At 44.0% G+C, this 144,179-nt stretch overlaps 8 protein-coding genes across 8 annotated transcripts; 5 read left to right on the forward strand and 3 right to left on the reverse strand.

The window, feature by feature from the left end:
* The first annotated feature begins 24,824 nt into the window (after window positions 1-24,824).
* On the forward strand, window positions 24,825-35,023 carry ro60 (Ro60, Y RNA binding protein). Its single transcript, XM_062992884.1, has 9 exons — window positions 24,825-24,880; window positions 26,142-26,729; window positions 27,658-27,878; window positions 30,898-31,044; window positions 31,289-31,426; window positions 31,573-31,689; window positions 32,133-32,249; window positions 33,091-33,237; window positions 33,697-35,023. The coding sequence occupies exons 2-9, from the start codon at window positions 26,153-26,155 to the stop codon at window positions 33,847-33,849; spliced, it is 1,617 nt and encodes a 538-aa protein (XP_062848954.1). The 5' UTR covers window positions 24,825-24,880; window positions 26,142-26,152; the 3' UTR covers window positions 33,850-35,023.
* Window positions 35,024-37,715: 2,692 nt separating this feature from the next.
* cdc73 (cell division cycle 73, Paf1/RNA polymerase II complex component, homolog (S. cerevisiae)) lies at window positions 37,716-67,868 on the forward strand. Its single transcript, XM_062993734.1, has 17 exons — window positions 37,716-37,878; window positions 41,545-41,650; window positions 42,311-42,380; window positions 42,467-42,529; window positions 43,686-43,738; window positions 43,912-44,000; window positions 45,149-45,362; window positions 49,135-49,233; window positions 49,782-49,860; window positions 49,945-50,009; window positions 59,557-59,614; window positions 61,028-61,063; window positions 62,366-62,453; window positions 62,665-62,826; window positions 63,819-63,919; window positions 64,495-64,636; window positions 67,139-67,868. Exons 1-17 carry the CDS (start codon window positions 37,748-37,750, stop codon window positions 67,173-67,175), a joined length of 1,593 nt encoding a protein of 530 aa, XP_062849804.1. The 5' UTR covers window positions 37,716-37,747; the 3' UTR covers window positions 67,176-67,868.
* Window positions 50,556-58,776, reverse strand: LOC134312076 (beta-1,3-galactosyltransferase 2). The gene is made up of 2 exons (XM_062993735.1): window positions 58,451-58,776; window positions 50,556-53,886 (listed from the first exon to the last, which is right to left on the reverse strand). The coding sequence occupies exon 2, from the start codon at window positions 53,822-53,824 to the stop codon at window positions 52,703-52,705; it is 1,122 nt and encodes a 373-aa protein (XP_062849805.1). The 5' UTR covers window positions 53,825-53,886; window positions 58,451-58,776; the 3' UTR covers window positions 50,556-52,702.
* A 7,862-nt stretch (window positions 67,869-75,730) lies between the features above and the next one.
* Window positions 75,731-88,483, forward strand: LOC134312077 (complement factor H-related protein 2-like). Its single transcript, XM_062993736.1, has 11 exons — window positions 75,731-75,835; window positions 76,813-76,992; window positions 78,166-78,342; window positions 80,050-80,229; window positions 80,910-80,972; window positions 83,894-84,070; window positions 85,121-85,168; window positions 85,408-85,572; window positions 86,492-86,647; window positions 87,713-87,729; window positions 88,370-88,483. Exons 1-11 carry the CDS (start codon window positions 75,784-75,786, stop codon window positions 88,376-88,378), a joined length of 1,224 nt encoding a protein of 407 aa, XP_062849806.1. The 5' UTR covers window positions 75,731-75,783; the 3' UTR covers window positions 88,379-88,483.
* Window positions 88,484-89,476: 993 nt separating this feature from the next.
* zbtb41 (zinc finger and BTB domain containing 41) lies at window positions 89,477-99,040 on the reverse strand. Its single transcript, XM_062992824.1, has 10 exons — window positions 98,002-99,040; window positions 96,987-97,194; window positions 96,829-96,898; window positions 94,776-94,923; window positions 94,569-94,698; window positions 94,382-94,477; window positions 92,468-92,574; window positions 92,254-92,359; window positions 91,932-92,020; window positions 89,477-90,355 (listed from the first exon to the last, which is right to left on the reverse strand). The coding sequence occupies exons 1-10, from the start codon at window positions 99,038-99,040 to the stop codon at window positions 89,841-89,843; spliced, it is 2,508 nt and encodes an 835-aa protein (XP_062848894.1). The 3' UTR covers window positions 89,477-89,840.
* An 8,474-nt stretch (window positions 99,041-107,514) lies between these two features.
* On the forward strand, window positions 107,515-117,550 carry crb1 (crumbs cell polarity complex component 1). Its single transcript, XM_062992825.1, is given in 9 exon segments — window positions 107,515-107,770; window positions 109,422-110,360; window positions 110,826-111,370; window positions 111,863-112,028; window positions 112,122-112,374; window positions 113,498-114,157; window positions 115,012-115,053; window positions 116,286-116,408; window positions 117,173-117,550. Coding segments are annotated over 9 exon segments (3,237 nt in total). The 3' UTR covers window positions 117,426-117,550.
* A 9,210-nt stretch (window positions 117,551-126,760) lies between these two features.
* On the forward strand, window positions 126,761-132,562 carry ahsg2 (alpha-2-HS-glycoprotein 2). Its single transcript, XM_062993744.1, has 7 exons — window positions 126,761-127,012; window positions 127,898-128,008; window positions 129,727-129,811; window positions 129,918-130,069; window positions 131,690-131,794; window positions 131,884-131,955; window positions 132,044-132,562. The coding sequence occupies exons 1-7, from the start codon at window positions 126,806-126,808 to the stop codon at window positions 132,335-132,337; spliced, it is 1,026 nt and encodes a 341-aa protein (XP_062849814.1). The 5' UTR covers window positions 126,761-126,805; the 3' UTR covers window positions 132,338-132,562.
* Window positions 132,563-135,374: 2,812 nt separating this feature from the next.
* LOC134311277 (uncharacterized) lies at window positions 135,375-138,524 on the reverse strand. Its single transcript, XM_062992885.1, has 3 exons — window positions 138,327-138,524; window positions 138,136-138,251; window positions 135,375-138,057 (listed from the first exon to the last, which is right to left on the reverse strand). Exon 3 carries the CDS (start codon window positions 138,054-138,056, stop codon window positions 136,956-136,958), a length of 1,101 nt encoding a protein of 366 aa, XP_062848955.1. The 5' UTR covers window position 138,057; window positions 138,136-138,251; window positions 138,327-138,524; the 3' UTR covers window positions 135,375-136,955.
* Window positions 138,525-144,179: the final 5,655 nt, after the last annotated feature.

Genomic DNA, 144,179 nt, shown 5'->3' on the forward strand with positions numbered 1-144,179 from the left:
TCACCAACCCTTATATTCGGCCGTATGGAGAGTCACACGCTGATCTCCACGTTCCACTTCTGTACAGGCGCCTCGGCCTACTTACCAGGGTCCTTACACTGTGTCAAAGACCCCGCCCACTTTTTTAGTCCCGTCTTTTCCCACCCAGCAGACTAGTAGCTGATCGTGCCCGCTAGAGGGCGCCCAGCCGACCGGTAGCAGAGCCGAGATTCGAACTTTTCGAGTTTTTTATCTTTTCTGATAAAAAACTGTCCACAGTCGAGTGAGCTTTACATCACCTTGGGCTCAGAGGTTGCCGTACACGTCAGCCTGTAACCTCGTGTTATCGCAAAGCTCGCTCGGCTGTGGACAGTGCCGTCCATGTTCCAGCAGCCTCCGTATGGTGGCAGATTTAACCACCTCAGAATGAAGCGACAGTCGGAATTTTCTTGCTGAATTTCCCTGCTCGAGAGACCACTGTTCCATCAGCTTTTAACTGGTGCAGTCAGACTAGTTCTGCTTACATGGGCACAGAGGAGTCTGCGTCTGTAGTTGATTATTGTCTAAAGGCCAAAATACAAAGCAAACTCACAATATAGAACGTTATACAACAACAAATAGCCAAAAGTATGTGTACACCCCTCGGAACCCTGTCCAGGCTGCACCTCACCTCTACTGAACACCTTCGGAATGAACTGTGAGCCAAACCTTCTCATCCATCATGATGCCTGAGCCAACAAACAGGCACAAATTTCCACAGACACACTCCAGATCCTGTTGAAGACCTAACCAAAGGATGGAGGCCTGTAACAGACGCGAAGGTTGGGCGACAACTCCAGATTAATGCAATAGGATGCCAAACAAGCTCACGGTCCGGTGTCCACATACTTTTGGCCACATCATTTACTTCAGTCACAGAAACGTGTGTCAAACCGGTGCCAGCCTGACTGCCAGGTTCACCGCCGGGTTCAGACGTGCCAGTCTGACAGACCTCTCAGATAACAGAGGCTCAGCGGCGGAGGAACGAGAGGCTGAAACCAGCGGGGCGTCAGATCCGTGACCTCACGCTGGGCCGCGCCCACATCACATCACCAGCGTCTAATCACACCGAGAGACGCCGAGTCTGTGCAGAGAGGAAACGCGTGGCACCGTCAGCCTGAGGACAGGGCGGGGCAGAACGTCCTCCACGACACCGACACCAGTCCACCAAGCGCTTTATTAGGGTTAAGGCTTCACTCAGAAACACTTGGCACGGGGCAGGAACACACCGTCAGACAGTTCCTTTCACACACCTACTAGTTATTTACAGCAGCCAATCCACCCTCTGCATGTTTTGGGAGGTTGTCGTACAGACAGGGACCAGAGTCAAGGATTGAACTCAGATCCTCAGAACTCACGTTTTGTTTAAAGAATTGTGTTTACATCATTCAGCCCCTGATTGGTTTCACTTAGCGGTTCCTCTCAGTGGTTCCACTCAACAGTTCCCCCTTCAGCAGTTCCTTCTTTATCAGTTCCCCTCTGCGGGTTCCCCCTCAGTGGTTTCTTCTTCAGCAGTTCCTATAAACAGTTCCCCTTCAGCGGTTCCACTCAACAGTTCCCCTTCAGCGGTTCCTTCTTCAGCAGTTTCCCCAAGTAGTTCCACTTAATAGTTTTTCTCAGTGGTTCCCCTTAGCTGTTCTCATCAGCAGTTCCCTTTTCACTGGTTTCACTAAACAGTTCCTCATAAGAAGTTCCTTTTTTATCAGTTCCTCTCAGCGATTCTCCATCAGTGGTTCCACTTAACAGTTCCCTCTTCAGCGGTTCTTTCTTCAGCAGTTCCCTTTTCAGTGGTTTCACATAATGGTCCCCCTTCAGCAGTTCCTTCTTTAACAAGTCCCCTCAATGGTTCCCCGCAGTGGTTCCCATCAGTGGTTCCACTCAACAGTTCCCTCTTCAGTGGTTCCCTTTTTAGCAGTTCCCCTTTAGTCATTTCATTCAGCGGTTCCCCTCAGCAGTTCCGATCTGCTTAACAGTTCTTCTTTAGCAGTTCTTCTCAGTGGTTCTCCTTAGCTGTTCTCATCAGCAGTTCCCTTTTCAGTGGTTTCACTTAACGGTTTCCCATAAGAAGTTCCTTCTTCATCAGTTCCCCTAATGGTTCTCCTCAGCGATACTTTCTTTAGCAGTTCCACTCAACAGTTCTCTCCTCAGCGGTTCCATTTTCAGTGGTTTCACTTAACAGTTCCCCGTCAGAAGTTCCTTCTTTATCAGTTCCCCTCAATGGTTCTTCTTAGTGGTTCACATCAGTGGTTCCACTCAGCAGTTCCTTCCTTACCAGTTCCCTCTTCAGTCATTCCTCTCATCAGTTCCCCTTCAGCAGTGTTCAGACTTTAGCAGTTCTCCCCAGTGGTTCTTCTTAATAGTTCCCCTTTAGCAGTTCCTTCTTCAGCAGTTTCCCTTCAGCAGTGTTCCATCTTTAGAAGTTCTCCCTAGTGGTTCCTTTCAACAGTTCCCCTTCAGCAGTTCCTTCTTCAGCAGTTCCTTCTTTAACAGTTCCCCCTCAGCAGTTCCCTTGTACCTTTTTCATCCTCTGATGAGCAGCTGCGTCCATGTAAACAAAGATTCCTCCATCATTTATGAATCTTATTCATCCTATCTACACCACCTCCAGGGTCAGAGTGTGATTCTGGAGTGCGGCTGTGGGAATTTGTGACTGTTCAGTCAAAAGAGCACAAGTCAGATTGTGAATCCCCTCGCCAGTTCCTACAAACCAGAATATGATCAAGGAGAGCCGTTTCCTTCAGCACGGGTCCAATCTGCCGCCGCTTCTTATCACCTGTCAGAGAGCCGTATCGCGCACGGAGAACCCATTTGGTAGCTCTGGCTCTTCTGCAGTTCCTGTGGGGGGCGGGGCACCATCATACACACTGAGGTCTGTCACAGAAGATCAAGTGTGTGTGTGTGTGTGTGTGTGTTTTATTGATCTAATGAAAAATTTGCTATCAGTAATAATTAATTCTGACCCTTGGTTGGCGTAGCGGTTAATCACGCCACCCAACCGCCGCTGTGACCCCGGGTTCGAATCTCAGTGCCGCTTTCGGGCATGATTGAGCACGTCTGAGCCAGTTCTACTCCAGGATTGATTGATATCATGCTGAAATAACCAGAAACAGGGGGCGTCCGTATATTTTTGGATATGTAGAGATCGCTGACATGAACTCTGAGTGAGAGAGTTATTTGTAGAAACAGACGCGTGACGACGCAGGAATAAAATAATACTCAGGCACAGTGAGAACGCAGGCGTTAGATTACACACTCACACACACACACACACACACACTTTTGTTTGTCATGGTCAGGGTCTAGGTGGGTGTGTAGCCTTTTTCACAAACACAAGGTGCACAGCAGGAAAAAACACCCTGGACTGGATGCAAATCCACTCTGATTAATAATAATTACTATATAATTACTACAATATTTGTTTTATTTACAACTTAATCTTCACTAACCATTTATCCTGACCAAGGTCACAGTGGGTCAGTAGCCTATCCTGGAAACACATGGTGTACAGCGGAGAGTCCACCCACAACACCATTATCATTCATTCATCATTCATGGACTCATTTTCCCTGACCGCTCTGGAATGTTTACATTGGGTCAGAGGAGGGGGGGGGGGGGGGGTCTAGAGCAGCCAATCCACCTTCTGACCGCAGGAAATGATGAGGAATCGGAGTACCGGAGCACAGACAGGGACAGGAGAGCGGAACTGAACCCAGGTCTGCACATGCTGCTGTGAGGCACCACTAACACCCTGCACTACACCCCGAGTCAGGTGGGGTTTAGGGCTGAGTGATATCAGAACATCATCAGAACATTATCAGAACCTTATTAGAACCTCATCAGAACTGTTATCAGAACAGCTATCAGAATCTCATCAGAACAGCTATCAGAACATCATCAGAACAGCTATCAGAACATAATTAGAACGTGATCAGAATCTCATCAGAACATCATTAGAACTGTTATCAGAACAGCTATCAGAATCTCATCAGAACATCATCAGAACTGTTATCAGAACAGCTATCAGAATCTCATAAGAACATAATCAGAACCTTATCAGAACGTGATCATAACTGTTATTAGAAAATGATGAGAACTGTTATCAGAATAGCTATAAGAATATCATCAGAACAGTTATCAGAACAGCTATCAATACCTCATCAGAACAGCTATCAGAACTGTTATCAAAAAAGCTATCAGAACCTCATCAGAACAGCTATCAGAACTGTTATCAGAACAGCTATCAGAATCTCATCAGAACAATATCAGAACAGTTATCAGAAGATGAACAGAACAATATCAAAACACAATGAGAACAGTTATCAGAACATGATCAGAAGATGAAGAGAACAGTGGGAGATGGTGCACTGCAGCCCCGGTCGTGCTCCTCTCTCTCACACTCGCTGTGTTACAGTGTGAACGAGCAGCAGAGAGAAATCTGTACTTACCCAGAATTCCAGTGAGGATCGGGACCTGCTTCTGCTGGTGGTGATGCTGCGAGAGCTGCAGTGTTTATGTGCAACGAAGCGAGAGTGTGTGGAGCGAGCGAGAGTGTGTGAGAGAGAATAGGAGCGAGCAAGAGAGAAAGAGAAAGAGAGAGCGAGTGAGCGTAAGAGAGTGTGTGTGTGTGCGAGAGAGAAAGAGAGAGATTGTGTGTTTGAGAGAGTGAGCGTAAGAGTGTGTGTGTGCGAGAGAGAAAGAGAATGAGAGAGCGAATGAGCGTGAGTGTGTGTGTGTGCGAGAGAGAAAGAGAATGAGAGAGCGAGTGAGCGTAAGAGAGAGTGTGTGTGTGTGTGTGCGAGAGAGAAGGAGAGAGAATGAGAGCGAGCGAGTGTGTGTGCGAGAGAAAGAGAGAGAGATTATAAGTGTGTGTGAGAGAGAGAGAGCGTGAGTGTAAGAGTAAGTGAATGTGTGTGTGCAAGAGAGAGAGAGAACGAACATAAGAGAGAGTGTGTGTGTGTACGTGTGCAAGAGAGAGAGAAAGTGTGTGTGCGTGCGTGAGAGAGTGTGTACCTGATGTTGAGCTGTACAGGGATAAAATTAAGTGGGTACGTGTGGGCTGTATGGGGGGTATGACGGGTACAGGTGGGGGTATAGTGGTTGGGATAGGTACATATTGGGGGTATGGTGGTTGGGATAGGTACGTGTGGGGTGTATGGGGGGTATGATGGGTACAGGTGGAGGTATAGTGGTTGGGATAGGTACATGTGCGGTGTATGGGGGGTATGACGGGTACAGGTGTGGGTATGACGGGTATGACGGGTACAGGTAGGGGTATGACGGGTACAGGTGGGGGTATGACGGATACAGGTAGGGGTATGACGGGTACAGGTAGGGGTATGACGGGTACAGGTGGGGGTATGACGGGTACAGGTGGGGGTATGACGGGTACAGGTAGGGGTATGACGGGTACAGGTGGGGGTATGACGGGTACAGGTAGGGGTATGACGGGTACAGGTAGGGGTATGACGGGTACAGGTGGGGGTATGACGGGTACAGGTAGGGGTATGACGGGTACAGGTAGGGGTATGACGGGTACAGGTAGGGGTATGACGGGTACAGGTGGGGGTATGACGGGTACAGGTAGGGGTATGACGGGTACAGGTAGGGGTATGCAGGGTATGATGGGTACACAGGTTCCACTGTTTACCTCAGCAAGCGTCTGGTGAACATCATTAAACATTTTGGGGTTAATTGGTGCCAAAATTGAGCGTAGCCACGCCCACAGTTTTTATAAGTGTTGAAGGTGAACACTTCAGAAATAGGCTTAACGTTTACTTCAGTTCTCTTGGAGCTGTTTGAACTTTCTGATGGTTACAGTAGAGCGTTCGGCTCGACACAGCGCTCCTCAACTTGTTGGGCGTCGGCCATCTCATTCCAAACCCCTGAAGATGAAGAGTTAAAAGAAGGAGGTGAAGAGGAGGCGCAGTGGCTCTGAACATTAAGTCCTCTTTGAACTTCACTTCAAAGCATCTCCTGCACCTCTTCAGATGTTAGCGGCTTCACCCTGGAGGACCTCGGTCTGTGAGTTGTAGAGACGTCGAGGTTCTTCAGCTCCACGATCTTTCGCCTTCGGTCTGGAGTTTTGTTCCGGGGTCCTGAGCAAGTCCTTCACCCTCAATTGCTCGATTGTATTCAGCCATGATCGCAAGTCACTTCGGATAAAAGTGTTCGCCAAAAGGCCTAAAAAAATCCAAAGTACGGTGGCGGCAGAACCGCCGGACCTGACGCACTCGTTCTAGGGTTTGATTAAAAATGAAAGGGTTTACTCGGAGCTGATCAATGACTGATGAACGATTGATCACTTCAGCATGTTTTGGGGAGGTAAGAGGTAAACAGAGCACCTGGAGGAGTTTAGGATGGATCCCTGGCACCCTGTGCCACCTTACTGCCCCTTTTCAAGTCGCCTTGTACAAGTCAGCTCTGAGCGCTTGATTCTGATTAGGGCTGCGCTGGAGCCCATTCTGAAAACACTGGGTGACCTCTGACAGATTACCAGTTTATCACAGGGCATCATTCTCTTACCCCCCTGACTCTTACATGTAGAGGAACCAATCCAGCGTGAGAGGTGACCCGAGGACCCGGAGGAAATCCAGACTGGTATCTGCCAGCGGACCTGCGAAGCACTTTGTCTGGAATGTTTTTTGGGGGTCTAATTAGGGCGACTACACCAGCGCTGCATCCTCACACAACCTCAATCCTTATGAATGATGCATGCTGGGAGTTTGAAGCTTGAAAAGCTTGTTCCAGAGTCTGTTCTGGTTTGATGAATCTCGACTCAAATACGGAGTTTTAATCCACGCCTGAGCTGCGTGTTAGCGTTTCATCAGATCCTCTGTCTCCAGGCGGGCGGGGTTAGAGGTCAGAACGGGGGGTTGATTAAACATCCCGAAACCTTCTCCAGAAACGTTCTGCTGCTGGGAATCGACCCAGCGCGGCTATTAGCAAAATAATCTCACTTCTGCACGTTGTTGTGCTTTATTTATTACGGCGCCACTCGGTGGGTAGCACTGTCGCCTCACAGCAAGAAGGCAAGGAGAAAACAAGGAAATAAAAGTTAAAGAGAGGAATCGACTCACGAGTCAGATTCAGCTGAAGAATCGATTCACTTTAGTAAGAGGCTTGTGAGGAGCAAGCGAACGCACCCTGGCCGACAACCCTACCGACCGGGGGTAACAGAGCCACGGTGCCACGAATCAGCGCTAATCAGCGTCCAGCGCTGTGGATTTCGGGACTTGTAGTTCTTTTGGAACTACACATCCACAGAAGGTTGCCGGTTCAAGCCACCAGCTTGGTGGTGAAACTCTGTTGGACCCCTAAGCGAGTCCTTCACCCTCAGTTGCTTGAATCGTATTCAGCCATGATCGTGAGTCGCTTCGGATAATAGTGTTGGCTAAATGCCATAAAAAGTCTGAAGTGCGGTAGCGGCAGGACCGCCGGACCGGACCCGCTTGTTCTAGGGTTCGATTTGCAGTCGGACCTGACGGCAGCGTTAAATCTATACACGGACGTGGAGCTCGTCGGTCACAGAGGTGCCGGAGTAAATCAGCTCCACGCCAAGACGTTTGTTCCCGGCGCTGATTTATCGACAGCTCGTTATTTACACCGGCGCTCCCGGCGCCCTCGATCAATGATGTCGGTCCGAAGGATCACAGGCGGTGTCAAGGCTGGCGGGGAGACTCACGGTGGACTAAAATAGGTCTATAACAGCGTCAAGGTGATCATATTTCTCCTGCAGTTCTCCACCGAGTCTGGAGCCGCTCACCAGGACAATAACCCGCTAATTACACTCTAAACTCTAAACCCGCCATGAAGGTAAAACTTCAAGGATTTTGACCCTCGGCGTGACAATAACAGGATTCAGTACGACAGCAAATAAAAAATAAAAAACAGCGTCCGGAACGTCTCGGTTCCTCAGGGGTTTGTGGGAATCACACAGTCACAAGCGGTTTTTGAACGTTTACGTAATTCACCGTAACGGCTCCATTTATGCCTCTCTGATGTTTGGTTACCAGCGTTTGGGTGAGCAAAAAACAAATAAACAAAAACAGGAAAATAATGACAATCAATAAACACGTCAATAAAATAATGAAAGCAAAAGTCAGCGGCCGGAATCGGATCTCGAGAATATAAAAGACAGACGGCACTACAGGAGCAGAAACACTTCATGACACAATGGCCAGGAACCAGCAGAAACCAGCAGGAAACACCAGAACTAACAGGAACCAGCAGAAACCAACGGAAAACACCAGAAACCATCAAGAACCACCAGAAACCAGCAGAAAAACACCAGGACCCACCAGAAAATACCAAAAACCAGCAGGAAACAGTGGAAAACCAGCAGGAACCAGCAGGAACCACCAGAAACCATCAAGAACCACCAAGAACCAGCAGAAAACACCAGAAAATGCCAGGAACCACCAGAAACCAAAAGGAAACACCAAAACCAACAGAAACCAGCAGGAAACACCAGAAACCATCAAGAACCACCAGAAACCAGCAGAAAACACCAGAAACCAGCAGGAACCAGCAGAACTAACAGGAAACACCAAAATCCAGAAGAAACCAGCAGAAAGCAGCAGGAAACACCAGAAACCATCAAGAACCACCAGACAACCCCAGAAACCAGCAGAAAACACCAGAAAATACCAGAAACCAATAGGAAACATCAGGAACCACCAGAAACCAGCAAGAGCCGCCAGAAACAAGCTGAAAACACCAGAAAACACCAGGAACCAGCATGGAACCACCAGAAACCAAAAGGAAACACCAGAAACAAACAACACTTCAATGCAGCCCTGACAGTTATTCATCCCCGCAGCGTGCACAACCACAGGAACCAGAGGAACCAGACAGAGGAACTCCAAACAACCAGAATGCTGCCTCACCGGTCTAACAGAGGCCCACCGGCAAGCTGGTGGAAATAAGGGTTTGAACTGGCAACCTTCTGAATACGAGTGCAGTAGCTTATCATTTCCCAGAAGCTAACCGTCGCCCAGCATCGCTGATATGAAGCCAGTATGGAACCAGTCAGCATTAGCATAAGTTAGCCAGGTATTAATTGGTTCCATGGAAACGCTGGGACATTTTCTGGCCCTGAAGTCGTATAACGGCGTCTTCATGACTATTAATGCGACGGCTGTTAGCGGCGATGGCTACTAGCGACATCTCGCCCCCGGCAACAGCAGTTATCAGTTCTCTTGGAGGAAATTTAAATCGTTCCGTTTGCGAGGAACTCGCCGCTCATTTGCATAAACCCGCGTTCCACTGAACTTCAGCCGCTCAACGTCAAGGCAAATTACTTAGCGACACGGCGGCGACACGGCGGCCGTCCGCCACACGGATCCAGCAGAGCTCTCGACAGAAACAAACAGTCCGAGCGAACTGGAACCACACGTAGACACGCTTCAGCAGACAGCCGCCCGCGGGACGCCGCTGGCATCGACGTACCGCCGTGTGTTCTAGATTCGCTCGCCGTCGCCGTTCTGCCTCTCTTTGTTGTTCCGGCGTGCAATTAACTGCCAAGTCCAATTAATCCGTTACATCGTTCAGTGAGTTCCGTTCTTCAAAGAGCGCCGAGGAACTTTAACCCCCCGATGCCGAAACACGGATCCACTCCTGTAATTACACCCACGGCATTTTCGCTCCGAGGAGCCGCCGGAAATTAATAAAGAACTTCTGATTGCTTCAAAACGGAACGATTACGTCTGGCTCCATTTAACCCAACAAATAAGGACAGACTTGTGGAAGCTTAGTGTGGTAAACAGTGCAATAAAAAAGTGCTTTTATTTAAAGGGTTGACAGGAATACTGCACAACTGTAAAAGGGTTCGACTTGAGACACTGGAATCAGTCAAATAAATGTATTTATTTATCTGGTGTAGATTCCTTTCAGTGTTGATGTTTGGGCCTCAATACTGAGCCCTTAGCCTCTGAACACTTCTCTTCCAGGGTTTATGGAAACACAGCACTTAGATCCCATACATCCCATAATCTCTAAAACGTCTTTAGCTCAGGTTTAACACCAAACATTGTCTCTGTACCTAAATCAACAGTGCAACAGTATTGAAATGAACCGTGTTGAGATTCCACAGATCAGGAGCTTTCAAATGAGTGGTCAGAGATCAGCACAGCAAGTACCAGTACCAAGGGCACTAGTTTCCATACCAGAGCTTCCAATATCAACGCCAAAGCCACTAGTTCCACTACCAACATCTCCAGTTCCAGTACCCAAGCTTCTAGTTCCAGTTCCTAAGCTTCCAGTTCCAGTACCTAAGCTTCCAGTTCCAGTTCCTAAGCTTCCAGTTCTTAAGCTTCCAGTTCCAGTACCAAAGCTTCCAGTTCCCGTACCTAAGCTTCCAGTTCCAGTACCTAAGCTTCCAGTTCTAGCTCCTAAGCTTCCAGTTCCAGTACCTAAGCTTCCAGTTTCAGCTCCTAAGCTTCCAGTTCCAGTACCTAAGCTTCCAGTTCCAGTACCTAAGCTTCCAGTTCCAGTACCTAAGCTTCCAGTTCCAGCTCCTAAGCTTCCAGTTCCAGCTCCTAAGCTTCTAGTTCCAGTACTTAAGGTTTTAGTTCCAGTTCCTAAGCCCAGTTTTAATACCTAAGCTTCTAGTCCCAGTTCCTAAGCTTCCAGTTCCTAAGCTTCCAGTTTCTAAGCTTCCAGTTCCAGTACCTAAGTCTCCAGCATGCCTAAGCATTTATTTCCAATACCTGAGATTTCAGTCCCAGTACCTAGGCTTCTAGTTCCAGCTCCTAAGCTTCCAGTTCCCATGCCTAAGGTTTCAGTTCCAGTTCCAGTTTCTAATCCCAGTTCCAGTACCTAAGCTTCCACTTCCAGTATTTAAGCTTCCAGTTCCACTACCCAAGTTTCCAGTACCAAAGGCATTAGTTTTCAAACCACAGCTGCAGTTCCAGCACATAAGCTCTGATTTCAGTACCGAAGGTTTCAGCTTTAGTATGAAAGCTTTCAGAGCTGCCAAAGCACCACAAAGCTGCCAATTCCAGTTCCAGTACCTAAGATTCCAGTTCCAGCTCCTAAGCTATCAGTTCCAGTACCTAAGCTTCCAGTTCCAGTTCCTAAGGCTTAGTTCAGAGGCTGGTAGCCCTTGATCCTGGACCTGGTGGAGGATTGTGGTACTGGACGGTGACTCTGTGGTATCAGGTGGGTCGTTTGGTGAACAGAACTGGACGGTGGTTTAACATTGTCGTGTTGTTGATGTCATTTATTGGGATGAAGTTGGCGCTGGAGCGGCGCTGTTGATTTATTAGATGAAAAGAGAAGCGTCTCATCACTCTCCTGCAGCACGGGTCCATTCTGTCCACGTTATCGGTTCTCAGGTGTGAAGAACAAGCGCTGACCTGTTTCAGCAGTAAAACTCCGTCGTCCCTGTCATGTGAGGAGCAGCCGGGTGTGAAATGACGCTCGGCTCCTCGTCCCTAATCCAATTCATGTTTTTTTTATTATTTGTGAGGCTCCGAGGACGAGACGTGATGAGAGAGAGACACCGGTCCACGAGACACACCCGTCCATCAGACGTCAGAACTGAGTTTAGCTCCTGGTACACGAGGTCAGAGCTTCTCGTTTTCTGGGTGTTTAACTCCTTGACCCTGATGCACTGATTGTGGTCGCCTGTTTGTTTTAGCATCAATTGCTGTGAAGTTCTAGATCCTCAATCAACACTCTATTACATTGGCTCCTGACATTGAGTCTGGGCAGTGCCAACGGACACATTTGTATGGGTGTGATGAAGGACAGACGGGATATCACTTCTCGCAGGTGCAACAGTACCAAAGGTATTAGTTTCCATACCAAAGCTCCCAGTTCCACTACCAGCGTCTCCAATTCCGTAATCAAAGCTTTTAGTTTCAGTACCAAAGGTTTCAGTTTTAGGATCAAAGCAATTCCAGTTCCAGTTCCTAAGCTTCCAGTTCCAGTTCCTAAGCTTCCAGTTTCTAAGCTTCCAGTTCCAGTACCTAAGCTTCCAGTTCTTAAACTTCCAGTTCTAGTACCTAAGCTTCCAGTTCTTAAGCTTCCAGTTCCAGTACCTAAGCTTCCAGTTCCAGTACCTAAGCTTCCAGTTCCAGTATCTAAGCTTCCAGTTCCAGTACCTAAGCTTCCAGTTACTAAGCTTCCAGTTACTAAGCTTCCAGTTACTAAGCTTCCAGTTCCAGTACCTAGGCTTTCAGTTCCAGTATCTAATCTTCCAGTTCCAGTATCTAATCTTCCAGTTCCAGTACCTAAGCTTCCAGTTCCAGTATCTAAGCTTCCAGTTCCAGTATCTAAGCTTCCAGTTCCAGTTCCTAAGCTTTCAGTTCCAGTACCTAGGCTTCCAGTTCCAGTACCTAAGCTTCCAGTTCCAGTATCTAATCTTCCAGTTCCAGTATCTAATCTTCCAGTTCCAGTATCCAATTTTCCAGTTCCAGTACCTAAGCTTCCAGTTCCAGTATCTAATCTTCCAGTTCCAGTATCTAAGCTTCCAGTTCCAGTACCTAAGCTTCCAGTTCCAGTATCTAATCTTCCAGTTCCAGTATCTAATCTTCCAGTTCCAGTATCCAATTTTCCAGTTCCAGTACCTAAGCTTCCAGTTCCAGTATCTAATCTTCCAGTTCCGGTATCTAAGCTTCCAGTTCCAGTTACTAAGCTTCCAGTTCCAGTGCCTAGGCTTCCAGTTCCAGTATCTAAGCTTCCATTTACAGTACCTAAGCTTCCAGTTCCAGTATCTAAGCTTCCAGTTCCAGTATCTAAGCTTCCAGTTCTAGTACCTAAGCTTCCAGTTCTTAAGCTTCCAGTTCCAGTACCTAAGCTTCCAGTTCTTAAGCTTCCAGTTCTAGTACCTAAGCTTCCAGTTCTTAAGCTTCCAGTTCCAGTACCTAAGCTTCCAGTTCCAGTACCTAAGCTTCCAGTTCCAGTATCTAAGCTTCCAGTTCCAGTACCTAAGCTTCCAGTTACTAAGCTTCCAGTTACTAAGCTTCCAGTTACTAAGCTTCCAGTTCCAGTACCTAGGCTTCCAGTTCCAGTATCTAATCTTCCAGTTCCAGTATCTAATCTTCCAGTTCCAGTACCTAAGCTTCCAGTTCCAGTATCTAAGCTTCCAGTTCCAGTATCTAAGCTTCCAGTTCCAGTTCCTAAGCTTTCAGTTCCAGTACCTAGGCTTCCAGTTCCAGTACCTAAGCTTCCAGTTCCAGTATCTAATCTTCCAGTTCCAGTATCTAATCTTCCAGTTCCAGTATCCAATTTTCCAGTTCCAGTACCTAAGCTTCCAGTTCCAGTATCTAATCTTCCAGTTCCAGTATCTAAGCTTCCAGTTCCAGTACCTAAGCTTCCAGTTCCAGTATCTAATCTTCCAGTTCCAGTATCTAATCTTCCAGTTCCAGTATCCAATTTTCCAGTTCCAGTACCTAAGCTTCCAGTTCCAGTATCTAATCTTCCAGTTCCAGTATCTAAGCTTCCAGTTCCAGTTACTAAGCTTCCAGTTCCAGTGCCTAGGCTTCCAGTTCCAGTATCTAAGCTTCCATTTACAGTACCTAAGCTTCCAGTTCCAGTATCTAAGCTTCCAGTTCCAGTATCTAAGCTTCCAGTTCTAGTACCTAAGCTTCCAGTTCTTAAGCTTCCAGTTCCAGTACCTAAGCTTCCAGTTCTTAAGCTTCCAGTTCCAGTACCCAAGCTTCCAGTTCCAGTATCTAAGCTTCCAGTTCTTAAGCTTCCAGTTCCAGTACCTAAGCTTCCAGTTCTTAAGCTTCCAGTTCCAGTACCCAAGCTTCCAGTTCCAGTATCTAAGCTTCCAGTTCCAGTACCTAAGCTTCCAGTTCCAGTACCTAAGCTTCCAGTTCCAGTATCTAAGCTTCCAGTTACAGTACCAAGGCTTCCAGTTTCAGTACCTAAGCTTATAGTTCCAGTACCTAAGCTTCCAGTTCCAGTACCTAAGCTTCCAGTTCCAGTATCTAAGCTTCCAGTTACAGTACCAAGGCTTCCAGTTTCAGTACCTAAGCTTCCAGTTCCAGTACCTAAGCTTCCAGTTCCAGTACCTAAGCTTCCAGTTCCAGTATCTAAGCTTCCAGTTACAGTACCAAGGCTTCCAGTTTCAGTACCTAAGCTTCCAGTTCCAGTATCTAATCTTCCAGTTCCAGTATCTAATCTTCCAGTTCCAGTACCTAAGCTTCCAGTTCCAGTATCTAAGCTTCCAGTTCCAGTATCTAAGCTTCCAGTTCCAGTTCCTAAGCTTTCAGTTCCAGTACCTAGGCTTCCAGTTCCAGTACCTAAGCTTCCAGTTCCAGTATCTAATCTTCCAGTTCCAGTATCTAATCTTCCAGTTCCAGTATCCAATTTTCCAGTTCCAGTACCTAAGCTTCCAGTTCCAGTATCTAATCTTCCAGTTCCAGTATCTAAGCTTCCAGTTCCAGTACCTAAGCTTCCAGTTCCAGTATCTAATCTTCCAGTTCCAGTATCTAATCTTCCAGTTCCAGTATCCAATTTTCCAGTTCCAGTACCTAAGCTTCCAGTTCCAGTATCTAATCTTCCAGTTCCAGTATCTAAGCTTCCAGTTCCAGTTACTAAGCTTCCAGTTCCAGTGCCTAGGCTTCCAGTTCCAGTATCTAAGCTTCCATTTACAGTACCTAAGCTTCCAGTTCCAGTATCTAAGCTTCCAGTTCCAGTATCTAAGCTTCCAGTTCTAGTACCTAAGCTTCCAGTTCTTAAGCTTCCAGTTCCAGTACCTAAGCTTCCAGTTCTTAAGCTTCCAGTTCCAGTACCCAAGCTTCCAGTTCCAGTATCTAAGCTTCCAGTTCTTAAGCTTCCAGTTCCAGTACCTAAGCTTCCAGTTCTTAAGCTTCCAGTTCCAGTACCCAAGCTTCCAGTTCCAGTATCTAAGCTTCCAGTTCCAGTACCTAAGCTTCCAGTTCCAGTACCTAAGCTTCCAGTTCCAGTATCTAAGCTTCCAGTTACAGTACCAAGGCTTCCAGTTTCAGTACCTAAGCTTATAGTTCCAGTACCTAAGCTTCCAGTTCCAGTACCTAAGCTTCCAGTTCCAGTATCTAAGCTTCCAGTTACAGTACCAAGGCTTCCAGTTTCAGTACCTAAGCTTCCAGTTCCAGTACCTAAGCTTCCAGTTCCAGTACCTAAGCTTCCAGTTCCAGTATCTAAGCTTCCAGTTACAGTACCAAGGCTTCCAGTTTCAGTACCTAAGCTTCCAGTTCCAGTACCTAAGCTTCCAGTTCCAGTACCTAAGCTTCCAGTTCCAGTATCTAAGCTTCCAGTTACAGTACCAAGGCTTCCAGTTTCAGTACCTAAGCTTCCAGTTACAGTACCAAGGCTTCCAGTTCCAGTTTCTAAGCTTCCAGTTGCACCACCAAAGCTGCCAAAGTCTCAGAACCGACTGAGGTCCAGTTACAAGGTACCGCTGTATAATAAGGAGTCACTGGTTCCAGTCTTCTACCTTCCACCATGTAGTTCTTCTGATCATGTGACCAATAAAACCAATAGTCCTCTGTTTTTCGTAAACAAGATGAATGGGTCATGCTCTAATAGGTCTGGATCCCCCGAGCTGCCCTTGATACACCATCCACATGTCTGGTATTGATCTTTGGTCCCCATAGTGTATCGACTCCAGTGTTCCAGTGTTCCAGTGCTGAGGTTCTGTACCGGCTCAGCGCTGTTTGGTTTCCTTGGCCGAGTGTTTATCCAAGCGCTGATTGTTTAAAAAAAAACAAGCACCGGACGGCTCAGAATCACGAACGTGCACGTTCCATCCATACCAATGCAGCTACACGTCCAGAGGAGGATTAATATCAATCCTTCTGCCCTTGAAACCGCTGGGACCGAACCCAGAAACCTTCTCCTGCATCAAAGCACGTAGAGATGGAGTCTGGATGTCGGCCACATCCACCGCTAATGAGTGAATAATTACAATCCACCCTATAAAATTCATTATTTATGCACACAGTTTGGGGAAGGTCTTGGGGAAGGACGTGGTTCAGCAAGTGGACTATAATTATGAGCCGGACCTTCTTGTTCAACATCGCATTGACTCCATCCATTAAAAACTACATGGAACAGTGGTCCCAAACCTCATATGGTCAGATCTCAATCGAGAACCACTACAAAAACAGACCTGCTGGAAACTAGAAGCTGCTGGATCATGGTCGTCACATCATCATGGTGATGAACAACAAACTTTAAGCACGTGGTGATGTAAAGCTTGCTTGGCTGTAGACAAGAAAATTGCTGTTCAGCATCAGAACTTATAGAATTTATGGTGGAGGAAGGCGGTGGGGAGTTAATACTTATGCAGCCACCTGATCTCCACATTTCCCCTAATTAATCTTTGTCATAATAAAAGCGTGTTTTGCTCATGTAAAGTGTTAGACGTGTAAATCAGATGTTAAACATCAGGATGTAAAACGTACCGCTTGTAGAAGGTCGCGGGCACCGAGCCGGCGCTCCCGCTCTAAAAGTCACCTGTCATGACTCAGCATGAAAATGACGTTGATGATGCTGGAACAGGAAAGTCCTTCATCAAGCCGCCATACAGGATTAAAGGTAAAAGTTTTATAGATCCTGACCGGGCGGTCTGTGTGGAGTTTGCAAAAACATACAGTCAGGTTAACTAGAGCTACTAGAAATTCTCTTAGTTGTGAGTGTTTGTGTGTCTGCATTGTCCCGGGTGTTTTCTGCCTTTCACCCAGTGAAGCGAACTCACCAGGACCTTGACCAGGATAAAGCGGTGGTAAAAAAAAAAAATAATAATAATAATAATAATAAATAATAAATAATAATTAAATAAATAATAGTATTAATAACAATAATAATAATAATAATAATAAATAATAGTGATAATAATAATTAATAATAAATAAATAAATAATATTAATAATAATATTAATAATAATAATAATAACAGTACTAATAATAATAGTAATAATAATAATAATAATATTACTACTAATAATAATAACAGCACTAATAATAATAATAATAATAATAATAATGATAATAATGATAATGATAATGATAATGATAATGATAATGATATTAATAATAATAATAATAATAATAATATAATAATAATAATAATAATAATAATGATAATAAAACAATAATAATAATAATAATAATAATAATGATAATAATAACAATTATAATAAAAATAATAATAATAATAATAATAATGATATCTAGGGGCTTCTGCTTATCACACTTACAGAAAGACCAGGCGTTGGTTTCAGGTCTGGGGGGGGGGGCAGTTTTTCTGAACCTTTGATATAACTGGTGTAGGGGCCCGGGAAGGCTTATGACCCCGAGGGAACAAGGCTGTGCTATATATAGTAGGTAAATACAGACTTAAATGACTGTAGCTGCTCTAACCTCACAGCTTTAGAGCGAGTGTAGAATAAATCAGTGTTGAGTGGATGTGGCAGATAAATATAGATGTATTTGGGTTGAGGGGAACATGGTGTACGTGGTGGGATCCCATCAGCGCATAGGTGGAACACGATATTCTGTATAGCTGGATCAGTGTATGATGAAAGTGTATGAGTGTGTATGTGCTGCTAATGGTGATTTCCATGTGGACTCATGTCACTGGAACTTTAAACATCAATCACGTCCATCTTTCTCTCATCATTACACACTGACGGCTCTCTCACCGTCCGCTCTCTTTATCATCAGCGCCGGACTCATAGAGCATCCAAATGAGCGAGTGTGTGTTCACTGTTCAAGAAACTGTCCAGCTGAGACGCGAGTATCGTTCCTGTACCCACACCGCTACATTTAATAGGATTTTAAATGTACAGACTGAAACCTGATGAGCTTTTAAACAAAGCGCTGATTAAGTGAGTCAGACTTAGCAAGTGAGTTCTTTTAAATCACCACATTGACGTGCCAGTGATTGGAGGTCAGGAGGTTAGGCCTACCCAAACACACTAATTGCGCCTTCGATCGGAAATCCATCCACGCTCGCTGACATCTCATTTCTCTCAGTGCACCCCCAGGAACTGAGCGAGTAGGTGGAGGTAGGAGGCCTTCGAACTGAAGGTACGTCGTTCTATCCAGTGCAGAAGTCGTTTGCATTCGTAATGCGTGATGCGTGTCGGGACCTGGAGTGAAATAAATCTTCACCTCCACCTTTACATCCAGAGCAATTTGAAAATGACGGCAAGACCAAATAAATAACGACTTTTAGATGCATTACGCTGTAGGGTCAGAGCTCGGTGGTTGGTATTGAGTATTGGTCTAGGGTTAAGGTTAGGAATTGAGCGCAAGGGCTAGAACAAGGAGTTAAAGCTAAGGGTTAGGGTTACGCTGTTGAAAAAAAAAGAATAGGGTATTGAAATTTGGTATTGAGGATATTGAGGTGTTTAGGATTAGAACAAATGAATGAAATTTAGGGTGTAGACTGAGGTTGTTGAGTTAGGAAATGGGGTTGGGTTTATTGTTATATGGTTGGGGTTAAGGTAAAGGGGAATGGTTAGGTGTTGGGTTTAGGGGTGGAATCAGAGGGTTATGGTTAGACTGATGTTATTAGATGTAGAGAGTTGGAGTTGTTTGTGAGGGGTTAGTGTTCAAGAGTTAAGGTTCAGGGTGATTGTTGAAGTGAGGGTTAGATTTTTATTTAATTTTGTCTATTTATTTATGCTTTTTCTCCCTATTAAGCCCTCCGCTGCTGGGGGATCCCGACTGCATTCGAGGAGATTATATTTGCCTGCTCCACACCCCCTCCAACCCGTGCAAAGCCCTAATCCCTTCTTTTCACCCATGCGCTCTCCTAACCAGCGTCCTTACACAGCGTTTGAAGACCCCACCCACATAGTCCGGTCATCCTACCCTAGCAGACACGGTGGCCAATTATGCCTGCTAGATGGCGCACAGTCGACCGGTCATCCGAACCGCTCATCCACTTTCTGTACAGGTGCCTCGGTCTGCTAGCCAGGGTCCTGGTCCCGGTTAAATTTCAGGAGTTATGGTTTGATGGTAAGATTGACTGTAAGGAGTTGCCCACTTAGTCTGGCTTTTTCCCACCTAGCAGACACGATGGCAAATTTCTGTCTGCTGCAGGCACTGCCAATTGTGCCGGCTAGATGGCGCCCAGCCGACCGGTAGCAGAGTCGATATTCGAACCGAGGTGTTTAGAATCTCAGCACTGGTGTGCTACTTGGGCGCATGAGGGTTAGATTTAAAGAGTCATGATTAGAATTTGATGGTAAGATTGACTGTAAGGAGTTTGGGGATAGGGTGGGAGGTAGAGTTAGGACGTTTGGGTTATGGTTGGAGTAAGGGTTAAATGTTGATGTAAGGGTTGATTTAGAGAGTTTGGGGTAGGGGATGTGTATGGGTTAGTAGTAAGGGAAGGTGTTTGGGTGGACTTAAAGGGTTTGTTATAGAATTAGAGGGGGTACCAGTAGAATTTGGGAGTACAGGTTTTGCATTACATTTAGAGCAGTGGTCCCCAACCACCGGGCGCGGAGGTCTGGGGGTCATTTATTACCGAGCTGCACAGAAAGAATAAATAATTAGCGATCGCTACATGAGCAATGAAAACACTAATTTTTAAGGGTGTTATTGTCTCCAATCACCTCTAGGTGGGAGCAGCGTCTCTTTGCAGCGAAAAAAGCTTTTATTTATTTAAAATATCCTCCAGGCCACCCAAGAAGGAAGGGGGTCACTGCTGAGTCTGGTTCTTCTCAAGGTTTCTCCCTGTAATTTTAATGGAGTTTTTCCTTGCCACTGTCGCCCTCGGCTCGCTCAATGGGGGTTTTTGGTCTGTTGGTCCTGGATTCTGTAAAGTTGCTTTGAGACGATGTACATAGTAAAAAGCGCTATATAAATAAAATTGACTTGACTTGACATTTGTGAGTAGTACTGTTATTCTATTTTAAATCCCCCCGCCCCTGCCGGTCCGTGAAATTATATCTTATATGAAACCGGTCCGTGGTGCAAAACAAGGTTGGGGACCGCTGATCTAGAGAGCCAGATGTCTGGGTTACAGTTGGGGTAGGAAGAAGAGCCCAAGATTGGCCCTAAAAGATTCTAATGGGGAATTGGAAACGACTAAATTGGGAGCCAACTGGTGGGGTTGAGACTACAGAACTAAAATAAGTCGCTCTTTAGGTTCAATATGAATCCTCAGGCTTGAATACTGTACGTTTCCTTTTACAGTCGATGCTTATTTTATGGCGTATTTGATTTGTTGCCATGGCAGGTCTTCCTCTCGTCTGCTATTCATAGCCCTGATTAGTTGGTACATAAATAATCCACTGACCTTCCCCAAAGAGTGTGGACTGTGATTATGTTAGTTTTGCCACGGTGTTGCGTGTTTCCTGTGTGATTAAGCAGCTTGTTTCTGTTCGCTCGTGCTTTTGACTTTGCTCGATCTGGTTTCGGATCACAGATGTACCAATTATGATAAAACACCTCGAGTGCGCTCTTGTGTTCTGCATCTCACACCCCCAGCGTGGACAGGAATGTAGAGCGGTGACCTTCCGTTTCTGACCACGCTCGGCTCATCGGTGTTTCTGGAATGCGGAGTATCTGTAAAACATCAGAGAACGTCCAACTAAAGGATTTACTGTGGAGGTCAAAAGTTTAAATACACCTGTAAGAAACGTGTAAACCGATGAGCCAGAACATCAGGACCTGTAGTATCTGGTACCAGGACATTATCAGCAGGTCCTTCATCTTCTGTACATGTGAGATGGATCGACCCACAACGCACTGGTTTCATCGGACCAGTTCCAGTAACTGTGTAGCATGGGCACTTTGGCCTGGGACAGAACGGTTTGGGACATATTCACCCCATTACTGGGAAGAATTGGGCCATTGTGTTGGTCCATCAAGACTCCACAGCCTCTGGTATCAATGAGTCTTGGCTGCCCAGCAACCTTTCGGCGGTCGGTGGCTTAGTACTCACCATTAAACACTTAAACACGGTCCTTAACCATCAATTGCTTAGACTGTATACTGTCACGATACTGTAAGTTGCTTTGGATAAAATCGTCCGCTAAATGCCGAAAATGTAAATGTAAGTAAAGGTCACCCAAACTTCTCTGACCTGCCGAGACTCTAGAAGATGTCTAGGACGTCTAGAGGAGTCCTGTGGTATCTGGTACTGCAACATTATCAGCAGGTCCTTTATCTTCTGTATATGAGAGATGGATCGTCCTACAACACACTGGTTTCATCAGACCAGTTTCAGAGCCTGTGTGGCATTGTAGGTGCTCTTAATAATGAACAGGACGTAGCATGGGCACTTTGTGCTGGGACAGAAGGGTTTGGGACATATTCACCCCATTACTGGGAATAATAGGACCCTTGTGTTGGTCCATCAAGACTCCACAGCCTCTGGTATCAATGAGTCTTGGCTGCCCAGCAACCTTTCAGCGGTCGGTGGCTTAGTACTCACCATGGCTCACTGGACAGTTGTGGCTCAGTGGTTAAGGTACTGGACTAGGCCCTTGAGCAAGGCTCTTAACCGTTAATTGCTCAAAAATTGTGCTCAGTCATGATTGTAAGTCGCTTTGGATAAAATGAACGGCTGCATGTGAGCCCTTGATGCTTGGAAGATACTTCAATCCAGTGGTGTGATCTTTACCTTCTGGTGCTCATAAGTGTACCACGGGTCTTTATGCTGGTCAGATCTGCAGGAATCAAAACGTAAACAATGAGGAACCTCCATCAGTCCAACATCTCTTGTAGTGTTAGTAGTGTTCCTTCCCTACTTGTGCTGGTGCCTCTACCAGCCAGCAGGAGAAGGAAACCTATTCGACCTTCCCTCCCATTTACATATTATGCAAAGCGACTTACAGTACTGTGACAGCATACTGTCTAAGCTCAAGGACCCAACAGTGGCAGGGTGGTGGGGCTTGAACCAGCATCCATTCGATTACTAGTCCAGCCCATTACCTTACATGCTAGGCTCCAACTCTCAACAACTGTGTCTTGAGCATTTTTATGATTCAATTCAAAATGAGTCATTTGAAAGGAACTGATTCTTTTAATGAATCAGAGTCACTTTAAACAACTCCAGGGGGTCGTCGAACAGAACTGATTTGTTTATGAATCTTACATGATGAACGCAGCCTGACACGTTGAAGCAATTACAGAAATATTAGAGGGTTTTACACCATCGTTTGTCTTCGGCAGGTTGAACGGTTGCAGTTTAGCATGAGGGTTTGCTGTAATTAGCTAGTTTGCTAATTAGCAGCGTAAACCAGAGCTGTTTTCACTCGGTGGAGTTTGAAGCCTCCTTGTCGACCGGTGAAACCATGGCAGACAGCACTCTCAATGAAGTGTTGATCAAAGCTACGCAGCTAATTGGCCCAAGATGCCTTAACAAGAGATGGTAATTTTAATTAGCGCAGCTTCGACTCTCCGGACTTCGAGGACTAATTAGCAGCACCGAGCTCTGTGAATAATTACTCAGAATTAGCATGTTCACACGTCGTTTCGACACATTAAGCTATTATAGGGCATGTTGGGAAGGTTTACGTTCAGGTATCTCGCCTGTACAGTGTATTAAATCTATTTCTGTACAAAACAATTTCTAATTCCTTTTTTTTACACCCAGATAAACTGTGAACAGCCTCGAGGTTGTAAATCCTCTGATAAACACACAAACATAATAATGCATGTTACATTTAGTCGTCAACTTGAATTTGGGTAAAACTCGCTGCAGGCAGATGTAATAAATATGGATTTGTTCATATGAAGGTGTTATAATGTTGGAAGATTTTCATTGTAATCGTAACCAGAGGTGGCAGAAGTAAACAAATAATAAACACCAGCTTTTTCTTCAGGAACAGGAACAAAAGGGATGTAAAAAATAATAAGAACAAAACTCCTCTTTATTAAAAGTAAAATTGTTTGTGTTAAACAAACAAAAAACCTGATCTTATCAGAGCTAAAATCTGAGACCATTGGTTAAAATGCCTTTGGTATAGGGGGGCCAGGTGGCACAGCGGTCTAATATGCCAGCCTACAACCTTTGAGCACTAGAGCTCTTAAGTTTGAGTCCCAGAAGGTATTATCGAACTGTCCCAGGCATCCAAAACAGGTACAAGTGGCTGTACCTGAGAGAGGAATGGGAACAGAGGGTTGAGGGTTTCATTACTGATGCTGTATAATGAGGCCTCACCTGCACCAGTGGTGGGGTGTTCAAGGAGTTCATAGCGTGACTCACCATACGTGGTTCCACTCTCTGGGAGACTCCATCACTGGCAAATAAAAAGGAAGGGAAGGCATGATGGTCTCAGATTCCTCGGTCAACTTGTAGGTGGTACAAGTGACAAGAGAATTGCAATAGAGGGAACTGACCACTAGTGGATTTGGAGAAAATGAAAAACAGCCAAAAAAGCTTCTGCTTTGTTAAGAAAAAGCACATCAGCAAGTCATGTCAATTTCTCTATACAAAAGATCAGATTTCCTTGAGTGTGATCCATCAAGCGACTTTGACCTGGTTGATTTGATCTACTCGCTAATCTAGTTGATCTAAATCATACATACAATAATGCACATTTCTCTGAGATTCGGTTTTCATTCACATCATTATGCTTATTATATGATTTGTAATGAAAAACGTGGTATTCAGTTTGAACTTTCGGTCCCCACGACATGTGTGCCAAAATAATTGCCATCTCTTCATTTTGAACCCTGTGCCGCCTCTCTCAGCTAATATAACAGCTTGGAATCTTCACTTATACTGCCTAATGAGACTGGATACAGAACACGACGTGCCAGAAAAAAAAAAAAAAAACACATATATTTGACAGTGATAATCACATTTCACGAGACAACGTGATCGTGAACGTGAACGTATCCTGAGCAGACTTTATTTTTGGCTTATGGATTACATAATGCACTTTTGCACTGCTGTTCCATCACAAACAGTTTTATTTAATGATTTCAAATCATGGCTGAGATTGTTAATGAACAGTTTCATACAAGGGCCTCCCCCAAACTGCTGCACAAAGTCAAAAGCGTGGCATTTAATTCATTTGCTGCACAATGGGTGTATCTGAATGCCTGAAGTCGAGTATTAAAAGAGTTAGAAGTCACATACGTTTATTCATACTGTGTATTTCTACAAACACTCCTTTCAAAAATTCAGGTTGGTTTCCTCTGTTAGCGGGCAGCACGGTGGCTCGGTGGGTAGCTCTGTCGCCTCACAGCAAGAAGGTCCTGGGTTCGATCCCCAGGTGGGCCCTCCGGGTCCTTTCTGTGGGGAGTTTGCATGTTTTTCCTGTGTCTGTGGTTTTTTTCGGGAGCTCCGGTTTCCTCCCACAGTCCAAAGACGTGCAAGTGAGGTTAATTGAAGATACAAAATTGTCCGTGACTGTGTTTGATATTAAACTTGAACCGTTTCTGTCATGAATGTAACCAAAGTGTGTAAAACATGATGTTAAAATCCTAATAAATAAATACATTCCTCTTTTAGCAATGTGTGTGACTGAAACAATAAATACCAAGGCTGTCCACATACTTTTGGTCGTATAGTACAAGTAGCGCCACCTTGAGGACGTTTTGTAAACAAATATTTAGTTGCTTTTGCTGCCACCTTGTGGTTCTACAGAATTACAGTATTACAGTTCAATCCATGGCAAACAGAACGCTTTAAATATAACATCAGTTATTTTTGTGGACGCTACCTGTTCACACAGTTTAATGACAAAATGGACAGTTGCACAGATACGAAAATAGAGCCAAAAATATTCAAACAGCGTAAATTCAATCCGATTTGAAACAGATCCGCAATGGCGGCGTGCTTTACGCACTACTTAGGTGTCCTAGCTAGGGCGCAAGTGTGGATGGAATTGGAATTGGAACTCAGCCACTGAATAGCACAGATTCCCTTCACTTCAGATTTGCGATAACGAGCTCGGTAAGAACTCCTAAATTCTCTAAATGTACTTAATTTATAAAGTAGTTTGTATTTAAAATGATTCATATTTATTTATCTAATGGGAAAATGTAATTTTATGGACTTTATTGTATTTGTACGTTTTTGTGAAGTGAGTCGGTTCAGCTAGCGCATCTCTATAGAGTATTGTTAATCCTGGCTAGGGTTGCCAACCGTCCCGTAAAATACGGAATCGTTCCGTATTTGGAAACTAAACGTCGCGTTCCGTATTGAACTGATACTGGACGCGCTTTGTTCCGTATTTTTATCAATGGGAAAGAAACGCTGCAGATAATTAGACTGGTCAATAGTAGAGCTGGGCGGTTCCTGAATCACCCGGGTTAATGATTCGAATCTTTTTTACTGAATCAGGAATCACGAGTCCGAAATCTCAATTAACCCGGATCCTACGAGTCCTCTGACTGGCTGCTGCTAAGTACACAAGGCGAGTGAGCCGACTCACTGGAAACACCTCTGACTCAGATCATTTGGCTGAACCGACTTCACTCCAGTCCGTGAATCTAAGTAATAAGTTAAATATTACAATAAATAAGCGGTTAAACACACTGTATTATCAGTGGTAGTGGAAGAGATTAGTAATGCAGCATATTTTCTTGTAAGCAAAAGAACAAAATATAGTTATATTATTATTAAAATGCAAATGCTTACAGGCTACTTTAGTACTGTACCACTTAAGGAGTATCACAGCCCCCATGGTAATTTTAAACCCTTGACCCATTAATATACCCATCTGATTGGTAGGTGATTCAATCCCCCTCCCACATGGTCAAGATTTCACTTTAAAAAAAAAGTGTCAACTTGTCACTGATAAGAGAAGTGTGAGGGGCCAGGAGAATTAAGAGAGAAGGATTTATTTACAGAAGATGAGTGCATGGAAGACGTAATATTTGGATGCATTTTAATGCAATAAATCAGTCGCAATCAGAATGTCAGTACAAGTGACTCAACTGACTCAAGTGACCCAAGTGAACCGGATCACATTACTGAGTGACTCAGATTAACCCGAGTCCATAAAATCAACCGAATTTACCACCACTATAAATACTCCGCTGTTTGAGTAGCGCAGTGGGCAGCGCGCATCGCGCACGCTCTTCAGCCTTAGGGCGAAACTAAAGTAACACAAGCAGGGCCGTTACCCCCCGCAGCTCAGGTAAACACCTGGCATCTCACCCCTTGGCCAGATTTTAAACCCCTTCTTTGCCCACTGCTTTTCCTCCTGCAGGCATCATCACCATGGATCAGTCGTCTCCTCCAGAGCAGCTATCGGACGCTCCGGTACAGCCGGACACGAACAGTGACTGGACGGTAACGGAGGATTTGCGCCTGCGCCGCTTTCTGTGCTACGGCTCTCAGAGCGCCACCTACAGCGCGCGTGAGAAGCAGCGCCTCACCCCGGAGCGGGCGTCCACCCTGACCGAGCTGCTCGACGCCGGCCGGGGCTGCGAGGTCGTGCACGAGGTCCGGCAGCTGAGCCGGAAGGGCGGCGCTAAGAGCGTAAACCCCGCCCTGTTCGCCCTGGCCGCGATCTCGCAGCGCACGGACGCCGAGGCCAAGCGGGCGGCGTACGGCGCCCTCGGCGAGGTCTGCGCCTCCCCGGGCGAACTCTTCACCTTCGTCCGGTTCAAAAAAGAGCTGAGCGCCGGCGGGCAGCGCGGCATGTGGGGTCGGGCACTCAGGAAGGCCGTGGCAAACTGGTACAACGGGCGTGAGCCGCTCAGGCTGGCACGCGACGTGACCAAGTGCATGAGGATGGGAGGATGGTCGCACCAGGACCTGTTCAGGCTGGCGCACTTTAAGCCGGGCAGCGATGGTAAGGGCAGGACGTGAAGGACGTAGTGTGGGTGCCCATCCAAATTTAGGTCTGCCAGGGGGCGTGGTGGGGTGTGGCAGGGCGTTTGGGTTCCAGACGTTTGCATATTCGGTTCTCATCAGTAGCCACATTACTTTATTATTTAAGCCTATTCAATACATACATTTGTGATATATGAACTTTGTGGGTATACAATTACTGACTGTAGCCTGTCTAGTGCATTTTTCAGTCCAAGTGGACCTCTGTAGGACCCCCGCTGATCAAATAACATTTGGATGCTGGGCCATTTTCAGCACCGCGCTGTAGTGTGTGTGTTCTGGTATGAGTGTAGCAGGTGCAGCAGTGTTGTTGGGATATATAAACACCTCATTGCCAATGATTGGGAGGATGATGAGCACACATTGTGCCTCAAACTGTCCACCTAGAACCAGTTCCTAATAAGGGGGCCTGTACGTCTATCCCAACAACACTGCTGCACCTGCTACACTCATACCAGAACACACACACTACCGTGTCACTACTATGTTGTTACAACGTTAGTCTCAGTGCAGTGCTGAGAACGTCATCCGGTACAGAGCAACAGATGAGCTACAGTCAGTAGTTGTATACCCACAGAGTTCATCTGTATGGTAGGTGTCGCTTGTACAATAACTAGTGAATGTAGGTACCAAAAAGTTGGTGCTATCAGTCGGTCACGCTCCTGTTCAGGGTGTTACTGCATTGCAGCCAGTGATTCTGGGGAGGCCAGACACACAGCGACCCTGACCAGGACAGATTGGCATTAAATATGATGATGATCTTATGCCGGCCTCTGACCGGCAGAAAGCGTCAGGTGTCCATATACTTTTGGCCATGTAGTACGTGTGCCATCTACTGGCAGGGTGAAATTCAGTTACTGTATTAAATTAAATCACTATTATTTTCGTAGCCGTCGCTCTCGTCAGTAAATACGTCACTAAAGGCTGGAGGGAGGTGCAGGAGGTGTACGGGGGGAAGGAGAACCCAGAGGAGGTGATGAAAGTGCTGGCGTACCTGGAGGCGGTGGAAAAGGCCAAGCACTCGAGTGATGAGCAGGAGGTGGCGCATCTGATCGAGGAGCAGCGACTGGAGAGAGAGCACCTCCTCACCAAACACCTCAAATCTACTGAGGTAGAACAACCTCATACTTCTGATGAGTGGATGTACTAATAGATGGATGGGTGGATTAATAGATGAGTGGATGGATGGGTGGATTGATGGATGGATGGATGGGTGGATTAATAGATGAGTGGATGGATGGGTGGATTAATAAATGGATGGATGGATGGGTGGATTAATAGATAGATGGATGGGTGGATTAATAGATGAGTGGATGGATGGGTGGATTGATGGATGGATGGATGGGTGGATTAATAGATGAGTGGATGGATGGGTGGATTAATAGATGGATGGATGGATGGGTGGATTAATAGATAGATGGATGGATAGATGGGTGGATTAATAGATAGATGGATGGATGGATTAATAGATGGGTGGATTAATAGATGGATGGATGGATTAATAGATGGATGGATTAATAGATGGATGGATGGATTAATAGATGGATGGATGGATTAATGGATGGATGGATTAATAGATGGATGGGTGGATTAATAGATGGATGGATGGATGGATTAATAGATGGATGGATGGGTGGATGGATTAATAGATGGATGGATGGGTGGATTAATAGATGGATGGATGGATGGATTAATAGATGGATGGGTGGATTAATAGATGGATGGATTAATAGATGGGTGGGTGGATTAATAGATGGATGGGTGGATTAATAGATAGATGGATGATGGGTGGATTAATAGATGAGTGGATGGATGGATTAATAAATGGATGGATGGATGGATTAATAGATGGATGGATGGATTAATAGATGGATGGATGGGTGGATTAATAGATAGATGGATGGATGGATGGATGGATTAATAGATGGATGATGGATGGATTAATAGATGGATGGATGGATGGATGGATTAATAGATGGATGGATGGATGGATTCATAGATGGATGATGGATGGATTAATAGATGGATGGATGGGTGGATTAATAGATAGATGGATGGATGGATGGATGGATTAATAGATGGATGATGGATGGATTAATAGATGGATGGATGGATGGATGGATTAATAGATGGATGGATGGATGGATTCATAGATGGATGATGGATGGATTAATAGATGGATGGATTAATAGATGGATGGATGGATTAATAGATGAGTGGATGGATGGGTGGATTACTAGATAGATGGATGGATTAATAGATGGATGATGGATGGATTAATAGATGGATGGATTAATAGATGGATGATGGGTGGATTAATAGATAGATGGATGGATTAATAGATGAGTGGATGGATGGGTGGATTACTAGATAGATGGATGGATTAATAGATGGATGATGGATGGATTAATAGATGGATGGATTAATAGATGGATGGATGGATTAATAGATGAGTGGATGGATGGGTGGATTAATAGATAGATGGATGGATTAATAGATGGATGATGGATGGATGGATGGATGGATTAATAGATGGATGATGGATGGATTAATAGATGGATGATGGATGGATTAATAGATGGATGATGGATGGATTAATAGATGGATGATGGATGGATTAATAGATGATGGATGGATTAATAGATGGATGATGGATGGATGGATGGATTAATAGATGGATGATGGATGGATTAATAGATGGATGATGGATGGATTAATAGATGGATGATGGATGGATTAATAGATGGATGATGGATTAATAGATGGATGATGGATGGATGGATGGATGGATTAATAGATGGATGATGGATGGATTAATAGATGGATGATGGATGGATTAATAGATGGATGATGGATTAATAGATGGATGATGGATGGATTAATAGATGGATGATGGATTAATAGATGGATGATGGATGGATGGATGGATTAATAGATGGATGATGGATGGATTAATAGATGGATGATGGATTAATAGATGGATGATGGATGGATGAATGGATGGATTAATAGATGGATGATGGATGGATTAATAGATGGATGATGGATGGATTAATAGATGGATGATGGATGGATTAATAGATGGATGATGGATGGATTAATAGATGGATGATGGATGGATTAATAGATGGATGATGGATTAATAGATGGATGATGGATGGATTAATAGATGGATGATGGATTAATAGATGGATGATGGATGGATGGATGGATTAATAGATGGATGATGGATGGATTAATAGATGGATGATGGATTAATAGATGGATGATGGATGGATTAATAGATGGATGATGGATGGATTAATAGATGGATGATGGATGGATTAATAGATGGATGATGGATGGATTAATAGATGGATGATGGATGGATTAATAGATGATGGATGGATTAATAGATGGATGATGGATGGATGGATGGATGATGGATGGATTAATAGATGGATGATGGATGGATTAATAGATGGATGATGGATGGATTAATAGATGGATGATGGATTAATAGATGGATGATGGATGGATTAATAGATGGATGATGGATGGATTAATATATGGATGATGGATTAATAGATGGATGATGGATGGATGGATGGATGGATTAATAGATGGATGATGGATGGATTAATAGATGGATGATGGATGGATTAATAGATGGATGATGGATTAATAGATGGATGATGGATGGATTAATAGATGGATGATGGATGGATTAATAGATGGATGGATGGATTAATAGATGGATGATGGATGGATTAATAGATGGATGATGGATGGATTAATAGATGGATGATGGATTAATAGATGGATGGATGGATGGATGGATGGATGATGGATGGATTAATAGATGGATGATGGATGGATTAATAGATGGATGATGGATGGATTAATAGATGGATGGATGGATTAATAGATGGATGGATGGATTAATAGATGGATGATGGATGGATTAATAGATGGATGATGGATGGATTAATGGATGGATGGATGGATTAATAGATAAATGGATGGATTAATAGATGAGTAGATGGATTAATAGATGGGTGGATGATGGATGGAGTTGCTTCATCTCTGTGTGTGTGTGTGTGTGTGTGTGTTTGTGTGTGTGTGTGTGTGTGTGTGTTGCTGATGTGAAGGTATGGAGAGCCCTGCTGAAGGACATGCCCCTCACCGACCTCCTGTCACATCTGGGCAAAATGAGTGTGGACCAGGTTCTTGCCCCTGGAAATCCAGATGTGGCGACTGTGTGTGAGCGGATTCAGGACGAACAAGCTCTTCTGAAGGTAATGATGAAGAAAATATAGCCATTCATGTCTGTGTGTGGACGCCTGACCGGATGGTAGCACTGCTGGGAATTTGAACCCTGGATCGCATCGTCTGTAGGCTCTAGTGCTAGAATCTCAAGCTCTAGTGGGAGGGACAATGGCTGAACATGGTTTCTCCGATTGGCCATGCCTGGATTGGGGCTGAATTGGGGAAGGGGTGTGAGTGGTTTCGTTAATCTCTTTGATGTTTATCTCGATCCAGACCAAAACGCATCCTCTGAGCATCACGGTCGCCTCGGAGACCTACAGGCGGGGACACGGCATTCGGGGGAAGTTAAAATGGGAGCCGAACCTAGACGTCATCCAAGCCCTGGACTCCGCCTTCTACAAATGTCTGCAGGTGAGCACCGATGCATCAGGTAGGTCTCTTTAAAAGCCTGAGTGTGCCTGTGGGTATCTGTTCCCTGTTCGCTGACCTTTCCAAAGCTCCTCCAATGAGACGGACTGTTTGATACGCGGCGGTAAACGCGAACGATGTCTCCGCAGAACGTGGAGCCCTCAGGAAAGCGCTTGGTGCTCGGGGTGGACGTGAGCTCTCGACTCGGCAGCATCGCTCTGGGCAGCTGCATCAGCACGGTGACCGTCGCTGCCGCCATGAGCCTGGTGAGATGTCCGTTCTACACTCTTAAAATACACCGCGTCCATTCCCTGGTCATTTTACTAGCTGCCAGACAGACACTATATGGTCAAAAGTATCTGGGCGCCTGGTCTTGAGCTTGTCGGACGTCCCGTTTCCTGTTATTTATTATTATTTTATTCAAATAAAGTGACCCTCTGTGTGATTTTTCAGCTAGAACAACAGCCGCTCTTCTGAGAAGCTTCTCAAGACTTTGGAGTGTGTCCGCGTGTGGGAATTTGTGCCCATTCAGTCAGAAGATGACTGATCAGTTGATGTTCCTGTTGAGTTGAGCATGTGGGCCTTCCCTAAACTGTTTCTGCAAACTCGGAAGCATGTCGTTTCCTACATAACACTGATTCATTACACCTGGTAGCAACCGCTGTGGCTGAGGGGGCGTCCCAATACTTAAGTGTGTTTACTGTTCCAGGTGATCACGCGGACTGAGCCGAACTCGCAGGTCCTGCTGTTCTCTGGAGGAACCGTCGTCCCCTGTCCAGTCTCCACGGACGCCTCACTTCTCCAGATAACCACGCAGCTGGTACAGGTGAGCGTTCAGCACTGGTAGCTGGCTGTACTGGTTCCAGTTGGCAACCAGTGACCCACCTGTCCTAGTAAAACTAGGAGGGTTACAATAGTTAAAACCACCTCCTTGTTTCTACACACACTGTCCATGTTATCAGCTCCACTTACCATATAGAAGCACTTTGTAGTTCTACAATTACTGACTGTAGTCCATCTGTTTCTCTGCATGCTTTGTTAGCTCCTTTCATGCTGTTCTTCAATGGTCAGGACCCCCACAGACACTGACATGGTGGTGGTGTGTTAGTGTGTGTTGTGCTGGTATGAGTGGATCAGACACAGCAGCGCTGCTGGAGTTTTTAAACACCGTGTCCACTCACCGTCCACTCTATTAGACACTCCTACCTAGTCGGTCCACCTTGTAGATGTAAAGTCAGAGTCGATCGCTCATCTATCGCTGCTGTTTCAGTCGCTCATCTTCTAGACCTTCATCGGTGGGCACAGGACGCTGCCCACGGGGCGCTGTCGGCTGGATGTTTTTGGTCGGTGGACTATTCTCAGTCCAGCAGTGACAGTGAGGTGTTTAAAAACTCCACTCATACCAGCACAACACACACTAACACACCACCACCATGTCAGTGTCACTGCAGTGCTGAGAATCATCCACCACCTAAATAATATCTGCTCTGTGGTGGTCCTGACCATTGAAGGACAGCATGTAGAGAAACAGATGGACTACAGTCAGTAATTGTAGTACTACAAGGTGCTTCTATATGGTAAGTGGAGCTGATAACATGGACAGTGAGTGTAGAAACGAGGAGGTGGTTTTAATGTTATGGCTGGTCGGTGTATATATGTACGTGTAGGCTGACGGTTCTGGTACAGACTGCGCTCTGCCCGTAACCTGGGCATCGGAGAACGACAGGACCGTGGACGTCTTCATCATCCTGACCAATAACGAGACCTGGACCGGGAGGTCGAGTCCTGCGGAGACGCTCAGGACCTACAGACGGGTACGTGATCAAAACTAAAGCCAGGGTGAACTTCTGAGTAATTTGGTATGTTCTCCTCGTTCCTTAAGAGCCCTCATTAATGCTGGATGGGGTTTAGGTCAGGTCTTTTTTTGCATTTTCCCCAGTTGTTCTCCCAATTTAGTCGTATCCAATTCCCCGATCGCATTTCGCTTCCTCTCTACTGCTGACTAACACACGCCCCCTCCGATACGTGTGCAGCACCGACCGCTTCTTTTCACCTGCACCAGGTTTCAAACATCACACCGATGTCCGTTATCCCTCGTCTCTGTGCAGCACCAACGATCGTCTATCATTGTCTGTGTAGGCGCCCAGCCTGCCGGGAGTAGAGCTGAGATTCGTACTCGCCGGTACTTGACAGAACCCCCCACACCCCCCATGTCAGTCGTTTGCATTTATTTGGCATTGTGTGTGTGTGTGTGTGTGTGTGTGTGTGTGTAGAAGACCAGCGTGTCCTCCAAGCTGATCGTGTGTGCCATGACCACCAACATCGTCTGCGTGGCCGATCCGGACGACGGCGGCATGCTGGACGTGGGCGGGTTCGACTCGCACGCCATCGACGTCATCCGTAACTTCATCACGGACGTCATCTGAGGGAGGTGCATCGTGGGAAATGTAGTTCTACTTATGCCCGGTTCACACTACACGATTCTTGCCCTGATTCTGGCTCGGCGACTGGTCGGCGCTAGATTTGCCGGCTCGGGAGCAACTCGGCGTTCGCTCGGCGATCAAAACTCTAGCATGTCAGATATCTGGATCTGAGTTTCCGACTGGCAATGAGTGCTGTGTCGAACAGCCAATGAGGGGAAACGCAGGGGAGGAGTGTAAACAGGTGATACAGGGGCGTAATATAGTTTATATCAGAATACATCAGCACACACACAAGCTTTACAGTATTTCTGACCTGATTGTTTTCTACAAAACACCCACGCTGTATTGCAAACAATATTTATTAACCTCCAACTCACTACAGAACAATCCATGCTGGTCGTGTTGCCAAATCCACTCAGATTCATTTATTTTTCCTCCTTGATATTACGCTGCACATCAGCACACACACTTTGATCGCTCGCTGCTTGTTGACGTGCATTTTTGGACGTGGTGTCATTAAACCCCTCGTCACTTCTCGCGTGTGTTCTCGTGACTAAACGTAGTTTGGGAGAGCAGAGAAGCTCAGCTGCGATTCCAGTTGGTGATAGATGGTGTAGTGTGTGACCCCCCATCACCCATCAGTCGTGTAGTGTGAAATACACACCGACTTGAAAGACTCCCGATTACAAGAGATCCAGTCGTGTAGTGTGAACAGAGCAGCCGGATTTACTTTATTAGAGTAACCGATTTGCTGACCCATAATTCCATTCACTTGAGTGATAAGTGGTATATATAGTAAAGCCTGGATAATACGCTGCGTGTACAAGCAAACGTTCATTTCCTGTTCGTTGGAAGTCCCGAGAAATACCTCTCGTGCTCTCCAGGATAAAATGCTAATGAAGGTGAAATGAAGTGAAATAAGCAGTAATTGTACATTATAGAATGTACATCATGTGGAATTGGAGCTGGGGTGCTTAAACTTTTGCACAGGACGGTAAAATATGTAGGGTATTTCTGACTGACTAATGTTTTAAATGAAAGTGAAAGTACTGTGTTTAATTTATGGAACACTAGATAATATATTAAATTGTTTTTACTTTAATCAGAGCTTCCGCACTTTTTTAGTCTCTGTAGCTCATATTTACTAATGAAACCTGAATTCTTGTACGTTTAGCACTTTAACACTAATAAATATTATTGTTCTAATCTCACCACTGCTTCTGAGTTGTTGTTCATCTTATTATATTGAGATATTTCATGTTTTATCTGCTCAACTACATCCATTCCTGCATTTCAGACCTGCAACACATTCCAAAAAAAGTTGGGACGGGGCAATTTAGGGCTAATAATGAGGTGATCTTCCATCCCTCAGACGGCGCCGCATCAAGAACCTCCACTCAACACTAGCTGATATAACCACATGGGTGAGGGATTAGTTTATCAAACCTTTATCAAGCTCTACAATACAGAGTTACTGCACAAATCATACTTAACACTTAACTAAGCAAAAAAGAAGCCTTATGTTAACCATGTCCAGAAGCTGCGTCGACTTCTCTGGGCTCGGAGGCATCTAGGATGGACCATTACACAGTTGAAACGTGTATTGTGGTCTTTTTTCATTCCAGGTCTTTATATTAAAGGATTCTATTTGGCTTAAGATCTGTACTTAATAATAAAAAGAATAAATTCATCCTACAATAATGAATCTGCAATATGTGCGTTTTGTTTTAGGATCTCGGAGTTTTTGGGGAATGTAGTGCACTGTGTTGGTTGTAAAAAGCAGTTATTTATGGTCTGAACTGGGATGGAACCTCACAAGGTGCTTCTAAGTTCAATCCTGGAAATCCACATCATGAAATAGGAACATCAATTATTTTTATAGTGCAGCAAGTTTATCATGTAGCCAAAAGAAAAAAAGCACCGAGTCAGGCTGGCTTGTTTACAGACACGCCCCTAAAGCTCCTTACTTCAATACAATGTTTACTGCTCACAAATGAAAACATGGCACACTGGGGTTGCCACGTTAGCACATAACCACTCAAAACTTGAGCTTAGTTCGAATCCTGTACTAAGCACTTAAGCTGACATGCACTTACTAATGCTCATTATTTCTTGCTTAAAAACACATCTGGTTCTAAGAAGGTTTTCAGCAGATTTATATTCCCTGACTGTTGTCTTTTTTAAGTACAGTGAGGTAATGTACACTGTGGAAGCACTTTGTAAGTCGCTCTGGATAAGAGCGTCTGCTAAACGCCGAAAATGTAAGATGTAAAATGTAAATGAATCCCAGGCGGGGCTTTCAACTTGGTCAGGCGTCCAACTGGCACAGTTTGTTGTGCATGAGGGAGCCAGGCTGGAAGGTTGAAAGGGTTTCACTGCTGGTGTGTAATTCTCCCTGTTGCTGTCTGGTCAAGTTGCCTGCATAAGTGGTGGTCGATCTAAGAGGTGCCAAGTGTGCCTCTCTGTATGCCATTCAGCTCACTGTGAGTCTCCATCACTGTCAGATGATCAGACAGGGAGAAGGGAGAGAGGCTTCATTGTCATTTCAGCTCTATACAAGTACAGATTGAAACGAAACAACGTTCCTCCAGAACCAGAACCAGAACCAGTGCAGATAAACAACAGTACAATAAATACAAAAGACATTTCTAATCTAAAAAAAAAAGGTCATTAAAAGAGACAAGACTAGAGACAAGAGTAGTAAATGATAAGTGAGGTAAAAACACGTTCTGATATACAGTTAGCAGCGTTGGGTTTATTTAGCAGCAGATATAAAAAGAGTAAGGTGCAAAAAATGCAATATTGCGCAAATATGCAAGTAATACAGACACTAAGTAGTTGTCAGAGTCCAGGGAGCAAGAAAAATCTACCAGAAGAATCTGGTTGTGATTTTCAATCATCTGCAGCTCTTTAATTCACCACAATCTTGCTCACAAATGAAAACATGGCAGACTATATTGCTAACTGGCAGGCATACCATGTTTCACCAGGGTTCAAAATGACACACACAATCTGCTAGTCAATTCATTAGGATTGAAGGTGCATAGGGTGGAAATTGGGCTGTGGAGGTAGCGGGGTATCACCGGGAACCATACAGAAAATACACTGCACTACATTTCTAGGTGGCTTGTTTACATTCCTCCTGTTATTGTGGCCCTCAGGAGCCACACGCTTCCCCACAATCTTTACTGTTCACAGATGAAAACATGGCAGACTACTTTGCTAAATGGCAAGCGTACACAGTGCTTGTGCAAGGGGGTAAAGATAGTGGAACCTTTAATCCCAAATGACCTTAAAGACTAACCTGGCTTTTAATTTGGATAAATAGATGTCTGCTATTGTGGCCCTCAGGAGCCACTCGCTTCACCACAATCTTTACTGTTCACAGATGAAAACATGGCAGACTACACAGCTAAATGGCAAGCTTGTGCAGGGGTGGTAAGGACTAATTTGGCCTCTAATTTGGTGGCGACAACCCAGAAGCATGGGCAACCATACAGAAAACGAAGTAGTGCACGGTCCTAAGTGACGACTTTCTCAGCATTTGCCTGGATAAATGTGTGCCATTTTTGGAGCATGTTATTCAGTATACGTATGCATTCGTTCTACGAACTATTTCCAGATTCTTAATTGTAATAAACAACGAAGAAATTGCGCATTGTGACATATTCCGTTCACGCAGTATAAAGATTCCTATTAGGCGTTTATAGTAGGCAAGCTTGTCCTAGCGATTCAAATCAAGTTCCATTTGGAATTAGTGCACTAGGTAGGCGCTTTGTTGAACCGTATGTAGTGCGCATGTGCAGGGCACAAGGACGTATTTGGAACACAGCCCGGCGGTGTGTTTGTAGTGTGTAGCCAGATAAACCGTGAGCGCTAGCTGAGTGCAGACGGGCTGAAGATGGCGGACGTGTTGAGTGTACTGCGACAGTACAACATCCAGAAGAAGGAGATCATCGCTAAGGGGGATGAAGTGATTTTTGGGGAGTTTTCGTGGCCGAAAAACGTTAAGACGAACTATCTTATCTGGGGGTGAGTTTCACTGCTTCCTCCTCACTGTTAGCGCTGCTAGCACAGGGATGCTAACTAACTAGCAGCAAGTTTTGGCAATCTGGTGCTCGCACTTCATCCTGACCTCTGAAACGAGTTTATTTTTCTTTTTTTAGACGCATTAACTGCGGAAATTTGACACTGTAGTATACACGCTTGTTCAAACTTGCGATGTTTATAACCAAATATCGCGATACTTACGTGGAGTGACAATTATCGCGATATTTGGTTGCATTGTGACGTCACTTTTAGTGTATAATTTAAGTCCTGAATGACAAAGGTGATGATCTACTTCACAGTCTGCTCTCCAGAACTTCGTACCAAGCTTGTGATGTGTATTTATGAGCATTATAATGAGGGTCACAGGCGCTCAGATGTGCAGAGATTCCTCTGGATGTTCTGAATCTTTTAATAATGTTATGGACCGTAGATGGCAAAACCCTTGAATTTGTTGCTGATGAGCGTAGAGAACGTTCTTCTTAAGCTGTCCGAGTCTTTGCAAAATGTCACACCTTTGAAACATCCTTGCTTGGTACTGGACTAGTAATCAGAAGGTCGCTGGTTCAAGCTCCACCACTGCCATGTTGCAACTGTAGGGCCCTTATGCAAGGCCCTTAACTCTCAGTTGCTCAGACTGTACACTGTAGCTTTATATTTTGGTTTAGGGATGTCCCGATCCGAGATCGGAATCGGGCCCGATCGAGGCATTTTTTAACTGATCGGTATCGGCTTTACTGAGCCCGATCCTGAACCAGATTTTTTCGCTTTACGTCAGCGGTCAAGCAGGTGTCGTGAACGGAGAGTCCAGCAGTGAAGTGTAACGTCTGTAATGTGAGCGTTTCACGAGGCGGTGGGAGCAGAGCCGCGTTCATTACTGTAGAACTTTACTGTCTATACGGCGTGTGAGTCCAGGATCACTCCGGTTTACTAAACAATCACTTTTAATCCCAGTATGAAAACTTCAGGGAGAATTAAATACAGCACGAGTTACAAGACTGAACGACCTCTCAGTACCAAGCACTCTGATTGGCTCAGTTACACAACACGCCTACAAGTACGGTGGCTAATAAGAAACAAACCAGATATCAGTTAACCAAAACGATCTACAATCACTACCAATCTGATACGGCACCTAAAACATAAACACTCGGCCGAATACAGCGAGTTTATTATTATTATATGATGAGAAGAGGAACCGGCCGTCCGCTAACACGACGGAGACGCTGATTTTCCTCAGAAAGATCCTTCACTTCATGTTGAGTGTTCTAGTTTCACTGCTACAATGCTGCACTAAGTTTGTTTACTTCTATTTTGTAAAAATAAAAGAACGTTAAACAATAGTTTGGATGCAGGCAATGTTTTCCCTACAGCACTGCAGAGCTATTCAGGTGTTAAACATGTACACTGGATTAATGTGAATAACTGTTATGTAGTTGAAGTGTGCACCGTGTGAACAGTATTATCCAGTTCTTATCTACACAATATCTAGAAAACACAAGTATCGGTTTGAGACTCGGTATCGGATCGGGATCAAAATTAAAGATCGGGATGGGGAACAAAAAAAAACGTGATCGGGACATCCCTACTTTGGTTTTAAGCGTTGAGGAGGCAGGAGGAGGAATCGGGCGTGTCTGATTTAGCTCCATCTCAAGCTTTAAGGGGAAGAAGATTTTCATGTGATGCTGATGAGAAAGCAGCGGCGCATTAGTGTACAGTCTAAGCGATTGAGGGTTAAGGGCCTTGCTCAAGGGCCCAACAGTTTGCAACCTGGCAGTAGTGAGGCTCGAACCAGCGGTTTTTCGATTACTAGTCCAGTACCTTAACCACTAGGCTACACCTGCCCTGTGTCAGAGGGGGGTGTGTTGATCTGGCTCTCCTTGATTAGGTCTTGATTGTGCAAGCACCAGCGCATTCACAGTCAGGAATTGGATATGAGTAAATTGGAAGATAAAGAGGGAAACTTTCCATGTTCAGATCTGGTATCTTACCTTTCTGGCGGTAGTCCAGGTTGAGCTCGGATTCAGGCCGCTGTTGACGGAACACCACGTAGTGCGTGACGTTGTCGTTGGGGGGGTCATTTGTTTTTAAAATTCCTAATAAATACAGTTTTTAAAAAAAGTGCGGAAACTTTTCGAAGACCCTCGTATGCATCTAAATAAAAGAAATATTTGGCGCTTGCTTTGCGTGGTCGAGATTGAACTCGTGTTTGTGGATGCAGCGATGATCTGTGTTCACTCACGAGGGTTTTCCGAAGCGTTCCGGAGTCCATGTGGTTCTGTTCAGTTTCGGTTTTCAGCTTCACGCGTCATCACGGAGACTTTTTCCGATTCTCTGAATTTTTACCTGATTGCGTTACGTTTCCTCTGTACCGGTGCTGACCCCCGCCCCTGATCGAGGAGAGCGAACTGGCACACGCCCCCTCCGACACGTGAGCAGTACCCGACTGCATTTTTTCACCTGCACCAGCCGAGTTCATATGCGAATCAGCCCTGTGCATGGAGAGCCACACCCTGATCAGCATTATTCCTCGACTCTGTGCAGACGCCATCAATCAGCCAGCAGAGGTCGCAATTGCATCAGTTATGAGCTCCCTATCCGGCTCCCTCCCTGTACGAACAACAGCCGAACGGATGGCAGAGCTAAGATTCTATACGATGTGTTCGAAATCCCAGCTCTGGTGTGCTTGCGTATTTTACCTCTGCGCCACCTGAGCGGCCCGATTCTCTGAATCTTTTAACAATGTTATGGACTGTAGATGGTGAAATTCTGGAGAAACGTTGTGCCCAGACTATCAGCTCATGCGGGGTTTTTTTTTTTTTTTTTCATTTTTCTCCCCCTTTAGCGCATCCAATTGTTCAATTAGCATCGTGCTTCCTCTCTGTCTATGCCGAACCCCGCCCTGACCGAGGAGATCGAAGCTAACACGTATCCCCTCCGAAACATGCGCAGCAGCCGGATGCATTTTCGCCACCCGCACATCGATGAGTTTGGCGCCACCCAGCGTCGCATGCGGAGAGACACACCCTAAGGGCGCTCTTCCTCATCTCTTGCGCAGGCGCCTCGAATCAGCCGGCAGAGGTCGTAATCACGCGTTCTGACAGAGAGAGACCCGTATCCGGTTCTTTGTCCCGCCCCCCCACTGAGCAACCGGCCAATCGTTGCCCATACAGCCGCTCAGTACCACGATACCACGTACTCAGAATCCAGCCCTGGTTGCAGCGTGTCGTTGCAACTCGTCCTTGCTCATGAACGCCTTGTGTTTATGATTATTTCACACCCACTCATGACGGCATCACTTTGGTTTTTTCCTGTCCCAACCCTTTTTGAAATGTGTTCCTGGTGCCGTAATGTAATTTAGTTCATATTTACAAAAACAGCTTAGTAATAAATTCCTCTCTGTTCTGTTTTCAGTGCTTCTTTTTTTATTTCCACTCTTCCGGAACTGGGTTTGTCGTTAGTAGCCGTGTGGACTTTATTATGCCGCGCTCACAGCGTCACTTTAGCGTTCCTCTTTTATGGGCGTGTTTTACTCGTGTAGCTTTTATCGTGTGTATTTCAGGCCTGTCGTGGTCATAAAATAAGGAACGCATGCCCGGCTTCTCGTTTCCGTCTGTAACCTTGTTGTGTTGTTTATGTTTGTGATCACAGGACGGGGAAAGAAGGCCAGCCGAAGGAGTATTACACTCTGGACTCCATTCTGTTCCTGCTCAACAATGTTCACCTTCCACATCCGTCGTACGTGCGCAGAGCCGCTGTGAGTAATAATAATAATAATAATAATCTTTATTCATAAAGCTGCTTTTATAATGTTTGATGGTCATGACGATCGATCTAGAGATCTAGAGCTCTTGTTCGAATCCCACAGTTGGCGTGTCTGGTTGAGGGAGGGATGTTTAAGGTTTCTCCTCATTGCTGCTGCACTAAAGCGACCCCTGCTGGTGCATCGATGCGCCTGCACATTTACGTTTTCTGCATTTAGCAGACGCTATACTGTCGAAGCAAGTGAGGGTTAAGGGCCGCGCTGGCAGTGCTGGGGCTTGAACCAGCGACCTTTTGATTACTAGTCCTGTACTTGAACGTTTGGCTACACCTGCCCTGCAGAAGTGGTGGATGATTCACAGAGGGCATAGCGTGTCTCTCTGTACACGAGAGTCAGAGGAATTCCTCTATTCCTTGCAATAGAGGAATAGGAAATGACTAAATCATGCCATTATGCTGTGTTGTGTATATAAAATAACGATGTTTAGGATTTTAATAAGTTTATTTATAGTTTGTTTACATTTATGACATTAATAAGTGCTTATTATTATTTATAAGTTAAATAATTTCTGGCTCTGAGTGTGACGAGCATTAATATTGATCTTTCTGTTTATTTCTGTATTTATTTTATGATTCGATTCTCCCGGGCGAGTAGACGGAGAACATCCCCGTGGTCAGGAGGCCGGACAGAAAGGACCTGCTCTCCTACCTGAACGGAGAGAGCTGTACGTATGAGAGCGCCCATGATAGGAAGTACAATCACTGATTGACTGATCTGACTGATCCGAGATCTGATCTGTTTCATTTCCAGCGTCGTCGACGAGTATCGATAGGAGTGCACCCATCGAGATCGGCCTTCAGAGAGCCACTCAAGGTACGGATCCAGATCTCTGTTCCTGTGTTTACTGATGAGCCAGAACATTAGGACCACCCTGAAAGGGGTGCGTGTTAGGGTGAGGGATCTATTAGACGTGGATCTGATGGAGGTTCCTCGTAGTTCACGTGTTGATTATGGTCAGTTGACTGAGTCTACCAAACAGCTGTGGTGAGTGGAGGACGTGAAGGCGGACCAGCAGAAGATCTGCCGTGGATCAAATGCTGGAGGATTTTAGACGTGCACCAGGATGCCCTGTAGGACAGCGCTCCCCAACCTTTTTTTGCACCACGGACCGCTTTCATATAAGATATAATTTCACGAGGATTTAACCATACTGCTCAAAATGATTGAAAATGAGCTGCAACGAGACTCTGCTCCCACCTAGTGGTGATAAGAGACAATAGCACCCGAAATGGAAGCAGTGTAAACTGCTTTATTTATTCTTTCTGTGCGGCCCGGTAATAAATGACGCACGGACCGGTACCGGTCCGCGGCCCTGTGGTTGGGGACCACTGCTGTAGGACGATCCCCATTAGGTCCGTGTCTGGGTGGATCAGAGCTGTTTTAATGTTTTGGGGTAATGTTGGGGTGTGATTTTTCGGATCATGAACGTTGCAGTCTGGCCGCTGAGGTGGCGCAGCGGTAAAAACACACGTATCGAGTCTCGGCTCTGCCTGCCGGGTGGGCTGAGCGACCACACGAACGACGATTGGCCTGTTGTTCAGATAGGGGCGGGACTAAACCGGATGTGGTCTCTCTCTCTCTCTCATGACTGGTGCAATTACGACGTCTGCTGGCTGATTGATGGCGCCTGCACAGAGATGAGGAAAGAGCGCTCTCTCTCTCTCAGGGTGCGTCTCTCCGTACACGACGCTGAGCTGCACCGCACTCGTCAAAGTGTAGGTGATGAGATGCGTACGGCTGCTGCCCACGTGTCCGAGGGGGCGTGGGTTAGCGCCGTTCTCCTCGATCAGAGCGGGGGTCGGCGTCGGTGGAGAGGAAGCGGTGCCAGAGTTTACAAAGCAACAGACGTGCTGCAGTCAGTAATTGTATACCAGCAAAGTTCATCTGTACGGTTCAGTCAATGCTGTGTGTTCCTAATAAAGCGCTGGGTGTCGATTGGTTGTTGATTTTGCTCTTTGTGTCTGATCAGTGAAACGAGCGGCGGACGAAGTTGCGTCCGAGGCCAAAAAGCCGCGAGTCGAGGTAAGATAACGGCTAACCGCCTCCGGTGTTTCCACACGGTGCGGTGTGTAACGACTCTGTGTGTGTGTGTGTGTGTGTGTGTGTGTGTGTGTGTGTGTGTGTGTGTGTGTGTGTGTGTGTGTGTGTGTGTGTGTGTGTGTGTGTGTGTGTGTGTGTGTGTGTGTGTGTGTTAGGATGAAGAGCGAGTGCGTCTGGACAAGGAGCGTCTGGCCGCTCGTCTGGAGGGCCACAAGGAAGGCATCGTGCAGACGGATCAGATCCGGTACGTCCGCGCACACAACCGAACCGTACATTCATCCTTCCCCTGGATCTACCAGGTCCGATGGTCGGCGCCGCGTCCAGCCGGGTGTCCGGTCCTCGTCCTTCCTCCACACTTGGTTCTGTAGGCATCAGAACCAGAGATAAAAGCAACTCGGGTTCTGGTTTAGCTCTTGTATGAAGAAATTTCTTCATTTCTTTATTTCATGAAGAAATAAATCTGACCTCTGGGTGGCGCTGCAGTCTAATGCACCAGAGTCCAGCATCCGTGGCCGATTCACCCCGGAGTTCAGCACAATTCTGGTCCAGTCTGGAGGAACAGAATTAAGAGTCACTGGTACTGGTGGTGGAGGAATACACTGAGCATAGGCTCGGCTCACGGTCAACGTTCCGGTTCATCCCGAAGGTGTTAAATCACTGTTTAGTCACGTCCAAATGTATTAATTAGACAAGACATCAGCTCCACTTTCCATATAGAAGCACTTTGTAGTTCTACAATTACTGACTGTAGTCCATCTGTTTCTCTACTCTGTTCGTAAATGGTCAGGACCCCCCACAGAGCAGGTATTATTTAGGTGGTGGATGATTCTCAGCACTGCAGTGACACTGACATGGATGGTGTTGGTGTGTTAGTGTGTGTTGTGCTGGTATGAGTGGTTTTAAACACCGTGTCCACTCACTGTCCACTCTATTAGACACTCCTACCTAGTCGGTCCACCTTGTAGATGTAAAGTCAGAGACGATCGCTCATCTATTGCTGCTGTTTGAGTCGCTCATCTTCTAGACCTTCATCGGTGGGCACAGGACGCTGCCCACGGGGCGCTGTCGGCTGGATATATTTGGTCGGTGGACTATTCTCAGTCCAGCAGTGACAGTGAGGTGTTTAAAAACTCCAGCAGTGCTGCTGTGTCTGATCCACTCATACCAGCACAACACACACTAACACACCACCACCATGTCAGTGTCACTGCAGTGCTGAGAATCATCCACCGCCTAAATAATACCGGCTACAGTAATGGACTACAGTCAGTAATTGTAGAACTACAAAGTGCTTCTATATGGTAAGTGGAGCTGATAACATGGACAGTGAGTGTAGAAACAAGGTCATAGTGTGTGTGTGTGTGTGTGTGTGTGTGTGTGTGTGTGTTGTAGATCGCTCTCGGAGGCCATGTCTGTGGAGAAGATCGCCGCCATCAAGGCCAAGATCATGGCCAAGAAACGTTCCACCATCAAGACGGACCTGGACGACGACATCACGCTGAAGCAGAGGAGCTTCGTGGACGCCGAGGTGGACGTCACGAGGGACATCGTGAGCAGGGAGAGGGTGTGGAGGACCAGGACCACCATCCTACAGAGCAGCGGCAAAGTAACTCACTCACTCACTCATTCATTTATGCACAATTCTGTAGCCTGTAGTTCATCCACCTCCTAATATACAGGTCCTTCTCAAAAAATTAGCATATTGTGATAAAGTTCATTATTTTCCATAATGTAATGATAAAAATTAAACTTTCATATATTTTAGATTCATTGCACACCAACTGAAATATTTCAGGTCTTTTATTGTTTTAATACTGATGATTTTGGCATACAGCTCATGAAAACCCAAAATTCCTATCTCAAAAAATTAGCATATTTCATCCGACCAATAAAAGAAAAGTGTTTTTAATACAAAAAAAGTCAACCTTCAAATAATTATGTTCAGTTATGCACTCAATACTTGGTCGGGAATCCTTTTGCAGAAATGACTGCTTCAATGCGGCGTGGCATGGAGGCAATCAGCCTGTGGCACTGCTGAGGTGTTATGGAGGCCCAGGATGCTTCGATAGCGGCCTTAAGCTCATCCAGAGTGTTGGGTCTTGTGTCTCTCAACTTTCTCTTCACAATATCCCACAGATTCTCTATGGGGTTCAGGTCAGGAGAGTTGGCAGGCCAATTGAGCACAGTAATACCATGGTCAGTAAACCATTCACCAGTGGTTTTGGCACTGTGAGCAGGTGCCAGGTCGTGCTGAAAAATGAAATCTTCATCTCCATAAAGCTTTTCAGCAGATGGAAGCATGAAGTGCTCCAAAATCTCCTGATAGCTAGCTGCATTGACCCTGCCCTTGATAAAACACAGTGGACCAACACCAGCAGCTGACATGGCACCCCAGACCATCACTGACTGTGGGTACTTGACACTGGACTTTAGGCATTTTGGCATTTCCTTCTCCCCAGTCTTCCTCCAGACTCTGGCACCTTGATTTCCGAAAACACTGAGCAACAGTCCAGTGCTGCTTCTCTGTAGCCCAGGTCAGGCGCTTCTGCCGCTGTTTCTGGTTCAAAAGTGGCTTGACCTGGGGAATGCGGCACCTGTAGCCCATTTCCTGCACACGCCTGTGCACGGTGGCTCTGGATGTTTCTACTCCAGACTCAGTCCACTGCTTCCGCAGGTCCCCCAAGGTCTGGAATCGGCCCTTCTCCACAATCTTCCTCAGGGTCCGGTCACCTCTTCTCGTTGTGCAGCGTTTTCTGCCACACTTTTTCCTTCCCACAGACTTCCCACTGAGGTGCCTTGATACAGCACTCTGGGAACAGCCTATTCGTTCAGAAATTTCTTTCTGTGTCTTACCCTCTTGCTTGAGGGTGTCAATGATGGCCTTCTGGACAGCAGTCAGGTCGGCAGTCTTACCCATGATTGCAGTTTTGAGTAATGAACCAGGCTGGGAGTTTTTAAAAGCCTCAGGAATCTTTTGCAGGTGTTTAGAGTTAATTCGTTGATTCAGATGATTAGGTTAATAGCTCGTTTAGAGAACCTTTTCATGATATGCTAATTTTTTGAGATAGGAATTTTGGGTTTTCATGAGCTGTATGCCAAAATCATCAGTATTAAAACAATAAAAGACCTGAAATATTTCAGTTGGTGTGCAATGAATCTAAAATATATGAAAGTTTAATTTTTATCATTACATTATGGAAAATAATGAACTTTATCACAATATGCTAATTTTTTGAGAAGGACCTGTAGACTTCAGGTGTCGTGGTTGCAGCCACACCCAAATTGAAATCTTAGAGGAGCTAAGCCTGTTATGGCGTCAAAGTTGTGATTCAATATCAATACCTTTAGGTTTGGAGAAATACCTGAATCAGTTAGCAGTCGACGTTCTGATTCATCCCGCATCAAATTAGGCTATTAGATTGCTCCACCACCCGACTGTTGTGCAGTACCTGCAGTGCTTATTCTGTCCGCTAGGTGGCAGCGTTGCATTGATTTTTCCGTATTCGCTCAAACAAACAGAACTCGTCTGAATTAAGCTCCTAACACAGCGTGGTGCCAAAAGTATGTGGACACCCCTTCAAATGAATGAATTCAGGTGTTTTAACCACTTTCAGTGCTGACGGGTATATAAAAATAAATAAATCTGCAAGGTGGAGGCTCCTAATGCTGCAAAAAGGGGGGCGATTCCGTATATTCGCTTTTTCTGCACCCTTGGGAAACACAATATTAGAACCTTAGTCTTATGAGTAGGGAAGTCTGTAGCGCTGAGTCTTCTCCTATAATGCTAAATGAAAGTGGAGAATTAGGGTGAGGGGTCTGAGGCTGTTACTCTATCCACTAGGTGTTTTTTAGGAGGGGGGGGTTAGGTTAGGGTGTGCCTGTGTTTTACATTGGACTGTATCTTTAAATACAGTCCCCCCCCTATAATAGCTGGACATGTTCCTGGTGAGGTTGTGCTTGTTTTTGGCCCGTGTCTCACTGAAACCAGGACACGTGTGTGTGATTTAGAGGAGAAAAACCTCCGGATTGTGTGTTGCTGCTTTAATCAGATTGCAGATACACACACACACACACACACACACACACACAGTTGACGGATTGAAGCTTTTGTGTTGGATTAAAAAATAATAATCCCCTGCCCTCCTTTTTAACCAGATGCAAAACGCCTCTATGACCCGCCCTGGATCTGCAGCGGCGGCAGGAAAATCTGCCTGATTTCCCTGTTTGTGTTGATTTAGGAGCGGGTGACCACGCCGAGATTGTTTTTCCGTGTCTGTCTGAGTCCGTCTGGGTTTTCACACACGTTTCGTGTCTGACGTATTAACAGGTTGGTTTCGTCCAGGTCGGAAATGTGTCTTTGGGGAGGGTGTGGGGAGGGTGTGGGGAGTGTGGATGGATGCTCTTGACTGATCGGTTTCACACGTTTTTGCTGTTCCTGTGTTACAGCAGATTTACACTAAAGCTGAACTTTTTTGGCTGGTGGTTCTTGCTTCTTTAGTTAAATCATCCAGGCAAAGGTCCTCTCAGCATAAGGGAACAGTTTGGGTTTTCTTTCAGACCTTGGCGAGGAGACGACTGTTCCATGTGCTTTGTAATGGCGCTATCAAACTGGCCCTGGTTGTATGAGCACAGAGAATCATGAATAAGGAATTTAGAGAGCATGATATTGATGATGGTAAAAATAATAATAATATTATAATAATAATAATTAGTAATAAAAAAATATAATAAAAATAATTAATAATGATAATAATTTATAATAAAAATAATGATAATTATAATAATAATAATTAATAATAATAATAATAATACTAATATAACTGATAATGATAGTAATAATAATAATGATGATGATGATAATGTTAATAATTAATAATAATAATTATAATAAATAATAATAAGTATAATAACAATAATAATAATTATGATAGTAATATAACAATAATAATAACAAATAGTAATAATAATAAAAATAAATGTAATTAATAATTAATTAATAATAATAATAATAATAATTTGTAATAGTAATAATAATAAATAATAATAATAATAATAATATTACTATGATAATAATAGTAATAATAATAATGATGATGATAATAGTAATGTTAATAATTAATAATAATAATTATAATAAATAATAATAAGTATAATAACAATAATAATAATTATGATGATAGTAATATAACAATAATAATAATAACAATTAGTAATAGTAATAAAAATAATTGTAATTAATAATTAATTAATAATAATAATAATAATTTGTAATAGTAACAATAATAAATAATGCTAATAATAATAAATAATAATTAATAATAATAGATAATCATTATAATAATCGTAATAATAATGTTTTTTCTGCTTTGTTTTGGTAGAACTTCTCCAAAAGCATCTTTTCCATCCTGCAGTCGGTGAAGGCCAGAGAAGAGGGCCGCGCCCCCGAACAGAGACCAGCACAGAACCCCACACAGACGGTACTAGAACACCTACACACTTCACACACAGTTCTCACCGCAGCGTTTATCTTTCTGCTCTCATCTCTCACCACTCTTTCATCATGTTTACAGTGGTGTGAAAAAGTAATCACCCCCCCCCTTTACATGACCTTTGTGTCGCCCATGTTTTAGCAGCTTTTAATTAACATCAGACCCTGTGTGTGTGTGTGTGTGTGTGTGTGTGTGTTACAGCTCCATTTTATAGGGATTAAAATGATATTTACAGTATTTGCCCCCTTTCATATGGCATCTATTGTTGCATTTCTGTCACCATTAATAATTTTGGATCATTAACCTAAGCAGAGATTACACCACGAGAACCCCCTTCCCCCTTTTGTCCCTTTTTAAGTGATTTCTGTCTGTTTTTCGGTTGAATTGGACAGATTACAGGTCACATTTTGGTCGCCCCCTCTATAAAGCCTCGTTTCTGGACGTGGATCAGAGGCAGAAACGTTTGACGACGAGACATGAGACTTTGATCGTCTGCGCTCTCGGGTTCACTTTGCTCTCTCGTCTTTCTTCTCAAGGATCCGGCGATTCGGAACAAGCAGCCGGTGCCGGCGGCGTACAACAGATACGACCAGGAGCGCTTCAAAGGGAAAGAGGGTGAGTAACACGCCCCAAAGACGACGATGGTCAAAGGGGAGCTGAAAATAAACACCGACTTATTCTGTTCTCTTCTGCTCTCAGAAACGGAGGGCTTCAAAATCGACACGATGGGAACCTACCACGGCATGACGCTGAAATCTGTGACGGTAAGTCCCCCGATGAGACGACTGGCCGCTGCTTTCTTGTCGTCCGGTCTGTTTGGTCGCCGTGGCAGCGTTTCTGCCAAGCTTTGTGCTAAGGAAGGCCCTTATGTTCTGCAGCATGACTGTGCTCATGGGTACAAACTCAACGGTTCGAGCAGTTTGTTTTGCATGATCTCCATTGACCTGCACAGATTCAAGACGAATGGCACAAATCCTCACAGACACACTCTGAATACTGTTATTACAGCAAAGCTTGGCTTCATATTAATGCCTACTGTTTTTTAATTAGGTGTCCGACATGCTCACGGGTTGGGTTTTTTGTGTGTGTGTGTTTCAAAAACATGCTAGTAAGTGTACTGGTTACTCGTGTGTGTGTGCTGTGTGCATTGTGTGCATTCTGACTTTCTAAGCCTGATTAACTCCAAACAAGCACCAAAGATTGAATTGAAAGGATGAATGGGATGAATAGGAGCCGGTTTGTTAACTGCAAGAGCGTTCGTGCGGCGTTCCAGATCACATGACACATTATGCAAACAGAAAGAGGCACAATTAATCCAGTTAGGGTTTTATTTGGGAGGTAGGCAAACGTTCGGACGTGTACCGGCCATTAAAACAAGTTAAGCATGAGGTATTTGATTAAAAGTCTAAATTATAGAGCTAGACACACAAGAAATGGTTAAAAATAAATAATAAACTGAGTAATAAAGGAAATAAACAAGGTAATAAATAATAACTGCAATGCTGGTGCTAGTGAGCAAAGTGAATTAAAATGTCACTATAAATAATAATATTATTAATAATAATGCCCAAAACCACTGAATAAACCCTGTAACGTCACACAGTAATCACAGTTTAATCCTCGAACGTTATTGTAGGATGGTGAACGGCGCATTAGAATCTTCGTTAGTCTCTCTGTTGTTGACGTTGCGAGGTCGTTCCTTTTTATTAAAAAAATAGAATAAAATGATAAAATGACAGTCAAAGCAAAATCCTGTAGTTAGAGGAATGAAAGCACAGTGCTCAGATACGTCCAACAGCTTGGGTTTTTACCTCCACCTAGTGTCCGTACGCTTGAACTGACGCTGAAATGCGTAACTCGTGTGGAGCTACGGCTTTCGAAGCGGTGTTTATCCTGGAATGCAGCCTAATACGACCCAAAGTAGACAAGCATTTTGTCTTAGATGTTTCCTATGCTTATTCGTCGCCCTTGCAGCTCAGGTTCTGGTCAATTAAGGGTCATTTCAGCCTAGTTTCATCTTTATTTCAGTCTGAAAGCATTCAATAAGGAAGCGTGGGTTTTACCTCCACCTAATACGGCCAACAGTAGACGAGCGATTTATCGCGAACAGGACTGATGTTGCTAAAGCAAGATGTTTCTTCTGCTTGGTTTTACTGCCACCTAGTGGCCGTACGTTTGAACTGACACTAAAATGTGTGGTTATACAGCTAGGCGTCTTTCGAACCGGTGATTTACCGTGAACAGGACGGCCGTGGCTAAAGCGAGATGTTTTTGTGCTGGTACGTCTGCTTTTACTCCAACCTGGTGATGTTTTTAAGGAAACTACACACTTCCCTTCTCTTAGACATTGCCTATGCTTATCCGTCACCCTTGCAGCTCAGTTTTTGATTGATTAAGGGTCATTTTAGCCTAGTTTTGTCTTAGCCTTGATTTATTTCAGTCTGAAAGCATTCTATGATGAAAGCTTGGGTTTTACTGCCACCTAGTGCCCGTACGCTTGAACTGGCACTGAAATGTGTGGTGTCGTGTGGTGCTACGGCTAGGCGGCCTTCGAACCGGTGTTCGTCCTCGAACGCAACCTAATACGACCCAAAGTAGACGAGCGATTTATCGTGAACAGGACGGTCGTTGCTAAAGCGAGACGTTTTTTCTGCTTGGTTTTACTGCCACCTAGTGGCTGTACGCTTGAACTGACACTAAAATGTGTGGTGCTACAGCTAGGCAGCTTTCGATACCGGTGTTTGTCCGTCAATGCAGCCTAATACGACCCAAAGTAGATGAGCGAACAGGACTGTTGTTGCTAAAGCGAGACATTTTTGAGCTGGTACGTCTGCTTTTACTCCACCGTGGTGATGTTTTTAAGGAAACTACACACTTCCCTTCTTTTAGACTTTGCCTATGCTTATCCGTCGCCATCGCAGCTTAGTTTCTGATTGATTAAGGGTCATTTTAGCCCAGTTTTGTCTTGGTTAATTTCAGTCTAAAAGCATTTCACGGGAAAGCTTGGATTTTACCGCCACCTAGTGTCTGTTCGCTTGAACTGACGCTGAAATGTGTGGTGCTTTCCTTCTCTTAGACGTTGCCTATGCTTATCCCTTGCCGTCGCAGCTTAATTTTGATTGATTAGGGTTCATTTTAGCCTAGTTTTGTCTTAGTCTTGGTTTATTTCAGTCTGTAAGCGTTCCATGGGAAAGCTTGGGTTCTTAGACGTTGCCTATGCTTATCCATCGCCGTCACAGCTCCGTTTCTGATTGCTTGAGGGTCATTTTAGCCTAAAAAAAAGTCAAAATTGCTCGAGTCCGAAGGGTCGAAGGTTCAAACGAAGGGAAGTTCATTAAAAATAATAAATAAAGACTTGCTGGTTTTCTCAAGGGCCGCAGATGTTTACTGGGGGCTGGTCTGTGGAACAGTGGAAGTCCAAAGTTCTCTTGTGGATAACGATCCCCCGTGGAGTCCTTCACGTGGTCCTCCTGCCACAGGCGGCGTGTTTGGTCTTCTGCAGGTGCCTCCACTGGTTGATCAGCTCGGCCGGACGGAAGTGATGAGAGGTTATGAGCTGGCTGTACTTGCAGCTGGAATACGAGACCTTCCAGTGGTTGAAGAGGAAGTCGTTGGGCGGCGGGACGGGATCTATGTGCAGTTTGGCCAGGCAGATTCCTACGTAGACGTCCTCCAGGTGCAGCCTGCGTATGCTCAGGGACGCCTGGTAGATGCGCCCCGCCACGTCGGCGGAGAACACGTACCCGGTGCCCGAGCAGAAGTTGGGGTAGGTCTCGCTGGCGTAGAGCTCCGGCGACATGTACCACTTGCTGTTCTTGTCCCGGTTGGGCTTGAAGCCTCTCATGAGGTACCCGGTGAAGTACAATCGTCTCGGGGGTTTTTTCGGCTCCAGCAGTTTTTGGATCAGGTACTCCGTGTTGACGAACATGTCGCTGTCGGTCTTCATGACGTAACTGGCGTTGGGGCAGTACGTTGCCACCCAGTGCATCCCCATCAGCGTCTTGATGGTCAGGTTGTAATAAGAGTCGACGTACTCCTGCTGAACGATGTCCTGAAACTTTTGGCTTTCCTCCTTGATGGAGTTTTGGAGCTGGACGTGGGGTCCATACGCAACGTTTTTTACGCCCAAAAGGAAGATCCGGACGAGTCCTGACCCCTTAACGGCGCTCTCGTTCCCCCACGTCTGCCTGATGGCGGCTCTGGCGGCGTAATCGTCCGGGTTGACGGTGATCATCAGGACGAGGAACGGACTCCCTCTCCGGCACTTCTCCGGCTCGTTATGGATGTATTTATAAGGTTCTGTTTTGAGGATTTGTTCCGAGTCGATCTCCTCGCTCAGACTTCCGTTTGAACCCAGCGGGTGCTTCACGTCCTGCTGAATACGGGCCCCCGAAACAGCCCCGAGGGTCAGGTTCAGGACAGACCTCGTGGACGAAGGTCTCGCCTCCTCGATCTTCTTCTCTCTCGCTGCGCTCTGGGTTTTTCTCGCTTGCTGGGCGAAGATGAGCAGGACGGCGGCGGCGAATACGAACGATAACCCCGCCGCCCGGGTGCAGCAGCCCCGCCGTCTGCACTGCATGATTCTCTCGCTCAGATCTGGACTCGTCCGAGGGGTCGGTCACCAGGACTCGCCGTCGAGACCTGCACAGACACGGAAGAGATGTGAGTTATGAAGCAGAATCACATGGCGTTTGGTTTTAATGTTCAACAGATCAGACCAGCCAGGAGTGCCAAAACTTTCGCCTAACACTTTACACCATGTGGTCAAAAGTATGTAGTCGCCTGTCCTGATTATTGACTTCAGGTGTTAGCCACTCAACCATATCTGCGTGACATTGGTTTTGGGAAGGTCTGTCCGGTTCCAGCATAAGTTTTTGGGATGTCAATCTGTAAAACATCTGTACCCGCCCTTACAAAAACTGTTTTGGTCTGTTGTGTGTATTAAAACCAATATGAACAGCAACCAAACCTCATATCGCACATCTGGGCCGATGGGTCTGTGGTTTAGGTTAGTCTAGGTCTGGGTTGATAAGGTTTTTAGTTTTGTATTGTTCCTGGTTGATGTAGGTCTTAGTATTTTGTCCTCGTTGATTAGGGTTTTTGTTTCATGTTTGTTTTGGTCTTGGTGGATATGAGTCTTAGTTTTGTGTTTGTCTTGGTTGATTTTGGTCTTAGTTTTGTCTTGCTCTTGGTTTTGGCTGTTGTGGGTCTTAGTTTGGTGTTGGTCTTGGTTCATATGGATCTTAGTTTTCTCCTGGTCTTGCTTGATTTTGGTCCTGGTTTAGTGTTGGTCTGTGTTGATATGGTTCTTAGTCTTGTTTGCTTCTGTTGTTATGGGTTTGAATTAATATGGGTCATTGATTCTAGTCATTGACTCTTCAACTAAGTCTTAGTTTTGTCTTGGTCTAAGCTGATTTTGATTAGTTTAGTGTTGGACTTGATTGATATGGGTCTTAGTTTTGTTTAGCTGGGTATTAGTTCTGCTGGCTTCTGTTGGTATGGGTTTGGTTTAATATGGATCATGACCTTGGTCTCTAGTGAACTAAGTCTCAGTTTTGTTTTGGTTGATATGGGTCTTCATTTTGTCTTGGCTGATTTCTTGGTCTTGTTTGATATGAATCTTATTTTGGTTTTGGTTGATATAGGTTTTTAGATTTGTTTTAGTCTTGGTCTTTGTTTATATGGTTCTTAGTTTCGTGTTGGTCTTGGATGCGGTTCTTAGTCTTGCTTGCTTCTGTTGGTATGTGTTTGGTTTAATATGGGTCATGGCCTTGGTCTCTGTTCAACTGACTCTTAGTTTTGTTTTGGTCTTGGTTTATGTGAGTCTTAATTTTGTGTTCGTCTTGGTTGTTGTGGGTCTGTTTTGTCTTGCTCTTGGTTGATATGGGTCTTAGTTTAGTGTTGGTCTGGATCTTAGTCTGGTTTGCTTCTGTTGGTATGGGTTTGGATTAATATGGGTCATTGCCTTAGTCTCCGTTCAACTAAGTCTTAGTGGTTGTGGGTCTTAGTTTTGTCTTGGTCCTGGTCTTGATTGATATGAGTCTTAATTTTGTGTTTGTCTTGGTACGTGTGGGTCTTAGTTTAATCCTGGTCTTGCTTGATTTTGGTCCTGGTTTGGTGTTTGTCTGGATTGACACGGCTCTTAGTCTTGCTTGCTTCTGTTGGTTTGGATTAATATGGGTCATTGCCTTAGTCTCTGTTCAGACAAGTCTTAGTTTTTTGTAGATCTTAGTTGTTGTGGGTCTTAGTTTTGTCTTGTTCCTGGTCTTGGTTGATGTGAGTCTTAATTTTGTTTAGTTGGGTCTTAGTCTTGCTTGCTTCTATTGTTATGGGTTTGGATTAATATGGATCATGGCCTTGGTCTCTGTTCAACTAAGTCTTAGCTCTGGTTTTGGTTGTGGGTCTTAGTTTGTCTTGGTTGCTATCGGTTTTACTTTTGTCTTGGTCTTGTTTAGTATGGGTCGGGTCTTAGATTTGTGTTTGTCTTGGTTGATTTTGGTCTTAGTCTTGTGTTGGTCCTGGTTAATATGGGTTCTAGTTTTGTCTTGATTGATATGAGTTTTAGATTTGTCTTAGTTTTGGTATTCGTTTATATGGTTCTTAGTTTTTTTTTCCTGGTCTTGGTCTCAGTTGATATGGGTCTTAGTATTTTGTTGGTCTTGGTTGATGTTATTAGTTTCGTCTTGGTCCTGGTTGATTTTGGTTTTTGTCTTGGTTGCTATGGGTCTTAGACTCATATCAACCAACACCAAGACCAACAAAATACTAAGACCCGTATCAAACAAGATGTCTTGGTTGTTGTGGGTCTTGGTCTTGCTTCTGTTGGTATGTGTTTGGATTAATATGGATCGTCCTCTTGGTCTCTGTTGAACGGCGTCTTAGCCACACCAACCCAGACCAGGACGGAACTATCTGTTCCTCAGAGCAGCGAGAGAGATTAGAGATTCAGTTATGTTGGGAGGGCTGAGAACAGTAGAAGCCTTTTAGATATATTCAAATCTCTCGTGTCAAACATGCAAAACATTTCTTGGTGTGAAGAGGCTCTTTGTTTTCTCCTGTCTTTCTCTAAACCCACCGCACAGCTCGTCGGGTTCCAGAGGTCACTGAGGTTATTCTAGAAACTTTGGGTGTGTTTTACCAGCAAGAAGAAGTGAAACCTGGTACCAGGCGCTTCTATTCACCCGAGAAAAGCGTTACGAGTGGAAGTAGATGTCTGTGCAGCGGGTGGATAGTCATGATAAGAGGAGTGTTGGGTGTAGCTTAATTTCAGGAAGGGGTGGTGGGGTGGGGGTGTTTCTGTAGCGCAGTCGTGTCAGCAAGTCTCGACTTGAAGTATGAGGTACAACAGATACAATACAGGGTCTGTCCTAAAACCTAGTGACCCGCCCTGCTCCCCTACTTACCTACCTGATCAGCTGCCAGCTGACGTCTCCCTCCGGGTCCCGAAAACACAGAGGGGTTAAACCGTCCCCGACGACACTCGTGCACCTTTTGTACAGGTTAAACATCAATGAGAATTTATTTACATTTGAGAAGAACTCCGTTGGTTGCCCCGCATTTATTCGTCCGCTATATTCACGATTGTAGTTTTTGGTGAGGAAAGTCGTGCCGCACTGAATGCTGGGATTGATCTTCAGCGCTGAGGGGGCGTCGGACGCTCCCTCGTCATTCGGTCAGATCACTCAGAATTAAGGCGCCTCAGTAGGAGCATTTTAAGGGAGATAAGAATTTAGACACGCCCTCTTCTCGGGAGTGTAGGATCATGGGTGATGTGTCTGTGTAGAGAGAGAGCTAGGTTTACTGACAGTTTAACGTTTAACCTCTCGTCCATGACCGAGAACCTACACAGACTACTGTAAGACTAGTTAGTCGATCGTCAGCGGAGCTGCCGCTCAGACCGGGCGCCCAACAGGCAGAACGGCCCGTATCCGAGGGAGGGAGGGAGGGAGGGTCGTATTGGGTTGCGACAGCAGTGCTGGGACGAGAACGAACACACGGAGCATGACTAGGTCCAGCGCTTTGCCGAAGCTGTTTGTAAGAATGCGATCTGTCTTCTGCTAGACCGGTGAGGGTTGCCATAGAGGGTACAGGGGAAATGAGAATGTCCAAATTTCCACAATGCCAAAAAGGAGAAGTCGTCACTTTAAGAACTTTGCTTTCGTTATACACAAGTTATGTGTATTTATGTTTAATTTTTATTATTTGTATTTATTATTTATTTATTTATTTTGGTGCCCCTGGAAAACCTGCGGCGTTTTAATCGATCACAACGAACCGGCGTATCGTTTTACCCTCGGGTTTCTGCGTACGAGTGGTTCCGAGAACGGATCTGAGCTCAGAACGATGTGTTTCCCGTTTCCTGTCGCTTTCTTTGTTTTAAAACAATGTAAATGAGGTCTGTCGGAGCTCGATGGTCCGACAGTCACGTTCACTCCGTCCTGTATCATGAGTTACTGTAGCAGCGTTAACACGGTCTGATTTGTCAGTGAAATGCAGCCGAGCCTTTTATTTACGTATTTGATACAGACACGATGATGATTTTTTAAAATTATTATTATTATTATTATTTGTATTTATTTATTTAATTATTTTTGTGCCCCTGGAAACTCGGCGGCGTTTTAATCGATCACGGCAGCCTGACGAATCGTTTTCTGCGTACGAGCGGTTCCCAGAACGGATCAGTCGCATCTGAGCGCAGAACGATATATGTGCTTTCTTGATTAGGGCGCTTTACGACAGCCTGACCTCTTAGTAACAGAGTGCAAGTGCTAGACTGGCCTGCCTGCAGTCCGGATCTGTTTTGTGTGGATTTTGACGTTGCTCGAGGGTCCAACAGTCACGTTCTCTTCGTCCTGTATCACGAGTGAATGTAGCAGCGTTAACACGGTCTGATTTGTCAGTGAAATGCAGCCGAGCCTTTTATTTACGTATTTAATACAGACACGATGATGTCACCGGTCGAGATTCCTCAGGCTTTTTAGTACAAGTACTTTAACCGCTCCGTTATGGTCAGGGTCACAGGTTGTCCAAAGCATACTTGTAAACACTCAGCAAAGTGCGGAGAACGATCTCAGGGATCCCTGTGATGAATCTAATCCGGTACCAAATCTGATCTGTGTTCGTTTCTGTCAGCCTGGCACAGCCTGTCAATTTGAGCAAAAACATCTTGCTTGTGACACTTGAACACAGCACGAGCTGGACGTACCTTCCTTCCTGAGAGAGCTGCTGCTGTCGGAGAACTCCACGCCTGGCGCGGTGGGTGTGCCATGTTTTCCCTGCCGTCCGTGCCCGTCGGTCCTCATCCTTAAAAATAACACCGCGCTCTCGGGTTCCTCCGGCGCCCCCCTCCGCCCGGTCCTCTGTCGTCACGCGCTCCCTTGTGAGGCGCCTCCTCGTCGGGATTCCTCGCTCGTCCGGGTGGATCGGAGACACGATCCCTTGTTATTATTCACGGGGGTCTTGCGGGCGGAGCCGTGCCCCCGGCGCATCAGCTCTGCGTCCGCGCAGATCCGTCTGACTGCTGTAATGTGTGTGAAGCTCTTAAACTGCCGGTGAGCTGCTAACTGCACACTGAGAGGTTTGGGGGAAGGGTGTGTGTGTGTGTGTGTGCGCACCTCCCTAACGTCATGTGACCGTTAGAAGTCGACCCCACCCCTTCCCGGCCTCACAGAGGGTCTCGGACGGGCAGCCTCGCCTCCGTGCTCGTCGCCTGTTCTGCCTCGTGCTCCGGCGATCATCGACACCTTTTTGTTTACGTTCGTCATGGAAATGAGACGTCCTCCCATCGCTCCTCCATTTGGCTTTCAAATCTTTAAAATCACACGATGCACGCCTCTGTCCATTTGGTTAGGTGGACGATTCTCGGTCCAGCAGTGACCGTGAGGTGTTTAAAAACTCCAGCAGCGCTGCTGTGTCTGATCCACTCGTACCAGCACAACACACACTAACACACCACCACCATGTCAGTGTCACTGCAGTGCTGAGAATCATCCACCACCTAAATAATACCTGCTCTGTGGTGGTCCTGACCATTGAAGAACAGGGTGAAAGGGGGTAACGCAGCATGTAGAGGAACAGATGGACTACAGTCAGTAATTGTAGAACTACAAGGTGCTTCTATATGGTAAGTGGAGCTGATAACATGGACAGTGAGTGTAGAAACAAGGAGGTGGTTTTAATGTTATGGCTGAGTGATGATCTGACTGAATGACGAGGGAGCGTCCGGCGCCTCCTCAGCGCTGAAGGCAATCCCGGAACGTGAATATCCGGTTCATCCCAGATATCGTTCTGATCCTGATCTTCTCTTCACAGGAAGGAGCGTCGGCGAGGAAGGCCCAGACTCCGGCCTTGCAGCCTGTTCCACGTCCAGGTTTGAACCGAACCCACCCACCTACACACCCACCCATCCAACCACCTGCTGCACACGGCAAACCATTAACCTGCTCACTAGTGTGGATTTTATTCATTCGCAGGAACTATTTCACGCATCAGCGCATTTATACTCTGGGGACGTTTGGGTTTTTTATTATTATTTTAACAGTACCCAGAATATCATTAGAGGGGTGTGTGTGTTCCTTGAATTCATCTGGCCCCTAATCCGGCCTCTGTAGCACGATGCTACCACCACCGCGTTTCACAGTACGGTTGGGATGATCTAAATGACCAGAGGATCTCCGTCGTGTTTCCGGAGCCCTTTAGATGCCGTTTAGCAAAACTCCAAGCTGGCGGTCATGTGCTTTCCCTTCAGCTGTAGGCAAAATTAGGCGCCCAGGTGGCACAGCGGGATGTTCCGCGAGCACACCAGCGCAGAGATTCTGAACTCCTCGGTTGGTCCTTGGGTCGGCTGTGTGCCATCTAGCCGGCGTAATTGGCAGTGCCTTCAGCAGACACATTTCTGCTAGGGTGGGATGACCGGACTATGTGGGCAAGGTCTTCAAAGGCTGTGAGAGAGAGAGGCGACTGTGCAGGGTGCATGGGTGATAAAGGGTTCCATTTAGGGCTGTGCATGGGCCGTCGGAGGCGTGAGCTCAACTGCAATCAGGGATCCACCAGCAGGGGGAGACAAACTGACTACGATAAATTGGGAGAAAATAGAGTGAACTTTGTGTTCTCGGGTGAAGTTTTTTACCTCCCTAAATGCCTAATTTTATTTGGCAGTACCCAGAATATCAGTAGAGGGGGTCGTTTTGCAGATCTGGGGTCCGTCTGAACCCCTGTGCAGGCGCATAAGTAGAGATTCTTACTGCCATCGAACTTTGGAACACACGCGGCCACGTAGACGAATCGTTCAGGGTGTCTGAGGTCGCCCCCTAATTCCTCCTCACCGATTGATCTCCTACAGCTGGGGACTTCTCTGTGTCCGTATAATTAGGGCTATATATAATTTATAGAAACGGATCCTGAACTCAGGAAGCAGATCAATGTTATTTTCTTCTCGAGGTCAGGAATGTTCGTCTGAGCCGTTCTAATTAACCTCAGGGTCCAAAGATCGTTTGTCTAGGTCTAGAACTGTTCCTGGGTGCATTAGTTTGACCACAACGACCAGAAGGACGTCCTGAGTGCGGAACGTACGTCATTCAGGCCCAAAAAAGCATTTACACCCAATAATTTGAGGTCACTGTGGTCCTGAGACCCTTAAAACCTTAGATATGAATCTACATCCTCGCCCTGATCGATGCCCCGCCTTGTTTCGATAGCGGAGAGTCACTGATGGTGATGAGTTTGATCCGATCAGAAAATAATCCCACGTTTACTAAACCCTCTTCTGTCTTTCTGTCCGCAGTGTCTCAAGCGAGACCCCCTCCCAACCAAAAGAAAGGTATGGCTTCATTTGTTCTGCATATTCTATCATTAGATTCAGATAACTGAATCAGTGCACCGCTCACAATGCACGATCACTTGATTCATGTGTTCGATTCACTGATTTGAATCAAGGTTTCATTACCGGTGTCATTAAATTGAAGACCAACATTAAATTGAACCCATTTTATCACTATGCTGTGACGACAGCCTTCATTTGTTTCAAGTTTGGGAGTGTCTATGGGAATTTGTGCACATTTAAAAAAGAGGATTTGCATGAGTCCTAATGTTTATTCATATACTTGACTCATCTAATTAATTCACTAGTTTTCATCAATTCACCAGTATTTATATCGTAATTCTTACGTTTGATTCATCTGATTGATTCACAAGTTTGAATCTGTGCAGTGTTCTCCATGTACATGTTCACATATTTGATTCACCAGTTTGAATCAGGGCATCAGGCTCTGTGATCATAATTTGCATATTTGATTCATCTATTTGATTTATCTATTTGATGTACATGTTTACATATTTGATTCACTAGTTTGAATCAGGGCACCAGTTTCTATGATCTCAATTCATACAAATGATTCATCTAATTGATTCACCAGTTTGAATCAGGGCACATATTTCATTAATCTAATTGATTCACCAGTTTGAATCTGTCCAGTGCTGTCTATGTACATGTCCACATATTTGATTCACTAGTTTGAATCGGGGCATCAGGCTGTATTATCCTAACTGTCATATTTGATTCATCTAATCGATTCACCAGTTTGAATCACGGCACATATTTCATTGATCCACTTGATTCACAGGTCTGAATCAGTGCAGTGTTCTCCATGTACGTGTTCACATATTTGATTCACCAGTTTGAATCAGGGCACCAGTTTCTATGATTTATAATTTTCATATTTGATTCATCCAATTGATTCACAAGTTCGAATTAGGACACCAGTCTTTATTATCCTAATTCATACATTTGATTCATCTAATCGATTCACCAATTTGAATCTGGGCACCAATTTCTGATCAAAATTCATACATTTGATTCATCTAATTGATTCACTAGTTTGAATCAGGGCACCAGTCTTTATTATCGTAATTCATACATTTGATTCATCAAATTGATTCACTAGTTTGAATCAGGACACATGTTTAATTGATCCACTTGATTCACAGGTCTGAATCAGTGTAGTGTTCTCTGTGTACATGTTCACATATTTGATTCACCAGTTTGAATCGGCACCAGTTTCTATGATCATAATTTATACAATTGATTCATCTAATTGATTTCATTCTTCTTTCCTCTTTGAAGGTTCCAGAACTCCTATCATCATCATCCCGGCTGCTACGACTTCCTTAATCACCATGCTCAACGCCAAGGACCTGCTACAGGACCTGAAGTGAGTGTGAACGAACCTGTACCGTTCTGTTCTACCCCAAAATATTTCATGAGTTATTAGTCCGGTCATGGAGGCGCACCGCCCTGTAGAGCTTCCAGGAGCTGGATCAGAGGAGGTCAGGGGGGTTGGCGGCGTGCCTCCACGACCTTAGATCCCTGCTTCGGCGCTCACGCGTTGCCTCGTTTGCCTCCGTTCTGATGCGGGCCGGCAGGTTCGTGACGTCGGAGGAGAAGAAGAAGCTGGGCATCCAGAGAGACAACGAGGTGCTTCTGCAGAGGCGTAAAGAGCAGATCCAGCCCGGCGGCTCCAGCGTCAGCGTCACCGTTCCTTACAGGGTCATCGACCAGCCGCTCAAACTGGCACCTCAGGACTGGTGCGTCTGAATCTAGTAACACACACACTTAACCGCTCGGAACGTGTTCGGGTCGAATCTCGGGCACCTTCGTTTCATTAGTACAAGGTTTCTAAGTGGAAGATGAAGCTGTACATGAGTAACAGGACTGAGAGTTCAATTTTAACCTAGAATTAGTACATACATGAAATACAGCAGCATGGAGAACATGCTAAAGCATGAGAACACCGGGCACAGTCTAGCGATTTATCACAAAATGTTCTTTCTAAAATAAAGAATAAATGTGGGTAACAGGAATGAACGTGGAGACGAGTCTTCTCAGTCAGAGTCACTTCTTTTATATATATTATCAAACATACAGGGGAAAAACAGGGGAGAACCTACTAATGCTCTTCCTGTGTGCTTCAGTAGATACAGATAATGAACATTTCTGATCTAAATGTGACCTGATTGATGAGAATATTCTCACATGTTTATGATCAGAAGGATGAATATGTGAGGGTAACAGGACTGAGGGGATTTTAACCACATTATTCTACATTTCTGATGGAAAATAAAGATGAAAAACATGGACGTGATCTGGAGTCACCGAACACTGCAGGAGAAAAGCATTTCTGACACATTTTACTCTGTTATATTATATTTCACTGTAAAATGTTGTGTTAGAGAGAGGGGACGTGAACTAATACTATTGTTTCAGTGTTTTGTGGGCTTTTTATGAACGTTTTAAATTATATCCCCTAAATTTGCAGTTAGATGAATGTGCAGGACACTTTACTTAATTAAAAAATGCATTTAAAGTGAATTTTTATAAACATTTATACATATAACGTCATGGTGACTATATTAGACCGATTCAGCAGGGTTAAAAACGATTGCGCAGCGCCATCTGCTGGACGCGTTTATCCAAGCAACAGGATTTAATTTTAGATTCTGTTCAGTTGTTTATTTTTGTTATTAATGTTTATTGGCTTCCATTCTGCACCCCTTCCCTCGCCCCCCTTATCATACAGGGACCGGGTGGTTGCTGTGTTCGTTCAGGGAGCCGCCTGGCAGTTTAAAGGGTGGCCCTGGCTCCTACCGGACGGGTCCCCTGTGGACATCTTCGCCAAAAGTAAGTGGATATAAATATATGTGGACACCTGATCCTGAGCGTGTTAGACACCCCATTCTTCCACAACGTTAATCACGCTACACTAATCAGTTGTGTAATATTTTATTAACAAGTCATAGGTGATCAGAATGACAAATACTTTATCACATCATGGTCAGTAAGGGGATAGAAATATCAGGCTCACCCACTGCATTTCAGCACCGGGTATATGATCCATTGGAACTCCGTTGGTTGCCTCGTGTTGCTTGAGTCCCAACAGACTCAAGAGCAACAGAGCTGGGACTGGAAATCTCACACACACCAAAAACACACACACACCAAAAACACACACACACTGAAAAAACACACACACCCATGCTTGTTCTCCCCGTGTCTGTGTGGGTTTCCTCGGGGAGCTCCGGTTTCCTCCCACAGTCCAAAGACATGTAAGTGAGGTGAAATGGAGATACAAAATTGCCCCGACTGTGTTTGATAGTAAAACTGTGTTTAAAAGTGTGTTAAAATCCTAATAAGTAAATAAATAAATAAATGTAGGTGTTTGAATACCCCCTCTGTGTGTGTGTCGTGTTCCCCAGTTCGAGCGTTCCACCTGAAATACGACGAGGTGCGGATGGACCCCAACGTGCAGAAATGGGACGTGACCGTGCTGGAGCTGAGCCACCACAAACGTCACCTGGATCGTCCCGTATTCCTGCGCTTCTGGGAGACGCTGGACAGGTGAGGAAATCACAGCAGTGTTTATTACACACACACACACACACACACACACACACACACACACACACACAGAGTGTACTAGCATCACAGGCTCCTCAAATTGGGCATCTGGGCAAGAAGGCAATTAATTAATTAAATCAAGGAGGGGGGTAAGAAAGGCGAACGAGCTTGAGAGGATCTAGCATGACTGATGAGATAAAGCGCCTCAATCCTGGTGTGTTTAAAGTGCAAGAGAACTAACACACACACACACACACACACACACACACACACACAGCACTACATGGAAACACACACACACACACACACACACACACAGCACTACATGGAAAACACACACACACACACACACAGCACTACATGGAAAACACACACACACACACACACACACAGCACTACATGGAAAACACACACACACACAGACTGAAAACACACACACACACACACACAGCACTACATGGTAAACACACACACACACACACACACACACACACACACACACACACACACACAGCACTACATGGAAAACACACACACACACACACACACACAGACTGAAAACACACACACAGCACTACATGGAAAACACACACACACACACACACACACACACACAGACTGAAAACACACACACACACACACACACACACACACACACACAGACTGAAAACACACACACAGCACTACATGGTAAACACACACACACACACACACACACACACACAGACTGAAACACACACACACACACACACACACACACACACACAGCACTACATGGAAAACACACACACACACACACACAGCACTACATGGAAAACACACACACACACACACACACAGCACTACATGGTAAACACACACACACACACACACACACACACACAGCACTACATGGTAAACACACACACACACAGCACTACATGGAAAACACACACACACACACACACACAGCACTACATGGTAAACACACACACACACACACAGCACTACATGGAAAACACACACACACACACACACACACACACAGCACTACATGGAAAACACACACACACACACACACACAGCACTACATGGTAAACACACACACACACACACACACACACAGCACTACATGGAAAACACACACACACACACACACACAGCACTACATGGAAAACACACACACACACACACACACACACACACAGCACTACATGGAAAACACACACACACACACAGCACTACATGGTAAACACACACACACACACACAGCACTACATGGAAAACACACACACACACACAGCACTACACGGAAAACACACACACACACACAGCACTACATGGAAAACACACACACACACACAGCACTACACGGAAAACACACACACACACACAGCACTACATGGAAAACACACACACACACACACACACACACAGCACTACATGGAAAACACACACACACACACAGCACTACATGGTAAACACACACACACACACACACACAGCACTACACGGAAAACACACACACACACACAGCACTACATGGTAAACACACACACACACACACACACACACAGCACTACACGGAAAACACACACACACACACAGCACTACATGGAAAACACACACACACACACACACACACACAGCACTACATGGAAAACACACACACACACACAGCACTACATGGAAAACACACACACACACACACACACGCACAGCACTACATGGAAAACACACACACACACACAGCACTACATGGTAAACACACACACACACACACAGCACTACATGGAAAACACACACACACACACAGCACTACACGGAAAACACACACACACACACAGCACTACATGGAAAACACACACACACACACACACACACACAGCACTACACGGAAAACACACACACACACACACAGCACTACACGGAAAACACACACACACACACACACACACACACACACACACAGCACTACACGGAAAACACACACACACACACAGCACTACATGGAAAACACACACACACACACACACACACACAGCACTACACGGAAAACACACACACACACACACAGCACTACACGGAAAACACACACACACACACACACACACACACAGCACTACACGGAAAACACACACACACACACACAGCACTACATGGAAAACACACACACACACACACACACACACAGCACTACATGGAAAACACACACACACACACTCCAAACACACACATACCGCACCACACTGAAAACACACACTAAAACAGACACACACACACACACCCTGAAAAAACACACACACACTCACACACCAAAACCAACCCCCATACACACCCCCACACCGAGAACACACACTCAAATCACACACGGTTTTATAGAGAGAAGAAGCATGAATCCTGATGACACTATAATCAGAATAAACAGTGTGTGTGTGTACTTTGTTCCTCCCTGAATTAAAGCTCATGGTGTGTGTGTGTGTGTGTGTGTGTGTGTGTGTGTGTGTGTGTGTGTGTTTTCAGGTACATGGTAAAACACAAGTCGCACCTGCGCTTCTGAACCCTTTTCATCATCTTCACCTTCATCACCGCTGTCGTCCTTCTACACGTCATGAGCGGCCGAGTGTTTCACCTCAGTACTGCAGCAGCACTTCGGCCGGCGATTAGTGTACACACACCGGCCACTTCATTAGGAACACCTATCCACTACCTATGTTCATTTATCCTTTTATAACCATCACCTTTGTGGGCTTTGCTATTAAGGCAACAGACTGTAGCAGGTGCAGCAGTGTTGTTGGGATTTTGAAATCATGTTTCAACACACTGGCATCAACACTAAGGTCTTAAAAATCCCAACAACACTGCCGCAGCTGCTACACCTGTGAACTGTCCGGCGCCCGGGCATCTGGTCAGCGCGGCTCTTGCGGTGTCTCACGAATGAAAAAGGGCTACATTCAGTGATTGTATACCCACAGAATGCATCAATATAGTAGGTGAAGCTCATAAAACGGCTGATGAAGGTACGTACCAGACAGGCGTACCTAATAAAGTGCTCTGTATGTGTGTGTGATCAGACTGTTAGTTTCCAGCCCAGCTGCGTGTGCGCGTTAGGGATGTTTGGGAGGAAATGATCTCGTCACAAGCCGTTTCCTCTTCCTGTTTAAGTTCTGTTTTTTTTTTCCAGTTTTTTCCTATTTTCTGTGGATTTGGTCGCTTGCTGAGGTTAATAAAACAGCTACCGTTTGTAAAAGTGCTTGAGGTGTGTCTCTTCTTTCTCTTTAGATGTAAATACCCACATCCAGTCTTGTTACTTCCGAAAAAAAGCCCTCTGTACCAGGCGGGACGCATCGGAAAGCCACACGGAGGCCTGGAGTGTGTGTGTGTGTGTATATACAGTGCCTTGCAAAAGTATTCAGCCCCCTTGAACTTTTCAACCTTTTGCCACATTTCAGGCTTTAAACATAACGATATGAAATTGTAATTTTTTGTGAAGAATCAACAACAAGTGGGACACAATCGTGAAGTGGAACGAAATGTATTGGATATTTTAAACTTTTTTTAGAAATAAAAAACTGAAAAGTGGGGCGTGCAATATTATTCAGCCCCCTTGCGTTAATACTTTGTAGCGCCACCATTTGCTGCGATTAAAGCTGCAAGTCGCTTGGGGTATGTCTCTATCAGTTTTGCACATCGAGATACTGAAATTTTTGCCCATTCTTCCTTGCAAAACAGCTTGAGCTCAGTGAGGTTGGATGGAGAGCGTTTGTGAACAGCAGTTTTCAGCTCTTTCCACAGATTCTCGATGGGATTCAGGTCTGGACTTTGACTTGGCCATTCTAACACCTGGATAAGTTTATTTGTGAACCATTCCATTGTAGATTTTGCTTTATGTTTTGGATCATTGTCTTGTTGGAAGATAAATCACCGTCCCAGTCTCAGGTCTTTTGCAGACTGCAACAGGTTTTCTTCCAGAATGGTCCTGTATTTGGCTCCATCCATCTTTAACCATCTTCCCTGTCCCTGCTGAAGAAAAGCAGGCCCAAACCATGATGCTGCCACCACCATGTTTGACAGTGGGGATGGTGTGTTCAGGGTGATGAGCTGTGTTGCTTTTAAGCCAAACATAACGTTTTGCGTTGTGGCCAAAAAGTTCGATTTTGGTTTCATCTGACCAGAGCACCTTCTTCCACATGTTTGGTGTGTCTCCCAGGTGACTTTTTATAGATATCTTTGAGAAATGGCTTTCTTCTTGCCACTCTTCCATAAAGGCCAGATTTGTGCAGTGTACGACTGATTGTTGTCCTATGGACAGATTCTCCCACCTCAGCTGTAGATCTCTGCAGTTCATTCAGAGTGATCATGGGCCTCTTGGCTGCATCTCTGATCAGTCTTCTCCTTGTTTGAGCTGAAAGTTTAGAGGGACGGCCGGGTCTTGGTAGATTTGCAGTGGTCTGATACTCCTTCCATTTCAATATGATCGCTTGCACAGTGCTCCTTGAGATGTTTAAAGCTTGGGAAATCTTTTTGTATCCAAATTCGGCTTTAAACTTCTCCACAACAGTATCTCGGACCTGCCTGGTGTGTTCCTTGGTCTTCATGATGCTCTCTGCGCTTTAAACAGAACTCTGAGACTATCACAGAGCAGGTGCATTTATACGGAGACTTCATTACACACAGGTGGATTCTATTTATCACCATCAGTCATTTAGGTCAACATTGGATCATTCAGAGATCCTCACTGAACTTCTGGAGTGAGTTTGCTGCACTGAAAGTAAAGGGGCTGAATAATATTGCACGCCCCACTTTTCAGGTTTTTATTTCTAAAAAAAGTTTAAAATATCCAATAAATTTCGTTCCACTTCACAATTGTGTCGCACTTGTTATTGATTCTTCACAAAAAATTACAATTTCATATCTTTATGTTTAAAGCCTGAAATGTGGCAAAAGGTTGAAAAGTTCAAGGGGGCTGAATACTTTTGCAAGGCACTGTATATCAACTATGGGTCAAGGTTCAGTGTTAATTATGTTATATAAATATTTAAGAGGGATTTCTCGAACCATCGTCACTCATTAAGGTAAAAGTTTATAATTTAGTACACAGTTTAGTCATTTCCACGTCCCCATTGTGAACCTGATGGTGCTTGCACAAACCCTGATTTCACTTGTGTCCCATCTGCAGCTGCTTCTTATCACCCGTCAGTGTTCGGTCCCTGCACAGAGAGCCGTATCGTGTACAGAGAGACATGCCAAGCTCCTTGTGCCCCCCAATTCTTCGTACAGGCCCGGAACTGTCACGGAGATCACGTATTGCACATATTGGCAGTAGGAACAGACCCACATTCACCTTCCCTCCCTCAAAAATGTTCAGTAGTGCTTCTGTGGGCGCCTGGCCAGGTCGGCAGCTCTGCTGATATTGGAATGTGAGTTTTAACCTTCTGCAGCAGTGTGCTAGCATGTTAGACCTCTTAATGCTGATCTGTAGAACAGGTTTGCGCAGGAAATGTACAAATGTCTTTTGGTTGGTGCTGTGTAACGTTCAATATACAGTTGACCCTTGACTTATGAATGTAATTGGTTCTGAAGTTCTGTTCAGAAGTCAAAATGTTCGTTAGTTAAACCTATTTTTCCCATAAGAAATAATGTAAGCAGAATTAATCTGTGCCAGACCCCCCCTAACCTATCTGTCTTAAATGCTCTTTTTTGTTATAAATACATGTATATTTCCCTTAAATCTTAAATTATAGAATATGCATACTGTAGTAAGCAATAATAAACAATAATACACAGTAGTACTGTACATAAACACACATCACATTACAGTACAGTACGTGTGCTGCACCATACACCATAATACATTTCCTTCTTTATATATAAAATGTATCTACCAGAAATGACGATAACTCTCATATTTCTCTATTATTTCCTTCTTTATTTCAGTAATGTTGTATTCTGTAGGTGTAACTGCACAAAAGAAAGAATACTTTACTGAGCCGAGTTCCTTCTTCTCTCTCACTCACTGTCCCCTCTGTCTGATACACAGTGACACCTACTGGCAGGAGTAATTATACAACACAACAACGCTTCCTCTGCAGCTGCTTTTTGGCCATTTTAATATAGAATTTTACGAAATATAAAGAAAACACTGTCCGAATGTTCGCTCACAGTGTATGTATATATATATATAGAGAGAGAGAGACGTTTGGAGTGAACGTGTTCGTGACGTCACATGTTTCGCAAATTTCGATTCATAATCCGAAATTTGTTCGTACGTTAAGTTGAAAAAGATCATTCGTAACCCAAAATGTTCGTATAGTAAACCGTTTGTAACTCAAGGGTCGACTGTAACTGTGTGCAGTCACAGCGACGCTGATCCAGAACTATTTCCCTCATTTAATTATTTTCCAGCTTTTGTAAATTATTAACACGGTGCTTTTCAAAGCCGCTTTTATTGAATAATAATACGAGGGATCTTCAAAAAGTTTCCTCACTTACGTTATTATATATTGTGGTTATAAGCGGTGAGGGTGGAGGAGGAGGAATCGCTCGTGACTGAGAGACGCTTATAGTCCGGATCTGATCTCCACCTGTTTGGTGGCTCAGAGAAGCTTTAAGGGGAAGAATATTTTCATGTGATGATGTGAATGCATCGGAGGGCGACGATATAAGAAAGCGTTTTTATAATTACTAATAAATAGAGTTTTAAAAAGTGCTGAAACTTTATGAAGACCCTCGTATATTCTGTGTGTAAATATGTTATTCAGTGTCTGAGCTGCAACCAGCAAAGAATGAACGATGCAGGAGTGGTAAATATTACGACCACCTACAAGCATATCCATGCCAGTACCTACAGTGGTGTAAAAAAGTGTTTGCCCCCTTCCTCATTTCCTGTTTTTTTGCATGTTTGTCACACTTAAGTGTTTCGGAACATCAAACCAATTTAAATAGTAGTCAAAGACAACACAAGTAAACACAAAATGCAATTTTTAAATGAAGGTGTTTATTATTAAGGGAGAAAAAAAATCCAAACCTTCATGGCCCTGTGTGAAAAAGTGATTGCCCCCCTTGTTAAAACATATTGTAACTGTGGTTTATCACACCTGAGTACATTGTCTCTAGCCACACCCAGGCCTGATTATTGCCACACCTGTTCTCAATCAAGACATCACTTAAATAGGACCTGCCTGACAAAGTGAAGTCCACCAAAAGATCCTTAAAAGCTACACATCATGCCGAGATCCAAAGAAATTCAGGAACAATTGAGAAAGAAAGTAATTGAGATCTATCAGTCTGGAAAGGGTTATAAAGCCATTTCCAAAGCTTTGGGAATCCAGCGAACCACAGTGAGAGCCATTATCCACAAATGGCGAAGACATGGAACAGTGGTGAACCTTCCCAGGAGTGGCCGGCCACCCAAAATTACCGCAAGAGCGCAGCGACGACTCATCCAAGAGGTCACAAAAGACCCCACAACAACGTCCAAAGAACTGCAGGCCTCACTTGCCTCAGTTAAGGTCAGAGTTCATGCCTCCACCATCAGAAAGAGACTGGGCAAAAATGGCCTGCATGGCAGAGTTCCAAGAAGAAAACGACTTTTGGGAAAACATTCTGTGGACCGATGAGACAAAAGTTGAACTCTTTGGAAGGTGTGTGTCCCATTACATCTGGCGTAAAAGTAACACTGCATTTCAGAATAAGAACATTATACCAACAGTAAAATATGGTGGTGGTAGTGTGATGGTCTGGGGCTGTTTTGCTGAGTCAGGACCTGGAAGACTTGCTGTGATAAATGGAACTATGAATTCTGCTGTCTACCAAAAGATCCTGAAGGAGAATGTCCGACCATCTGTTCGTGACCTCAAGCTGAAACGAACTTGGGTTCTGCAGCAGGACAATGATCCAAAACACACCAGCAAGTCCACCTCTGAATGGCTAAAGAAAAACAAAATGAAGACTTTGAAGTGGCCTAGTCAAAGTCCTGACCTGAATCCTATTGAGATGCTGTGGTATGACCTTATAAAGGCCGTTCATGCTCGAAAACCCTCTAATGTAACTGAATTACAACAATTCTGCAAAGATGAGTGGGCCAAAATTCCTCCAGAACGCTGTAAAAGACTCATTGCAAGTTATCGCAAACGCTTGGTTGCAGTTGTTGCTGCTAAGGGTGGCCCAACCAGTTATTAGGTTTAGGGGGCAATCACTTTTTCACACAGGGCCATGTAGGTTTGGATTTTTTTTTCTCCCTTAATAATAAACACCTTCATTTACAAATTGCATTTTGTGTTTACTTGTGTTGTCTTTGACTACTATTTAAACTTAAGTGTGACAAACATGCAAAAAAACAGAAAATCAGGAAGGGGGCAAACACTTTTTCACACCACTGTATGTAATAACAGTGGTTGGTGCATGTGAGGGTGAGGGATCTGTTAGGGACTGATTTTAATCCTGGTGATGAGGTGAATGTGGCACCACACACAGCAGATCATCAAACCCTTCTGTGCTGGTCATGTTTTCTTATTCCCAAAATTGATTTTGGTGCCGGCTGAAATACTTTGTTCATTTTTTCTGTTCTGGTCTGTTTGCTTTAATGATTTTTTGGAGAGTGATTGAACCCTGACGGAGGGAGGGGGAGCGGAGAGTGTGTTTACTCACCTAGAACAAACACTAACGTGGAGGAAGTCCAGAGGTGATTAGATCATCCCCAGTTAACTAAAATTAAATAACTATAACATTAATTCAATGCGTAAATTAATACGTTTTTGCTAAGTGCGGCATTCGTTTTTACTTAAATACTTGGAGAAATGCTGATGAAGGTGTTGGTTCAGTGTTCTGGTCTGAGACAGGGTTCATTTCACCCCCCTTGATGCAGAGAAGAGGTGATGAACCTCCGTCTTTGGTCGGTGGAGGAAGCATGAGACCTTGCAATAGACACACACACACACACACACACACAGACCGAAAACACATATACCAAAAACACACACACACACACACAGCACTACACGGAAAACACACACACAGAACGAAAACACACACACACACACACACACACAGCACTACATGGAAAACAGACACACACTAAAAACACACACACGCACACACACACCAAAAACACACACACACAGTACTACATGAAACACACACACACACACACCGAAAACACACACACACCAAAAACACACACACACAGTACTACATGAAACACACACACACACACATAGTACTACATGAAACACACACACACCCAAACCGAAAACACACACACCCAAACCGAAAACACACACACACAGTACTACATGAAACACACACACACCCAAACCGAAAACACACACACACAGTACTACATGAAACACACACACACACACACACAGTACTACATGAAACACACACACACCCAAACCGAAAACACACACACACAGTACTACATGAAACACACACACACACAGTACTACATGAAACACACACACACACACACACACACACACACCAAAAACACACACACACACAGTACTACATGACACACACACCCAAACCGGAAACACACACACCAAAAACACACACACACACCAAAAACACACACAGTACTACATGAAACACACACACACACAAACCGAAAACACACACACACACACACACTCACCAAAAACACACACACACAGTACTACATGAAACACACACACAAACCGAAAACACACACACACAGTACTACATGAAACACACACACACACACAAACCGAAAACACACACACACAGTACTACATGAAACACACACACAAACCGAAAACACACACACACACACCAAAAACACACACACACACAGTACTACATGAAACACACACACACCCAAACCGAAAACACACACACACACTCACCAAAAACACACACACACAGTACTACATGAAACACACACACACACAAACCGAAAACACACACACATACACACCAAAAACACACACACACACACAGTACTACATGAAACACACACACACCCAAACCGAAAACACACACACACAGTACTACATGAAACACACACACACACAGTACTACATGAAACACACACACACACACAAACCGAAAACACACACACACACTCACCAAAAACACACACACACAGTACTACATGAAACACACACACACACACACACACACACACAAACCGAAAACACACACACACTCTCACCAAAAACACATACACACAGTACTACATGAAACATACACACACACAAACCGAAAACACACACACACTCTCACCAAAAACACACACACACACACAGTACTACATGAAACACACACACACATACACACACCAAAAACACACACACACAGTACTACATGAAACACACACACCAAAAACACACACACACACACACACACAGTACTACATGAAACACACACACCAAAAACACACACACACACACCAAAAACACACACACACACACACACACACACACACACAGCACTACACGGAAAACCCACAAACACACACACCCATACCGAAAACACACACAGTACTACACAGAAAACACACACACAGCACTACACGGAAAACACACACACACACAGTACTACACAGAAAACACACACACACACAGACACACACAGTACTACACGGAAAACACACACAGTACTACACGGAAAACACACACACACACCAAACACACACACACACAATACTACACGGAAAACACACACACACACACACACACACAATACTACACGAAAAACACACACACACACACACACACACACAGGCACATTCACAATAGGGAGGAACTTGTACATCTCTAAAGGGGCCGTTAATGCAGAGGGGAACGTGCAGCATTTACTTCGGAGCAGGACGTGTCTGCTTCATTGTTTTGGATCTGCATGGTAGTAACAGAGCGCAGGTGCTAGACTGACCCGCCTGCAGTCTGGACCGGTCTCTCATTCATAATGCACAGGAGGTTACTGAAAAGTGTCTTTGGTTGTAGCTCGCTGTACGGTGGTTTTCTGATCCCGCAGTGAGTCGATTTTTCTGTGGAGCGTTCGATGTTTGCGGTGATGAAATCCAGCTCTGGACTCGTGGCTTCTGGTAAACCGAGTCGACGGGTCAATAATTAACTTATTTTTGAACAAAGCTGCTTGTTTGTAAATCCTGTAACTCAGTGGTGTGAGGCGACGACTCTGAGAAAATGAGGATTCTTTTTCTGGCTCTGTGTGTCTGGACGTGTCGGGCCGACAGAGGTGAGAGGCGTCGGGTTCGTTTCATATTTTAACATTAAATTCTGTGTGATGCAATTAAAACACAACTTGAAGCTGATTTATTTAGAAATTAATGCATTTTATTAATATTATGGGATTGAGATTAATATTAGATCTAAATTTGAATAGTTTAGGAAACGTGGGACGCCGTGTTCTCCAGGGTAAAGAGGAGAGGTTTTAATTCCATCATGGTACAGGGGCGCGTCGGGGAGCTTACAAATACAAATATATAGATATAAAATCTGAATAAATACCACACACACACTATGTGGTCGAAAGTATGTGGACGCCCAGCTGTGAGCTTGTCGGACGTCCCGTTTCAAAAACAAACAGTATTAAAATAGAGCAAAATTGGTGTGATCTTTTCGGAGAAGGGCCTGGGTTCAAGTCCCCGGCTGGATGAACAGTGTCCTTTTTTATATGTGGAGTCCAAAGACCATGCAGTCAGTCCAACTGGAACTACAAAAATTGTTCTAAGTGTGTGTGTGTGTGTGTACTGAGATGGACTCAGGTCCTGAGATCAGCCAATGAATCAGACCCACCGTGACCCTGACCAGGATAAAGTTCTAGTAAAACAGACTAAATTAATGAATGAAATATGATTATTTGGTTGGGCATTAGTGCACCAGTGCCGGGGTTTTGGACTCTCTGAGCTGGGCGCCCCCTAGTGGGCACGATCTGTCATTAATCTGCTGGGTGGGAAAAGATGGGACTGAAAAAAAGTGGGCGGGATCAGCGCGTGACTCTCCGTGTGCGAGCCCGACCTCAAGCACCGATCCACCGAATTACGGGGGGGATAAGAAGGGGTCGGAGGGAGGGCGTGCCAGGAGAATATCACCTCCTCATACGCCATCGGGGTCTCCCAGTACAGAAAGAGGAACTGGCTATGACTAAACTGGTAGAAGATGCAGAAATAAAACAGTAAAAATCTCATCGTTTTCTTCTTTTATTCTCCTCAGATCTAAAATGTCCCAAACCGGCTCTCAAAAACGGCTTTCTGGTCCCTGATGTGAGAGAGTACAGAGACGGCGCCACCGTTCAGTACGCCTGCAACAACGGCATGAGACCCCCGCTGGAGACCTGGTGGGGGGAAGTAAGGTGTGAGAGAGGGGTGTGGTCTCACGACCCTCTGTGCATCGGTGAGGATTCCACACTACACCACGTGACTTTGTTTTTAGGGTTTTTTTGTTCCTTTTCTGTCTGGTCAAGTCCAATTCTCGTATACATTAGCATCCTCTGCTGGCTGGGCAGGACGGCAGGCTAGCACATGCTTCCTCCAGCGGTTAGACAGCGGCGCATTCTTACAGAGAGGAACACACTAGTCTCTTTGTGTTTCTCCACCACGCGTGCCGATGTCCCGACCAGACAGCAGGAGGCGCTGCTGCTTATGGTTCAAACTGTGACCATCGTACCCGATTCCCTATTGCAATACGTCTGCTGCTTGCACCACCCTCACGCCGACTGAGGAGGGCTGCAGACTAGCACCCGCCTCCTCCTACACACGTCCTCATTATGACTTAATGTCTCATTATAACGACTTAATGTCTCATTATAACGACATAATGTCTCATTATAACGACTTAATGTCTCATTATAACGACTTAATGTCTCATTATAACGACTTAATATCTCATTATAACGACTTAATGTCTCATTATAACGACTTAATGTCTCATTATAACGACTTAATATCTCATTATAACGACTTAATGTCTCATTATAACGACTTAATATCTCATTATAACGACTTAATGTCTCATTATAACGACTTAATGTCTCATTATAACGACTTAATATCTCATTATATTAACACAATATCTCATTATAACGACTTAATATCTCATTATAACAACTTAATATCTCATTATAACGACTTAATATCTCATTATATTAACACAACATCTCATTATAACGAGTTAATATCTCATTATATCAACTTAATATCTCATTATAACGACTTAATATCTCATTATAACGACTTAATATCTCATTATAATAACTTAATGTCTCATTATAACGACTTAATATCTCATTATAACGACTTAATATCTCATTATAACGACTTAATATCTCATTATAACGACTTAATATCTCATTATAACGACTTAATATCTCATTATAACGGCTTAATATCTCATAACAATTTAATATCTCATTATAACGACTTAATATCTCATAACAACTTAATATCTCATTATAACGACTTAATATCTCATTATAACGACTTAATATCTCATTATAATATATAATAAACATTATAAATAATAAACACACGACTTTAAAAGCTCTTTGCTTGGTGTTTGTTTTTCTAGATGCCACGTCATGTATCGCCCCGAAAATACCCAACGGCAAACCAGAGGGGGAGCCGAACCCCGCTTACCCTGACAGATCCGTGGTTTACTTCACATGTAACAAAGGTTACTGGTTTAATGGAAAAAAAGAGTACGCCACGTGTGACAGGAGACGCTGGACGCTGCCGGTGTGTGAACGTGAGTGCCGCCGCTGCTGTTGCCGCTTTAACTGATCGGTGTGTTTGACTGGTGAGGTCGAACCTTTCTCTTATACAGGTGCTGGTCATAAAATTAGAATATCATGAAAAAGTTGATTTATTTCAGTAATTCCATTCAAAAAGTGAAACTTGTATATTATATTCATTCATTACACACAGACTGATATATTTCAAATGTTTATTTCTTTTAATGTTGATGATTATAACTGACAACTAATGAAAACCCCAAATTCAGTATCTCTGAAAATTAGAATATTACTTAAGATCAATACAAAAAAAGGATTTTTAGAAATGTTGGCCAACTGAAAAGTATGAAGATGAAAAGTATGAGCATGTACAGAACTCAATACTTAGTTGGGGCTCCTTTTGCCTGGATTACTGCAGCAATGCGGCGTGGCATGGAGTCCATCAGTCTGTGGCACTGCTCAGGTGTTATGAGAGCCCAGGTTGCTCTGATAGTGGCCTTCAGCTCTTCTGAATTGTTGGGTTTGGCGTATCGCATTTTCCTGTTCACAATACCCCATAGATTTTCTATGGGGTTAAGGTCAGGCGAGTTTGCTGGCCAATTAAGAACAGGGATACCATGGTCCTTAAACCAGGTACTGGTAGCTTTGGCACTGTGTGCAGGTGCCAAGTCCTGTTGGAAAATGAAATCTGCATCTCCATAAAGTTGGTCAGCAGCAGGAAGCATGAAGTGCTCTAAAACGTCCTGGTAGACGGCTGCGTTGACCTTGAACCTCAGAAAACACAGTGGACCAACACCAGCAGATGACATGGCACTCCAAACCATCACTGACTGTGGAAACTTTACACTGGACCTCAAGCAACGTGGATTCTGTGCCTTTCCTCTCTTCCTCCGGACTCTGGGACCTTGAGTTCCAAAGGTAATGCAAAATTTACTTTCATCAGAGAACATAACTTTGGACCACTCAGCAGTCCTTTTTGTCTTTAGCCCAGGCGAGACGCTTCTGACGCTGTCTCTTGTTCAAGAGTGGCTTGACACAAGGAATGCGACAGCTGAAACCCATGTCTTGCATATGTCTGTGCGTGGTGGTTCTTGATGCACTGACTCCAGCTGCAGTCCACTCTTTGTGAATCTCCCCCACATTTTTGAATGGGTTTTGTTTCACAATCCTCTCCAGGGTGCAGTTATCCCTATTGCTTGTACACTTTTTTCTACCACATCTTTTCCTTCCCTTCGCCTCTCTATTAATGTGCTTGGACACAGAGCTCTGTGAACAGCCAGTCTCTTTAGCAATGACCTTTTGTGTCTTGCCCTTCTTGTGCAAGGTGTCAATGATCGTCTTTTGGACAACTGTCAAGTCAGCAGTCTTCCCCATGATTGTGTAGCCTACAGAACTAGACTGAGAGACCATTTAAAGGCCTTTGCAGGTGTTTTGAGTTAATTAGCTGATTAGAGTGTGGCACCAGGTGTCTTCAATATTGTACCTTGTCACAATATTCAAATTTTCTGAGGTACTGAATTTGGGGTTTTCATTAGTTGTCAGTTATAATCATCAACATTAAAAGAAATAAACATTTGAAATATATCAGTCTGTGTGTAATGAATGAATATAATATACAAGTTTCACTTTTTGAATGGAATTACTGAAATAAATCAACTTTTTCATGATATTCAAATTTTATGCCCAGCACCAGTATATAAAAATTTGTTGTTGTTTTGCAGGGAAGCCGAACGCATGCGGCCCACCGTCTCGCCTGGAAAATGCGATGATCAAACAAGCCTATCAGGACATTTATGAGGACGGCGAACACGTGGAGTACGTTTGTAGAGACGATTACGAGCTAGTGGGAGACAGATATAGCCACTGTTCGGCGAGCCAGTGGAGACCGACGCCTGCGTGTGGTGAGATTAAATTGTTCACTATTACTTCTGTCCTTTCCTGACTCTCGACCCTCCTGTTCGATCCGGGCCTGGGACCTGCACTGACAGCGCTGACGAGTGCACCTCCCCCTTTCACAGAAATTTGCCAGTCATGCCCATGCAGGCGCCCGTCCGTCCGGCCGATAGCATCGCTATGATTCGAACCCCTGATCCTCAGGTCTCAGCAGAAGTGGGCTAGCATAGTTACCTCTGTGCTGCACAATCGTCGACCAATAAGGACAGCACAGGATGTAGTTTGGAACCCAGTAGTTAATCAGCTTGTGTGATTACCACAACTGTCTGTGTTTGAGGGAGGGAAGGTCGGACAGTGTCCCGTTCCCCTGCTGCTGCCATATGTGATCTTCGGGTGCCTGTGTGAGTATAGGGGGGTCACACGGAGCTTAGCGTGTCTCTCCATACGCGATACAGCTCTCTGTACATGACACGTGTACCAGGTGCGTACACAAGGGGGCGTGCGGTGATCCGCCTCTCCTCGATCAGATCAGGGGTTGTGCAGGCACCGGCGCATTCACAATGGGGGATCACGAGTGAACAATCCACAGTTCGTGAGCTTGAGACAAATATCCAGGCAGTAAACTGAGAGCCAGGGGCCTCGCCCAGGGGCCGGGACGTCCGCCTAACCGATCTGTTCTTCATTACAGTGAAAAGAGAGATAAAGCCCAAACCGAACGATCCGAAGACCGCAGAGAGTCACCAGCAACCAGGTGAGAGTCCGGGCTGCGATATGAACCAAACAGCTGGCAGCAGGTGCAGCAGTGTTGTTGGGATTTTTAAGATCTTGTGTAATCAGTGGAGATATTGTCATCACGGGACTCTGGTGGCTTTATATTTTCAGTTAGGACGTCGACACTGAGGTGTTTAAAAAAACAACAGTTAAAGAATTGAGTGTTTATTCCAGATTTACTGAAGGTAATGATGTTTACGAATTTCCTTCTGCCGCTTATTAATCACTTCATATTTATATTTAGATACCAGGAATAGGTTGGTATGCCAAAATCGCTCTATGCCGGAGATGTTCAGAAGTCACAAAATACGAGTCAAGTCACAAGTCTTTAGGCTAGAGTCCGAGTCGCAGTGTTGCCAACTCCTCAGTAAGGAAAATAGCTATTGGCTGTCCTAAAAGTCGCTAAATGACATCATCGCCTAATTTGCATAAGGTTCATTTGCATGTAATTGACGCTGTAGAAGAAAGGAATAATGTTTTTAAGACAACACTGAGCTACTCTGGGCAGGGTTGCCAGATTGCGACAGTAATTTTCAGCCAAAATGCATGAAAATGTCCAAAACACCGGATAAGCAGATGATGTTTAGCATTTCACAAATAATAAACCAGTTAAACCATCATGACGTACAAATTAATATCTTAAAATGTACAGATCAGTAATTATACATTATAAAGGACAAATTATTTTTGCTTGCATGTCTTTGAAGTAGCTTACCAAGTTTGTAAAATGCATTATTTGTTAGGACACACAAACCTTTGCAAGTAAATAAAAATAAACTTGCAAGCAATGAAAGTTTAACCTCTCGTACATATGAGAGGTGATATGTACCAGCCTTGCTTACCTTCATATTCAACTCAAATCACTGGTCTAACATATGAATCAGTGTATTGATGGGCGTGGCAACAGTGTCTTGGACTGGAAAGAATAACCTGTCAATCAAACTTTTGACAGCGGGTTGGATGTGGTGGGAGAAGGTATTTCTATTTATATTCCACCTGCTTTAGAAAGCAATAGTTTTTTATTTACATATTAAGCCGCCAAAATGATTACAAACCAGCCCAAATTTTGTCCACCTGCCAAAGTGTGTTTTTCTCTGCCAATTTCCAACAATAACAGCCCATTTTGGTGGAAAACTGCCCAATCTGGCAACACTGACTGTGCTCCTTAATTAAAATAGTTAATGCTTTGGTACGGCGGAGGGGATCACGGCAGGATCCGCTGCTCACTGAGGACAGTAACTGCAGAACAATATGTGTTTTCACGTTCGAGTCTCCAAAAGTCTCCAATAACACCAGAAAAAGTCGCTACATTTACATTTACATTTTCAGCATTTAGCAGACGCTCTTATCCAGAGCGACTTACAGAAGTGCTTCTATAGTGAACATTTCATTTCTCAAGTTTAGGTAAACAACAGTCGAAGAACACAAATCTGCTAAAACCTGTTAGAACCAAAGTGGCTTTTTTTCGCTAGATTTGTCGCTAGTCGCTTTTTTGAAAAAAAGTCACTAGAGGGGTCTGAATACTCGCTAAATATAGTGACAAAGTCGTTAAGTTGGCAACACTGCCGAGTCGAGTCACAAGTCAATATAATAAACACAAAACGTATATTGTAAATGTAGCGTAGAAATACATAAATAACCTTTACTTTCCTCTGTACCAGTTAAAAGCTTAAACTGACGTTTTGTTTTCATTGCAAATTACGGCACAGCGGCCAAAATCCCGAACACAGCAAAAAATCCATAATCCAAATCCCATTATAACGACTTAATATCTCATTATAACGACTTAATGTCTCATTATAACGACTTAATGTCTCATTATAACGACTTAATGTCTCATTATAACGACTTAATGTCTCATTTTAACGACTTAATGTCTAATTTTAACGACTTAATGTCTCAATATAACGACTCAATGTAACGACTCAATGTCTCATTATAACGACTCAATGTCTCATTATATAGCGACTTAATGTCTCATTATAACGACTGAGACTTAATATCTCATTATAACGACTTAATATCTCATTATAACGACTTAATGTCTCATTATAACGACTTAATATCTCATTATAACGACTTAATGTCTCAATATAATGACTCAATGTAACGACTCAATGTCTCATTATAACGACTCAATGTCTTATTATAACGACTCAGTCTCATTATAACGACTTAATATCTCATTATAATGACTTAATATCTCATTATAATGACTTAATGTCTCAATATAATGACTCAATGTAACGACTCAATGTCTCATTATAACGACTCAATGTCTCATTATAACGACTCAGTCTCATTATAACAACGACTCAGTCTCATTATAACAACTTAATATCTCATTATAACGACTTAAAATCTCATTATAACGACTTAATGTCTCAATATAACGACTCAATATAACGACTCAATGTCTCATTATAACGACTCAATGTCTCATTATATAACGACTTAATGTCTCATTATAACGACTGAGACTTAATATCTCATTATAACGACTTAATATCTCATTATAACGACTTAATGTCTCATTATAACGACTTAATATCTTATTATAACGACTTAATGTCTCATTATAACGACTTAATATCTCATTATAACGACTTAATGTCTCATTATAACGACTTAATATCTCATTATAACGACTTAATATCTCATTATAACGACTTAATGTCTCATTATAACGACTTAATATCTCATTATAACGACTCAATGTCTCATTATAACGACTCAATGTCTCATTATAACGACTTAATATTTCATTATAACGACTTAATGTCTCATAACGACTTAATATCTCATTATAATGACTTAATATCTCATTATAATAGATAATAAACATTATAAATAATAAACACACGACTTTAAAAGCTCTTTGTTTGGTGTTTGTTTTTCTAGATGCCACGTCATGTATCGCCCCGAAAATACCCAACGGCAAACCAGAGGAGGAGCCGAACCCCGCTTACCCTGACAGATCCGTGGTTTACTTCACATGTAACATAGGTTACTGGTTTAATGGAAAAAAAGAGTATGCCACGTGTGACAGGGGACGCTGGATGCTGCCGGTGTGTGAACGTGAGTGTCGTCGCAGTCGTCGCCATTTTAACCGATCGGTGTGTTTGATTGGAGAGGTCGAACCTTTTTCTTATAAATTTAAATGTGTTGTTGTTTTGCAGGGAAGCCGTTAGGTACTAGTTAAAAGCTTAAACTGACGTTTTGTTTTCATTGCAAATCACGGCACAGCGGCCAAAATCCCAAACACAGCAAAAACAATCATAATCGCTGCTTACCTTAGCTTCTGTTCTTCCAGATGCTATTACATTTATAAGCGTGCGTCCCATTAGGAACAGAATCCGTTATTTTGTAAATGTGCTTATAATTAAAAACCTCCAAACTTTTTTCCGGTCGTGAAGTAAAACAGGAAGTCGTTAGAAAGCCGATCGAGCGTTTCATTACCACGTCATCTGTGTGACGCAAACTGAATAAATGCAAATAACAGCATTTCTTACTAACAATTACAATCAGAAGCTCTGATTGGTTCAGAAAGCGGTTCTTTCAATCATTAGCACCGATTCTGTAGGAGCGTTCCATTCACCCCGGTTGTTCCTGTGAAGTGCACTACGTAGGGTATTTCACCATTTTAATTGAGATTCCAATCCAAAGGTAACAAGAATGTTCAAATGAAGTGAACTTCAAACTGTGTAGGGAGTAGGGAGCGACGCTGCATCACTACACCGGAAGCTGCTGGAACAATTACACATTGTGTGTGTTGCGGGTTAAGACGGCCGGAGCATTATTATTATTATTATTATTATTATTATTATTATTATTATTATTATTAGAGAGCAGAAAATGACACGATCAGAATAATGTCGGATCATATATATATATATATATATATATATATATATATATATATATATATATATATATATATATATAATTATCACACGTAACTAATGTTGCTGACTTTGGTTGTACACAAGTCATTTTATGTGAGTCACGAGTCGAGTCAGAGTCATTTGAAATGAGTCCTCCTCTGAGTCCTCCTCTGTTATTTATTCAGAGTTTAGAGTTCTTGGCGTGTCTGGACTTTCATTCGCTTGTTGTTTTTGATGCTTTCAGGTTCATCGACCACTGAACGAGAAGCCGTGGGCAGGAGCTTCCTCCCCGGTAAATAATAACACCCACAGTTTCACAACGATCGGCTGGTCTGAAGGAGGGAGGGAGGGTGGAATGGCTGGTGGGGGTTCCTTAGAACTGCTGATCCTTAGAACTGGATCTCCGTATGAAACGAGGGGTCGGTGCTGTGTCACCACCCTCATCGGTCACCTCATTGGACACGGATCTGGGAAATGGACACGACTAAATTGCATTAAATGAAGCTGATTGTGAAACGTCTCTGATTGCAGTGTCACTGTGTGGAGATCAGCCGTACCTGGAGAACGGAGACGTCTCAAAGCAGGCGGATGACATGGCATTAAAGTTGCAGTGTGCAAAATATTACAAGCTCGCGGGATCGGACACGGTGCTCTGCGGCGCCGACCGACAGTGGACGGAGCTGCCCGTGTGTAAACGTGAGTATCTCTGGACACGCCGAACAACAAGAGGCCGCCGGGTCGAAGTCCATGTTTGGAACGCGTAACGGAAACAGCCGGGCGTGGTTCCTCCTCTGTGCTGCTGCAACAGCGACTCCTGCTGGCTGCTGGAAAGAACAGAGGGTGCGGGTGCTAGTCTAAAGCACTTGTCTCTCGTGGGACAGCGGTAGAATAGTGAGTAGAGCTTCGGACTATCAGTCTGAAGGTTGTCGGTTCGAATTCCAACTCGAAAGTGCCAGGCAGCCACTGTTGGGCCCTTCGGGGTCGGCGTACGATGGCTGCTGCGCCCCTGCACTCCGACACATTAAAGCTTTTCTATAGTTCTGTTCTACGCCAGAGGATTTACCAGAGGGAAATGACTAAACTGTTAAAGTTCAGTGCTAGATTTTGTTTTATTCTCCCTCCGTGTGTTGGGTTCAGTAAATGAACGACGTTTCTGCTTTCAGACGGGACAGCGGTAGCCTAGTGTGCAGAGATCAATTAAAAGGTTGTGAGTTCGAATCCCAGCTCTGCCGTTCAGCCACTGTTGAGCCCTTGAGCGAGGCCCTTAACCCTGTCTGCTCCAGGAGCGCCGTACAGTGACTGACTTTGCGCTCTGACCCCAAGTTCCAAACAAGCTGGGATATGCAGAAAAATAATATAAAATAATAATAGTAATATAATTTAATATTATAATAAATACTATATAATACATTATAAAATGTATTATATTATATTGTTAATTAATAAATTATTACTTAAATATAATAATATATTATAATTAAAATAATAATAATTTTATATTTCAATAAATCCGCCAACAAAACATGGAATCTGACCAGCGGCGTCTAAACCTGAACCCGAGCTTCATCTCGCCGAGGGTGCAAACGACTAATTCTGCGTTTTGTTCTCATCTCAGCTCCGTGTGTTTTGGATCGTGCTCGCTTTTACGATTCTGCTTGGAATTTTGACCCGTACATGCAGGACGGCACCGAGAGAAGCGAGTGGTGTAAAAATTATCTTCGAGGACATATAACAATCAGATGTGTGGACGGGAGAGCTCTCTACAACGGATGTAAGTGTGAAAATGCACCCGGGTAAACTTCACCCGGTATTTTTATGTACACTGATCAGTCATAACATTAAAACCTCCTCCTTGTTTCTACACTCACTGTCCATTTTATTATCAGCTCCACTTACCATATAGAAGCACTTTGTAGTTCTACAATTACTGACTGTAGTCCATCTGTTTCTCTGCATGCTTTGTTACTCCCTTTCATGCTGTTCTTCAATGGTCAGGACCCCCACAGGACCACCACAGAGCAGGTATTATTTAGGTGGTGGATCATTCTCAGCACTGCAGTGACACTGACATGGTGGTGGTGTGTTAGTGTGTGTTGTACTGGTATGAGTGGATCAGACACAGCAGTGCTGCTGGAGTTTTTAAACACCGTGTCCACTCACTGTCCACTCTATTACACTCTCCTACCTAGTCGGTCCACCTTGTAGATGTAAAGTCAGAGACGATCGCTCATCTATTGCTGCTGTTTGAGTCGCTCATCTTCTAGACCTTCATCAGTGGGCACAGGACGCTGCCCACGGGGTGCTGTTGGCTGGATGTTTTTGGTTGGTGGACTATTCTCAGTCCAGCAGTGACAGTGAGGTATTTAAAAACTCCAGCAGCGCTGCTGTGTCTGATCCACTCATACCAGCACAACACACACTAACACACCACCACCATGTCAGTGTCACTGCAGTGCTGAGAATCATCCACCACCTAAATAATACCTGCTCTGTGGTGGTCCTGTGGGGGTCCTGACCATTGAAGAACAGCATGAAAGGGAGTAACAAAGCATGCAGAGAAACAGATGGACTACAGTCAGTAATTGTAGAACTACAAAGTGCTTCTATATGGTAAGTGGAGCTGATAAAATGGACAGTGAGTGTAGAAACAAGGAGGTGATTTTAATGTTATGGCTGATCGGTGTATAGCTGCACATCTGAAGAATTACACGTCAGATAAACATGTGAGGGGAATGGGGTATATCCAGATTGGGATAAAATAAAGGGGATAATCTGAGTATTGATGATTTCTGAATGATGGAACTGACAGTGACTGTTTCTCTCTCTTTGTTTACAGGCGGGTATCACGACTGGGTGAGTAATTAAGTATTAAGTAAGAAATTAAGCAAGGCACACACACACACACACACACTCACCTGTAGGGCAATTCAGTGTCTCCAGTTAACCTGACTGCATGTTTTTTGGACTGTGGGAGGAAACCCACACAGACACAGGAAGAACATTGTGTCCACAATGCTGCTCCTGCCAGATGTGATGGACACCTGGTGTGTTCGCACCGAGAATGTCTAGAACTCACTACGGACTTTATCACAGACTGGACTGAATAATAACTCGATCCTCCAGGCCACCCGAGGAGGACGGGGGTCCCTGCTGGGTCTAGTTCCTCTCAAGGTTTCTCCCTGTAATTTAAAGGGAGTTTTTTTTCTGCCACTGTCGCCATCGGCTCGCTCAACAGGGGTTTTTTTGGTCTGTTGGTCCTGGATTCTGTAAAGTTGCTTTGAGACGATGTCTATTGTAAAAAGCGCTATATAAATAAAGTTGACTTGACATGCAAATTACTCTGGATATGAGCTGCTGCTCAGAACAATGTGTCTCAGCTGTGTGTAATAGACAGTATGACTGTATTTATGGTGATTACTGACGCTGGTGCTGAATCGTTTGTGTAATTAATCACAGTTTGATGTATTTTAATATTATTATTTATTTTTTACAGGTGGATTAAAATCTGTATCTGAATCGCAGCCGCCTGCCGAAGCTGCCGCACCATCGAGCTCGGACACGGACGGTCCGGCTGCTATCAGTCAATAAAAGAAAATGAATCCTACAAGATCAAGTGTCCTTTTGTTTATGTTGACTTTAAAACAGGAGGTGACGTAGAGCTCGCTCGACAGTGGACAGTCTAGGAGGGGTGTCCACACACTTCTGGCCTTCTGGTTCCTATTTGTACCTTTTTTATGTGATTTCCAGTGGCGTATCGTCTTATTAAAATGATATATTATAAAGTACAACAAAAGTTTACATACACTTGATATAAACAGGCCCTGAACGCAAGAAAATTCCCACAGACACACTCCAACATCTCGTGATTAAAAACAGAATTTTATTTTTACATTAAATAGGTATTTCAGAGTACTGTGATACACACCGATCAGCCATAACATTAAAACCACCTCCTTGTTTCTACACTCACTGCTCCACTTACCATATAGAAGCACTTTGTAGTTCTACAATTACTGACTGTAGTCTATCTGTTTCTCTACATGCTTTGTTACCCCCTTTCACCCTGTTCTTCAATGGTCAGGACCCCCACAGGACCCTGCAGTGACACTGACATGGTGGTGGTGTGTTAGTGTGTGTTGTGCTGGTATGTGTGGATCAGACACAGCAGCGCTGCTGGAGTTTTTAAACACCTCACTGTCACTGCTGGACTGAGAATCGTCCACCTAACCAAAAATATCCAGCCGACAGCGCCCCGTGAGCAGCGTCCTGTGACCACTGATGAAGGTCTAGAAGATGACCGACTCAAACAGCAGCAATAGATGAGCGATCGTCTCTGACTTTACATCTACAAGGTGGACCGACTAGGTAGGAGCGTCTAATAGAGTGGACAGTGAGTGGACACGGTGTTTAAAAACTCACTGCAGTGCTGAGAATGATCCACCACCTAAATAATACCTGCTCTGTGGGGGTCCTGACCATTGAAGAACAGCATGAAAGGAGCTAAAAAAAAAAGCATGCAAAGAAACAGATGGACTACAGTCAGTAATTGTAGAACTACAAAGTGCTTCTATATGGTGAGTGGAGCAGATATAATGGACAGTGAGTGTAGAAACAAGGAGGTGGTTTTAATGTTATGGCTGATCGGTGTATGTCGGGTATTTGTTCAAACACATGAAAGTGACGTCATCAGTTCATACGCTGTTCCATAGGATGAATACCTGGTACACTGAGCATGCTCAGAACGCTCATCCCAATGCGTCACTTATTTTTAGCTAATAATGTTTTTCCAGTTCCAATCTCAGCTCTGCTATCGTCCGGGTCGAGCGCCCAGACAGACACCACTGCCTGTGTTTGAGGGAGGGCGGGCCGATGAGTACAATGGCGGCCTCTGCTGGCTGGTCGAGGAACTGCACGGAGTCGGTGAATGACTGAGACCAGCGTGTGCAAATAGAATAACAAAAGTGCTACTGAGCATGCTCAGAAGAGGCGGAGTCCAGCCCCAGGAGCGTGCCGAAGTACGCCGGCTCCCTGGCGTCCAGGACGTGGTCCGAGCGCACCGGGTGCACTATGTTGGCCGGCTGAGGGGTGAGCGTGTATTTCTCCAGGAACACCAGGTCGGCGGAGGGTTGGTACCCGGCCGACTGCTGCTGGTGCAGATCCGCCCCGGCGTCCTCGGGTATCCGGACGGGCACCAGGGCCACCGGGACGCACACCTCGGCCAGTCCGGGCGCCTGAGCCGACGGTTCGTGGGTTTGGGATGTCTGGGGGGCGCTGGGCGTTCGAGGCGGGGCCGGGTTGAGGGGGCGCGTGCTGTGGACGTGGTCCATGTGGTACTTGAGCTTGTCCTTGCGCTTGAAGGAGGCGCTGCAGTGCGGGCAGCTGAAGGGTCGCACCTCCGAGTGGATCACCATGTGCTTGGTCAGAGTCTTCTTGATGCGAAACGTCTGGTTGCAGATCTCACAGCGATGAGGCTTCTCACCTGGTGATCAAAGGTTTAGAGATCAAAGGGAAATTCTGACCAATCATCATCCAATTTAAACCGTGCACTGTCAGCACGGCCTCTGTTCCATACCTGTCAGTCTCAATAAAGGGGGAGTGGCCTCTGTACTATACCTGTCAGTCTCAGTAAAGGGGGAGTGGCCTCTGTTTCATACCTGTTAGTCAAATTAAAGTAGGAGTGGCCTAATTTTATACCTGTCAGTCTCAATAAAGGGGGAGTGGCCTCTGTTCCATACCTGTTAGTCAGATTAAAGTAGGAGTGGCCTAATTTTATACCTGTCAGTCTCAATAAAGGGGGAGTGGCCTCTGTACCATACCTGTCAGTCTCAGTAAAGGGGGAGTGGCCTCTGTTCCATACCTGTTAGGAATGGCCTAATTTTATACCTGTCAGTCTCAATAAAGGGGGAGTGGCCTCTGTTCCATACCTGTTAGTCAAATTAAAGTAGGAGTGGCCTAATTTTATACCTGTCAGTCTCAATAAAGGGGGAGTGGCCTATGTACCATACCTGTCAGTCTCAGTAAAGTGTGAGTGGCCTCTGTTCCATACCTGTTAGCCAGATTAAAGTGGGAGTGGCCTAATTTTTTACCTGTCAGTCTCAATAAAGGGGGAGTGGCCTCTGTACCATACCTGTCAGTCCAAATAAAGTGGCAGTGGCCTCCTTACCTGTCAGTCCCTGTATAAAAGGGCAGTGGCCTCTGTTCCAGTAAAGTGGGAGTGGCCTCTGTTCCATACCAGTCAGTCACAGTAAAGGGGGAGGGGCCTCTCTTCCAGTAAAGGGGGATTGGCCTCTGTTCCATACCTGTCAGTCTCAGTACAAAGAGGGAGTGGCCTCTGTTCCATACCTGTCAGTCTCAATAAAGGGGGAGTGGCCTTTGTTCTATACCGGTTCCAGTAAAGGGGGAGTGGCCTCTGTTCCATACTTGTCAGGCACAGTAAAGTGGGAGTGGCCTCTGTTCCATACCTGTCAGTCTCAGTACAAAGAGGGAGTGGCCTCTGTTCCATACCTGTCGGTCCTAGTAAAGGGGGCGTGGTATCTGTTCCAGTAAAGGGGAGTGGCCTCTGTTCCATACCTGTCAGTTTCAGTATAAAGGGGGCGTGGCCTCTATACTGGTTAGTCCAAGTAAAGTGGGAGCGGCCTCTCTTCCAATAAAGGGGAGTTGCCTCTGTTCTAGTAATGGGGGAGTGGCCTCTGTTCCAGTTAAGAGGGAGTGGCCTAATTCCATACCTGTCAGTCCCAGTATGAAGGGGGAGTGGCCTCTGTTCCATACCTGTCAGTCTCAAATCCAATAAAGTGGGAGTGGCCTAATTCCATACCTGTCAGTCCCTGTATAAAGGGGGAGTGGGCTCTGTAACATACCTGTCTTTTCCATACCTGCCATACCTGTCAGTCCCAGTAAAGGGGGTGTGGCCTCTGTAACATACCTGTCTTTTCCATACCTGTCAGTCCCAGTATGAAGGGGGCGTGGCCTCTGTTCCATACCGATCAGTAATAGTAAAGTGGCCTGTTTTTCATACCTGTCAGTCCCAGTAAAGTGGGCGTGGCCTCTGTTTTTACCTGAATGAGTTCTGAAGTGCATCATCAGGTTGGTTTTTCCTTTGAACTCTTTCTTACAGACCTCACACTGGTGCACCACCGCCTTGTACCTGTGGGGTCAAACACACAATTATTTTCTGGATAAAACGGTTTGTTTTTGAGAACCAAACGGGGTGCAGCCTTCTAGCTGTCTGGCTGAGGCGCCGGTTCGCCAGAATGTACAGGGGCACTGAGCACATCCAAACTGGGATCGTGCAGTGGGAGGGAGGGTCGGATGAGGACTCGCCTCCCTCCCGCTGTAGTGTAGTGTAGAGGTGTGTGTGCGTGCCGTGCACGTGCTTACTTCCTCCAGACCTTCTCTCCCAGGTGGATACTCTTGTAGTGGACGTTCAGGTGGTCGGCGCGTCTGAAACACTTCCCGCACTCCTCACACTGATGCGCTCGCTCACCTGCACCAGAGAGAACAAACCAAACCTCACATACCTGCAGATAACACACACACACACACACACACACACACTAATAACATTTATTTATCTGAAGGAGCCGAGCGTTACCTGTGTGTATTTTCCTGTGCTTCTTCAGATGGTCGTGTCGAATGAAAGCTTTACCGCATTCCTCACACTCGTAACGTTTATCATCGTGGTGCACGCGGAGATGGAGCCTGAATAAACAAAACAAACCGATTTAATATTCAGAAACGTCTCAACGGAACAATAAACGGTCATACGATCTACATTAAAGCTGCGGTGTGTAACTTTAAGGGGTTTGGAGACCTCTTCAGGACAGTTGTGTTACTGCACGCAGTTTTTGATCTGACGAGATTAGACCTGAGTAAAGTCTTCACACAATTTGGCTTTGGAGGGTTAAAATCAAGCTACAGCGCATCACTCACACCTAAAGATGAAGCCTGACGACTAAAAAACTGATTTGACATTCAGAAACGTCTAAACGAACCAATAAGTGGCCATACGATTGTGTTACTGCACGCATCCTGCAGACGGTGATTCGGTTACGTTATTGTAGTTTTTGATCTAACAAAATTACACCTAGCGCTGAGCGATATGACTAAAAAAAGTCATATCTCGATATGCTTTTGAGAAGTGGTGATATACGATATAATGTAAACTTAAAGTACAATGGCAGGCCACCGCCCGTATTTTAGCTTATATTGTTTATAAGTTATCTTAAAAACACAAAATACTGCAGTTCTGATAAATTCTGACTAATTACAGTGTTGATATTTATTACTATTATAATAAGGCTGTATTTGTATTAATATTGGCAACATTTATATCGAACGAACGAGCAGAATCTCACATTCATGACGTCCGTTTTACGTTTGAGCATCCCGAAATCCCGAAAAAGTTCGATATTTTATGATGCTTTGCTATCACTGCAAGATGAAAGTGCACGTTAAACGACAGCACCGCGACCCAGATCAACAACCCAGCAGCATAAAATCATAACCACTGCTTACCTGAGTTTCTCTTCTTCAAACTGAGACCAAATCTACATCAGTGTGTTGTTCCATTAGGGATATAATCCACGTTTTTCTTCTTGGTGGCCATCTTGTATGTTTCCAGAATATTTCCAGAATATAAAAATCCATATTTAACGGTTTTTGTCCACCTAACTAATGAAAACCGTCTTAGATCATTTATTCTGTCGGCTTTCCTAATAAAACGCTGAAACTGATCATTCGTTCACCAGACTGTCACTTGTGCCTCTACAACCAATGACGAGAGAGACTGAAGTCCCACCCAAAATCTGAATTCGGAAGCTCTGATTGGTTTATACATCTGAATCTCCTCAACAAATGAACCGATTCATGGAGTTGTTTACGCAAAACGAATGAATCTTTACTACAGATAAGAGCACAGCTCCCTGATTCGATTCCAATTAATAATTCGTTTAAAAAGAGTCGTATCTGACTCGTTGACTCAGTGATTCAGTCTGCATGTGTGTGCGTACGCCGTGCACGCGCCCGCCCACTCATGCGCGAAGGAAAGCGTCCCGCGCAGCGCCTTTGTGCTCTGTTTTAAACGTTCTCAAACGGTAACCTGTGTGTTCTACACGCGTACTCGATATATCAAATATGGTCATTTTTAACATCGACTAAAAAGTAATATCGAATATATCGATATTTGTGATATACCGCCCAGCCCTAATTACACCTGGGGAAAGTCCTTACAAAAGTTGGCTTTGAAGAGCTAAAATCAAGCTATAAATAGGCTCACCATTTGATCCAGTTCTTTCAGAGGTGTTCACGTGGGTAATAGCCATGCAGATCCTAGAATTCATATTTTTATTTACGTTTATTTATGTTTATTTATTTAGCATCGTATTTACGAACGTTATGTTTGTGTTATCGCTCGCCATCTGAACCACATGATCTTCGGGCTGCGTCCCAAACGGCAAACGTGCTACGTAGTGTGTCACTATACCATCGTAGTGCCGGTGCGCTGTACCTGTAGGAGCTGCCGTGGCGGAAGCTCTGACCGCAGATGCTGCACAGGTGAGGTTTCTCTCCGCTGTGGATCCTCAGGTGCTCCCGTAACGTCGTCCTGAAAACAAGCCACACCCGTTTACAGTCAGCGCTTACGGTTCTCGTAGTTCCACGTCAAGGGTTCAGCGGTGACGCGCCGGCCGCCTCACCTCTCCCGGACCGATTTCCCGCACAGGAAGCACGTCCACTTCCTCTTCCCGCCGTGCGTGCACTCCACGTGCCTCTTCCTGTTGCCGGTGTCGTTGAACTGCCTGCCGCAGATGTCACACGGGAACGGACCTGCGGGAACCAACAACACGCCCACGTCAAGGACCCGGGGATACACTCTTCCACGGCGTGCTAAAGCAATGAGGTACCGAGGTGGAACTTCTCCTGGTGCTTGAGGCGGGTGAAGCGGGACTTGAAGCTCTCCTCGCAGTAGGCGCACTTGAACGGTCGATCCTGGGAGTGAAGGATCTTGTGCTCCTCCAGGTGGGGGCGCCGTGTGAAGGACTTGTGGCAGATCTACAGGAATCACAGCAAACACTGTCAGGTCAGAATACTGAGATAAATACTGTTCAGCTGGTGTTTACAACAAGGACTATACTATATACGATTTAGTCATATCCATGTAAAACCATGGTTACAACGTTAGAGCTGATCGTAGCAGAAACTGAGTGATTCATTTCATGATTTGATTGATTGCTGCAGAATTAATTGTTGTTGCAGTATTGATTGATGTGAGCATTGATTCATGTTGCAGTATTGATTGTTGTAGGAGTATTGATTATTGTTGCAGTATTGATTGTTGTAGGAGTATTGATTATTGTTGCAGTATTTATTATTGTTGGAGTATTGATTATAGTTTCAGTATTTATTGTTGCAGTATTAATTATAGTTGCAGTATTTATTGTTGCAGTATTGACTATAGTTGCAGTATTTATTGTTGCAGTATTGATTATAGTTGCAGTATTGATTATAGTTGCAGTATTTATTGTTGCAGTATTGATTATAGTTGCAGTATTTATTGTTGCAGTATTGATTATAGTTGCAGTATTGATTATAGTTAGTATTTATTGTTGCAGTATTGATTATAGTTGCAGTATTTATTGTTGCAGTATTAATTATAGTTGCAGTATTGATTATAGTTGCAGTATTTATTGTTGCAGTATTGATTATAGTTGCAGTATTGATTATAGTTGCAGTATTTATTGTTGCAGTATTGATTATAGTTGCAGTATTTATTGTTGCAGTATTGATTATAGTTGCAGTATTGATTATAGTTGCAGTATTTATTGTTGCAGTATTGATTATAGTTGCAGTATTTATTGTTGCAGTATTGATTATAGTTGCAGTATTGATTATAGTTGCAGTATTTATTGTTGCAGTATTGATTATAGTTGCAGTATTTATTGTTGCAGTATTAATTATAGTTGCAGTATTTATAGTTGCAGTATTGATTATAGTTGCAGTATTTATTGTTGCAGTATTGATTATAGTTGCAGTATTGATTATAGTTGCGGTATTGATTGATGTTGCAGTATTGATTATGGTTGCAGTATTTATTGTTGCAGTATTGCTTTTCATTGAAGTATTGATTATTGTTGCAGTATTGGTTATTGTTGGAGTATTGATTGTTGGAGTATTGATTGTTGTAAGAGTATTGATTATAGTTGCAGTATTGGTTATTGTTGGAGTATTGATTATTGTTGGAGTATTGATTGTTGTAAGAGTATTGATTATAGTTGCAGTATTGGTTATTGTTGCAGTATTGATTATTGTTGGAGTACTGATTGTTGTAAGAGTATTGATTATAGTTGCAGTATTGGTTATTGTTGGAGTATTGATTATTGTTGGAGTATTGATTGTTGTAAGAGTATTGATTATAGTTGCAGTATTGATTGTTGCTGCAGTATTGATTATTGTTGAAGTATTGATTGATGTGAGTATTGATTGTTGTTGCAGTATTGATTATTGGTGCAGTATTGATTATTGTTGATGCAGTATTGATTATATTTGCAGTATTGATTATTATTGCAGTATTGAATGTTGATGCAGTATTGATTATAGTTGCAGTGTATTGATTATTGTTGTGAGTATTAATTGTTGTTGGAGTATTGATTGCTGTTAGAGTATTGATTATTGTTACAGTATTTAATGTTGTTGCAGTATTGATTATAGTTGTGAGTATTAATCATTGTTAGAGTATTGATTAGTGTTGCAGTATTGACTGTTGTAAGAGTGTTAATTGTTGTTGGAGTATTGATTGATGTTAGAGTATTGATTATTGTTACAGTATTTAATGTTGTTGCAGTATTGATTGACTGGTCCATCTCTGCGCTCTGATTGGATGAAATCGTACAGATACGATACCGGTACGACTGCAAATCTAAGAAAAACATCATGAGATCTCATCAATGTTTTCCTTACGTCACACTTCCATCCTTCACTTTTCTTCTTCTTCAGGCTCAGAAACTCCTGCAGGCCGTCAGGATGGAACCTGTGAGAACAGAGCAGATACTCCTGCTTCACACCCACACCGAACTAAACACCGCAGTTACATGGCTGATCTGCAGCCGAACCCTGACCTCTTGACGTGCTTGCTCAGCGTCTTCCTGCTGGCGTGGAGTTTGAAGCAGAACGGACACTTGTGGTCCTTCCTCTGCACCGGGGCGTCGGCCGCGTGCTTCTTCTTGTGCACGGTGAGGTTGGATTTGGTGGAGTAGCGCTGCAGACACACCTCACACTGGAACGGCTTCTCTCTGGTGTGGACCCGGGTGTGGCTCTCGTATTTACCTGCAACGTGAAGACGTGAGAGTCCGTCAACATCTCGCCAGGTCTTACAGTCAGATCCAAAACTACCGGCAATGTCAGGAACTGTCAACAACAGTCAGGAGCTGTCAGGAACTGTCAGGAACCGCCCAGAACCGCCAGGAACAGTCAGGAACTGTCAGGAACCGTCAGCAACAGTCAGGAACAGTCAGGAGCTGTCAGGAACAGTCAGGAACCACCAGGAGCTGTCAGGAACCACCAGGAGCTGTCAGGAACCGTCCAGAACTGCCAGGAACAGTCAGGAACTGTCAGGAACAGTCAGGAACCATCAGGAACAGTCAGCAACAGTCAGGAACCGTCAGGAGCTGTCAGGAACCGCCCAGAACCGCCAGGAACAGTCAGGAACCGTCAGGAACAGTCCAGAACCACCAGGAACAGTCAGGAACTGTCAGGAACAGTCAGGAACCATCAGGAACCGTCAGGAACCATCCAGAACCACCAGGAACAGTCAGGAACAGTCAGGAACCATCAGGAACAGTCAGGAACCATCAGGAACAGTCAGCAACAGTCAGGAACCGTCAGGAGCTGTCAGGAACCGCCCAGAACCGCCAGGAACAGTCAGGAACCGTCAGGAACAGTCAGGAACCGTCAGGAACAGTCAGGAACCGTCAGGAACCATCAGGAACCATCTGGAACAGTCAGGAACCATCTGGAATAGTCAGGAGACGTGAGGAGCCATCATAGATGGGCCGATGCCCTGTCCAGTCTGTTTTCTGATCAGGCAGTTTAGCGCCCACAACCAAGTGTGCCAATAATTCTATGGAGACCCACCTACTCGATCGAACATCTTCTCACATTTGGGGCATTTGAGGGTCTTCTTAGTGCCATTCTGGATGATCAGTGGAGCAAGGCCTTCTGGGTAAACGGGTTCCTTGGTGCATGGAGCCACCGGAGCATTGCTGGAACCTTCCTCCATCTCCTCGTTCATCACGCTCGCTTCCCGTTCCACCGAGTCTTTTCCCTTGTTTCCTTCTAGCTCCTGATCTTCATCTTCATGGATGTATTCCTCGTCCTCTGCGGAGGAGGTTCCTTCATCAGAGTGCGTATCCTCGTGCATTTTGAGATCCTTCTTGGTCTCCTGGGTGTCAAACTTGCTCGCTGACCTCAACCGACGCGCCGGTCTGGGATCGCTGACCGAGGAACCTGAGGAACCAGAAGAACCTGTAGCCTTGGTGCCCTCAGCATCGCTGTGTATCTTGATCACGTGGTTGTGTAACGATTTCTGGTGGCGAAACGTCCGGGCGCACAGGGTGCACCGAAAATCCTCAGGAGTTTGAGGAGTCGGAACTTCACATACACGAGAACTTTCAGGTTCTTCAGGACGTTCCTCAGGACGTTCCTCGTGATCCGCCTGCTCCCCTGTTGGCGCCACCTCACCCGCTAAAAGATTGACGGCTTCCATCATGTCGAAGAAGCAAGCGGCCTCGGCCAAAGCCGGGATCCGGACCTCGTCCACCTCGAGTTCGGACGTGTACAGGAAGTCCAGCAGGAGCCCAAAAACGGAGCTTTCAACGTTGTCCAGCGCGAGGCGCTCCAGCTGAGGGTCCTCGGTTAATTTCGTATGAAAGTAGGTGCTCCCGAAAGCCAGGACCACCTTGTGGGCGTGGTACGTCTCCCCCTGAACACCGACGGCGATGTCGCAGAACGTGGCACGCGCCCGCCGGTCCTTGTTCAGGAACTCCAAGAAGCAGCTGTCGCTCGGTGAGAGTCGCAGACGCCGTTTCTCCTGCGTGGACGGATCAGCGTCTGCACCAGCGCTTTCACTCACCACGTCAGGAGGAGGTGGTTTCACCTTCTTCTTCATCTTCATGGTTTAACAAACACTGCAAATAAACAAACAATCATTAATCATCTATTCAGCAGAACAGTGGAGTGATCATGCACATTATACAGCCAAAAATATGTGGACAGCCACAGCCATCGCTTACAGCTGCATAAAATCAATAATTATACTAAATACTACCCTATTATATACTCAGTACTACCTTATTATATACTAAATACTGCCCTAGATTATACTTAATACTACCCCATTACATACTAAATACCACCCATGTATATACTAAATACTACCGCATTATGTACTAAACAATGCCGCTGTATAGACTTAATACTACCACAATGTATACTACATATTATCCTATTATATACCAAATGCCAGCACTGTATATAATAAATACTACCCCATTACACACCAAATACTGCACTAGATACTACCCCATTAAATACTAAATAACACCCACGTATATAATAAATACTACCGCAGTGTGAACTGAATACTGCCCCTGTATATACTTAATACAGCTCTATTATATACTCAACACTGCTTTATTATATACTACATACTGCCCTAGATTATACTTAATACTGCCCCATTAAATACTAAATAACACCCACGTATATAATAAATACTACCGCAGTGTGAACTGAATACTGCCCCTGTATACTGTATACTTAATACTACCCTATTATATACTCAGTACTACCTTATCATATACTAAATACTGCCCCTGTATATACTAAATACTGCTCTATTATATACTCAGTACTGCTTTATTATATACTAAATACTGCCCTGTATATACTAAATACTGCTCTATTATATACTCAATACTGCTTTATTATATACTAAATACTGCTCTATTATATACTCAGTACTGCTTTATTATATACTAAATACTGCCCTGTATATACTAAATACTGCTCTATTATATACTCAATACTGCTTTATTATATACTAAGTACTGCTCTATTACATACTAAATACTACCACTGTATATAATAAATACTTCCCTATTATTTACTAAACACTACCCCATTACACACCAAATACTGTCCTAGATTATACTTAATACTACCCCATTAAATACTAAATACTGCCCATGCATATACTTAATACTACCACAATGTATACCAAATACTGCCCTATTACATACTAAATACTGAATTACTATATACTAAATACCTCACTATTACATACTAAATACTACAATGTATACTAAATACTGCTCTATTACATACTAAATACTGAATTACTATATACTAAATACCTCACTATTACATACTAAATACTACAATGTATACTAAATACTGCTCTATTACATACTAAATACTACCTTATTACATCTAAATACCGCTAATCTATATACTAAATACTGCCACAGAAAACACTGCCCTATCATACACCAAATGCTTCCACTTTATATAATAAATACTGCTTGTTTGATGTGAGCTCTCTATCATTTGTTTACTATAATTAAAAGAACGTCCAGCACAGTCAGTACTTTCAATGTCACACGTACTACATGATCCTTACTATGACGCACCAACAGGAATCAATTCTATTAAAAATAACCATTTATTTTATTTCCTTTCATTTTCAGACTGAGCACAATGTGTCATGACTTTTAACCAGGCGGACACGCAGGGCGACCTGGAGGGGTCCTCGGGGTGCAGCATAAATCATCATACCGGAAATAATAAGTCCCCCTAACAAGGAGAGCGTCGACTACCGACCCACTAAGTTCCTCCAAACCCCCGCTGTGTAATGAAATACCCCTCAGTGTTCGGTTCTTACCTTAATTACCCTGCCGCGCGGCACATTAATGACAGTAAAGACGAGTTTTAATGGAGTTTTCCGACATTATTTAGTGGGAGAACAGAAACGGTGCAAAAGCGAACAGGCGGCGCTCCACCGTCCCTGGGCCATACTGCTGACGTCACTGCACGCTCCACTCTCATTGGCTGGTTCTGTCTCCGCGTGCCCTGACAGCGAGTGGTCTCGTAAATATGTCAGAACTGCCTCAGAAAATATTAAATACTGCAAATCTAAATACTACATACTGCCTTATTATATACTAAACACCGCTAATCTAAATACTAAATACTGCCTTATTATACTAAACACTGCAAATCTAAATACTAAATACTGCCTTATTATATTCTAAACACAGCTAATCTAAATACTAAATACTGCCTTATTATATACTACACACCGCTAATCTAAATACTAAATACTGCAGTATTATATACTAAACACCGCTAATCTAAATACTAAATACTGCCTTATTATATACTAAACACCGCTAATCTAAATACTAAATACTGCAGTATTATATACTAAACACCGCTAATCTAAATACTAAATACTGCCTTATTATATACTAAACACCGCTAATCTAAATACTAAATACTGCCTTATTATATACTAAACACCGCTAATCTAAATACTAAATACTGCAGTATTATATACTAAACACCGCTAATCTAAATACTAAATACTGCCTTATTATATACTAAACACCGCTAATCTAAATACTAAATACTGCCTTATTATATACTACACACCGCTAATCTAAATACTAAATACTGCCTTATTATATACTAAACACCGCTAATCTAAATACTAAATACTGCCTTATTATATACTAAACACCGCTAATCTAAATACTAAATACTGCAGTATTATATACTAAACACCGCTAATCTAAATACTAAATACTGCCTTATTATATACTAAACACCTAAAATCTAAATACTAAATACTGCCTTATTACATACTACACACCGCTAATCTAAATACTGCCTTATTATATACTAAACACCTAAAATCTAAATACTAAATACTGCCTTATTACATACTACACACCGCTAATCTAAATACTAAATACTGCCTTATTATATACTAAACACCGCAAATCTAAATACTAAATACTGCCTTATTATATACTAAACACCTAAAATCTAAATACTAAATACTGCCTTATTACATACTACACACCGCTAATCTAAATACTAAATACTGCCTTATTATATACGAAACACCGCAAATCTAAATACTAAAAACTGCCTTATTATATACTAAACACCGCAAATCTAAATACTAAATACTGCCTTATTATATACTAAACACCGCAAATCTAAATACTAAATACTGCCTTATTATATACTACACACCGCAAATCTAAATACTAAATACTGCCTTATTATATACTAAACACCGCAAATCTAAATACTAAATACTGCCTTATTATATACTACACACCGCAAATCTAAATACTAAATACTGCCTTATTATATACTACACACCGCAAATCTAAATACTACATACTGCCTTATTTTATACTAAACACAGCAAATCTAAATACTAAGTACTGCCTTATTATATACTACACACCTAAAATCTAAATACTAAATACTGCCTTATTACATACTACACACCACACACCGCTAATCTAAATACTAAATACTGCCTTATTATATACGAAACACCGCAAATCTAAATACTAAAAACTGCCTTATTATATACTAAACACCGCAAATCTAAATACTAAATACTGCCTTATTATATACTACACACCGCAAATCTAAATACTAAATACTGCCTTATTATATACTAAACACCGCAAATCTAAATACTAAATACTGCCTTATTATATACTACACACCGCAAATCTAAATACTAAATACTGCCTTATTATATACTACACACCGCAAATCTAAATACTACATACTGCCTTATTTTATACTAAACACAGCAAATCTAAATACTAAATACTGCCTTATTATATACTACACACCGCAAATGTAAATACTAAATACTGCCTTATTATATACTAAACACCGCAAATCTATATACTGCCTTATTATATACTAAACACCGCAAATCTATATACTGCCTTATTATATACTAAACACCACAAATCTAAATACTAAATACTGCCTTATTATATACTACACACCACAAATCTAAATACTAAATACTGCCTTATTATATACTAAACACCGCTAATCTAAATACCAAATACTGCCTTATTATATACTAAACACCGCTAATCTAAATACTAAATACTGCCTTATTATATACTAAACACCGCTAATCTAAATACTAAATACTGCAGTATTATATACTAAACACCGCTAATCTAAATACTAAATACTGCCTTATTATATACTAAACACCTAAAATCTAAATACTAAATACTGCCTTATTACATACTACACACCGCTAATCTAAATACTGCCTTATTATATACTAAACACCTAAAATCTAAATACTAAATACTGCCTTATTACATACTACACACCGCTAATCTAAATACTAAATACTGCCTTATTATATACTAAACACCGCAAATCTAAATACTAAATACTGCCTTATTATATACTAAACACCTAAAATCTAAATACTAAATACTGCCTTATTACATACTACACACCGCTAATCTAAATACTAAATACTGCCTTATTATATACTAAACACCGCAAATCTAAATACTAAAAACTGCCTTATTATATACTAAACACCGCAAATCTAAATACTAAATACTGCCTTATTATATACTAAACACCGCAAATCTAAATACTAAATACTGCCTTATTATATACTACACACCGCAAATCTAAATACTAAATACTGCCTTATTATATACTAAACACCGCAAATCTAAATACTAAATACTGCCTTATTATATACTACACACCACAAATCTAAATACTAAATACTGCCTTATTATATACTACACACCGCAAATCTAAATACTACATACTGCCTTATTTTATACTAAACACAGCAAATCTAAATACTAAATACTGCCTTATTATATACTAAACACCGCAAATCTATATACTGCCTTATTATATACTAAACACCGCAAATCTATATACTGCCTTATTATATACTAAACACCACAAATCTAAATACTAAATACTGCCTTATTATATACTACACACCACAAATCTAAATACTAAATACTGCCTTATTATATACTAAACACCGCAAATCTAAATACTAAATACTGCCTTAATATATACTACACACCGCAAATCTAAATACTAAATACTGCCTTATTATATACTAAACACCGCAAATCTAAATACTGAATACTGCCTTATTATATACTAAACACCGCAAATCTAAATACTGCCTTATTATATACTAAACACCGCAAATCTAAATACTAAATACTGCCTTATTATATACTAAACACCGCAAATCTATATACTGCCTTATTATATACTAAACACCGCAAATCTTTACTGTATACTGCCTTATTATATACTAAACACCGCAAATCTAAATACTGCCTTATTATATACTAAACACTGCAAATCTAAATACAAAAAACTGCCTTATTATATACTAAACACCGCAAATCTATATACTAAATACTACATTATTATATACTAAACACTGAAAATCTTTTTACTAAATACTGCAGTATTATATACTAAATACCGCAAATCTAAATACTAAATACTGCCTTATTATATACTAAACACCGCTAATCTATATACTAAATACTGCAATGTGTAGTAAATATTACCTTATTATATACTAAATTCTACTCCATATACAGTAAATACTACCTTCTATACACTAAATACTACCACAGTAAATACTAAATACCGCAAATCTAAATACTACCCTATTATACACTAAATACCGCAAATCTTTGTTCTTAAACTGTTGGACTATTTGCTCACGCAGTTGTTCACAAAGTGGTGAACCTCGCCCCATCCTTGCTTGTGAACGACTGAGCCTTTCAGGGATGCTCCCTTTATACCCAATCAGGACACTCACCTGTTTCCAAATAACCTGTTCACCTGTGGAATGTTCTAAACGGGTGTTTTTTGAGCATTCCTCAACTTTCCCAGTCTTTTGTTGCCCCTGTCCCAACTTCTTTGGAACGTGTTGCAGGCATCAAATTCAAAATGAGTGAATATTTGCAAAAAAACAATAAAGTTTATCTGTTTGAACATTAAATATATTGTCTTTGTAGTGTATTCAATTGAATATGGGTTGAAAAGGATTTGCAAATCATTGTATTCTGTTTTTATTTATGTTTTACACAACGTCCCAACTTCATTGGAATTGGGGTTGTACTAAATACTACCCTATTATATACTAAATACTACCTTCTATATACTACATACTGCCATGTACAGTAAATACTTAATATCACCATGTATACTAAATACTGCCATGTATATTAAACACTACCGTATTATAAACGTAACACCACTTTATTATAGACTAAACACTACCATATTATAAACTAAATAACGCAATGTACATTAAATACTGCCCTATTATATACTCAATACTGCCTCAGAACAAAGTAAATACTACTTTATAATATACTAAATACCGCAATGTATACTAAATACTGCCCTATTACATACTTATTAAATATTAAATACTACTCATCTATATACTAAATACTATATTTTATATACTAAATATCACCTTATTATGTACTAAATACTGCTTCAGTATATACTCAATAATGCTTTATTACATAGTAAATATTGCCCCTGTATTTACTAAATACTAGCTCATTGCATACTAAATACTGCCCTATTTTACAATAAATACCACCACTGTTTATACTAAATACTGCCCCTTTATAAACTAAATACTACCACTGTTTATACTAAATATTTTTTACTAAATGATACCCCATAACATATTAAATACTGCCCTATTACATACTAAATACTGCCTCTTTATATACCAAAAACTACCTTATTATATACTGAATACTACCCAAATATATACTGAATACTCTCCTTGTATATAATAAATATTACCCCATTACATACTACATACTACCCTTCTGTATACTAAAACTACCAGTATATAAACTAGGTAGACCTGCACCAGGCTGGGAAGAGTGAATCTACAATAGGCAAGCAGGTTGGTGTGAATAAATCAACTGTGGGAGCAATTGTAAGAAAATGGAAGACATACAAGACCATTGATAATCTCCCTCGATCTGGGGCCCCACGCAAGATCTCATCCCATGGGGTCAAAATGATCATGAGAACGGTGAGCAAAAATCCCAGAACTACACGGAGGGACCTGATGAATTACCTGCAGAGAGCTGGGACCAAAGTAACAAAGGCTACCATCAGTAACACACTACGCCGAGAGGGACTCAAATCCTGCAGTGCCAGGCGTGTCCCCCTGCTTAAGCCAGTACATGTCCAGGCCCGTCTGAAGTTTGCCAGAGAGCATATGGATGATCCAGAAGAGGATTGGGAGAATATCATGTGGTCAGATGAAACCAAAATGGAACTTTTTGGTAAAAACTCAACTCGTCGTGTTTGGAGGAAGAAGAAGAACCCAAGAACACCATACCTACTGTGAAGCATGGGGGTGGAAACATCATGCTTTGGGGCTGTTTTTCTGCAAAGGGGACAGGACGACTGATCCGTGTTAAGGGAAGAATGAACGGGGCCATGTATCGTGAGATTTTAAGCCAAAACCTCCTTCCATCAGTGAGAGCATTGAAGATGGAACGTGGCTGGGTCTTCCAGCATGACGATGATCCCAAACACACCGCTCGGGCGACGAAGGAGTGGCTCCGTAAAAAGCATTTCAAGGTCCTGGAGTGGCCTAGCCAGTCTCCAGACCTCAACCCCATAGAAAATTTGTGGAGTCCGTGTTGCCCAGCGACAGCCCCAAAACATCACTGCTCTAGAGGAGATCTGCATGGAGGAATGGGCCAAAATAGCAGCTACAGTGTGTGCAAACCTGGTGAAGACTTACATGAAACGATTTACCTCTGTCATTGCCAACAAAGGTTATGTTACAAAGTATTGAGTTAAACTTTTGTTATTGACCAAATACTTATTTTCCACCATAATTTACAAATAAATTCTTTAAAAATCCTACAATGTGATTTCCTGAATTTTTTTTTCTCATTTTGTCTCTCATAGTTGAAGTGTAGCTATGATGAAAATTACAGACCTCTCTCATCTTTCTAAGTAGGAGAACTTGCACAATCAGTGGCTGACTAAATACTTTTTGGCCCCACTGTATACTGAATACCACCCCTCTATAAATTAAATACTGCTCCAGTGTCAGTATTGGTATCATGGTAAAAATGGGCCACTGCTCACTGAAGCTCCTGATGTAATAAAGTTCTTTATTTTTTTAATAAAATTTTAGCAGCTCAGTGTTTGTGTGAGTGTTTCTATAAAACATTTAAATCTAAACGTGGTTTTACTTTATTTTCTTTGTTGATTATAAAGTTTTGTGATTTGTTCGGTTATTTTCAGACCAGACTTTATGCGGAGCTGCTTTGTGAGGTCGTTCTTTAGATCTTTTTATCTTCACCTTGATGTTCTCAGGAGGCAGATGACCCCACGTGGACGGTGTTTGTCAGGTTTACAGAATCAGCTCAGGTTTATTTTGAAGGTCTGGATTACGTAACGTTAGATTAGCTGTGAATCTGAACTCTCCCTGACGAACACGTGTTAATTACCCCCCCCCGCGCGATGGACCCACCCGCTCGCTGGGTGCGCTGGTGTATTAGCCTAATCCCGCCGAAGTGTCCCGTTAATCCCGGCGTGAGCTCCGTCCGTCCTGCACTCACATGGATGAAGATCCAGACTGGTGATGTTACCTGCTGTGATGGAACCAAACCCTGCAGAGTGGAGCAGAAGCTTTCAGACACACTCCGAGTTTCTGTACTGAGTCACATCATGTCGGGAGCGCACATGCTAGTGTGGATCGTCCTCGTACTCTCCGCAGGTGAGTGGCTGATTACAGAAGACATGAGTGCTACTTAGTAGATACAGTATATCTGTGTGGGAATTTGTGCCCTTGTTGGTCAAGAAAGCCTCAGTCGGGGCTGGGATCAGGGCTGTATAGAGCTCGCTCATGCTGGAACAGGAAAGGACCTTCCCTAAACTGTTGCTGCAAAGTTGGAAGCATAGATTGTCCTTTATATGAGTGATTTATTACACCTGTTAGTGACTGTTGTGGCTAAAACACACAAATTCAAGAATTAGAAGTGGTGTCCCAATACTTTTGTCCGTGTAGTGTACCCTTGTATGCAGGCAGGTTGTGTCGAACGCTTCCAAAAAGTATCAGAAGGCTGTCAGTTCAAGCCCCACCTCCAGTAAGTTGACACTGCTGGACCCCTGAGCAAGGCCCTTAACCCTCAATTGCTCAATTTGCTTTGGATAAAATCGAATCGAATAGTATGAAGGCCTCAGAGAACTGGGAAGGTTAAGGTGGATAAATCGTCTTTCCCAAAGTGCAGTGGGGTGGGAGGTGTTTTCAGTACATAAGCTTGGACGTGCAGGGTAATAAAGGCTGTTAGTTCAAGCCCCACCACCAGTAAGTTGACCCTTGAGCAAGGCCCTCAACCCTCAAAAGTGTCTGATAACGGCAGAAAATGTAAATAATTATTAAAGCTTAAAGATCGAATCTCAGATAAGATTCCAGAATGTTCATACCCTAAAGAAGTTGAGCATCAGGTCACCGGCGCCTTCAAACCATTTTTATCATTCATATCCATCCCGAGAGCTGCAAACAAATAATAAGAAGTAAATTCATGTTAATAACGACGTTTTTTTAAACATTTTTGACGTGTTTAAAAACCTAAAGGCAACATGCAAAACTACAGAGCAGATCCTACAGGGCGTCTTCAGGTGTATCAAAAATAATAATAATAATTTATCGCTGTATTGTGTAATTGCTTTGTTTTTAAAATGCTTCTGCTAAGATATGAACCGTATGCAAATAGTATGAAGGCCTCAGAGTGCTCGGGTGGTGCAACACTCTACTACGCTTCAAGAGCCCTTGAGGTCAAATCTTAGGTGCCAGGCGCCTACACAGACACACAATTAATGTTGCTTGAAGCGAGGTGCCTGCCTGGATTTCCGTACATGATCCTGCGCTCTGTGAGACCCCGCATCTAGCAGGTGAAAAAAAGCGGCTGCGTATATAAGAGGGGCGTGTCGGGAAGCCTTGTGACCCTCCTCAATCAAAGATGAGGGTGGCGGCAGCCGATTGAGTAAAACTCAGTAATAAGAATCGATCAAATCGTATGAAGGCCTCAGAGAATTGGAGACGTTAAGGTGGATAAAGCGTCTTTCCGAAAGTACAGTGGGGTGGGAGGTGTTTTCAGTACGTAAGCTTGGATGTGCAGGGTATAAAGCACCGTGGAACTGGACACGTGATCTCGTTTTATCCCAAAAATTAAAGGACGTAGAATTTGAACCAATATTTCAGTGCCTGTACCCCTAGAGAAAGTCTGTTCTTGAGGAGAGCTTAGGGAGTTTCTTGTTCTCCTTTTGTTCCTCCATCCCTTTTTGGTGCTGCTGTTGGGCTCATTAGCTTCATTACTTAATTATTAATTAATTATTCATATTAATTATTCTCCCGTATTGAACAGAAGCTGCGAGCCAGAACGACGCCTGCGACAGCGAGCCTTGCCGAAACGGTGGCGTGTGCATCCCGACCCGAGGCGACTACACATGCAGCTGCTCTAAAGAACCCAGAAGCGGGCGTCTATACGGAGGCCCGAACTGCACCGTGGCGCTGCGCGGCTGTGAGCACCACCTTTGCCGGAATGGCGCCACCTGCTGGCCTGTTCTTAGCGGTGGACAGCATCGCTACAGCTGCTCCTGCGCTGAGGGATTCACTGGCTCCAGGTGCGAGATCTCCACCACGTTCTCCTTCGAGAACAGCGGCTTCCTGTACGTCCGGGGACCCGCCGGGGACGCCGCGGACCTTCTGAGCGCCACCCTGAGCTTCCGGACGCTGCAGCGGAGTGCCACCCTGCTGCAGGGCACCGTGGACGACCACGCCCTCTCGCTGCAGCTGAGAAGTGGGCGACCGCGCCTGGTGTTGCGGCGGACTCAGGACTTCCACCCGGACCCCGTGGAGCTTCCCCGGGACATCGCGGACGGTCGCTGGCACACGGTGCAGCTGTTCCTGCACAGTGATGCGTTTGGGCTCAGTCTGCAGGATCCGTCGTGCACCTCAGCATCCTGCCACCGTGAGGCACCGGTGGAAACAGAACCGGGTTCTGGATCGGGTCTGAACGGTTCCGGGCGGATTCAGGGCGTGTTTATAGGAGGAAGCGGGGAGGTACCAGCGCGCCCGGAGTCGTTCTTCCTCGGCTGCATGAGGGACATCCAGGTTCAGTCTCGGGCGGTGGTCCCCAGCTCAGGGGTCGAAGGTCAGCAGGTGAACGTGAGTCTGGGATGCAGGGAGGGTGACGGGTGCGAGAAGCGACCCTGCGGGAACAGAGGGAGGTGCGTCGGACAGGGGTGGAGGAAACACAAGTGCGAATGTCATCGACCGTACAGAGGAGACGCCTGCTTACAAGGTCAGAGGCTCGTTTTTAACAGGGACGGGGGCCAGCAGTGGGTTTTTTAAGTCACTCATTTATTTCTTATTTATTTATACATTTATTAATTAATTAACCAATTAAATAATTAATTAGTTAATTTATTTATTGATTAATTCATATATTAATTTGTTTATTAATTCATTTGTTTATTTATTTATTTATTTATTTATTTATTTATTCATTTATTTATTTATTTATTTATTCATTTATTTATTCATTTATTATATTGTTTATTTATTTATTCATTAATTTTTTTATTCATATATTTATTTATTTATTTGTTTGTTTATTTATATATTTATTCATTTATTCATGTATTAATTCCTTTATTAATTTAGTTCTGCAGGTTAGACAAGCTCATGCTCAGGGGTCCAGATACTTTAGACCACTCAGTATATAGGTGAAACAGATCATTGCTGACATCTGTGTGGTTCTTTACAGAGTTCTCGGTGGTCAGGTTTGGAGGTGAGGGTGCAGAAAGCTTCGCTGTGTTTGCGGTCGACGAAGAGTCCGGCGACTCCTTCGTGGTCTCCATGTTCGTTCGTACCCGCCGCCTGAGCGGGTTCCTCCTCGCGTTCTCCAACAGCACCGGCAGCTACCTGAACGTGTGGCTGGAGGGGGGGAAGGTCAGAGTTCAAGCAGGCAGCTCTGAGAGCGTGCAGGGTCACGAGAGCGTCAGTGATGGACGTTTCCACCTGGTGAGTGTCCGCGTGGAGCCTGGGTCTGTCAGGCTGGATCGGTCGGGCGGGACGCTGGTGGCTCCGCCGGGTCTGAGGATCCGGTCAGGTGACGTGGTTCGAGTCGGAGGCCACGAGGACCGTGATGCATCGTTAGCGTTCGGCGGCTATTTCAAGGGGTGTGTACAGGACCTGAGGGTGAACGAGCAGCCTCTGCTGTTTTACCCGGTTATTGGGTTGGTTAGTTCCTACATCCTCGAGAGAAAGGTGGAGGTCACGCCCAACTGCACCGCCGACGACTCCTGCAGGGTAACGTCACCTTCTACTGTCTGTGGAAACCTCACAGTTCATTTATCCATCTATCATCCATCTATCATCCATCTATTAATCCATCCATCATCCATCCATCCATTAATTCATCCAACATCCATCAATCCATCATACATCCATCATACATCCATCCATCATCCATCTATTGATCAATCCATCCATCATCCATCCATCCATCATCCATTCATCATCCATCCATCTATTAATCCATCCATCTGTATTTCTGTCTGCCTCTCCACCCATTCATCTAACCATTCGTCTGTTCATTCATTCATCCTTTTATTAACCTGTTGTTCCCTCTGTCCAGCCCCTAGTCCATCTATTTGCTCTAAGTAAATCCTTAAGTAAATCTATTTCTGTATTTTTACGAATATTAATGATTAATGTGTCTTGAATAAGAGGATTTAATGGTTCTTATATGACGTTATAAACACAGAAATGCTAACGGTTAGGTATGTGTGTTGATTACAGACTAACCCCTGTCTGAACGGCGGTGTGTGTTACTCCGTCTGGGATGATTTCACCTGCAGTTGCCCTCCCAATACAGCAGGGCGGCGCTGTGAGGAGCTGAGGTGGTGCGAACTGTCTCCGTGTCCTCCTGCTGCAGTCTGTCGATCACACGGTGCAGGATTTGACTGTGAGTACGACTCTGTATATTAAAGGTGTCCAGATACTTTTGGCACTGTTCAGTATTGGTCCTGCTGGACAGTGTGATTATGTTTCTCCTCAGGTGTTCTGAACGTGACGCTCCGTGAGGGAGCCGGGGACCGCGCCCTGACCTACAGGGGTAACGGGGGGGTCCGGCGCCCCCTCCGCAGCGTTTCGGTTCGTTTCCGGACGCAGAGACGCTTCACCACGCTGCTCCACGCCGCCAGAGAAAACAGATTCATCACCGTGGCGATACAGGACGGGCGGCTGGTTCTGGAGCTTCGGGGCGGCTCGGGTTCCTCCTCCGTCCGTCTGCAGAGCCGGTGAGGAACCGAGTCTTCTCTTATAAACACTTGAGGGGTGTGAGGTCCAGGTAAAAAAGTTTGTGAACCCTGTGGAATGAGATTTCTCATGGGGTTTGAACTTCATCCAAATTACAATATTATACACACACATCCATCCATCTATTAATCCATCCATCCAACCATCCATCCATCCATCCATCCATCTACTAATCTATCTATCCATCCATCCATCCATCCATTCACCTACTAATCTATCTATCCATCCATCCATCCAACTATCCATCCATCCATCCATTCACCTACTAATCTATCCATCCATCCATCCACCTACTAATCTATCTATCCATCCATCCATCCATCCATCCATCCATCCATCCACTAATCTATCTATCCATCCATCCATCCATCCATCTACTAATCTATCCATCCATCCATCCATCTACTAATCTATCTATCCATCCATCCATCCATCCATCCATCCACCTACTAATCCATCCATCCATCCATCCATCCATCTACTAATCCATCCATCCATCCATCCATCCATCTACTAATCCATCCATCCATCCATCCATCTACTAATCTATCTATCCATCCATCCATCCATCTACTAATCTATCTATCCATCCATCCATCCAACCAACCATCCATCCATCCATCTACTAATCTATCCATCCATCCATCCATCCATCCATCCATCCATCCAACCAACCATCCATCCATCCATCCATCCATCCATCCATCTACTAATCCATCCATCCATCCATCCATCCATCCATCCATCCATCTATTAATCCATCTCTTCACTAATGCAGCCATTCATCCAATACAGTAACACGCTCCAGACAGGACACCAATCCATCAGACCTTGCCCCCAACCCCCCCCCCCCAGACACACCCAACTATCTATACGTAGACGCCCGGTCGACCAGTTGCACCACTGTGGATTCAAACCCTGGATCAAGAGGTCGTAAGCTGGTGTAATTTACTGCTGCATCACCTCTAAAAATTCTTCATCTAACATCCTCTAAACTGTAAAAATAATAAGATTTGGTGAAAGTCGGGATGTGAACCTGCTCACTCGACAATATTAAATGATTTTTTGTTAATCTGGTCTAGTTTTCTGTCGTCTTTCCAGCCATGCTGCAGTGAGTGATGGAAACTGGCACAGCGCCACCTTGACCATGGTCGACCCCTCTGCACCGGCGTCCGAATGGTCGATGGTGCTGGACGAGCGGCATAACGAGAGCTCCGTCTCCTCCAGCGTTTCTGGAGACCTGAGCTTCCTCAGGGAGGGCGTGGACATCTCGGTCGGGGGCGCTGATCCTGACTCCGGTGCGGATTTCGACGGATGTCTGGGTTCGGTGGAGATCGGCGGCCTTCTCTTACCGTTTCACTCCGAGTCCGAGCTGGGCGTGACCAGGCCTCAGGAGGAACGCTTCTTAAAAGTATCCGGAACGCCGAACGCCGGCTGCCGGGGCGCGAAGGTGTGCGATCCGAACCCCTGCCGGAACGAGGGTCGGTGCGAGGACCTGTTCGACCTTTTTAGATGCCGCTGTGCTGATAGGTGGCGCGGCCGGCTCTGTGAGGACGGAACCGACGCCTGCGGCTCCAACCCGTGCGTACGTGGATCCTGTGTCCCGGCCGGTGAAGGGTACGGGTGCGTGTGTGAGCCGGGTTACGCCGGCCAGCGGTGCCAGGAAGAAAAGGACGTTTGTGAGGGACACGGGTGCCGTAACGGTGGAACCTGCCTGCGGGGACTCGGGCGGTACGCCTGCCTCTGCCCGAGAAACACCACGGGAGCGCACTGCCAGTGAGTCGGAGTCTCTTAATTATTCATTAGTTTAGTAAATTATGAATTAAGTCTTAAACACAACCGGTGTGAGCGTCTGAGTGGTTCAGGAGAAAAGCATTGGCTCTAATATAGTTCAATTGCAAGTTCCTGAGATGCCACGCCCATCAGAGGCTGGGAGTCCATAACAGTCTCATAACCGCTGCAGTTATGCCCTCTGGTGGCTGATCGATGGCGCTGCACAAAGACAGGGGATAACTGAGATCAGTGGGTGACTGTGTGCACGATACGGATCTCCGTATAAACCCCGGTGCAGGGGAAAAGAAGCAGTCGGTACAGCACATGTGTCGGAGGGGGCGTGTGCTAGTCACGAACCTCCTCGGTCAGCAGTGGGGAGGGGGAATACGACTAGGGAATCGGATACGACTAAACTGAGGTCCACAAAAGTGCAAAACATGAACAACGTAAATAGAAAGGCGAGAACGAAGCGAGACTCCCGGCAAAATAAAGCTTATCGCTAATGTAAACAGAGAGACATGCGCCGCCTAGTGGACAGTTACCGAACTACTGGTATTGGTACGCGTCTCTCAGACCGGACATTCGGTTTTCCAGACTTTGTCCGTTAAATCTGAAATCCGTTCAATCGAGCTTCCTCTGGGTTGATGTCGTGGGTTTATTTCTGGTGAGCGGATGGTAGGAGCTTCCTCACCTGGATCTGCATCAACAACTGAATTGGAATCTATGTGACATCACAACAGCCTGTTGATTTTCACGTCCTCTTCTCAGTTAAATGCACCGGGGGCCCCGTCTAGGCTCACTGAGGCCCCCTTGTGGTTTAACAGGACAATAACTCATCGTTTCTCTCCTGATTGTAGAGAGCGAGTGCCGGAGGCGCCGTGGTACGTGGACCGAGTTCCGTGAGTTCATTTTTCTTTATTTCTTATTTTTTTGTTGTATTTTTGTAAATATTTACAGATTCCTGATTAGATCGTCAATCCAAACCTGAAAAAAGTCGGAACGGGGGCAAAATCAGACCAGAAAGAGACTAAAGTCAAAACTAGTAATGCTACTACAGTTGGGTATAAGGTTGTAGTAGCAGTTGTAGCCTAGAGGTTACGGTACTGGACTAGTAATTAAAAGGTCGCTGGTTCAACCCCCACCACTGCCAGGTTGCCACTGTTGGGCCCTTGAGCAAGGCCCTTAACTATCAATTGATTAGACTGTATACTGTCACAGTAATGCTTAATGTTAAAAATGTCTATCTATCTATCTATCTATCTATCTATCTATCTATCTATCTATCTATCTATCTATCTATCTGTCTGTCTGTCTGTCTGTCTGTCTGTCTGTCTGCATGTCTGTCTATCTGTCTCTATGTCTGTCTGTCTGCATGTCTGTCTGTCTATCTGTCTCTATGTCTGTCTGCATGTCTGTCTGTCTATCTGTCTCTATGTCTGTCTGCATGTCTGTCTGTCTATCTGTCTCTATGTCTGTCTGTCTGTCTACCTGTCCGTTCGTCCGTCCGTCCGTCCGTCCGTCCGTCCGTCCGTCCGTCCGTCCGTCCGTCTATCTATCTATCTATCTATCTATCTATCTATCTATCTATCTATCTATCTATCTATCTATCTACCTGTCTGTCTCTCTATCTATCTGTCTGTCTGTCTGTCTATCTGTTTTTATGTCTATCTATCTATCTATCTATCTATCTATCTATCTATCTATCTATCTATCTATCTATCTATCTATCTACTGTATCTGTCTGTCTATCCATTTATCTGTCTGTCTATCTGTCTGTCTGCCTGTCTGTCTATCTATCTGTCTACCTTTCTATCTGTCTGTCTGTCTATCTATCTACCTGTCTGTCTGTCTATCTATGTATCTGTCTGCCTGTCTGTCTGTCTGTCTGTCTATCTATCTATCTATCTGTCTGTCTATCTATTTAAACATTAATGATGGGTTGAAGTTCAGGACTTTTGGACATGCCCCTGTCCCAATTGTTTTGGAACGTGTTGCAGCCACGTGTATAAATCAGCTGAATAGTGAAATATTTTCTTAGTTTTTAATTAACACCGATCACAAAGCGTTCTCAGATCATTGCTGATCATTGTGCTGCTGTCCCAACTCTTTTTGGGATTCTGTCTGTTCCCAGGTCGCCCACGCTGCCGGTTATGGTGTGTGGGAACGAGAAGTGGAATTACAGCTGCTTTCATGGCGGGAACTGCTCAGCGTCTCAGGACGTGTGTGACTGTCCGCCTGGTTTTACCGGACAGTGGTGAGAATGTGTTTGGCTAAACGACTAGACGATATTTTGTAAAAATAAACACATTTTTTAACTGATTATTGAAGTTACAGCCTTCTACAATGAACAGGTGAGGGAATCAGTTCCTCTTCCCCTGCTGGAGACCCTGACGGTGTATAAGGAGGGTATCCTGACACGCCCTCCCTCCGACGCTCACGTGCTCCACGACCTCTTCTTATCCCCCCGTACTTCGGTGGAGGTACGGTCTTGCGCACGGAGAGTCACGCACTGATCTCCACGTTCTTCCACTTCTGTACAGGCGCCTCGGCTACTAACCTGGGTCCTTATACAGCCTCCAAGACCCCGCCCACGTTTTTTTTAGTCCCGTCTTTTCCCACACAGCAGACTAGTGGCCTGATTTTGTCCACTGCATCATCTGCACTGCCGATCGTGCTTGATAGGGGGCGCCAAACCGACCAGAAACAGAGCTGACATTCGAACTCGGAGAGTCCGGAACCCCGGCGCTGGTGCCACCTGGGTAAAACCAAAACTACAAGGGATGTTCAAAAAGTTTGTGCACTTTTATATTGAGGGTGAAGGAGGAGAAATCGCTCGTGTCTGAGAGTCCGGATTTAGCTCCATCTGATTTCCGGTCAAAGAAGCTTTAAGGGGAAGAAGATTTTCATGTGATGATGATGTGAAAGCACCGGCGCATCAGTGGCTACGAGCTCAACCAAAACATTTTTAGCTGACGGTGTTGATAAGTTGGTACGACGCTGTTTTCCGTTCGTCCGTAGGTGCGAGCTGGAGGTGAACGAGTGCGCCTCCGACCCCTGCATGAACGGCGGCTTCTGCCGGGATCTGGTGAACCGGTTCCAGTGCGTCTGCGAGCTGAGCTTCGCCGGCGAGCTCTGCCAGATCGACGTCAGCGACTTCTACCTCTACGTCTTCCTGCTGATGTGGCAGAACATCTTCCAGCTGCTGTCCTACCTCATCCTGCGGCTGGACGACGAGCCCGAGGTGGAGTGGAACGCCGCCAACGACGACTGACCCACAAACAATGACAACTGACAGGGGTGTGTGTGGCATGGCCAAAAGTATGTGGACACTTAACATACAGGATTCCAACAGTTTAGGGAGGGTTCCTTAGTGTTCCTGTTCCACAATAACATGGTCCAGAGGAACTCCAGGGTCCTGCACAGATCGTTTGTAGTTTCAGCATTTAGCCGACGCTTTTATCCAAAGTATACAGTCTAAGCAATTGAGACTTAAGGGCCTCAGTCTGGAGAATCTACCAATGAGGATCCACCAAAGGATCAGTCTGTAGGATCCAACAAAGGATCAGTCTGTACGATCCACCAAAGGATCAGACTAAAAGATCCAACAAAGGATCAGTCTGTAGGATCCAACAAAGGATCAGACTAGAGGATCCAACAAAGGATCAGACTAGAGGATCCAACAAAGGATCAGACTAGAGGATCCAACAAAGGTTCAGACTAGAGGATCCACCAAAGGATCAGACAAGATGATCCACTAAAGTATCACACTAGAGGATCCAACAAAGGATCAGTCTGTAGGATCCACCGAAGGATCAGACAAGATGATCCACTAAAGGATCAGGCTAGAGGATCCGCCAAAGGATCAGACTGTAGGATCCACCAAAGGATCAGACTAGATGATCCACCAAAGGATCAGACTAGAGGATCCAACAAAGGATCAGACTAGAGGATCCAACAAAGGATCAGACTAGAGGATCCAACAAAGGATCAGACTAGAGGATCCAACAAAGGTTCAGACTAGAGGATCCACCAAAGGATCAGACAAGATGATCCACTAAAGTATCACACTAGAGGATCCAACAAAGGATCAGTCTGTAGGATCCACCGAAGGATCAGACAAGATGATCCACTAAAGGATCAGGCTAGAGGATCCGCCAAAGGATCAGACTGTAGGATCCACCAAAGGATCAGACTAGATGATCCACCAAAGGATCAGACTAGAGGATCCAACAAAGGATCAGACTAGAGGATCCAACAAAGGATCAGAATGTAGGATCCAGCAAAGGATCAGACTATAGGATCCAAAGCGACTCACTGCTGTGACAGTATACTGTCCAAGCAATTGAGACTTAAGGGCCTCGCTCAAGGGCCCAACAGTGGCAGCTTAGTGTTGGTGGGGCTTAAACTGGCAACCTCATGATTACTAGTTCAGTACCTTACCCGCTGAGCAATCACTTTAATCAGGATTGAGAAATTTACATCTGCAGCATTTTGTGGACGCTTTTATCCAAAGCAGCCTTGCTCAAGGGCCCAACAGTGACAACCTGGCAGTGGTGGGGCTTCCGATTACCAGTCCAGTACCTTAACCACTAGGCTACTCGGACGTCCCCATAACCCACACGTCAAACCTTACGGATGTCCGTTGTGAGCTATGCAGCAGATCATTGCCTGATCCAACAAATGGGCACAAATCCCCACAGATACACTCCAAAAATGATGAGAAAAGAAAACAAGCTGATGATCACACGTCCACATACTTTTGGCCGGTCATTTTATAAACACTAAATGTTATAATGTCTAATTGTTTAGAAATGTGCTTTATGTCTACAATAAATATTTATTCATATATAAACACCTCGTCTTTGAGTGGCTCTTTTCCCTACAGCACTCCACATGATTGTTCTTTCTTTTCTGCAGCTCCTGTCCAATAGGACAGTGGTAGCTATTAATCAGAAGGTTGCTGGTTCAAGACCCACATCCACCAAGCTGCCACCGTTGGACCCTTGAACCCTTAACCCTCAACTGTTGCGTTCTTGAGCCTAGTGGTTAAGGTACTGGACTAGTAATCGAAAGGTTGCTGGTTCAAGCCACACTACTGCCAGGTTGGGCCCTCGAGCAAGGCCCTTAACCCTCATTGCTTAGACAATATACAGTCACAGTGCTGTAATAAAGGCAACCGCAAAATGCCGAAAATGTTCCCGAAGTGACGCGTGGACATGCGAGTGGACATGCGAGAACCTCTCTGGGGTGTAATCATGGTGGGTTTTACCGGATGTTTTCACCCTTTTGTTTAGTACTTGAATAACAGGTACCACTGCCTCGTCCTGGTCAGGGTCACGGTGGGTCTGATCATTTGGTGAGAATGAGAGGCGGTAAATAAGCGCCCTGATCAGGATGAGTTTCAGTCCTGTACGGTAACAGCGACCCTGACCGTGATGAAGGAATGAATTCATGTGTTTGTTTTTGTTGTTTCCTGAAACAGCAGCACAATCACCCGCGCTCCCAGATGTTTCCGAGCTCCGGTCCTCGTATTCCTGGCATGCTTGGACTCCGGAGCGATGTTTACTTTGGCCCCGGGGCTCCAGAGAAGTGTTGATCCAAACCGGCCGCTGTTCCCTTAAAAGGAAACGCCATCGAGGATCCGAACGGAGAGAGAAAACGTGACGCAACCCGGTTCCCCCCGGCGGAGCGTCCCAGTCTGAGCTCCTGTCCAGAGAACAACAATCCAAAGTCTGAGTACAGTACAGCACAGTGTGTGTGTGTGTGTGAGTGTGTGTGTGTGAGTGTGTGTGTGTGTGAGGTTCAATCTGATTAGATCGAATCCAGACATTACTTCATTACAGAACTGCGTTCTGGTCAGAACTACATGCAGTGGTGGTTTACTGTATGATCAGAAGGTTGCTACTTTAAGCCCCATCTCCGGTTGGTTTAAGTTGCCACTGTTGGGCCCCTGAGCAGGGCCCCTAACCCCCTTAACACAAACACTGAGCAGCAGCCAGGAAACCGTCCTACTCATCAAATTACAGTGCTGTTAAAAAGTATTCACACCCCTACACACACACACACACACACACACACACACACACCTGTATATACAGTGTATCACAAAAGTGAGTACACCCCTCACATTTCTGCAAATATTTTATTATATCTTTTCATGGGACAACACTATAGACATGAAACTTGGATATAACTTAGAGTAGTCAGTGTACAACTTGTATAGCAGTGTAGATTTACTGTCTTCTGAAAATAACTCAACACACAGCCATTAATGTCTAAATAGCTGGCAACATAAGTGAGTACACCCCACAGTGAACATGTCCAAATTGTGCCCAAAGTGTCAATATTTTGTGTGACCACCATTATTAGCACTGCCTTAACCCTCCTGGGCATGGAATTCACCAGAGCTGCACAGGTTGCTACTGGAATCCTCTTCCACTCCTCCATGATGACATCACGGAGCTGGTGGATGTTAGACACCTTGAACTCCTCCACCTTCCACTTGAGGATGCGCCACAGGTGCTCAATTGGGTTTAGTCCATCACCTTTACCTTCAGCTTCCTCAGCAAGGCAGTTGTAATCTTGGAGGTTGTGTTTGGGGTCGTTATCCTGTTGGAAAACTGCCATGAGGCCCAGTTTTCGAAGGGAGGGGATCATGCTCTGTTTCAGAATGTCACAGTACATGTTGGAATTCATGTTTCCCTCAATGAACTGCAGCTCCCCAGTGCCAGCAACACTCATGCAGCCCAAGACCATGATGCTACCACCACCATGCTTGACTGTAGGCAAGATACAGTTGTCTTGGTACTTCTCACCAGGGCGCCGCCACACATGCTGGACACCATCTGAGCCAAACAAGTTTATCTTGGTCTCGTCAGACCACAGGGCATTCCAGTAATCCATGTTCTTGGACTGCTTGTTTTCAGCCAACTGTTTGCTGGCTTTCTTGTGCGTCAGCTTCCTTCTGGGATGACGACCATGCAGACCGAGTTGATGCAGTGTGCGGCGTATGGTCTGAGCACTGACAGGCTGACCTCCCACGTCTTCAACCTCTGCAGCAATGCTGGCAGCACTCATGTGTCTATTTTTTAAAGCCAACCTCTGGATATGACGCCGAACACGTGGACTCAACTTCTTTGGTCGACCCTGGCGAAGCCTGTTCCGAGTGGAACCTGTCCTGGAAAACCGCTGTATGACCTTGGCCACCATGCTGTAGCTCAGTTTCAGGGTGTTAGCAATCTTCTTATAGCCCAGGCCATCTTTGTGGAGAGCAACAATTCTATTTCTCACATCCTCAGAGAGTTCTTTGCCATGAGGTGCCATGTTGAATATCCAGTGGCCAGTATGAGAGAATTGTACCCAAAACACCAAATTTAACAGCCCTGCTCCCCATTTACACCTGGGACCTTGACACATAACACCAGGGAGGGACAACGACACATTTGGGCACAATTTGGACATGTTCACTGTGGGGTGTACTCACTTATGTTGCCAGCTATTTAGACATTAATGGCTGTGTGTTGAGTTATTTTCAGAAGACAGTAAATCTACACTGCTATACAAGCTGTACACTGACTACTCTAAGTTATATCCAAGTTTCATGTCTATAGTGTTGTCCCATGAAAAGATATAATGAAATATTTGCAGAAATGTGAGGGGTGTACTCACTTTTGTGATACACTGTATATATATGGGTGAAATACGAATAGGGTGTTCCAAGTACCAAAAAAATAAAATGGTTAAATTGTATAATTTTTTCATTTAATATTGTGCACAAATGTGTCACCTATGTAAATATGTTTTTTTTTTTTCAGCATTTTGCTTATTTGATCATTTTAGTGTTGTTGACACACAACAAGGGCACAAAAATGTCATTCAGTGCAACGACTAATTTATGACAAAATACACACACAAGGAACAATCTTAGCCATTTCAAATGTATAAGTTTAGTATATCTCTTACAAAAGATTTAAAACCTCAGAAGAAACTGTACTTACTCTGTTTTGAATTTTCTGTGCATTGTTTGTACTCTAATGCATCTTGGGATTTTGTTTATTTGTATACAAGATGTTTTTGCTACACATTCTATTCTATTTGAAACCTAATCAAACTCTGTTTTCTATGAAGCAGGCCTGGATTCTCTTGCATTCACATGAAAAAAATATATAATAATTACTTATTACAGTTCTTTTAAGCAAATGTTTTTGTTGCACTGTATGATGATTTTATGTTGCACTGAATGACATACTCCAAATTATCCTGTTACATCAGAATATTCATGACTTAATTTGTTTTTAAGTTCTTTATTGAAGAACTTAAAGTAGCAGCAGTAGAATGAAAATATGCCACACCAGTGGCAAGTATGTGTTATAATATTACTACATCATGAAAAAAGTAAGGCAATGAAAAACATAGCTAATGAAGCCATCATAACAACTTGTAAGGCACCAGAACAGTGTGGAAGTTTGGAATTTGTGTCATAACACGTGAAAAAGTTGCTGCAGTAAATCTAAATTCATTCAGCCATGAAAACCATTTGAAGCATCTGAACAAATGTTTTCCAGTCTCTTGTTGTTAACCTCGAGGTTCTTGCTGTACATGGCTTTGGTTCTGCAATTATGATTTTGACATCAGACTTAAGGTAGTAAATTTCATCAGGTGGATTTGGCCACACAAAGGAATTTCTGTTTCAGTTTTGTAGCATGCAGCTAACTTGCACCTCATCTCCTACAGACAGCAGTACCTGCCCAACGCATGGCAGGCCATCGTACTCGACAATAACAAAATCTCAGGGACCACTTCATCAAAAACATCATTATTAATATTCATTGTAATTACTGCTCTTATTAAGGAAGACTAGAATGGAAAAAAGTGGTTTTAATATTTAAAAATAATTTTAAAACATTATAAAGTCAGTATAACAATGTCATTGTCAATTTAGTGCAACAGCGAAATTCTGTTGCACTGAATGACTGTTGTTGTACTGAATGACAGAAATTTTACTTTAGCACATTTTACAGTTATCCCAGTGGTTAGCAAAAGCTAACATTGACCTTAGCTCAAAGACATTTCTACACATATTCACATTTAAATGTTAATAACCTTGTTTGTTTACAAGATTAACCGTAATATTAGGTTTTCTGTGTTGTACTGAATGACACTCAGTTTTGTTCTTTAATGTACTGTGTCAGTAAAAAGACATTTTTATCAAATAATGTTAAAATGCATTGACCTCGTGTGTGTGCTGAAGGGTCCCCAGGAGTCTTTTGTTGTTATAATTGGTCACATGACTGCAGTAGCTTGATCGCATATTCAAATAAAGCTTTTTATTAACGTTGTACTGAATGACAACTGAAGATCGGGAAAATGGGGACTGAAAGTGTCCTGAATATTATTAATATTAAAAAACACATCTGATTGAATATTATTTAATATGTCACACATGACATTTGTACAATTATGCCAAAGCAGTAAATTTTAAGTTTTACTTAAGATTAATTAGTTTTTTCTTAATGTTTTATTACTTAAAGAGGTAGGGGGACCGTTGCACTGAATGACATTTTGGGGGTTTCAAGGGTTATTTTTTCAAAAATCATACATTTTCCGTAAAAATTACTTTAAGTTTCAGTAAAGATGTACAAATGGAGTAGATTGAAGGTATATCCACTTATATTAATATAATTGTATATTATTTATCAAGTGGGGACACTAAAAGGTTACGTCTCGTCTTTGACCCATATATATATATATATACACACACACACACACACAATTACTGGGTACTAAATTTACAAAGTGCTTTGATGTTTGATTCAGACTCTTAAATACAAAAAAAAATAAAATTAGAAATAAAATAACAAATAAAATTATAAATAAAAATAATAAATAAAATTATAAATAACAATAATAAATAAAATTATAAATAATAAATAAAATTATAAATAAAATTTTAAATAAAAACAACAAATAAAATTATAAATAAAAATAAATACAATTACAAATGCAAATAATAAATAAAAATAATAAATAAAAATGATACATAAAATTATAAATAAAAATAATAAATAAAATTATAAATAAAAATAATAAATGAATTTAAAAATAAAATAATAAATAAAAATAATAAATAAAATTAGAAATAAAATTATAAATAAAAATTATAAATAAAATTCATATGTTTAGTACTTGAATAGCGGTAATATTGTTCATTCATTCATTCATTGTTTGACCTGCGCTTTATCCTGATCAGGGTCACGGTGGGTCTGATTCACTGGGCAAGTGTGTGTGTGTGTGTGTGTTTGTGTGTTTGTTCTGTAACACACACACACACACACACACACACACACACTGACCCACCGAGCAACTGTGGTTATCTGAAGGGGATTTGTGGGTCAGTCGGGGTGTGAGGAGGGTTGCTTCGGTTGTTATGTGGCCAAAAGTATGTGGACGACCCTCTTAATGAGGTTCTGCACTGACCTCAGGATTGCTGAACACCTCTGGGATGAATTGGAATGCTGATTGCGAGCGAGGCCTTTTTGTCTATCCTCAAATGCACTTATGAATGAATGGGCCCAAATTCCCACAGTCTTCCTAGTAAAGTAGAAGCTGATGTTTCTTTAAAGGTAGTAAAACAAGCTTATGATCTGGTGTCCACATACTTTTGGCCATTTAGTTTATATCTGTAGAATAAAGCGTCCTGAACTTTACTGTCATGTATTGATGTTTGTAATTGACGGCCGTATACGTTCAGATCGAAGGTCCGGTAAGCCAGTCACCACAGTTTGTTTTGGCTCGTCTCTCAAGTCCGGCGAAGGTCCACAGACGCCCCCGTACCAACACGCCTCAATGTACAATATACGGGCAAAAGTATCGGGACGCCCCTTCTAATGAAGGGCCACAAATGTTACTAACAGGTGAATGGATGAGTGTGAGAATGGGTAAGGGTCGATGCCCGGCGGTAAATAAGCTCCCTGGTCAGGGTCACGGTGGGTCTGATCATTTGGATGAGTGTGAGAATGGGTGAGGGTCGATGCCCGGCGGTAATGCCAGTAGCAGACAAGATCGACTAGTCTTCTGGGTGGGAAAAGTGGACACGGCCTTCGATGCCATGTAGGACCCTGGTTAGAAGCCCGAGGCGCCTGGACAGAAGTGGAGGGACGTGGAGATCAGCGTGAGACCGACCCACAGTACGAGGGGATAAGAAAGAGTCGCGTCGGAGGGAGGGCGTGTCAGGAGAATATACCCTCCTTGTGCGCCATCGGGGTCTCCAGCAGAGGAAGAGGAACCGGCTGTGACTAAACTGGAAGAAAAAGTGAGAAAATAGTGAAGAAGAGAAAGCAGCTGAACTCCACAACCCTGGATCTTCTTTGGAACGAGGCGGACAAACATGTTGGCACAGACCTGAACCCACTGAACCCCTAACGTAAATAATAAAGTGTATTTACTCTGCCCGATCAGAGGGCGAAACCATCCGGAGAGGCAGGATGCATTTCAGCCAGATCAAATAAAAAACACGTATCTTTATTAGGTTCACGTATCTGCTACGTACATTCAGTGATTCTTTTAAAAGCTACACCTAATATATAGACCATATAGATGAAGTGTGGGTATACAATTACTGACTGTAACCCCTGTGTTGCTTAGTACGCCTTAGTACTTAGGACCTCCACTGACCAAACGATGTTTGGTGGGTGGATCGTTCTCAACCGCACTGACACTAACATTGTAGTGTGTGTGTTCTGGTATGAGTGTAGTAGGTACAGCAGTGTTGTTGGGGCAGTGTTGTTCTAATTCATGGCAACATCTGACCATCCAGACAAATTTCTCTCAGGACAAGGTGACCATTTAGGTTTCTCTCTTGAACCTTGCACAAGACCACTGTTCCATATAGTTAGGAGGACATGCCGTCAAGTTATGTCATCAATCAGGCCTCTTTATTAGGAACCGGACGCTGCTGGCCTTATATCTTTGGTTGGAGCGCTGAGGTGTTTAAAATCCCAACAACACTGCTGCACCTGCTGCACGCATAGCTGAACAACACACACACACTCATGTACACACACATAAGAATGTCACCAATGCTTCTCAAACATCATCTGGTCAGTTTAGAAGACTGGTCTTATATACAGTATATGGGCAAGTCATAGCCTAGTGGTCAAGGTACTGGACTAGTAATCATAAGGTTGCTGGTTCAAGCCCCACCACTGCCAGGTTGCTGCTGGTGGGCCCTTGAGCTCAGACTGTACACTGTAACTGTACCGTAAGTCACTTTAGATAAAGGTCTGATAAATGCCTAAAATGTAAATATACAAAGCAACAGACAAGCTACAGTCAGTAATTGTATACCCACAACATTGAGTTATATCAATATAACTGTTTTCTCTTTAGCATAAATCAAATGTCACTAAATCTTGATATTTTTGGAGTTAAAACTTCGTCCTGGTGTCGGTCAGCTGTCACTGACCCGGAACGCACATCTCAGGTTAATGCACTCGGCCGCTCTGTCCACCCACACCCGCAGGACATTGGTCAGAAACGTTCCCGCCGTACCCCTCCCACTCGCTGAATCCTGAGCTGACGGGTATTTATGACCCGCTAGTCGGGCAGACCCAGGCTTTTTTTCGGAGTTTTCCTCCCACTGAGCTCCCCGATATGAAACTCAGGGCTGTCGTCGTGATCCTGGGCTTCCTGGCCGGCGCCTCGTGCGCCCGTCTGAAGCCCAACGTCACCCTGCTGCCCTGCGAGTCCCCAGAGGCCCAGGCGGCTTCTCAGCTGGCTCTGGACTTCATCAACGGCCAGAACACGCATGGCTACAAGTACGCGCTGAACCAGATCGAGGAATTCCAGCTCATCACGAAGGTAGGACGCAAAGGAAGCTGCTAGAAGCTGTCAAGAGTTTTTATGCAATCTTGTAAGGAACATGAAGGTCATGATGGTCTTGAGACTATTAAATTAAAAAAATATGATCTATAGATTAGATTAATCTGGTGGTTTGGAACGTTCTAGACTTGACAGCATGACCTCCTAACTAAATGGAACAGTGGTTTTGTGCAAGGTTCAAGTAAAAACCCAAATGGTCACCTTGTCACCTTGTGCTGAGAGAAATTCATCTGATGGTCAAACGTTCCCATGAATTAGAAGCTGTTGAAACGTAGGTGACACTGTCCACATTCAAGCAAGCTTTAACTCACTATAGGCTGAGAGGCTGCTGTGAGAAAACCAAGCTCCAAAGACGTCAACAAGTCGTTGAAATTGGCCAAAGTATCAAGCACATCCAGAATCACTAAATTAAAGCCAATTTTTGATAAGTTTGGGGCTTCAGGTTCTTCTGAGCTTAGAGTCCAAAGTCTGAGGCTGTGGGTCAGTTTTAATGCAACTGAAAGTTGGGACAAGCAGAATAAAGTGTGAATTTATATATTTATTTATTTTGCTTCTTTTTTAAATGAAACTGCACAAATCAAGATCCATAAAACACGTAGCTCGACCCAAACCTCACTGAACTCTATTGGGATGAACTGGAACCTCTGTCGAGATCCAGGCCTTATTTACTTATATACTTTATTATTTCCCACTTGTGGAAAGTCTTCCTAGAAGAGTAGAGCCTGTTAAAGCTGCGACAGTGAGACAGGGAGCTCCTTCAATATCAATGCGTATGGTCAGTTGTAAACAAGCTCACGTTCAGGCGTCTACATACTTACGGTGATTCAAAATATCTGAAGTAAATACGTGTGTTGTGTTTTGCAGCCTGACGGAACTGAGGTCTATCTCCTGGAGCTGGAGTTCTACGAGACCAAGTGCCACGTCCTCGACCCCACGCCCCTACCTCAGTGCAAAGTCCGACCCAAGATCGAAACGGTAAAAACACACGCCGCCAAAATTCACTCATCAGATTTTTTTCACTCGATTTGTTTGTCTGCAGTAAACATGATTTTTGGCAGCGTGCTGGATTTTACATTCGTCCTGCGGCCCTGGATCAGCGTTCACCATTCCAGACCGCACGGTTCCTGGTCCAGAACTGTGCTCCAGAACTGTGATGTCATAAAATGTCAATAATCACACGCTAGAACCAGAGCTGGGATCTGGAATACATCGTATCGAGTCTCAGCTCTGCCTGCTGGCTGAGGCTGAGCAGCCACATGAACAACGATTGGCCTGTTGTTCAGATATGGGCGGGACTAAGCCGGATGGCATCTCTCTCTCTCTCTCATGACTGGTGCAATTACGACCTCTGCTGGCTGATTGATGGCGCCTGCACAGAGATGAGAAAAGAGCGCTCTCTCTCAGGGTGCGTCTCTCCGTACACGACGCTGAGCTGCACTGCACTCGTCAAAGTGTAGGTGATAAGATGCATACGGCTGCTGCCCACGTGTCGGAGGGGGCGTGGGTTAGCTTCGTTCTCCTCAATCAGAGCGGGGGTCGGCATTGGTGGAGAGGAAGCGTGACACAATCGCGCTAAAAGGAAGAAAATGCATAAAGAAAATATTAAAATAATAATAATAATCATCTAGTCAAACATCTAACACTAGCTTCAGCATTTGGACGAAATAGAAATAGAAAGAATTCTAGACAGACAGACCTGTTACAGATCCCAGTTCCTCGACGTCGTCTCCAAGTCTTCTTTCCTACTTTTTGAGACTTGAATGAAGGACATTGGGATGCAGGATGAAGACTGAATGTGGTATCATGATTGGGTGTAAAAAACAACTTAGACATAGCCAGTCATATCTGTCCAGCTGATAGCTGAGTGATTATTTCTGTAACGAAGGTTCAGGTTGAATTTATTGATGCAGCGGCGGACTGTGTTACGAGACAACGGTTTTGCGAAGCGCTCCCGAACTCATGTGGCTTTATTTACCACATTAGCTTGATCGTTTCTCGTGCATTGCCGCCTGAGGACTCGAGGGTCACACACAGTGGTTTCCATCTGCCGTACATGATATTGTGGAAAGGGTCAAATATTCATGAGGAAAAACTACCGTTGAATGACGCCATCAGAATTCGGTTATTTATTAAGATCGGATGAGGGTTTATTTAGAGTAAACAAATTCTTTGGCACCATGCTGGATCAGCGTTCACCATCCCAGACTGCACAATTCCTGGTTCTTCTGAGAACTGTGATGTCATAAAGTGTCAATAATCATTTAGTCAAACATCTAACGCTAGCTTCAGCATTTGGGTGCAATCGTCCCCCAGTTTCCTTTCCTTGAGTCCTTGCTTTTCCTTTTTGAGACTCGAATAAAGGACACTGCGATGCAGGATTGAAGACTGAATGTGGTATCATGATTGGGTATAAAATGAGGACCTACCAAAGGCCCGGTGTTTGCAGGAACCTCTTGAGAGAATTGGCACTTGGTTAACAATTTAGGTCTTTCACCATCTGCTGTACATGATATTGTGAAAAGGTTCAGATCATCCAGAGGAGAAATCTCAAGCTACTGTCAAGCTACTGTGGTAAATGTATTCACATAAGTTTGGGAGCGCTTCGGAAAACCGTTGTCTCTTAAAACAGTCTGGGACCATATTTAGGGAAAAAGTGCCCAACTATTGTTTGTACTTTCTTTATTGTCTTTCAGGCGATCGAGGCCGACTGCGATGTAGCGCTGACTAAAGCGGGCGACCTGTTTTTAGTCGCTGCGTTCAAGTGCAAAACAGAAACAGGTAAGAAAAATACAATCATAGATTTATAAATCAGACCTGCTCGTTTACAGACTGCACAAAAAATCTGGACAATCACAATTTTTTCATCTTTGCATTTTGTGGACAGAAAAAGACCGTTGCGTAGGTTGTCCTCGTCTCAGACCATTAAATGACACCAATGGTGCTCACCTGGTCCAAGCCTCGCTGGACCACTTCAATAAAAACCACAGTCTCAACGCTGCCTTCGTGCTCCTCGAGGTCGGCCGAGTGTCGTCTCAGGTAAAACTAGAACTTTTTTTCTTTGTCTTTTTTGAAGACATTTCTCAAAAAAAGTCCTCCAAATTGCATCTTTGGAATTGTATTTATTCTAATTAAGTATATAACATCAAATACATGCAATAATATTAAGCACATTTGGAAATAGCATAGCTTCTGAGCCAGGCCTTATCCACCAACATTAGGGTTTGACTTCACAGTGGGTCTGGTGGAGGGCAGAAAATACCCTGAACAGGGAGCCAATCCAGCGCAGGGCCAGTTCTGATGCCTGTGTACCCATTGTAGATGTCTGGACAGTGGACATGGTCAGTTAGCATGGGCACTCTGGCTGTGACTGTGCAGCGCCGTACACCGAAGGGTTTGATGGAATTCTGGATTGAAGTCTGGACGTACCAGACTCTATAATCTTTATGCCCTCTGGAATCAATTGGGAGTCTTGGCTACCCAACAATCCGTTGGCGTCTTATAACTCGCCCCTCTAACCGGTCAAGGAGACTCACAACAGACTGGTCACTTCTTACTGTTTCTGGGATTTTCAACCTAGTTCGGCAATAATAATCAGGTCCTTATTAAAGTTCCTCAGGTCTTTATGCTAAACAGATCACCTAAACTACGAGGAACCTCCATGAGATCCACATCTAATAGATCCCTCACCCTCACACGCACCATCAGATCTACATCTAATAGATCCATCACCCTCACACACACCATCAGATCCACATCTAATAGATCCCTCACCATCACACGTACCATCATATCCACATCTAATAGATCCCTCACCCTCACACACACCATCAGATCTACATCTAATAGATCTCTCACCCTCACACACACCATCAGATCCACATCTAATAGATCCCTCACCCTCACCATCAGATCCACATCTAATAGATCTCTCACCCTCACACACACCATCAGATCCACATCTAATAGATCCCTCACCCTCACCATCAGATCCACATCTAATAGATCCCTCACCCTCACACACCATCAGATCCACATCTAATAGATCTCTCACCCTCACACGCACCATCAGATCCACATCTAATAGATCTCTCACCCTCACACACACCATCAGATCCACATCTAATAGATCCCTCACCCTCACACACACCATCAGATCCACATCTAATAGATCCCTCACCCTCACCATCAGATCCACATCTAATAGATCTCTCACCCTCACACACACCATCAGATCCACATCTAATAGATCCCTCACCCTCACACACACCATCAGATCCACATCTAATAGATCCCTCACCCTCACACACCATCAGATCCACATCTAATAGATCTCTCACCCTCACACGCACTATCAGATCCACATCTAATAGATCCCTCACCCTCACACACACCATCAGATCCACATCTAATAGATCTCTCACCCTCACACACACCATCAGATCCACATCTAATAGATCCCTCACCCTCACACACACCATCAGATCCACATCTAATAGATCCCTCACCCTCACACGCACCATTTGCCTGATATCTAGTAGATCCCTGACACTTACAGACACCATCGTTATGAAATAGGCAATGCTGTCCACATTTTGATGGGTGGTCCTAACGTTGAACAAAAATATTTATTTAAGTACCTTGTTTTTCTGTTTGCAGGTTGTGTCCGGTGGGGCCAAATACAAAGCTGAATACGCCATCATTGAAACAAACTGTACCAGCTCAGCTAATGACATTTGTGCTCCTCTGAACCACACAGTCGCCGTAAGTTTGCAGTTCGATGCTACGCTTCACTCTTGTTCTGAATATTAAAGCTTTCTAACGTTGAGCTGCTTGATTCGTTTGTACCTCAGCGTCATGGGTTCTGCCACACTGAAGGATCTGGTGCTTATATGAAAGTTGGCTGTGATATCTTCGTTCCTCCTGTGAGTAAAGATCTCCCACGTGGCAGTAGATAAGAACCGATGGCATCAAACATTACAGAAGGAATTCTGAATTTGTTTTGTTTTTCAGCCTCCCCCTGTGGACCCAGTCACCAACGCTACCCTTCCTGCTCCCCCTACGGTTCTCCTCCACGCTCACACCGGCGGTCCGGGATTCACACCGGAAATCCACAGTCTGACACACCACAAGCTCACAGCATTCCACGACCCGAACGCCATCAGCGTCCTGTCGGAGTCCGATTCATTTGAGGCAGCGTCCATCGTGAAGAGGGAAGTGGTGGCAGACGCACCACCGGCGGTGTCACAGACGGCCGGGAAACAACTTCTGGTTGCTATATGTCCAGCAAAAAAGATCCACTTTTAGGTTCCCTCTTTTATTCTAACCCCCTTATATGATTATATATAACGGACATTTAGATATACGAGGTCACAAGGTTCGGTCGAGTCGTGTTCTCGAGCCCACGTCGTCATACAATCCTGCATGCCAGAGCAACACGCGTTTTAAACAGTGCTAAAATTACAGAACGTATTTGTACGCTGTTTATTTTGACCTAGTATATTTTAACATAATAAATGTCCATCAATCTGAGTCTTTGGTTTGTTGGTATAGTACAAATCTGATGGGGTTGCACTGGAAGTCTCCACCATGTCCTTAGGTTAGGCCTTCAAATGCCATCAATAACCCTGAAGGAAGGACGTTTTTTTTAAAACAATTACAAATATAATGAGCAGAGTGATGGGAATTTTCCCAAAAGAAAAGGTTTACGCAAATGTGTCCCAAATATCACACCAACTAAATAAACTGCTCATTTATTTATTCTTATTTTTGAGCAGCCCGATTTTTAAGGGATGTTCCTACAGTTTTGATTCATCAGTGGTTCATCCTTCCTTAAAAACATTACCAACCTGGACATCATTTGTGAGACGGGTAAATTGACCACATTGGTTTCTCATTGGCACTAGCAGGGTGACCGGGCAGCAGCAAATTCTGTCACGAAGCAGGAACACACCCTGCACAGGGCACCAGTCAATCGACATATATCGTTTACATTTCCCCTACACTACCATTTATAAATGTGGGCAGTTGTAGCCTAGTGGTTAGGAAACTGAACTAGTAATTGGAAAGTCACCGGTTCAAGTTCCATCACTGCGAGGTTGCCACTGTTGGGACCTTAAGCAAGGCCCTTAACCCTCAATTGCTTAGACAGTATACCGTCACACTACTGTAAGTTGCTTTGGATACAATGGTCTGCTAAATACTGTTAATGTAATGTAAAAAATTGAGCAGCATTTACACACCTGAATGGAATATAATGCCCTTATATGTCATATATACAGTGTATCACAAAAGTGAGTACACCCCTCACATTTCTGCAGATATTTAAGTATATCTTTTCATGGGACAACACTGACAAAATGACACTTTGACACAATGAAAAGTAGTCTGTGTGCAGCTTATATAACAGTGTAAATTTATTCTTCCCTCAAAATAACTCAATATACAGCCATTAATGTCTAAACCACCGGCAACAAAAGTGAGTACACCCCTAAGAGACTACACCCCTAAATGTCCAAATTGAGCACTGCTGGTCATTTCCCCTCCAAAATGTCATGTGATTTGTTAGTGTTACTAGGTCTCAGGTGTGCATAGGGAGCAGGTGTGTTCAATTTAGTAGTACAGCTCTCACACTCTCTCATACTGGTCACTGAAAGTTCCAACATGGCACCTCATGGCAAAGAACTCTCTGAGGATCTTAAAAGACGAATTGTTGCGCTACATGAAGATGGCCAAGGCTACAAGATGATTGCCAACACCCTGAAACTGAGCTGCAGCAGTGGCCAAGATCATCCAGCGTTTTAAAAGAGCAGGGTCCACTCAGAAAAGACCTCGCGTTGGTCGTCCAAAGAAGCTGAGTGCACGTGCTCAGCGTCACATCCAACTGCTGTCTTTGAAAGATAGGCGCAGGAGTGCTGTCAGCATTGCTGCAGAGATTGAAAAGGTGGGGGGTCAGCCTGTCAGTGCTCAGACCATACGCCGCACACTACATCAAATTGGTCTGCATGGCTGTCACCCCAGAAGGAAGCCTCTTCTGAAGTCTACACAAGAAAGCCCGCAAACAGTTTGCTGAAGACATGTCAACAAAGGACATGGATTACTGGAACCATGTCCTATGGTCTGATGAGACCAAGATTAATTTGTTTGGTTCAGATGGTCTCAAGCATGTGTGGCGGCAATCAGGTGAGGAGTACAAAGATAAGTGTGTCATGCCTACAGTCAAGCATGGTGGTGGGAATGCCATGGTCTGGGGCTGCATGAGTGCAGCAGGTGTTGGGGAGTTACATTTCATTGAGGGACACATGAACTCCAATATGTACTGTGAAATACTGAAGCAGAGCATGATCCCCTCCCTCCGGAAACTGGGTCGCAGGGCAGTGTTCCAGCATGATAATGACCCCAAACACACCTCTAAGACGACCACTGCTTTATTGAAGAGGCTGAGGGTAAAGGTGATGGACTGGCCAAGCATGTCTCCAGACCTAAACCCAATAGAACATCTTTGGGGCATCCTCAAGCGGAAGGTGGAGGAGCGCAAAGTCTCGAATATCCGCCAGCTCCGTGATGTCGTCATGGAGGAGTGGAAAAGCATTCCAGTGGCAACCTGTGAAGCTCTGGTAAACTCCATGCCCAGGAGAGTTAAGGCAGTTCTGGGAAATAATGGTGGCCACACAAAATATTGACACTTCAGGAACTTTCACTAAGGGGTGTACTCACTTTTGTTGCCGGTGGTTTAGACATTAATGGCTGTATATTGAGTTATTTTGAGGGAAGAATAAATTTACACTGTTATATAAGCTGCACACAGACTACTTTTCATTGTGTCAAAGTGTCATTTTGTCAGTGTTGTCCCATGAAAAGATATACTTAAATATCTGCAGAAATGTGAGGGGTGTACTCACTTTTGTGATACACTGTACGTATACAGTACAATAAAATATGGTACTTTTTTCGGATATCCCAGCTCATTGGGAAGCTGGGGTCAGAGCCCTGGGTCTGCCATTGTACGGTTCCCCTTGCTCAATGGCCCAACAGTGGTATTTCAATTGATAGCCCAAAGCTCTACCCACTTGGCTCCCACTGTCCCTGTAACTTACACTGTACCACTGTAAATGAAACCTACAGAAAGGTCCTGTTCAATTTTAACTTAATTATTTGACTTAATGATTCAATAATCTTAAGAATGGATATTTTTTAAGAAGATAGAAGTTCAGGAACAAATAATGCATGTTATTATGTCTGGACTTCTGTATGACAAGTGGAAACCTTATTTGGAATTATTTCCCAGGCTTGATTAAAAAAAAAAAACAGCATGAACAAGTGAAGTAGACGTGAGATCACAAAGTCATTTTATTGTGGCTCCTTTTATACAAAACAAGAACAATGAACATGACATGTGCAAAATATGGACTGGAACAGATCAATCTGTGACAAATCAATCCATTACAATAGGAAGAGTTTAAATAGACAATAAATACACTTTAATATAACCAACACTGGTTCGGCCTTCTTGCTCTTCTTGGCCAGACCGGATCAGACGTCTAGTTGAAGACGTCTTAGAAGCCTCTCTGCACTGAGCTGACTTCTTGGAACTAAAGAAAACAGGGCAGGTGCTCCAGGACAGTAGAAAGAACATCTTGTCTTATTTGAGGAGTTGCAAGCTGAACCCTGCTTACTTAAAAGCCCTTAGTCACAGGGTTTGCAGGTACAGCATTCTGACGTTTGCCAAGGTCGTTAGGAACCTGTTTTTGGAATAAGCACTGGGGTTGGTCGATTCAGGGACCTCGTGGTGATACCTTGGCATAAATCGTTCTAATAATTGGTGGTCTTTCTTGGTGGCTTGAAATTAGCAAAGTTATGGAGCATGGCTGGTTGTTGGGAGACTTCAGTCTGCAAGGCGGACATGGAGATCAGATTATGCAGATGTGTTGATTAATCAATTCACCCATGAGCTCTGATGTAGAGTCATTACTGGGTTTAGATTGGTTTGTCTTGAAGATGGTAGATGGGGCACATGCCTCTCTACATGGGTGGGTCCAGGAATCCCAGGACCCATGTTAGAGGAAGGAAAGGAGGGATTATTTCCATCCATCTTAAAGGGTACGTACATTTCAAGCTGATGGTCTGGGCTGAAATATGGTCTTGCATTCTGAGCATTTTGCCACCAGTTAAATAACTGTGGCAAATAGCCACCCCAAACATAAGGGATGAAAGGGCTTCTTTGATCCTGTGGTCTGGTTAAAGGTTCCGAGGGTACTTTAAGCATCTGCTTGGCTTCACCATGCACCGGGACTGCTGTAGGCAGTGGTCCAATCTGATCCCCACTGAGCATAGAAACTAGTTTTGGTGTGGAACCGTCATGCGGAATGGACGAAGAAGTTAAGGTCAAGTTCTTGGTTGGCCAGTATGAATCGGCAGGATTTAGGACAGGTAGATGATGGAACCTACCGGGCACAAAAAGGGGTAAATTGAGTAACATGGTGGAGGAACAGATTGGGGAACTGATCCAGATGGCATTTTATTGGGCGAGTAGCGAGAGACAAAGACTGCACCGTCGATATCCAGAGTTTTTGGAGTGGAGGCCTTTACAGGTGCTTTATCTGTAGGCTTTTGTTGGGGTAAGGGTAAAGCAGGACCTGGACCCTGCAATTGAGATGGAATTAGCAGATGCTCTTTCGGAGGGTAAATAGGGTACCAAGTTTTAGATATTGGTGGCACTTTCTGAGGACTGGGTTTGGAAGGTAAATACGGATGGACAGGCAAAGGAGCCGGCCTAAGAGAAGTGCTTTTGTTTGGTGTCCTTGTTGGCTGGGGATTTACCCAACTGGGTTTGTAAGGTACAAACAGCTGGACAGGCACAGGATCAGGCCTTGGAATGGGGATTTTGTTTGGTGTTCTTGTTGGGGGGTAAATGGGGTACCAAGTCTTAGATACCAACTGGGTTTGTAGGGTACAAATGGATGGACAGGATCAGGTCTACGAGTGGGGCTTTTGTTTGGTGTCCTTGTTGGCTGGGGATATGCCCAACTGGGTTTGTAAGGTACAAATGGCTGGACAGGCATAGGATCAGGCCTTGGAATGAGGATTTTGTTTGGCATCCTCCAAATATAGGCAGTTGCTTTTTCGGGGGGTAAATGGGGTACCAAGTCTTAGATATTGGTGGGAAATGAGGTTTGTGTTCTACTTTCTGAGGACTGGGTTTGGAAGGTAAGTACGGATGGACAGGCAAAGTCTCATGCCTTGGAATGGGGATTTTGTTTGGTGTCCTTGTTGGCTGCAAATGAGATGAAATAGGCAGTTGCTTTTTCGGGGGGTAAATATGGTACAAAGTCTTAGATATTGGTGGAAAGTGAGGTTTGTGATCTACTTTCTGGGGACTAGGTTTGGAAGGTAAATACGGATGGACTGGCAAAGGTTCAGGCCTAAGAGTGGGGCGTATAGTTGGTGTCCTTGTTGGCTGGGGATCCGCCCAACTAGGTTTGTATGGTACAAACAGCTGGACGGGCAAAGGAGCCGGCCTTTGAGCGGAGCTTATGTTTGGTGTCCTTGTTGGCAGGGGATTGGCCCAACTGGGTTTGTAAGGGACAGGCAGAGGAAAATGCCTTAGAGTGGGACGTATGGTTGGTGTCCTTGTTGGCCGGGGATCTGCCCAGCTAGGTCTGTAAGGTAATAATGGATGGACAGGATCAGGTCTACGAGTGGGGCTTTTGTTTGGTGTCCTTGTTGGCCGGGGATCTGCCCAATTGGGTCTGTAAGGTACAAACGACTGGACAGGCACAGGATCAGGCCTAAGAGTGGGGCTTTTAGTTGGTAATCTTGTTGGCTGGAGATCAGCCCCACTGCGATTGTAAGGTTCAGGTACAAAAGCAGGTCCAAGAGTAGGACTTGGGTTAGTTGTTCTTGTCTTGCTCATAGCATCAAATCCAACTCTACCACCCTGATCTGGTGAGAGGTAAACTTTGCACATCAGAAGGACAGACGAGTTGGAACTCTTTTTCGGCAGCAATGTGAAGTGTAAACACTCCATCCTGAGGAGCAAAACAAGAAAAGTCAGCATATAAAATGATATGATCCAATCCAATCAATTTAAAAACCTTAATCAATACCTTTGATTCCATACACGGCTTATATGGGGCAGAGATGACCAATCCCTCTGGAAGGGACACTATGTTGTACTCACATCTAGGAGATGCCAGTAGAAGTGGCTGCCAATTATCGTCAACTAAGAAACACAGATTAGTGTTTAAGTCCACACCACAAAACCAGTAGACCACACATGGCATATCCAAGTTATTACCTTTGACCCACAGATTCTCAACAGAGGTAGTTAGCTGAGTCTTCACAATCATGCCGTTGGGATAACAGGACACAGACGAAGGCCTTGGAGCCAAGCTCGACATGGGACACGAGAGTTCAACAGGCAAACCCCATAGACGCAAAGGGATGGTAAAGGCGTCTCTGTTAAGAAAAGCATTATTACGTGGTGCGAGGACAAAAAGCATCCAAGCGTAAGTTTTTAACTTGCCTCTTGAGCAACATAACAGCCAGCGTGTGGCACAATAAAGGCCAAGCCCCAGAGTTCTTTCTGCACATGAAGGCCACAGCCTGAAGGCACTCGCGATAATAGAACCGGTGGACCAGATTCTGAGGAAGATCTAGCAATTTGTAAACTAGTACTGTAGTGTTAAGTTAGACAGATTAAGCATACCTCTGTCGATAAGCAAACCATCATCACTGGCAGCGGGAACTCCGTGAAGTCTCAGCAGCATAGAATCGTCAACGCACTCCACCTTGGGTCTCGCGCCAAGCAGCCGCCGCACTACTGGGGAACTGGAAACACCAGAGCCATGGACTGGTGAAGATCAAATGGCAAATCTAAGCTAGGGAAAATGTCTAGCATAATCGTTACAAAGGCATCAGTGACGTTTTACAATCAAGCCATTTCAAAAGAGAGCGTTTACGCATACACACTCTAATAAAGAGGTCAGATTTCACCAGGAGCTGAACCACCAGGTTTGCTCGTAATTTGGTGACATAATATTTGCAAAGCACGCGTAGTCAGCATATTAAATACTCTAAACCTTACTCTGTTCCCAGAGGGCCACAGTACAGTGGTACCTTGTAACTCGGCATCAGCTTGACGTGTTCAGCTTTTTATTTATTCATTTAATTTCAAATTAACAAGAACAGCCGCTTTGTTGAGCGCTCGGCTTGAGCGGTAAACCCTCACCAGCGTGTGAATCTGAGCTGAATCTGCATCAGTGTGGAATAAGCGTCAGATCCAGGGTTACAGCTCCACGTGTATCTGTGTTTATCTGGATTTTCCTCCCTGTTTCACTTTTAAACTTGTGTTACAGCTCCAGCTTCTGAGAAATGCTGAGAATCAGAATCAGCTTCTCCCAGAGTCTAAAACGCTTCTGGTTGAAAATAAAGCTTAACGTGGTTTAATGTAGTAAAAGAAGGAGACAGGAGCACTAAACTTCTCTTCATTATTACTGCTCATAAGTTCCTCCACTAATCACATTCCTCACTCGCTGTTTTACTACAATAAGTCATGATAAGTTTTGTGCACCGTCAAACTTCTCAAGTGAATGCCAGTGCTGAAGGGAATACGACATTCCAAGATCAAGCATCTCCATCATTAAGAAGCGTCAGGAAACAATAAAGAAGTAAAACTAAAGTGCAGCTTTTATTGTATTTGTATTGATTTTTAACTGTTTGTAATTGTATTTCAGTGTGTTTATATTATATTTGTGTCAAAAACAACCTCATTATTTTACATGAGACTAAAATATCTGCAGCTCCACGGGACCATGGACGCATTAACAGGTTTCCCAAACATCCTTATGGGAAAAAATACCTCCCAGAACCAATTAACGTTGAGTTACAAGGTACCGCTGTAATTCTAGTTTTGCATTTTACATTATTTAAACTAGTTAGAAGGATAGAACCTATCTTTGTAGGGCTGTGGCGACCCACACTTGAGTTGGAGTGGTTTTGCATACATTTATGCAGCACAGAAGACTGGTCGTGGTTGTGGATAAGATTGAGAACCACAGCTTTGAGCTGTCTAGCAAATCTGCATCCTGAAAAAAACTCAACTATTTATTTATATTCAAAAGTGTTGGTGTGGATTTGCTTCAACATGTGTCTTCACATTTGACCTGGTGTGCGGTAACAGACGATTAAATTATAGTGCATTTATAATCAGTTGGTTTAAAGCATAGCAGGTCGAAAACTGTTCAAGGTGGCAATTAGGCACATAATGCCGTCCTTTTATAGTCTACAGACTTGATAATCAAGCTTGGCAGTATGTAGTTTGGGACACAGCCTGTATGCAGCATGTTCATTCATGCACATGAGTAAACATAGAAAAGTGACTTGAAGACTCACCTGCCTGATCAGACTGATAACCAGCTTCATGAAGAGCTCCAGCAGCAGGACCATCCCCATAATCTCCACCATCACCGACAGTCAGATATTCACCACCAACCCTAATGCTGAGTGTTCCAAATTGTACCTTCGATTCTGACATTCCATTTTGACCTCCATTAACAAACAGTCTGGATTCACGTCTCACTTCACTCCTCAGGACCGCACAGTGTTCCAGACTCACCAGAAGAAAGCCAGTCAGAGTCAGAGACAGAAATCTACCGCTCCTGGACATGATCTACGATATCTACAGTCTGCATTCCACCACAGTACGCTGGAACCTGTGATTACTGGGACGACTGGAAAATCACCCACACCTGCTGGTGGGTGTGGCAATTTAACCCCAAACGTAGGCATTATGGGATCAGGAGTTCATTGTTAAAGACATAAATCCAGAATTCCAATCCAAAATTTGGAAATAATTGAAATTTAATTATATAGGTTTTTTGGACAAAAAGGCAGATAATAATTTCATCTGGTCCTTTACCCCTGGTTTTAGGGTTCTAGAGGTTCCAGCAGGCAGGAATACACCCTTACAAGAACCCTTTACACGATCATCAATCATTTATTCAATCATTACCCAATAAATAGAGGAGCCAGCATTTTTTGGGAGGTGGGAAAAGCACCACGTTGAGACTCCATACAGGCGCTGACCGGAAGCACGGATCGAACCCGGGTCCACTGGCTTCCAAGTGAAGCTGGCGTCCAATAGTGCTGGAACAGGAAAGACCCTTCCCTACATTTATTTCCAATCAAGAGTCACTGTGGATCTAGAGCCTAATGTGTAAGACAGATCTATCTGGACAGGGCATCTAGAGACGGTTATAAGTAGTCAATCCCCCTACTGGCATGCTTTTTAATATTTTTATAGGAATTTTTTAATAATTATTTATAGGAATTCATCACGTCCGACTGAATGAACTGGTTGTAAGTGAGGAAGTGTCTCATTACACATGGATTTCCGTTGCAGCTTGCCCAGTGACCCATGGGAAGGAACTGGAAGAACACTTGTTTGGCATACTTGTGTCAACACAGGAAGGGTAGGCCAGGTCTAAAACTGGACACTGACCAAATCAGGTGTGTGAGAGCGGAGAACCCAACAACCTTGAGCGTGAGCTTGTCGGACATTCTACTTCAGAGCCACGAGCCACTTTACGGGAAATTGTGCCCACTTTTCATTTAATAAGCTTGTTGCCCTTTGTTCATTGACAGGCTGCGTTTTAGCTTCGTACTGGGTGCGCCAGTGGGCGCATTAAATCATATCAAAGAGCTACGAAGCTCTGACAAGCGATCCCAAGATTAGGAAACGTGGGATTGTTGTTAGAACCTTCGATTGGCTGGTAGCACAATGCGCTAAAAAGTCAAAGCTTTGCAGCTTTGATGAAATCGGTCCACCAATGAATAAATAAAGCATTTATCTGCTCAGTGTTGGACCCCTGACATTGATGGATGAGCTGCAGTCTGAAACAGATTCACCTGCTGAACTAGCCACGACACGTACACTTCAGCTGGATGTACTTAATAAATTAGCAGCTGAGTATATACAAATACAAATAACTCTACGCCACCAGCACGGGCGGAGACGGAGTCAAAGCTGGGCAAACCGGTTCGACTTTACATGTAAATAAAGAGAATAAAATGAATGATGCAGACACAAAGGAGAACGTTCTTTAGGCTGATTTTATTACCCAATCCCGGCTCACAGACAACGCAGCTCACAATGTTATCATTTATCAAACGTTTATTAGATATTTTAACTCAACCTTCCATTAAGAAGCCATATTTTAATTACAAACGTCGTAATAATGGAGACAGAAATTTAAAAAAGTTCCTACCTTTGATATTTTGGTCTGGAAAAATTTAAAAATAATGTCAAATCGTGACCAAAACTGTCAGATTACGTTTGTATTTCAAGTCAGATCAGGTCCTAGTGTTACTTGGAACAACCAACATGATTATTTGGGACTTCTCATCAACATTAATATCTAAAGCTTTTTTTCTGCAATGTCGTTGTAGCCCAAGGGTGTGCACCTTCTTGTTTCTACACTCACAGCTCCACTTACCATATAGAAGCACTTTGTAGTTCTACAATTACTGACTGTAGTCCATCTGTTTCTCTACCCTGTTCTTCAATGGTCAGGACCCCCACAGAGCAGGTATTATTTAGGTGGTGGATGATTCTCAGCACTGCAGTGACACTGACATGGTGGTGGTGTGTTAGTGTGTGTTGTGCTGGTATGAGTGGATCAGACACAGCAGCGCTGCTGGAGCTTTTAAACACCGTGTCCACTCACTGTCCACTCCTACCTAGTCGGTCCACCTTGTAGATGTAAAGTCAGAGACGATCGCTCATCTATTGCTGCTGTTTGAGTCGCTCATCTTCTAGACCTTCATCGGTGGTCACAGGACGCTGCCCACGGGGCGCTGTCGGCTGGATGTTTTTGGTTGGTGGACGATTCTCAGTCCAGCAGTGACGGTGAGGTGTTTAAAAACTCCAGCAGCGCTGCTGTGTCTGATCCACTCATACCAGCACAACACACACTAACACACCACCACCATGTCAGTGTCACTGCAGTGCTGAGAATGATCCACCACCTAAATAATACCTGCTCTGTGGGGGTCCTGACCATTGAAGAACAGGGTGACAGGAGGTAACGAAGCATGCAGAGAAACAGATGGACTACAGTCAGTAATTGTAGAACTACGAAGTTATGAGGTCCTCTCCTCCTTTGTGCTTCAATTTAGTCACGTCCAGTTCCCTTTCTTGGAGGCATCGCATGAAAATGAACGTTTGGATGGTTTGCCATTCCCAGCTCTGTGACCTGTTCAGTGAAGTGTTCTGGTATGAGTGTAGCAGGTGCAGCAGTGTTGTTGGGACTCTTTTTTGTTAATCTAGCATCTAATAAAACACAAAATGATGCACTACTAGGTCAGCAGGGTAAATGAGGTACAGTATGACCACTAAAAAAACGCTTCCATTGGTGATTTAAAGAATACAAACGTGACTCTGGTTGGTTGGAGCTGAACTGGCACATGGGCACTGGAAGTGGGTGAACACTGGTAATAATTCAGCACTTAAATGAAAACATGTTTGGCTGACATTATTCAGTTATTTAACATCCCAAAAAGATGCCACGGTTCCACGTACCTTCAAACCAGCCCTATTTATATGGTCCTAGAAGTCACTGGCTGTAGTCCAAGAAAATGAAATGACTGATATGTAAGCTAAGATTGAAGACAATATACAAAAGCAATGTGACAACGACTTCTAAGAATGCGCCAACCTTTAAGAACGTTACTGCATTTAACATGTCGCACAGAAATTCCTCGGCTGAAACGCTTGCCATTCTTTAAAATCCACAAACTAGACGTGAACCCGTATTCAAACCAGCCGTGGAGAAGTTGCCGTCGTCTCCGCAGGATCGTTCCGTGTGGGTGTGTCGCGCTCGAGTTGTCGTTGTAGCCCAAGGGCGTGCACTCTTATTTTCTCGTTCGGGATCCATTTGCATCGTTAGGTGTATTAGACCGCTGCGCCACCCGAACACCAGTTCAGAGGAAATCTGACCGAGCGGAAATTCAACGCTCGCTCGTGTTTAGAAAGTGTTACCAAACGGTGTTGCGATGCCGAATCGTGCAAGCCTGCGATTAGGACGGCGGCGTCGCAATACCAACCAACATTAAACTCTGGCCTGTTTAATCTGAAACCCCAACATCATGG

This window comes from Trichomycterus rosablanca, chromosome 4, assembly GCF_030014385.1.
Source record: "Trichomycterus rosablanca isolate fTriRos1 chromosome 4, fTriRos1.hap1, whole genome shotgun sequence".
NCBI classification, from domain to species: Eukaryota; Metazoa; Chordata; class Actinopteri; order Siluriformes; family Trichomycteridae; genus Trichomycterus; species Trichomycterus rosablanca.

Coding starts and splice junctions, on each gene's coding strand:
- zbtb41 (XM_062992824.1), bottom strand. CDS start 99,040: ATGAAGATGAAGAAGAAGGTGAAACCACCTCCTCCTGACGTGGTGAGT. Junction 97,195..98,001: donor GAAGATGTTCGATCGAGTAG/GTGGGTCTCCAT, acceptor TTCACGTTGCAG/GTAAATACGAGAGCCACACC. Junction 92,360..92,467: donor GCACAGGAAAATACACACAG/GTAACGCTCGGC, acceptor TCTCTGGTGCAG/GTGAGCGAGCGCATCAGTGT.
- LOC134311277 (XM_062992885.1), bottom strand. CDS start 138,056: ATGGAGTGTTTACACTTCACATTGCTGCCGAAAAAGAGTTCCAACTCG.
- LOC134312077 (XM_062993736.1), top strand. CDS start 75,784: ATGAGGATTCTTTTTCTGGCTCTGTGTGTCTGGACGTGTCGGGCCGAC. Junction 76,993..78,165: donor TCACGACCCTCTGTGCATCG/GTGAGGATTCCA, acceptor TTGTTTTTCTAG/ATGCCACGTCATGTATCGCC. Junction 85,169..85,407: donor GGGCAGGAGCTTCCTCCCCG/GTAAATAATAAC, acceptor CTCTGATTGCAG/TGTCACTGTGTGGAGATCAG.
- ro60 (XM_062992884.1), top strand. CDS start 26,153: ATGGATCAGTCGTCTCCTCCAGAGCAGCTATCGGACGCTCCGGTACAG. Junction 31,690..32,132: donor TCGCTGCCGCCATGAGCCTG/GTGAGATGTCCG, acceptor TTACTGTTCCAG/GTGATCACGCGGACTGAGCC. Junction 33,238..33,696: donor CGCTCAGGACCTACAGACGG/GTACGTGATCAA, acceptor GTGTGTGTGTAG/AAGACCAGCGTGTCCTCCAA.
- cdc73 (XM_062993734.1), top strand. CDS start 37,748: ATGGCGGACGTGTTGAGTGTACTGCGACAGTACAACATCCAGAAGAAG. Junction 37,879..41,544: donor ACGAACTATCTTATCTGGGG/GTGAGTTTCACT, acceptor TTGTGATCACAG/GACGGGGAAAGAAGGCCAGC. Junction 43,739..43,911: donor CCAAAAAGCCGCGAGTCGAG/GTAAGATAACGG, acceptor TGTGTGTGTTAG/GATGAAGAGCGAGTGCGTCT.
- ahsg2 (XM_062993744.1), top strand. CDS start 126,806: ATGAAACTCAGGGCTGTCGTCGTGATCCTGGGCTTCCTGGCCGGCGCC. Junction 129,812..129,917: donor CAAGTGCAAAACAGAAACAG/GTAAGAAAAATA, acceptor TTTTGTGGACAG/AAAAAGACCGTTGCGTAGGT. Junction 131,795..131,883: donor CTCTGAACCACACAGTCGCC/GTAAGTTTGCAG, acceptor TTTGTACCTCAG/CGTCATGGGTTCTGCCACAC.
- LOC134312076 (XM_062993735.1), bottom strand. CDS start 53,824: ATGCAGTGCAGACGGCGGGGCTGCTGCACCCGGGCGGCGGGGTTATCG.